This window comes from Silurus meridionalis, chromosome 9, assembly GCF_014805685.1.
Source record: "Silurus meridionalis isolate SWU-2019-XX chromosome 9, ASM1480568v1, whole genome shotgun sequence".
In the NCBI taxonomy this organism is placed as follows: domain Eukaryota; kingdom Metazoa; phylum Chordata; class Actinopteri; order Siluriformes; family Siluridae; genus Silurus; species Silurus meridionalis.
In genome coordinates, this window is record NC_060892.1 from 3,657,534 (window position 1) to 3,789,966 (window position 132,433).

A 132,433-nucleotide genomic window follows, 5' to 3' on the forward strand; every position below is an offset into this window, starting at 1 on the left:
GTTTAACATTTGTAAAGAGTTTTTATTTCAGCTACCATATCCTTCTTGTCTGGGTGCTCTTCTAGAACCTTTCTCATCAGCATTTAGTGTAAATCTTAAAGGATCTGTCCTTTCCATGCTATTATTTTCTCCCTATTTACTATATAGTAATGTAATGGTATTGAGGGTTAATTGAACTTGAATTCAATTTAATTTAAATTAAATTAAATTTGTATTGCACTTTTACCATTGTTAAACACAGCTTTACAGAAAGAAAGAAATAACAGAATATAACTTTATAAAAAAAAAAAAAATTAAATTAGTCTACATTAGTCAAGTCAAGTTTATTTCTATAGTGCTAGCGAACCTTGTGTATCTTTATTGTGTTTCTAGGGAATCATCTTCAGCAGCAGCATCTTCAGTGCATGGTCTCCAATTAAAAAGATCTCCATCCAAATGAGGGAATCAGGATGAATCAGGCAGGTCTGGAAAGAAGAAATAGACAGGATCAGTGGTACCTCAGGATCATGTTTAGCTTTATACTATATAAATTCATGTAAACCCCGAAACTGTCATTTCATATGTCACAATACTAAAATCTACGAGGACTACTATATCACAACCTTTGGACGTATTTAGGAAATATAATAATTGCACTGCCTCACTTTTACATACCCTTCACAAAATGCATGGTTAAAGTTTTTACCTTTATTTATTATTTATTTTTTTCCAAGTTTTTATATATTTTTTTTTTTTATAGCACCAGGACACCATGGCAAATTCCTCATACATACAAACCATCATATTTGGCAATAAAGATGACTTATATAACATAACAAAAACCAAAAGAAATGTATATATAAATTAAAATGTATGTTGTTTATTCTTTGATGTGATAAAGTTTTCCATATGGATAAATAAGTATTATTTATTTAAGGAGTCTCTATTATCAGCACGTTGTAGAGAGTTTGGAAAGATGGAGGACATTCCGTCGTTTCTCTGCATCAATATTTCATTAACTTCAGGAAAATATGTGATAATGACTATTTGATAGCTGTTTTACTGGAAGTGATACCAAGACCTGATTTCTTTTACTTATATTTCCCAACATTAACTTTAACTATAATCAAATATCAGTTTTGTGATTTGGTATCTAAGGATTCGTGTATAGTAAAAATGGGCAATATTTAACCCAATCTAGGTTATTTATAATTTATTATTAAGGTAAATAAAATTAGAGGTTAGAATGATCTGACCACTGGCTTACTCTGTTCTCCACCATGATGTTTCTGGAAGACAGAAACAAGTTGTAAACTAGAATTTGAAATAGTTTCCAACGTTCCACTTGTAATTACGACTTGAAGGCATATTCATGAGCATGTTTTTCATTTGGCAAGTTAATCATGATAATTAAAAAGAGTTGTGAAGAGGCACGAGAACTTGAAGATGGAAACTTTCTTAAGAGCAAACTCGGGGTGGGAGATTCTTCAGTTGTGTCCCAACCTGCTGTCGCATGTCATGAGTGTGCACACACTTGGTGTGAAGGTGTGTTCAGCTGCTTGGCCACCCAGCTGGCAGAGGTTGTGAGATGAGTCGTGGTGTTACAGAGGAAGTGAGTGAAAACTGAGCAAACAAGCTGGTGTGGTATTGTCATTGATGCAGGCACAAATGTGTCAAATACTACTGGATGTGAGATATTCGAGATCTTATGACGTCAACATGTTTAATAAGGACATAATTGCAGTATGGTACAACACTGAAATGCAGGTATATCCAAGTGAGATGTAAAAAAAAGACCCTCTCAACCTTCCTATACTTGTGAGGACCTGCCAAAATACACTTTTCCTCAGGGAGCCCATTGAAGCGTACCCTCATCCGACATCTGATTTTTGATTCATTTCAATTTAATTTTATTTGGATGGTGATGGTTATTTGGATAAAGCAGCTTATCAGAAATAAATGGATTACAAATAAAAATGTGAAATTCTTACATTTAGCACTATAAGTTCATCACTAATGAGAGAGCCATAGACATTTAGTGTTGAGGATGAGGATGGTTTCCCTTTTGAGTCTGGTTCCTCTCAAGGTTTCTTCCTCATGCCAACTCATGGAGCTTTTCTTTGCCACAGTCACCTCTGGCTCGCTCATTAGGGATAAACTTACCCTTCTAAGGAAAAAACTTAAAGGCACTAAACTTTTACACTTTCTTTTGTAGAACTTTGTTACTGTTTTTCTCTATAAAGCTGCTTTGGGATAATGTTCATTGATAAAAGTGCTCAGTAGCTCCTAGTTTCATAACCTCAAATGACTGTATAAGAAAGGAAAGGACTTTACTCACAATCACACTCTCCAGTGTTCTGTATTGTTTTAAAGACTATAATCACACTCTTGATGTCACCCAAATGAGGATGGGTTCCCCTTTTGTGTCTGGTTCCTCTCAAGGTTTCTTCCTCATAACATCTAAGGAAGTTCCACAGTCACCATGGCTGCTCATCAGAGATAAATACACATCATTCACCTTCACTGTTAAATTCTGTGAAGCTGCTTCGGGACGATGTCTGTTGTGAAAAGCGCAATAGAAATAAACTTGACTTGACTCTACAAATAAAAATGAATTGAATTGAATTGTTGAGATTATTAACTGTTTACTAAGGGATGCTTGATTGACGCTTGAATAATTTGCACCAACATACCCACATACAATAAAGGGTTTATAATTCACACACTCAAACACAATTCATACTTTAGTCTTAGTCCTAATTTCAGTAGCCAGATCATTTCAGTTTGGCCAGAACAAAAGATTTCTATTGATTATTGATTGAGTAATTGCTGAGTGTGCATGTACATATATATATACATATATACATATATATATACACATATATGCAGTATATCAGAAAGGTGAGTGCACCCCTCACATTTCAGCAACCATTTTATTATATACTCTCAAGGGACAATACTATAGAAATGAAACTTGGATATATTTTAGAGTTTCAGTGTGCAGCTTGTATATAAGTACAGATTTACTGTCCTCTGAAAATAACAACATACAGCTATTATTGTCTAAAAAAGTGAGTACACCGCAAGTTACCAGCTGTACGTTGTGTAACTATGCAAAGCCACATGTCCAGGTTATCATGTTCATGTTTTTGTCTGCTAGACAGGACCATATAAATGTGTATATTTTGCATTAAACCAGTTAAAATTAGGTGCTTTGAGTACAATTCTCTCATACTGACCACTTAATGTTCTACATGGCACCTCATGGTAAAGAATCTTTGAGGATTTGGGAATTCAATCTGTTGCTCTACAGAGGTTTTCCAAGATGGGTTCCACTCGGAACAGACCTCGAAAAGGTCCATCTAAGAAGTCGAGTCCTTGTTCTGTGAGTCAGGTGCAGAGACTGCTTCAAAAAAAAAAGATGCATGAGTGCTGCAGCGTTGGTTTAGAGGTTACAGAAGCAGAAGGTCCACTTGTCCTCTTCTGAAGCTAGCTCACAAGAAAGCCTGCAAACAGTTTGCTGAAGACAACATGTTCAAGGGCATGAATTACTGGAACCATGTCCTGTGGTCTGATGAGACTAAGATAAACTTGTTTGGCTCAGATGGTGTCCAGCATGTGAGGAGCACCAAGAAAATTGTGTCTTGCCCACAGTCAAGCATGGTGGTGGCAGCATCATGATCTGGGGCTGCATGAGTGCTGCTAGTACTGAGAAGCTGCGGTTCATTGAGAGAAACATGGATTTCAACATGTACTGTGACATTCTGAAGCAGAACATGATGCCCTCTATTCAGAAACTGGACCAAAAGGCAGTTTTCCAACTTGAAAACGACTGTAAACAAACAACTGCCTTGCTGAGGATGAAGGAGTGGTAAGTTTGTCTCCAGACCTGAACCCTACTGAGCAACTGTGGGGCATCCATAAGTGGAAGGTGGAAAAGCGGCATGTGTCTCACATACAGCAGCTCTGTGATGTCATTATGGTAAGTTATTTTCAGAGGACGGTAAATCTGTACTGCTATTTAAGCAGCACATTGACTACAATTTAAAATTTTATATTATTCTCCCTTGCGAACATGTTGCTGCTGAAATGTAAGTGTGTATGTGTGTGTACGACAAATAAATATAAAGGTTATGGCGGATATATATACTGTATATATATACAAGAGAAATATTAGTGCAGATGTGTGTAAGGCACAATATGTGTAGAGAATGAGGGATATATAAATTTACAATATGCAATATGTACATTGTATTTAGAACTGCAAAAAAAAAGTGTTTATAACGTGTCCTAATGTTGTAGTTTAAAGTGCGTATGCTCCTGTATCTCCTTCTTGATGGAAGAAGGTTAAACAAATTGTGACTGGGATGTGAGGATGATGATTATGATAATGATATACAGTACAGACCAAAGGTTTGGACACACCTTCTCATTCAAAGAGTTTTCTTTATTTTCATGACTATGAAAATTGTAGATTCACACTGAAGGCATCAAAACTATGAATGAACACATGTGGAATTATATATGGAATTATATACATAACAAAAAAGTTTGAAACAACTGAAAATATGTCATATTGTAGGTTCTTCAAAGTAGCCACCTTTTGCTTAGATTACTGCTTTGCACACTCTTGGCATTCTCTTGATGCCTACTTTGAAGAACCTACAATATGACATATTTTCAGTTCATTTTTTTGTTATATATAATTCCACATTTGTTAATTCATAGTTTTGATGCCTTCAGTGTGACTCTACAATTTTCATAGTCATGAAAATAAAGAAAACTCTTTGAATGAGCAGGTGTGTCCAAACTTTTGGTCTGTACTGTATACACACACACACACACACACACACACACACACACACTGTCTTTCTGTTTTATATATATATATATATATATATATATATATATATATATATATATATATATATATATATATATATATATATACACACACACACACACACACACACACTGTCTGTGTGTGTATATATATATATATATATATATATATATATATATATATATATATATATATATATATATACACACACACACACACAGTGTGTGTGTGTGTGTGTGTGTGTGTGTGTGTGTATATATATATATATATATATATATATATATATATATATATATATATATATATATATATATATATATATAAAACAGAAAGACAGTGTGTGTGTGTGTGTGTGTGTGTGTGCTCCTCACTTCACTTAAGTCTGCGTTTGCATAGCACGGAATGATCTCATGGCAGTAAAGGTATTCGGTTTAACCCCCGCCCCCCTGTGCACCTCCCACCCTGTAACCCCGCCTCTTTATAGACGCATTACAGGAAGCCCCTCCCCTTTCCCTTTCTACACTAATTCACGAAACTTTTTCTTTCCTCGCGAGCAGCGCTACAATTTTCCCCATTCAGCCTCCGCAGCGTATCCCGTTACAAAAACCAGATTCCGGACTGGACTCTCTCAACTCAGAAGGTAATGCTCTTAAAGTTTAGATGATTTTTTTATTTTAAGCCAGAAGAAAGTTTTAAGACTGTTTTTTTGTGCAAAAAAAAGTTAACCTAAGAAGAGAAGAAAAAAAGTTAGAAGGACCCATGAAGATCTTTTTCTATGAATTCCACGAAAGTCACGTTTATTCATTCGGTTTGATTGCGTTTTGCATGAACTTGTTTTTTTTTTTTTTATCTATTCTGTGTCCTGTTTTCTTATCCTGTTTCTTTTATTATATATAATAACTAATACAAAAATAACTAATAGGTTAAATGTTGTAATACTACTACTACTACTACTACTACTAATAATAATAATATCACTGCTATTCTGTTTGATAAAGTTAGAAATAGGGCAAAAGCTGTGTGTATGATAGATCCAAAATTTGGAAAACTTTTTCTTTGCTCATCTAAGAGTTATTTTTTTGTTGTTTTGTTATCGAGATATCCTTTTTATATTTATCGTGATAATTAAACTGTACCGCGCGTGCACACTGGAAACCGGATGCATTTATGGAACCCCATCATAATGGTCTTATTAGCGTTTATTGCAAAGGTGTCTGTAAATGTTTCTCTTCCATTATCTCAAACAGTACACTAACATTCCAGCACGATTTGGGTCATTTTTTGACCTTTTTTTTTTTTACAATTATGTGCATTACAATCAGTGTGAAGGCTACACACTCTAATGAAGTCTGCAGGTCACCAGGGAGGGCTTTTTTTGTGGACTAGGGGGTTTGAACATCATAATTTACAACCGTCTCTTCAAGGTTTAGAGATATACTGCTTTCCTTAGAGGAGTACAAATATACCCTGCTGAAAAGAAAATACCCAGTCCCTATACCCAGTTGTTTCCCAACCCCCTCCTTTAAGTTAAAACCCATTTCTACCAGTTATAAATCTTGAGGTCTGTTATTTAGCCCTGAACTCTTACTTTAATGAGAGGACTGAGTATCTGACCACTTTTCAAGACTATACAGCAATAATGCGGTCGATGTGGACTTGTAAAAACCGTTCATGCTGCAGCATTGCTTTACTCATTCAGATCGAGTGGGCATAACAGGCTACAGGATGGTATAAAGATCAGCTATGGGTTTCTTCGCTTTCAGCTTTAGAAATATGGGACTCATTTCTTCCAACCATAACCCACTTAAAAAGACATTAAGGGTGGGATGTGTTGGTTTGATTCATACATCGTTTCTTTGTATTTCTTTAATCGGTATTCATTCAGAATTCATTTAAAATCGCAAATCATTGCGACATGTTTTTGTTCCCCCTCTGGTGACCTGGAGACTTCATTTTACATTGTGAGGTCTTAAATCTCTTTGCAATCTATAGACTAAAATGGCTGACTAGAACTCAGCCAAGAAGTACTAAACAGATCGTTTAGCGTGTCATACTAATAAATCAATTACATTGGGTGTGTTCCTAAAAATGCTTCACGGTTTGAGGTTTCATTGTGAGAATGTGATATTGTTTACTTATCGAGATTGAATGTGCGAGGAATGTCTGTCGCAAACCGAAAAAAAAAAAAGTTTTGGAAATAAACTTGAGATGAGCAATGAAAAACCTTTTGTAGATGATTAATAGACACTGTATTTTCAAATTAAAGTGGATGTGGATGTTGGAGGACTGAGCACCACCAGGCTTCCAGAGGTAGACACACCTGCATCCAGAATAAACACATCCTGACTCAATTAGTCAAGCGCAGGAGACACATTATATCAGAGCTGAGTTTGAAAAACAATATTTTCCTAGAGTACCTTTAGTTGACTGTTACTTGGGCTTCATGTAATTTTCAAACTATTTATCTATTAGATACGCAACACCAAAAAAATGATCTGATACAACTAATGGCAATATATAGCCTGCACTTATTTATTCGGGAAGTGGTAGCTCAGGGGTTAAGATTTTGAACTTCTGATCGGAAGGTCATGAGTTCAAATCCAATCTGCCACTGCTGGGCCTTTGAGCAAGGACTTTACCCCTCAAATGCTTACTTGTATGAATTGTAATTTGCTCTGCATATGGGCATCTGCCAAATGCATTAAATATAAATCTAAGTGTGCCCCCTTTCAACCCCCAGCTCTCACCCTGGAGTGGAAGTGGACAGGACAAGTGAAACTCTGTGGTGTCCAAGTGTGATCAGAGTGAGTGAGTGTTAAGAGCAAGGACTTGGGGAGCGGCACGGCGTAGGCTGATGGGGGCTTGGAGTGTGGCCAGGGTGGTGCTGGGATGGGTTGCCCTTTGCTGGGCGGCTCTCCACATGGTGCAGGCACAGGGAGATGGAGGCCTGCAGGCCAGCCTCTTTAACGGAAAGCCGGAGGGAGAGGTCCAGCAGAGAGTGCGCCGGAGAGGACAGGATACTCTCAGGGGGTAAGTGGCTTGTTCACCTACACTTTACCATGAGTAAGGTGCTACCTCAGGAAACCACCAAATTTGTTTTAGGAGCTCGCTGGTGTTTCCACTGGAACACTATCGAGGTGTTCACTAAGGAACAGACTTTTGTAAGATTTTTTGAGATTTCCCCAGGGTTCAATTACAATACCATGAATAAGTTTTCAATACATTTTATTTTATATAAAAGTGTACCACAGAGTTATCATATACATACATTATTCTCATATTTTTAAGCTATTAGCAGCCTTTTTGCTTATTAGTTTGTTACATTTGGCAGTGAAAAATGCTGTTTCCTCCCTGGACCATTGCTTCATAGTTGAGGCATACAATTCCACAAATTTTCCAAAGAAAATCCCAAAGCCCACCTGGAATTGCCAATTGCTTCATTTCCGTGATGTAACTAAATAAATTTGCAGTTTTGCATGGAAATGCCCAGAACTATTTATGACACTTAGGTAGCACCAATGAGCGAGCATTTGCAGCCATTAGCGCCTTGTCAGTGCAAAAACTCTAAAGCACATAGTAAATCAGAGGACATATTCTCATTAGCATAGGATGGGATCAGTGGTTTAATTAGATGTCAGAATACTGGGTTTTTAATGGTAACTTGGAAACATGGACACTGATTTACTGAGGGTGACGATGTATTTAGCTTGGCCATGTGTCATAAAATCGTATCTCCATATAAAGTAAAAACCCAATGACAAAAAAATGCAATAAAGTGGTCCGGAACAATGACATTTCCCTCATACATTTTGGTAAAACTGTTAGAAAGCATTCTGTGTGAGTAAAATTTTTTAACTTTTATTACACTTAGCATGTAATGACTGAAAAGTTGCTAGAGAACTGTTGATAGTCAGCTGAAATGTAGATTCCATATAAACATGGAAATGCTAATCAAGCTTAGATTTTCAAACCTTCATGTAAAGACTTTGGAATGGAATTGAGACTACAACTGCAGCTTCAGATATTTTGGAACATTGAGTGAGAAAATTACAACATTTTAACTTCCATTATATTTCTTGTTTAGTAACACAGAGAAACATCAGCATCAGTTTTGAGAACACTGTTTCTCATCAGCTGGAAAACCCAGATTTTGCTGTGCAAAAGCTAACAAATGGGAGAGGGTAACGATTAATTTAGTTTTTGTACCCTTTGTTAAAATTTTATTTCATTTTGTTTCTCTGACAGTGAAATTGAGGATCGAAATTGAGATCTGGAACATGGACATTTACCTCAGATATGTTGGAGAATTTGTGAAAAATTACAGTGTATGACTAACATTTGAATTTACATTTAAAAATAAATTTCTCACCCAGTCAACTTGAATGAATTCCAACCATTTGACCAATTGGATCATTTGAACTCTGAACTCAACACATTTTGACTACTGGGATTGTTTCCCAGTGGTCTATTTCTAAAGCAAGTACACTGTCACTCAACACAAAGCTTTGGACATTGATGTCTGCAGTGTGGTTCTGCAGTGCACCGCTCAGGGTCCCTGGAACGGACATGTGAGTCTACAGAACTGGTTGGATTTCTGTATATTTATCAAATCTTTTGGAACAACAAGGAATGTTTTGTTCTCTGCAGTCTCAAATGTCAAAACCAGTCTTTCCAATCAGCCTCTCATCTGTCCCTGCTTATTTACTTCCCCCACAAACTGCCACAGGAAATGAGGTATCCCCATCACTTGGGGGGCTGTTACAAAGGACATTTGTTTTACAGGCTGCAGGTGAGAACGAGACAGAAAGCGCCATGAAATAGCAGAACTACGTCACCATTAGACTGAATCATCTATAATTACACTAAGCAGGACCTTGCCATGCCCACAAAGAACTGATTTTTCGAAAAAAGAAAGAAAAATGTCTGTGAGTCATTCTCACAGGGCTAAATAAATACGTTTGGCCCGAGTGTCTAAATTCTCCTGGCTCTGTTTCTCTTTCTGTACAAAAAAAAATCATGACAGAATTTAATAACAACATGTGTAGTGGAACCTTTTTTGTCTCTGCACGCAATTGCCTGGACGGTGTAGGGCCTCCAGATGGTTCGATTTGTTGGCCAAATTTCCCACCATTACATTTTATGAATAATCTATTCAGCGAGGCAGAACTTCGTTGTGTAGAACCGATTTGTGCTGCTTAATTAAGAAAACACAAACACATGAACTTTCTGATTTGCCTGCCGGGACTCTGGAACTCAGACAACTTCCTGAATCCTGTTCTTATCACTATGGTTCTCTTGTGACCTTCCCCCTGAAGAAATGATGAGTGGGCATCATAGGTCTTTCTACAACACTGAGCAAAACGATTGTTAGTCTGGGAAACAAGTAGCTGGTTGGACGTAGATCGATCTAATTCTTGAACAATTTTTACAGTAATTTGATGATTTGAAGATGCTTTGGATATAGTGGTAGTGTATTGTGTGCTCCAGTTCTAACCTCAGCAAAACTACCATCTTCATAATGTTTGTGTTGGCCCACCATAAATCTTTAGCCTGATTAGGAAAAGGTCTAAATTACACAGTTGTCTCAAAAACAACTCCATTCCTCCATGCTGTTTTTTTTAATGGAGTGAACAGGAAATTATTATCTTTTTTTCTTTTTTTTGGAAGTAATGTAATGATGAAAACTCACCTCAGACGGTGGTGTAGACTGGAAGTTAAAACTGTGCCTGTTTCAGACTGTTTGAGCAGGCTGCTTAACGTGGAGTCCGCCTGATTTATTGGCTCTCATAGCGGAGCGATCCGTAAGAATTTGTGGCGCAGGTCCACCCATGGCAAGCTGCACTGGACTCAAAGACCTCCGAAGAAAAGCAGAACGTTGGCTAGGAGACCAGCGATGCCCACAAGGGAGATGTTGAACATTTTACTGGCTTAGGGAACGTTCCTCAAAGCCGAGAATCATATTCAGGCACTCGGAGCATGTCCAAGGGGCTGTCAGTTTTTCGTCTGCTAGTCTGAACAGCTTTTGAACACCTCATGTGCAATGAATTCTGAGATGAACAGCAAATGTTGTTTGAATTATAGAGTGCATTTATAGAAATGTGCGTTGTGTATAGAGTACTGGCTTGTAAAAAAAAAAAGGAAAGGAAAAGAGAATCGATGCAGAAAATCTCTGTTATAATATGATACAGCCTTTGTGGTTAATAGTTTTATTCAACTCTTTTTTACATGATTTTTATTTTATGTAATCATGTATATACACTATATGGGCAAACCCAATCCCAATTTGTTGTTAAAATAACCTCCACTCTTTTGGGAAGACGTTGGATTTTGTAGGGTGCTTGTGGAAATTTGGGTCAGGTTCTAGAGTCAGGTTCTGATGTAGGCTGAGGAGGCCTGAGGTTCAACCCAAAGGTGTTCATTAGAATTAAGATCGCTCTGTAACTGACGCTCAAGATCTTCAATTCCAACCCATGTAAAGTGTATATTTATGGAGCTGGCTTTGTGCATTGCCATGCTAGAAAAGGGTTGGGTCCCCTGGTTGGCTTCCTCATCCAAAGACCTCCTATACAATTGTGTGCCTTTAAATGTTTATAAAAGAACCACATATAACTGGAAACATCAGGAAGATGCAAAATAGACTATCCATAGAAGGTGTGAGAACCTCTCCCAGACTCCTCCATGTCTGTCCATTCAATGAAAAACATTTTTTTGTCTAGACATCTGGGTTATTCCAGGTCATCCAAGCCAGGGGGCTGCAAAAGACTATTTAGGACCTGCAAAGACCATGGACAGATTTCCAGGGTCTGCTAGCTGCAGTACGGAGGTTGAGCTCAGAGCAAATGCCAACAACTCACCCTTTGACCCCTTTCTGAGTCAACAATGTCCTGCATTTGCCATCCCGTCTGCTAAGAATGTTTTCTTCGTGAGCCTGGCTAGTTCTTTATAGGTTTCAAAACAAAGCTGGAGGCCGTTGAAGTATTTCCTGCTTTGGAGGTCCTGAACTGGCATGTTCTTTTTTTTATGACCTTTTGCTATGCTCCAAGACAATTTTACTTTGTTTCCTGCTTAATTTCTCTTGAAATATTCGGCCAGCAATAGGTCAACGGCCTGGAGAGGCCTGGCTTTTAAAAATGTCAAAAACCCTAAGGCTGCTTTCACAAAGAATGTGCCAAAAAAATGCACCTTCTCGCCTTTGACTTCAATGAGAAGATGTTGACAGATGCCAGGCGTCTTCTTTAAAAATTTACACTGTTATCAAAGTCACAGTGTTAGCACATAGAACATTGGAAACAGAACTGCAAAAGCCAGACAGTTTGCAAACAGGGATTTTTGGGTTCCTGATATGTAATTTATTAGTTGTAATATTAGGGCTTTCTAGACATTTATGTCTACTGAGCTGGAGAAATTGTTGGCAGACACCCTTAGCCAGAGCAATTATATTTATTACATGTACACCTGAGCAGCTATGTGGCTGCTTGGTGGGGGTGGGGTTAGAACTCATGACCTTAGGTTTTAAAGTCCAATGACTCAACCACTAAGATACCACCACCCACATTTAAACAACTGAAAAGTTGAGGATTAAGGGCCTCATTTAAGGGCCTAGCAGTGGCAGCTGGGTTTTGTGGTACTGGGATTTTAACTCATTACGTTCTGGTCCAAATTCCAATGCCTTAACCAGTGTTTTACCACTGTGCCCTCAGGCTGTTCTTTGCTAGCATATGTTTCTATACATTTGAATAGAGAATACAGACTGAAACTATGGTTCCTGTCATAAAACTAATTGTATATTCTGTATCGTGCTATTCAGGTTAAGTTTTCTTCTAAAAAAGATGAAAAGGTTTAATTAAAAGAGTTTAAAAAAAAGGTTAGAAACAGGGCCAAGAATGGCATTTATACCTTTTATGGTGCAAATTGTATTAAATTTGCAATTATATGGTGAAAGCGTAATTAAAAAAAACTCCATGCACAAAAATGTCTCTACAACAAACTGGAAATAACAAAATATTTGCATAAAAGCAACCTTAAGCAAGCCTCTGAAATACTTTTCGGGAATTCTTTACAAATTATAATACAAACGTGCCAATTTCAATAAATTGTTAACATTAAGTGGGCCTCAGACTTGTTTCTGTATCACGTAATCCTACGATTTCCGAGTAATCTCTACTGATTAAGATGATAAATGATAAAGATTTAATTTGTGTTTTTTTTCCCATGATGTAATCTAACATATGGGGGACATTGTGTCACTTTTGGGGACACTCCCATAGCGGACCCTGGAGTAACAGCTTGGTGTGCTTGGATTCAGCACCGTTGCTATGCATTTAAACTATTTTTCTATTAAACTATTTATCTATTTTTCTGCTGAAATGTAATATACAGTATATGTTTACATACTTAAATTCAGGCAATTTTCCAGTGATTATTAAATATGTTTAATCTTTTACAAGGAAGGTTGCAAATGATTTGTATGGTGTGGTGGTGGAGCATTGAGCATTGTGGTGGGAGGGTGAAGGCATTTGAACTTTCAGATCCAAAGTCAAATGCCATGACCGTTAAGCTGTCACCTTCCCAAAGCCGTCTCGAGTTTCTTAGTAACTTCATGGATCTTTAAGCTGCTTTCTCAAATGGACTTGTTACCATTTGTCAAAAGGACCCCATAAAGACAGCACCTTAAGAGCAATCTTTTTATGGTGCCTAATTTTCCCTGAATGTACCATGTGTTCTTCCACATATTACGTTCAGACCATGATAATCGCCTAAGTGTCTAATCCAACCATTGTTTGAATGTGATGGGAGAAACAACAAACCCAGGAAGTGTAACAACCTATCAGCTGCTTCCAGAGAGGGAAAGAAAAACTTCGTTACTGTACTTATATAGACTTTTCTGGTATCAGTGCTTTACTTTATTATTTATTCTTCAGACAACTTTTTACTTTCACTCATTACATTTCTTTACACAAATATCTGTACTTTTTACTCACTGCATTTTCAACTCAGGCTCATTACTTTAGATTTAATCTATTTGGTGACATCATCAATATTTTTCCTCACATTGTGCCCCATTTTTAGCTCATCAACCTATTTCTTGTCATTGCACGTCTTTTTCAACCTTCCACTGGTGCATCATTTCCTGGCACCATGGACGTAAGCTAGTTTACGAAGCTAACAATGAGCACGGCAGACGGCAAAAAAAAAAACGTATGGCTAACGTGAATGAGACAGAGGGAGTCAGCGATGTAAACATGACTGATCATCATCATCTTTTCTCTCCTTTTGTGGTGGATGCTCAGCCTGGATACATTCATTTGAAATACTTTGGTATTCATAGTTTAATACGACGTGACGTCCAGTTACTGGCGTGACACTAAAACAGAACTATTACCAGAGTCTTTTAAAACATGAGTATCTGTACTTCTACTTGAGTAAAGGATGTGTGTACTTTTGCTATCTCTGGCTACGTCCATGGTACTTAGAGAGCACCATCAGGGCAGAAAGTCATTAGGGTCTATTTTGGAGATTTCGTTTGTACTCTGTACGTTAGAGCTCATTTGTCATGTTGTGAGAGTGAGTGTGTGACGCTGAGAAATGCGACCCACTGTTGTTGTTTTTTTGTGTGTTTTTTTTACCCTGATAGCTGGTGCTCCATCAGTGTCTGGCCTGATATCCAAAGCTTTGTTTTCCACCACCCCTCCCATGTACTTCACTAAAAGTTGTTTCCTTTCCCTCCTGCAGAGTCGTAGCCCTTTCCCACCATTTCTTTTTCCTGTCTTAAGGGTCTATTTTTTTGTTTTTACCTCCTTCACCCTTTCACCTCCTCTCCCTCTCTATATCTCTCTCATGTGCATTATAATTGCTCATCTTTCAACACTTTCTTGGGATTTTGCTGCTTCTTCACCTCGTTCCTGTCACTTATGTGTCTTTCTTTTGTCCTTGTTCTCGTCTTGCTTCATCTTACAGTGATTCATCACTGGAACACATAAAATATTCGACAAACTTGCTCTTCGGGCACATCTTGATTTCTGCAGATGAAGAATATGCTTTTGTGTGTGTGTGTGTGTGTGTGTGTGTGTGTGGACAGATGGATGTTGCTTGTTTGGGGCCAATAGACATGATAGAAATAAAGCAATGATAGCAGACAGAGCTTGGATTTCTGGAATTTTTTTTTTTTTTTTTTAATCGTACATGAAGGATGTTAGCTGTAACGTGCCTCAAACGTGCCACGCGCGAAGGTGATTTGGTCCAAGTTGTCACGTAGCAGCAGGAGTCTATCCAAGTGTGGAAAGCAGATCATGTCACTCCAGGCAGTTTTTGGTTCTTGGTACTAAACAGAACCCATTTTATGAATAGTACAAACATTGTTCTCCGAAAAACGCTGGACGTTAAACACTGCTCTGACATTAATCTCATGCGGTCAGACTTCTTTATATCGAACTTTTTAAGTGGGCTACAGAAATGGAACTCGGCCAAGAACAGCTCCACGTTATTGAGAGAGCCGTACCGTTCTCTGTGACCCCTTGGAAAAGTGGGTTTGAACCACATTTACACAGAAAACCTCGTCATCCTTAAAACCTAATGTAATATTAGCTCATAGATGTATTTTAGGGAGATTTTCATGTATGATTACAGAACTGAACAGTGACAGCCCGGTTCTCTTTGGGTCACATCACTCATATTACACAGGTCTGGTAGAAATAAAGCTGCCCGTCTTCAAGATAAAAAGGGTTTCAGCTTTGGCTCACGCATCAGAATACTTTACTGTTAACAAATGTTCTGAGGTGGATCATTTTAAAGCGAGAACGACAGCAGCACCAGCACGGTCTTAAAAGAAATACAAAGAACAGTTTTAAGACGGTTCGGGCTTGGGCTGATTTTGTCTAGCTTCATAAAAATCCACGGAAAGTGGATAATAATCCTACGGGAGGCCTAAGAGGCCATGCACTATGATGTTTTTTCGTTCTTGTTTTCTCGTGATCAAGACTTAATCGTCTCTTGATCTCAATCTAACAATTGTTTTCCTGTGATATCGACATAACAAAAGTTGTTTTCCCGTGATTTCCCCCGTTGTTTATCCATGATGCTGCCGAAAAATCGGTGAAATGAAGTACTGATCATGAAGAAATATTGTTTGTGTCAAGATCACAAGAAAATTAAGTTGTGATAACCAGAAAGTCACGTCTTGATCACGACAAATGTCATATGTCATAAGAAAACAGGGGGCAAAATATATAACATAATGCATTGCCTCTTAGGACTTCCATACAAATATACTATATATACAGTATGTGCTTTACATGGGTTGGAAGTGTATGGAAGATCTCCTGCTATACAGCTTGGACATCAACTCTATTGAATACCTTCAGGATATGAACACTGACTGCACCCCAGGCCTCCTCACCTCACATACATCAGTACCTGAGTTTACTAACACCCTCGTGGCTGAATGAATCTCCACAAATCTCGTAAAAATCTAGTGGAACCTCCTCCCAGAAGAGTGAAGGTTTTTATAGCAGTAAATAGGGACTAAATGTGGAATGTGATGTTCAGAAAGCACATATGGTCAGATATTTGTAAACATTAGTCCATATAGTGTAGGTGTATAATGAACTAAATGGGCTTTGATAGTCCAATATATACAAAAATATACTAATGCGCTTGAGGCTGAATACAACACAAATCTCCACAAGCACACTCCAAAATTTCATAGAAGACTGGAGGTTTTTATAACAAGAAATGGGGCCTAAATGTGGAAAGGGCTGTTCTTAATCTTATGGTCGGGTGTCCACAAACTTTTGTCCATATAGTGCACTTTTGGAAGCAATAACACTGATTTTATATTAATGACTGACTAATAGCTCACATGCTAATGTTATTAATTCAATGTTTAGAATTCAATTCGCAATTAGAATTCCATCTCAATTCCATTATCATGAATTTTATTTTGATATATTTCATCTATACAGTGTATATATATATATATATATATATATATATATATATATATATATATGATAGATTTAGACTTTTCTAAAAAATAAAATGGTTGCACACAATAGTATACTTCTTCCACAATCCTACTTGTTTTATTTTTTTTGCATATTTTCTTCATTGCATGTGTTTTGTTCTCTTTCAGACCCAACGTGTGTGGTTCTCGATTCCAGCCTTACTGCTGCCCGGGATGGAAAACGCTGCCTGGAGGAAACCAGTGTATAGTTCGTGAGTATTAGCACTGTGTCTCCTGGCTGAGAGCTAAAGTGGTCCAGGAAGTTTCTGTTTTGACAAGTGATGGGTGATATGTTAAGGGGTCCGTAAGGGGGAAATGTTAAAGGGGGAAAACGCCTACCAGCATGACTTCAGCACAGATGCATGGTTCAGTTTCCCTGGGCATCCTTTATAACCCGAATCTCCATAAACGCTAAGTTTAGCCTATAATTTATTGATACAACTTTTTATTTATGAATATTTATAACTTATTTATATCATTTACATCGCAAAACTACTATGAAAGTAATAGGTGACATTTACAGAGGGAGATTTTATATACAGTCCTGTTTGAGATTGTAAAGGATTCATTTAAATAGCTTTCAGTGGTCAAATCGCTTAATTTCTGCGAACACTGAGCAATGGGAAATGCACATATCCATTTGCAGATAGCATTATGACATCATCACTTCTTAAATAATGCTAAAGCATGAACCCATTCTTTTAGCCAAGCCTTTTTTCTCTAATGGTTTATGATACTAAGATTTTTCGTCACTATTTTCTAAATGTTTATAAAGAGATTTTTTTCTATAATTACATAAACACTGGTCACGTGTTTTTACAGCTTGCACCTCTTTTCTCTCAGCAATTTGCAGGAACTCCTGTGGCGATGGCTTCTGCTCGAGGCCGAACATGTGTACCTGCTCCAGCGGTCACCTGGCTCCCAGCTGTGGAGCTGCAGCTGCTGCAGGTAAGAAAATCCACCAAGACAACTGTTAAACAAGAAATGTTATGGAAAAGTTACGGAAACTTTTTCATTCTTTGAATGATACAAGTATATACGGATTAGAAACACCATTTGGGCCTTGTGTTGCTTCCCATGGTGCACCAGGGCTGGTGCAATAGGGATGTGCATCTCCATAAATGAGGCTGATGCGAAGTGAATCTTGATGTATAGCCAATAATAAGATACATCAAAGATATATATGAAGCAGCTACCGCTATGCGATGCGATACGTTTCACCCTGCTACGATGCAGTGCGATGGGATTTCGATTCAACACAATGCGATTCAGAATCAGACTCTACATTGCAATAAAATACAATGGAAAAAAATATGATGCTTTGCGATTTATTATTAGTTCTCTTTTATTCAGCAAATCATAAATGTACTTAAGTGTCTTCTGACTGCTAACACATGGTCCCGTTCACAAACAGGCTTTGTAGTGCAAATAAGAAAAACGATTAAATAAAATGAGCCGTTCTTTTCCTGTTGTGTCTTCAGGAAGTTACAGCTCTACCTCTGCCATGTTAATCTGTATTCTATGTGACTCTCAGGACACGCCTCGGACTCCGTAGTGTTGCGATACGTCACATTGACGTGCTGAGAGAACGCGCTCGAGAAACATTTTAGTGCGGAGAAAGTGCATCTTTTTTAAAGATGAAAATATGTTGAAAACGATGCATCCTGATAAAACTTGTATCCAATGCACACTTTTTTTTAGATCATTGCATCACATCGTAAACTTGGATGCCGATGCGCTGATGTGAAACGGTGAATCTTACCATCCCTAATAGTGAAACTGTGCTCATTCAGTGACAGATTCTTTCCAATCGGATCTCGAATCCAGAATCGCACAAAACAAATTTGATAATTAAACAAACCATTTATACACAAGCAATTTTCAACTTTAGGTTACTGAGAACAGCCTGTGTGTCTGTTTTCCCACTTTTTAGCTTCTTCCATTCACAGCACATTGTTTAGAGTGGCAGGTTTCTCTAACAGTCACCGGAAATATTTATTCTGTATGTGTTCCTTATCTGTGTAGAAGACGAATGTAAGAAATAATAATACTATAATGATCCCTGCTTTTAGACCAACTTAGTGAGTTTGACTTGAGCTGTATGTAAGAAATATATTATAATAAAAAAGTAACAGTGACAGTAATTATCCGATAGCTACAAGCAATCAGATCTTGGCAATAACTCAGTGGGATTAGTGAACAGCTTGACTCGATTTTCATGATTACAATGATCCTGTATACGTCCCAAAAAAAACAGGAGAAATGTGGACTTAGAAAACTTATTTTTCATAAGACATAAAAGCAATATAGACAGTTTAATAATGTGCAAAAAGAAACCGTCAATATGATGATATATCCTGAAAAGTCTGTGGACCCCAAGTCTTTTGTGCTTTTTGAAACATCCCAATCCACATTTGCTCTTTTAATATCCTCCACTCTTCTGAGAAGATGCTCCACTAGATGTTATGGAGATTTGGAGAGTCATTTAGCCTTAATGGTGGTAGTAAATTCAGGTACTATTGGAGGTGAGGTGAGGTGAGGAGGCCTGGGGTGCAGTCAGTGTTCATCCCAAATATGTTTAGTAGGGTTGAGGTTCAGAGCTCTATAGCAGGAGATCTTTCACTCCAACCCATGTAAAGCACATCTTAATGGAGCTGACTTTGTGCATTGTAATGCTCGAACACATTTGGTTCTCCTACTTCAAGTGAATGTAAAATTAAATTATACTGAATAGACATTGTAAACAATCATGTGCCTTTAACTTTCTGGTAACAGTTTGGGGAAGAACCACATATGGCTGGAAAAGTCAGGTGTCTATGGTGACTATGGACCCCATATATGGGATTTTCCCAAACTTTTGGAACAACATTGGAGGTCATGTATGCTATGACGTTACGATTTCACTGGAACTTCACTTAGGAAGAACCACATATGGCTGGAAAAGTCTTTTGTCCCAAAACTTTAGTCCATATTAGTGTATAAATGAGAAGATCAGGAGAACAGGGATCCAGTATATCGCTGGCTGAATAGTTTCCACTGTTAAATAGCTTATAAAATACGACTTGATCTAATGTCATCTCAATTATTTTTTTTATTGGCTTCTCTGAACTTGTTGACTAACGAGGCGTTGAAAATGTGAAGAAACCTACTGCTTATTAAACGTTTGAGACATTAATTAGAATACAAACGGCAGGTTTTCTTCAGACCAAACTTCCCTTTTTTCAGAAATATAAAATACCCCACTAGATGAAATGACTTATTAAGCTGAAGCGATGTTAAACATCAGCGTCCTGCTCCTAGCTAGGATGTAACTTCACATTAACACGCATAAGCGTCTAGACATCCCATCATTGTGCTGATTTTTCGAATGAAACTTCAATATTCATCCGGATGTAACATCTGGACTGTGTACTAGTTGTCACTTTGACCGTTATTCATCCATTACTCTTCAGGAACAGTGTCCAGGACAAATAAGCTGACACTTAAATGAAGGCCAATGGTCTTACAAGTTGTAAAATTGTACAGTCAATTGACTCCTCATGGTGAAATCAGGCGTGTAATTGCGCTGGAATTTTGGCGAACCAAGACATTATGAAACTGTGTGTGAATTAGCTGCTTAAAAAAAAAGATTACATTCATCTGCTTTGGCGAAGTTCCTGAGATTTGATAGATCAGTAATAACATCGTTCATAAAGCCTGAATGGCTGAGTCGCCGCATGTTTATGACTCGACGATGAATCTGTAATTTCTCCATAAATAACAAACCACAGCAAATGGCCATTCGGCTTGAGTCGAGTTGTGTTCAAGGAGTCACAGCTGCACTCAGGATCAAAAACAATCCTCCTCTTTTTTCGTCTTCGCTGTAATTATGCACTAATTTCCACCTGGCTGTGCCTTCACAGGTTCAGTTGCGAACCTTGCCAGGGGTGCGTGAGATGTACGAGGGACATTGGGAGTTCTTCAGACATGGCGGTAAAACATATGGAGATAGAAAGAAAGAAAGAAAGAAAGAAAGAAAGAAAGAAAGAAGAAAGGAAGAAAGAAAGGAAGAAAGAAAGAAAGATTGATCAGGTTTCATGGAGAGGAAAGTCAACGCTGAGGAGGGGGGCTTTGGGGGTGGTGGTGGGGTTCGAACTACAGCTTTGGCCATAAAAATGGCTGAAAGTAAAACTTGTGGATTTGTAGGTTTTTTCCCCCCCAATTATTAATACTTACAATTTTTCATAAATGTATAAAGCAGGAAAAAAAATTACAATACATTTGATTAATAAATAAAACATAGGAGCAAGAAACAAATATATACACTGTATAGACAAATGTTTTGGGACACCTGAACTTTTCTGCCATATGTGTATTTTTTCCAAACTGCTACCACAAATCTGGAGACACACACATATATTGGATGCGGTTTTGAGCTTTGATCTCAATCCTATTAAACACCTTTGACTGAACCCAGGCCTCCTCAGGTCACCTGTACCAGCACCTGATTTTACTCACGCCCTTGTGGCTGATGAACACAAATCTAGTGGAACATCTTCCCAGAAGAGTGAAGGTCATTATAAGAGCAAATTAGGACTAAGAGTGGAATGTGATACTCAAAAAGCACACACCATACTTATGATCTGGTGTCCGGAAACTTTTGGCAAAATAGTGTACATACACACACACACACACACACACACACACACACACACACACACACACACCAGCCACAGATAAGAAACCGAGCATCACAGTGTGAGAGAAGAAATGGTGGAAAAAATTTTTTTTTTTTTTTTTTTTACATTTTCTTCCATTTCTTTTCTCTTTCATTTCTTCATTCTTGCATGTAATTCATGGCATGCAAATAAAACAACATGAGGTTTCTGGTTTCCTGACAAGCTTTGTTCAATCATGTCTGCTTGAACTGAACAATGTTTACACACACATATATACACACACACACACACACACACACACACACAAGACACACGCTCATAAGATGCACATGTTGACCAAGAGCCTGGAGTCTGTACCCTTTAAAATATTCTTCTGGGAAGTTCTGGGATTCCCCACCCTCAAAGATGGTGGAGTCCATTTCAAAATGATTGGCACCCGTTAAAAGAATTGGAAAATGAGTTTTATAAAATAAACATTACGTACAGTGAGTTATATTTTCCGCTCAAACAACAGAAAGCATTTCTGTAACAAATAACATTCTCGTATGAAGAATGCAGAATAACATCCTCTTTGCCAAAGTGGGGTTTTGAATAATGTAATAAACGTGGAAAAAGTTTGCATGAGTAGAACGCAAGACGCCCTTTAGGATCTGGATGATCCTGTAGTTTAGATGTAAAAGAACAAGGGCTTCACCTGTAGATGCTTGCGCTCTGTTTCTGTAGTAAAGATATTCACGTATATATATGCTTCGAAGACAAAAGTTTGTGGACACCTGACCATAAGATTGGTGCTTTTTGAGCTTCCCATTCCACATTTAGTCCCCATTTGCTGTTATTATCATTTCCACTCTATTGGAAAGATGTTCCACTAGATTTTGGAGTGTACAAAAGTTTACGGTGTACAAAAGTTTACGGATCCACATGACTCATTTTCATGATTATAATGTTCCTGGATACAAGCTGCACATTTGGTCCCAATAAACAGGAGAAATGTGGAATGCAGGAACAGATTTTCTTTTTTACTGACAATGTGACATAAAAGCACTAAAGACAATTTAATAATATGCAAAAAAGAAAGACTAATATGATATAAACTAAAATGTTTGTGCTTTTTTTAAAAATCTGATTCCACATTTACTCCCCATGTGCTCATAATAACTTCCACTCTTTCAAACAAGATGTTCAACTCGATTTTTTGGGGGATTTGAGCCCATTCTTCCACAAGGGTGTTAAAGTCAGGCACTGATGTAGGTGAGATGAGGAGGCCCGGAGTGCAGCCAGTGTTCCAGTTTATCATCAGGGCTCTTTATATCTGGAGATCTTCCACTTCAACCATGTAAAGCATGTCTTCATGGAGCTGGCTTTGTGCTTTGTCATGCTAAAAGACATCTGAGTCTGCTAGTTCAAACACTGGGAAAATGCAATTACATGTTATAATCCGTTCCAAAGTTTCCATTGTTTTTAGCAACATGGCAGCTGTTCTGATTTTTTTTTTTCGCCTTGCTTTGAGTTTGAAATTATTTCTGTATTGACAAAATTCAAATGTGATCACTGACTAAACAGAGGGAATATTTTAATGTTGGCTCAATATTCAGGAACGTGGATTGCACACATTATGCAGGAATAAACTTTAAATAATTTCTACATTATAGAGCATTGTTTTTATAACAAAGAAACATGCCACAGAATATTGCTGTGGTTCCGTCAGATATTTGAAATGGGCAACATGAGAGTCTTTTATGGCTTTTGAGAGACACGTGCATGTTCCCTTTGTTTCTATGCAACAAATTCAAGTTTAATGTAACAGTATTAGGAATTAACTTTTGACAGAAAAATATATACATGTACAGATGTGCAAAATCCTGCCTTGTTCGTTTCTCTAAATACTTTGCTGTGCCTCCTAGAAAACTTGTCACTAGTTGAATTTCTTTCTTGCGATCCAGTTCATCCCAGAGCAGTTTAATAGGATTTAGGTGTTGTGACTGGGCAGTCAATTCCATGATAGATATCTTTCCAATAGAATAAATGTAGAATTTGAATTTCCAGATGTCTGTTTGATATCTAAATAGCGCTTACAGAGCTCGGACATACGCTACAGCTCATCGTCTTGTTGCAAGGTGACTTGCTTCCAATTAGCAACAATTTAGACTGTGTTGCATGGCAGTGAAGTATGGAATGGTAGCCATTTTGGTTCAGGTTTTCTTTCACTTTCCGTAATAAGTCTCCAACCTTCTCAACCAATAACCATTATGTTTAATCATTACATTAGAATATTAGCCAATTATATGCATTCAAACAAGGCTAGTTTCAATCCACATAATCTCTCATCCTTCTTTCCAGTCCAGTCCTGTAGTGTCCGGTGTATGAACGGAGGCGCCTGTAATGAAGATTCCTGCGTCTGTCTGAAGGGATACACAGGGACTCACTGTGGACAGCGTGAGTCACACTTCTATCTCAACAACATACGTAGAAGTTCATCCTTCATTGTTCATATAGACTGAATATTCACTACGAACTGCTTCTGATTTACAGCTGTTTGTGAAAACGGGTGTCAGAATGGCGGCCGTTGCATCGGACCGAACAGATGTGCTTGCGTTTATGGATTTACTGGTCCACAGTGTGAGAGAGGTAAGCCAATGTTTTTTCAAGATAATATTAAAGATAAGCCTTTTTTTGCTTTTCCCTTCAGATTTAGTTGCAGCCAGTTCCCACCCGGTTATAGGTCTCCCATTCCCCAAACACACACAATAGCCATGAAAGAGAACGAGCTGACGTAAGAACCTTGAAACAACTTGGACTTGTCAGTACCATTTCCTCTCTTTTTTAAAGCCTAATTTTAGCTGGTTCAGTTGTACAGTATTTAGCGTGAGAAATGCACAACCCAAAGTAATCAGTTTATGTCTGAAGGCACGTCTATAGGGGCAGCATCTAGTTTTCCTTTTTATTGACTTAGAGTTAATGAACATTACTTTGCAGTCGGGTCTTAAAAATGGCTTGATAAATTAATCTAGTGGAACAATCCATAACTACACCTAGCAGGGGTAGTTTAGACTGAGGGAATATGGGTGATCATTTTAGAATCACTCGGCATGTGGGAAAAAAACAAAAGTATTGTGTTTCAGCCGTGTGGAAATTAGTGAAGTCAAAAACATGATTTCAGGATTTCAATGGTTTCCTGGAGTTTTTCCAGATTCTTTCCTGGTCGTCTTGTAGTTTTTTTTCACAAAGCAGCTTTAAAGAAATAAATAGAATATATATACAGTATATATATACATATACTATTTACAAACTCAATTCAGTTTTATTTGTAATGCACTTTTAACAATGAACAATGCCACAATGTAGCATTTCAGAAATAAATAAGATAAGATAAGATAAGATAAGATAAGATAAACCTTTATTCGTCCCACAGTGGGGAAATTTCTATGTTACAGCAGCAAGACAAAGAAATAAAAATAGATGCAAATATATATAAAAAAAGAAGAATATACAAAAAAATTAAAAACAGAAATAAAAATAAATAATAATAATAATAATAATAATAATAATAAAGAAATAAAAATAAATGCAAATATCTAAAATAATATACATATACTACAATACCAGTATATATACAGTACAATGTAATAATACAAATAGGGAAAAAAAAAAAAAAAAAAGTACGCTTTTTAAGTCATGTTTTTGAGGTAGTAATGCACGTAAATTGCTGGTAATATTGCACATAATATTGTACCTGATTTGTTTAGTAATAGATTTGTTTAGTGATTTGTTTAGTAAATAGAATATAGTATGATAAAGTACAATTTTCAAAATTCATAAATTGATTTCTAAAAGTTTATTCTGAATGAACGAACCAGAGGTGAACCAGAGGTGGTAAGAAAAAAGCTGTCTGAGAAATCTTGAAACCTTGACAGAAACCAGACTTAAAAGTAACCTATCCCTCGTTTTTCATATTGAAGCAATGCACCCACTGGCGTTTTAAATTGGAAAAAAAACATAATGTTCTACAAGGACAAAAGTATTGAGGACAATCATATTTGTATGTGCTTTTGGAACATCCCATTCCACATCAGTACTCTTCTGGAAAGATTTTAAACCAGAATTTGGAGTATGCATGTGGAAATTTGGGTTCATTTCGCTACTAAGGTGTTAGTAAAGTCAGGTAAGGAGGCCTGGGGGTGTTCATCTCAAAGCTGTTTATTAGGGTTGAGGTCAGAGCTTTATAGCATTCCACTCAAGATCTTCCATTCCAAACCATGTAAAGCGTATCTACTTGGAGCTGGCTTTGTTCACAGGGGGCATTGTCATGCAGGAACAGATTTGGGTCTTGTATTTCAAATGAAGGGAAGATTTAAGCCCACCACACACAAATATATTTAGATAGATAGATAGATAGATAGATAGATAGATAGATAGATAGATAGATAGATAGATAGATAGATAGATAGATAGATAGATAGATAGATAGATAGAACAATAATTTTGCTTACATTCTAAAAAAAAACAGAGCTGCCTTTTTTCACTTTGGAAGTGGTAGCTCAGTAGTGAAGATGCTTATGAAGAAGGTCATAAGTTCCCATCCCACCATCATCAGGGTGCACTGCTAGGCCCTTGAGCAAGACCTATAACCCTTAACTGCTCATGAATGAAGTAGTTGTAAGTCACTCTGGATAAGGGCATCTGCCGAATGTCATAAATGGAACCTGTAAATTTGTAGTGAACAACAATTTACGACGTCGTACCACATGAGCTCGCATGACCCGAAGCCGGTGGAGGCTAGAGAGGTAAAGCTGAGATGTTCCAAAATGATCTACACATCTGTTAGTAGTGAAAGGGGAGAAATGAGCGCTAAACAAATGTTTTTAATTGCGTACTGACTAACACGCGACTTTCCCGATTACTAAACAAACACTGACTAATGTATGAAGTGAATGGGCCGAGTGAGTCATGGCTGTTTGTTCTGTCTCTCAAACCTGGCCAGTGATGCTTTACTCATCGAGTGCAGTGTTTATCGGGGCAGATTTTTATTCACCAGCAAAACAGAAACACAATCTGGATTCATTTCACCAGATGTTAATACCGCGGTGTACCTTTAACTGTTTTATGAAAACACACATTAACACACTGCGGTATGCTAGGAATAAAATGTTATGCTACATTGTGGTTAATTTTTGGTCAGGGATTTGACATTCGCTGTACAAATGTCAAACCGAGAATTCATAGAAGCCGTCATTTACGAGGTGGTATCAAGAAAGTTTCAAGTCTAGCTCTGTTTACTAGTAAGTACTTTATTGATCTAGGTTTACCCACTATCACCATGAACATATTCCCCTTGCACAGCAATACAGCGCTCCGAACACTCCTGCCACTTCTGAAATGTGCCTTGGAAGTCCTGGATCTCTGCAAAGGGTGTCAAAACGATGACGTTTAAGCTGGATCTTCATTTTCCATAAGAGTGCGAAGTCCGCAGGAGCCAAATATGGCGAGTAGGGTGGGTGACAGGGTGCGCATGTGGTCAGAATAGCAGACGTGGTCAGAATAGCACAAATTGCACGGCTCCCGATGTACAATGGACAATGTCTTATGAAGGTCGGTGCTCACTGCGACTGTGCATGCAGCCCTGTGCTACCACCTGTTACAAAACGAGTCTCGAAACGATTCGATACCACCTTGTATGTGGGAAAGAGAGCTTGCTCCCCCATGCTTGGTGGACAGACTGAGGTTAAGCGCCACCTGCAGCTCTGAAAAAAGAACAAGAATATACCAAAGCATTAATAAACACTTCAGATGAACAGACCATGGGAATTATGGGAGTAGGCTCTGTGAATCTGTATTGGGTAGCTCAGGACAGGTCCATATTTTGACAGACACATCACGCTTCATCAACTCCATCCTAATCGTGTCTATTTCTCTGCAAGGCATTTTCTTGAAAAACACATTGGGGGAGATAGGCAGAGCATCTGGAAATAAATAAGGAGATGTCCAGAAAGAGAACGGTGCTCATTTCTATTTTGGAGATTGAACAAGAAGTAGAGTAAGCAGTTGCAGAGAGAAAGAGAGAGATGGAGAGAGAGAGGGAGAGAGAGAGATGGAGAGAGAGAGGGAGGAAGCAAAAATGAAGTTGCCAGCTGTGTACACAAAGCAAAGCCAGCACAAACAGTCTGGGATTGGTGGTCATTGGACTCACCTACCACCTAGGCCAATGCTCTCTCGCTTTCTCTTTTCCTTAGTCTCATACTCTCTCCTTCTTTCCCCCTCCCCTTCTTTCCCTGGTTATGGCACCCTGCAGGTACTCCTAGCCTCCTGACTGTATCTTGAACCCCACACAGCTCATTTATAGCTCTTGCCTCATGTCTGGAGGGAGCTGTTAACACTCATCTGTCAGCACGGATATGAAGTGTTTACACAAAATTCCAGGATATATATTTATATATAGTCCCAATCTCGTAAAATGCATTGCTTATTTAATGAGGATTTGAAGATTTTCGTTACACAGTGCCCTCCGGTAATATGGCTTAACACAGACTACGCTTCTATTCAAAATGCTGCGCATGAATTGAAAATGTCGTCTCCGAGCCGCGCTTTCCATTTTGCATTATTGGTTTCTCCACTCTCAATTCTTTCACGTGAACGAGTGACTGTTCTGCTCGATGTTGGCCACCGCCCAAAAGGAGAACGCCATCCATTAGAAAAACTTGGGACACTTGCCCATGTGGCCACTGTCCTGATCTGGGATTCTTGGCCGTGGTCCATCCCTTTACAGCATGGGTAAAGCACACATTTAAGGGGGTTAGCAGGTTCATTGAGATCATGTCACTGTTGAGGCAATGGAAAGTGAGGGAAGTGAAAGTTTACTCAAACTTCCACTTGAGTAAACGTACAAAAGTGTTTGCTTTCAAATGTACTTAAGTATCCAAAATTCCATGATTTATTATTATCAATTTTCCTATTATCATTTATGTCACAAGACTCTTATGTAAGATAGATATGAATGTCCCAGTGTGATTGTCACTAAATGAGTGTTGAGTGTTGAGGCGAGTTCGAGTTTGAGGTCGAGTTGAACTGACGCTGAACTGTATGTTGCGCTCTACCCTGATTTGTGGAATGCTGCGTGTTTGACCAGAGAAACGACTGATTTTGTGAAACGAGTACAGTAAAAAGTGAGATATTCGACTTTTGAAATGTAGCGAAGTTAAAGTAAAAGTCTCCCCAAATGGAAATACTTCAGTAAATTAACGACACGTGAAAAAGCTACTTAAATACAGTAACGAATTATGTTGACTTCATTACCGTCCACCACTGTTAAAGCTCCTACATCTAGTTTAATACTAGAGCTGGAATTTTCTTGGAAAGACTGGCCATCTGAAGAACAATCCCTGAAAAATCAGCTGGGTTCGCTATCTATTCGCTTTTATGAGAAGAGCACAATGGGTTAAGGTTACGAAGAGTTTTACGAGCTCGGAGTTCATTAATTTTCTTCATTGATGCATGTTTGCTCTGCATTTACTATTTACCATTGACATCGACCCCGCTGATGAATACTGCCTGTTCATTCAGCAGCCGAGTACTTCTTCGCTTGAGGAAAACATGATCACTCACTGCTGGAGAGAGTTATTTGGAACAGAGAGGAATTTCACAGACCCCCTGCAGAAGCCTTTATTGTCAGCTTGTGGTTTACCAAATCTGAAGATATCCATAATGACTAACTAACCACTGGAATGCAGGAGTGTGAGCTGAAGTTGAAACAGAAGTACAGGGGGAGAGAACGATGCTGCTGGCCATTCAACGCTCGAGCTCGGCAAGTGGACGAGACGAGATTGACTCTCCTGCTTAGTTGTCCTGTAAATCAGGTGGCTGTAAAACCATACACTGACCCGTACAGAAAAAGTTACAATCCTGACGGGAAAGGATCGAGCCTCTAATATTTCCCTGTTTTTCAAAAGGGGCCTCTTTTGCAAGCCTGTGTGAATGGATCCATTCTTCTCCCATATGGAGTTAACATTCTGTTCCTCAAGAATTTTTGGCTGTTTTTGCCTACATTAGAATTCCAATAAATATGGACTATCCAGTACTTTATCACCTTAGGACAATAGTTTATTGAGTGCTGAATTGATCAATTCGAATCAAATGCCGTCCTTCAGAATGTTGCTCCAGAGATGTTGCACAATTCCTGGCACTTTTGTTATTTTTGTCTCTCATCACCACTACATATTAGGCTCTGGAACTATGTTTTGGGACTCATAGTGAACATGCTTCCATAGAGCTGAAAGGGATTTCAGATTGTGGGGGATGAGGCAGTTCAAAAAGGTTACATACTGAAACCAAACTGTCCAAATGTGTCGCCCACCTCCACTGGTGGACAGTAACGAAATAAATGTAATTTGTTACCGTACTCAAGTAGCTTTTTTGCGTATCTGTACTTTTATTGATTACTTTTACTTTAACTTATATAGTATCTTACTTTTTACTCAACCACGTTTCACGAAATCTGTCGTTTCTTTTTATTTGAGTGGATAAAAATATAACCGGTCAAGACACAACATTTGTAACAACATCATGGCCTCATTTGCGCAATTTTAGTTGTAAGTAGTTGAAACGAAGGTTTTGGGCTCATGATAATTAAAATAGATATCAATCAGTGTTTTACTGATGAATATCATTGATTACATTGATTAAGCATGAGTATTGTGACAAAAATCATAATAGGAACATTATGGTTGTAATAAATCATAGCACTTTGGATACTTAAGTACACTCTATGGAAAAAAGGTTTTGGGACACCTGACTTTTCCTGCCATATGTGGTTCATCTCCAAACTGTTACCACAAAGCTGGAGGCACACAGTTGTATAGGATGAGGTATAACAAAACTGTTCTAAAAGAAATCCTTAGCATTCCAGGCTATTAATGTTGATTTTGGGCGTTTGAGACAACTCTAATTAAGTATTTTGACAAACAAGCCATTAGAGGCCACTGTGGGTAAATAAAAACATTCTCCTCAGATTCCGAACCAGTCAGCAGTAGGTTTTAGTCAAATTGCAGAACGCTCTAGTCGTAAAACTAGAGAGCATGTTTTTTTGGCAGGAGTTAAGACTCCCTCAGTATTAATTGTAGAGCTAGACTGGGCCCCAAGGCTTAAGCGTTCCAGACCAGATTAGACATCATTCCTACACTGAGCCAATTTCTCATTTATCTGCACTCTTTCATGACAGCTTATCACATTTGGCCCATTAACATTGTCAATGATGAAGGTAGGCCAAGACCCTTTAGGGTACAATGAACTGAAATTCCCAGAATAAGATCAAACTGTATACTGATCCCCTTATCTTGGCCTCTTTACCAATGTAAATTCCATACATTAGTTCAAGAGCTTCAGACATTGTATTTTTTTGGCCTTTCAAACTCATGCGAAACAATACGCCTTTCTCTGAACTATGGACGTCCTCTGAGAATCATCTGGCAAGAAATGAGTGTAGTGACTAAATGGAAAAATGGGACGCGAACGGTTTTGATCAATCACGCTGCTCGAACTGTAATCAGTCAAAATTGCTTCCGAATGTTGTCTGCGTCACCCTTGTGTAGGTCCCCTTCTCTAATCTGTCTGGGTTTTGAGGTGTTTCTGGGAATTTGGTCTCTGCATCATTTATTTTCAAGGCGACTTCTTAGCAAGCTGGTCGGGTTTCACTTCTCTGTTCAGTTTTGCAGTGCGGACTGTTAAAACAAGCTGCTGGGCTTCAGTCTTTAGTTTGGCATCACGACGCTTTGCTGAGGTATTCTTCAGTTTTTCTTAAACACACACAGACAGAACCGCTGAACTTGGCCGGCATGTTTCGAGTGGTGATTTTTGGCTTTGGATCTCTGCAGCGTTCCTTTTTTTCAGCAGATCAAAGGAATCGATGAGTAGCAGATTACAGCAGGTCCTATCCACATCTCAGATTCCTTCACGAAAGATTCTTATTCCAAAGTAGCACATGGTTTAATTATCCCCTTTGTGTAAATAATTGTAAACACTCCATTCTGGACCATTACCAAGAGCCTTAAACCTGAGCAAGGAATCACTTTGATGCTGTCAACCTAGCCTAAAGATTTCACCCCTGATTTCATGTAAATAAATAAAAGCTGCAGTCTTGGAGGAGAAAAGAACTGAAAAATTGACAGAAGGATATGGACAGATTCCTCTTGCTGTCGCTTAGTGCTCCAATAGTCACAAGCAGGCATTATTAATTGGATCCAGATGTAAATAGGATGCACCCAGCAGGTCACTCCAGCTTGAGAAGAACTCACATTCCTGCACTTAAATCGTCCAGGCAGGATTGTTAGGTCAAGGGTGCACACAAGAGAAGACAGGAAGGGAAAGGAGACACAAGGGGACAAGTAGGGGGATAGGGACTGGGGAGTGGTTTTAGGTAGGTTTCTCAAGTTTCTCTTTTCTCCCTGACCTACTTTCTCTTTCCTTTGTGGAATGGAAGTGCTTTCCCTCACATCACAAGTTTCCAAGCTTCTCCCTACATACGATCACTGAAAATGTATTGAACTTTTTCCGAGAAATAATGTACTTCCACATATCTCTAGAAGTGTTTTATATTATTGATTTCTCTGATATATTTGGGAAAAAAATTTTTTGCTATGGATCAAGAAAGTTTTATAATGTTCATTTTGGAGGAGCTGGGGGTGATGGGGACGAATGATCCAGCTAAAAGAAGTAGAAGATTAGAGATTATTATATTTTTCATTTACAATATATAGTGACAATTCCGTGTCCATCTGCCATCACAGTCACTTGCAGGCTTTCTTCAAACTGTTGCCACCATTTTGGAAGCACACAGTTGTACAGCATGTCCTTGTATGGTGTAGCTTTACAGTTTGTGTAAGTGACCCAAACCAGTTCCACAGTGACAGCCAGCTCCATAAAGATATGTTTTCCCAAGCCTGGAATGGAAGACCTCGAGAGGCTTGCACAGAGCTCTGGCATCAACCCTATTAAACACCTTTGGAACAAACTGGAACACTGACTGCACCCCAGACCTCATTGCCCAACATCAGTGTATGATTTTACAAACACCCTTGTGGCTGAATGTGCAAATTCTTACAGCAACGTTCCAAAATCTAGTGAAAAGTCTTGCAAGAAAAAGAAAAGTTATTATATTGAGAGGTGGGTTCTAAACAGAGGGTCATGAGTTCAAATCCCAGCACCACCAAGCTGCCACTGCTGGGCCTTTGAGCAAGATCCCCCCAACTTCTAAGTTGTAAGAATGAGATAATTGTAAGTCGAGCATCTGCCAAATGCCATGAATGCAATGTAAGATGCCATATACCAGAAGGGGAGAAAGTCTGGAATGCAAATGTGCAAAAAAATGTGTTCAGGTGCTGCAAAATTAGTTAATCCGTGTTATTTAAAGCTTTTAACTCTTCTCCTACTTGTCTTTTTCAGATTACAGGACCGGCCCATGCTTCACACAGGTCAGCAACCAGATGTGCCAGGGTCAACTGAGTGGCATCGTGTGCACCAAGACGCTGTGCTGCGCCACCATTGGCCGAGCTTGGGGTCATCCTTGCGAGATGTGCCCTGCCCAGCCACACCCATGCCGCCGAGGGTTCATCCCCAACATCCGCAGTGGTGCCTGCCAAGGTCAGAGGTTTCACACACTGCCTACACCATTTACACGTGAAAGCCACACGGGGCAATATGTGCCGAGCTTGTTTAACGCTTAAAAAAATACTATCTTAGCTGTTGCATTTCCTCTTGTGCATGTGAAGCCTTTTAGGGATTGTCCTTTATACATTTGGTACATTTTGATAAACTCGGAAAATAGATTTAATTCGATTTTTGTTTTTATGGTGCCTTTTCAAAATGGAATAAAATGCGAATACGTTATATATATGAATATATATGCAAATATATATGTGTGTGCATACGTCACCTGTACGTGGGTTCGCGAGTGGAGGCTGCCACGTTTGCCTGCCGCATGAAACTTTAAATATTTTATCGTACTGCTATCAATATTGTAAGATCGAAAAATCAGGGACCATCTGTATACATTTATAAGTTGCTATAATATATATTTATATATTTATTTCTAATGAGCGAGCCCATAGCGAGAGTGGCAAGCAGAAACATTATGAGACAATGAGACATTATAAAGAACCCATCCTCATTTAGGTGACACCGAATGTCCATTCATTCCATATAGTTCTATAACAGTTGAGGTTTTAACTCTTCACTGATGGACCCTTGAGAATTCAAATTCAAATTGTAGGCCAAAGTTTTAAAAGTTCAAAAATCTGTTTATATGAATTACAGCCCAACTCAATCGTCATGGTTTCTGAGTTCTCCTCCACCGTAACCTCATGAATCTTTTAGGCTGATCAGGTAGAACCTTCCTCAGCAGCAGTGAATGGTTTCCAATTGAGGAGAACTCCATCCAGATTTAAAAGCAGGCTGGTTTGAAAAGTAACGGTGTCTCGCTGTAAAATGCAAGACCATGCATTGTGCATTATGACTTTTAACAGTGCACTGCATTTAATTTCCTCAGAAAAGATCAATGCAGAAGTTGCATATGATTGGTGCAAATGAAGCTATATAAAATCATTTTTATTTGCAATTAACCTGCTACTACTAACACTGACATTTTTATTCTTACCCATTTGTGATTATTTTACAGCTAGAAACTAGATGCTCATTTGAAATGGTTGTTTTCTTTCATGGTCCCAACATACTGATTTAGTCTGGAGCCATGGAGCCTCAAAAACGGAGAATAAACTAAATTATTGTCTACTCGCCCTCAAAAGTTCTGTGTTTCTAGTGGTTTTTGGAAAACGTCCCACAAGAGAGGGCGAATCTACATCTGTAAAAGTTCTTCGTTTCCTTCATGAGTTGCCTTCAGCCAAATCATTTACATAAATGCATGTTTTGGCCTCAACATGCCTCAGCAGGCCATGATGGAGAATGTGCTACAGGAGTTGAGCTGTTTTGTGTTCAGAAAACTCGAGTCACTAACTAAGCCTTTTTTTCATGCATTCATCGAAATACTCCTGGACTTGAGGTTCAAGTTTAAAACTTTTTTTTTAACCTAATTAAAATAGCCAATTTCCAATTTCCTGCCAGCTTTCCCCGTGCCACAGAAGCTTTCAAAAGCTACTAGCATTCCCATTGTTTGTGAACTGCTGCCAATTTTTACTCCTCTAATTAAATTTATTAGAATTTTATTTGGATAGCATTTTTTCAACCAAACCTGTGGACATACAGATTATACAGTAATACCTTGGTACTCGACCAAGTATTTTTTGTTTTTTTATGCATTACTGTATAAGGAATAAAGGAAATGCAAAAAGGTTCCTCGAAATTTTAAGTTTTACATTCCAAATGGTACAATATTGTTTTTTTTATGCATACAAATCAATCCTGTAATCAGGCTCTGTATATAAAATACCATTTCACTTCATATTCAAGTGGTTGTAAAGGTTCACACTTTTTTCTTTTTCTTTTCTCCATCTGTATAAAAAAATATAGCTCTCCTTTCCAGACTTCTTGGATTCTTAGTATTTTTAACCACTTTAGGACCCATGCTTTAGGCTTAAAATGCACAGAAAGCACAAAAGAGGACGCTTTGGAAGGCACTTCATCGCACTGTTTACCGTGAGACCGAATGAGTTTCATCGCAAGAGTCACGTCGAGCTCTGAGTATGCGATGAGTGGCAAAAAATTTTCCGGTTGTCATAACGAGTATAACAGGTAGCGATTTTTATGAGTTCCACAGTACCGAGATACAACTGTACCTGTTTGAGGGTCATAAATAAATCCTATACATTTATACAAAGATCAGACATAACACTATGACATTATAACATTATGAGCAGTGAAGTGAAGAACACTGATTATCTCTTCATCATGGCACCTGTTAGTGGATGGATATATTTATTAGGCAGCAGGTCAACATTTTGTTCTCAAAGTTGATGTCAGATGCAGGAAAAATGGGTAAAGATTTGAGCGAGTCTGGGTCAGAGCATCTCCAAAACTGCAGCTCTTGTGGGATGTTTCTGGTCTGCATTGGTCAGTATCTATTAAAAGTGCTCCATGGAAGGAACAGTGGTGAACCGGTGACAGGTGAACCGCGACATGAGTCGAGGCTCATTGATGCACATGGGGAGCGAAGGCTAAGCTGTGTGGTCCGATCCAACAGACGAGCTCCTGTAGCTCAAACTGCTGAAGAAGTTCATGCTGTTAATGCTCGATGGGTCGACAGGCAAAAGGGGGCCCAACACAATATTAGGCAGGTGGTAATAAAGTTGCCTGATTGGTGTATTTTAGTGGTGACTGGACAAAAAACCTAATTGAGACGATATGAGAAACAAATCTTGAGAGGACCCAGACCCAGTAAGGAGTCAGATATTAACGTTTTTAGCCAACGATAGTTATCGCTGAGGAATAGAGAGTTTGTTCGAGAAGTAAAGAAAAGAGTGCAGGCAGGGTGAAGTGGGTGGAGAAGAGTGATAGCAGGATTGCTTTGTGATAGAAGAGTATCTGTGAGAATGAAAGAAAAAGTTTATAGGACTGTGGTGAGACCTGAGATGTTGTATGGATTAGAGACAGAGGCATTGAGTAAAAGACAGGAGGTGGAGCTGGAGATAGCAGAGCTGAAGATGTTGAGGTTTTGTAGGGAGTGACGACGATGGACAGGATTAGAAATGAGTTTATTAGAGGGACAGCGCATGTAGGACGTTTTAAGGACAAGGTGTGGGAGGCGAGATTGAGATGGTTTGGACATGTGCAGAGGAGGGACATGGGGTATATCGGTGGGAGAATGCTGAGGCTGAAGCCACCAGGAAGAAGGAAAAGAGGAAGACCAAGGAGGAGGTTTATGGATGTGGTGAGGGAAGACATGAAGGTAGTTGGGGTGAAAGAGGCAGATGTAGAGGACAGGGGGGTATGGAGACGAATGATCCGCTGAGGCGCCCCCTAATGGGAGAAGCCGAAAGGAGTTATCACTGAGGAATCCAAGCACAATAGTACACATGACTCAGCCCTTGTCAACAGGTTAAAGCTATGAAAATTGCTGCTAAGTTGGCAGTCCGCTATTATTTGAGTCATATGTTTTCACAGTATCACTTGTGATACGCGATAATTTAAATGTGACTATTGTGGTCACGTTATTCAATTTATTAACCCCCGAAACAGCTGCTTATACCTTATCTCATGCCGTTTCAGCTGACAGAAATTACTGCAACAACAGTTTTTTTTGTGTGGACCGATAGCAGCTGTATCACCACACGAGCGCGTTCTCATGAGCGCGATTATGCAATGTATGTGACAGCTTCATTCTTTCAGCAGCCAATGACAAGCCATATGCCACTTTATAACTCAGTCTGAGATTGAATCACACAAAGAAATGTGAACTGAGCTTCACCTCCGCTCTGTCTACATTCCAGAGCAAGTAATCTGGTCTTGTCCTCCTCAGCACTATCTCAGATATCTCACTGAGCCCTGCAGTCACCTACGTTGATAAAGCAGTGGTACGCTAAGCAGCGAGTGTGTTCAATATGGGGCAAAGTGGTTACAGCAGAACAAAGTCAAGTCACATACATATATATATATATATATATATATATATATATATATATATATATATATATATATATATATATACAGTACAGACCAAAAGTGGACACACCTTCTCATTCAAAGAGTTTTCTTTATTTTCATGACTATGAAAATTGTAGATTCACACTGAAGGCATCAAAACTATGAATTAACACATGTGGAATTATATATGGAATTATATACATAACAAAAAAGTGTGAAACAACTGAAAAATGTCATATTCTAGGTTCTTCAAAGTAGCCACCTTCTGCTTTGATTACTGCTTTGCACACTCTTGGCATTCTCTTGATGAGCTTCAAGAGGTAGTCACCTGAAATGGTCTTCCAACAGTCTTGAAGGAGTTCCCCGAGAGATGCTTGGCACTTGTTGGCCCTTTTGCCTTCACTCTGCGGTCCAGCTCACCCCAAACCATCTCGATTGGGTTCAGGTCCGGTGACTGTGGAGGCCAGGTCATCTGGCGCAGCACCCCATCACTCTCCTTCTTGGTCAAATAGCCCTTGATGCCTTCAGTGTGACTCTACAATTTTCATAGTCATGAAAATAAAGAAAACTCTTTGAACGAGAAGGTGTGTCCAAACTTTTGGTGTATATATACACAAAATATTATTTCGGCTCAATAAACCTAATAAATAACATAAGTAAGTGCAGACAGGATTTACATTTCTTGTGTACATTTCACGGAAAAATCCAATCAAATCGGCGTGCTCGAAATACAGCGCAACTTCGATGCACTAAAAAACAATCAAAAATTAATGTAAAGAAGAAATGAGACCAGAATATACCTGTAAAGAATCTCTCAGATATTTAAATGGCTTTATTTACAGCTTTATCATATTAGACTGTATATGAGCTCTATGTGAAATGAGAATATATGTATATTAGAAAACTCAACTCAAGCTTCAGTTTCATATTTCTTTAGTGCCATTTTAATCATTAATATTTCAGTTCACAATATGAGAAACAGGACATACCATGAAGACTTCAGGTCCTGCATTGGAACACAAAAGTCTGGAAAAGGTGTCTGAGACCGAACTAATGACCAGACTGCATAATGATGCAATCAGTTCTGTCACAAGGACTTAGCAGGTCGAGTCTAAAACTGGAATGCCTGTCAGATGGTTGTCTCCAGCCACTGACTGCTGGTTTTTTTTGGGCATTGATATTTCAGATTACAAAAAAAACGAGGAACAGGTCACACCATGAAGCCTTCAGGTCCTTCATGGGAACAGGAATGTCTGACTGAAAGTGGATGAGACCGACCTAATGACCAGACTGCATAATGATGGTCCTGTCTAAACCTGGATTCCTCATCAGATGGTTGTCTCCAGATGATCTCCACGTGGACCCTAAGGCTATGGGTTTTTTTGTAATTACCTGATGGTGATGCATCTTTAAAAGAGGACATGTTGGAATGTTGTCCTGGGGCCATGAGCGCCAAAGTAAACGACACAATGAAAACCCACGTTTGCAAATGTAAGGGATTGGAGCGGAATGAAGTGATCAAACAAAAAGATAATCTGGCTGTTCCTTTAGCTCAGAGAGAGACTCACCTTGCCTCTGAGCTTATTTCCACATCAGCGATTTGGCTGTTCTTTTACCAGTTTCCCTGACTGCCTTGCAGACTTCATAAAAATGCTCGAAGACTCTGTGAGGTCTTCTCTCAATGACTTGGAGAAAAAAAAGTTTTTAAGTCGGTGAAATTCCACTGGCTTCTTTTTTAAACTCAAATACCCCAATGCCTGAATATCAGACCTTGGAGACAGCTCTTATACCTGGCCTGAATACAAAGAGTGCACACACACACACACACACACACACACACACACACACACACACACACACACACATACACATGTGTACATCAGGCTTGGGTGCTTTTTGTTGGGCACTTGGCACTCCTTAAACCATTTTGACTCAGTGTTCAAAACCTGATGAGATATGTGTTTGATTGAAACCAGACTGTAGTCCTTTTTACAATAGAGAATAGAGATAGATGTCAGTCAAGTACCACTACATCAATACCTGATTTTACTGACTTTAACATCCTTTTAGCTCTACGAATCTCCATCAATCTTGTAAAAATCTAGTAAAACATCTTCCATGGAGAACATGGAGGTTATTATACCAGCAAATGGAGACTAAATGTAGAGCGAGATGTTCAAAAACCACATGCAATCTTATGGTCAGGTGTCCAACAAACTTGTCCATATAGTGTAGGTAGGTCACCTCACCTCGCCTACTTCACTACCTGACTTCACTAATGGCCTGCTGGAGAGCCGTTCCTCCACTCTCATACTGCCTCCTCCTCTGTAGTCCACTTCACCTACATCAGTACCTGATTTTACTAAAGATTTTACTACTTGTGAATGAGCACAAATCTTTGAAAAATCGAGTGGAACATCTTCTCAGAATAGTGGAGCTTTTTATAAGAGCAAATGTTGACTAAATGTGCACCCATCACTTCACCTGAACAATAATGAACCTATATTGAATGGACCTTCTGTGCCAACCCGGTGAGGATGGGTTCCCCCTTGAGTCTGGTTCCTCTAAAGGTTTTTTCCTCTATTTTTTCCTCGTTTTCAACCTTAAAACCAGTTATTACAGATAAAATAAAGTTTCAGAAGACACAATCTCAATAAGATCAATACGATTCTTCGGGCAAGAAATATGATTGCAAGTCTTGCTCAGGGTCCCAGCAGCAGCAGTATGTCGGTGCTGGGATTTGAACTTGTGATGTCCCAAGCCAAAGCCCAAAGCCTTAACCACTGACCTACCAACCCTGTGTAGGTCTTTCAGTGGTCAGGAAAAGAAAAGGAAACACTTATTTTTCTGATGCATGCATGAGAGTTGCAAGAAACTTACTTTGAGCACCAAGAACATGGTATCATAAATAACATATATAGATAATTGTATAAATGACTACACTATATGGACAAAAGGTTGTGGATACCTGAGCATCAAATTCATATGTTTCTTTGAACATCCCATTTCACATTTGCTTTTAGAATAACCTCCATTCTTCTGGGTAGATGTTCCACTAGATTTTGGAGTGTGCTCGTGGAGATTTGTGGTCATGTCACTTGAGAATTCCTATGGAGGAGGAGGAGGAAGTATGAAAGTGGAGGAGTAGATCCGCATAGATCAGGTCACCACTCCGGAAAGAGGTTCTATCTCACAGAAGAGAATGTGTTCAACTCTTAGCAGAATGCACTGGTGCCAGGATTTTCAACCTTTTTCCTCTCAGTTTGTTGGGTTTTAAAAAAGAAATCACCTCTTGTTTGAAAAGAGGGACATCTTGTTTTGGCTACAGTGGGTCGCCTGGCTAAGAAAACACTTAAATGAAAGAATTCAACTGTAAGTTAGAACCTGTTAGTAAATTTACTGCAATAGCCTGATGGCAGGTTGTTAACCGGCACCGAATAAAACCCGATATTTTCGACGTAACACGTGATGACGTTTTTATTTTCCGAATGAGTCAGAAATGTTTAAAGAATGTGCAGCATGCTAAGCTTCTTTTTTTCTGTCTCCAGATGTGGACGAATGCCAGGCCATTCCAGGTCTCTGTGCAGGAGGGAACTGTATCAACACTGTGGGTTCGTACGAGTGTAAATGTCCTGCAGGCCATCGGCAGAGTGAGACCAACCAGAAATGTGAAGGTAAATGACTGAAATAAATCTTAAAATACAGGTGTCCCATCTATCAATTGGTTTCGTTAACCTTTTACACTTTATTGAATTGGATAATCAGATCAAGTTGTCAGAACCCTGCAGAAATGTCATTTCTCAAACGTATTGGCTTAACGTCTAGAACTATTCAAATACACTATAGGGACAAAAGTATGTAGACCACAGTATTCATATGCGGTCTTTTTTACATCCTGTGATTTGTGCCTGTTTACTCTTATAATAACCTCCACTATTCTGAAAAGTGTTCCACTAGATTTTGTGATCATTCAGCCAAAAAGGGTGTTAGTAAGGTCAGGTAGTGATGTAGGTGAGGTGAGGAGGCCTGGGGTTCTGACAGCGTTCCATTCATTCCAAAAGTGTTCACTGAGATCAAGGTCAGAGCTTTATAGCATGAGTTCTTTCAGTCCAGCCCATGTACATGTATGCATATCTTCATGGATTGATGCACCATCATGCTGGAACAGGTTTGCATCTCCTACTTAAAGTGAAGGAAATATTACATGCTACCGCATCCAAACACATCCTATACAATTGTGTGCCTCCAACTCTATGTTAACATATTGGAGAATAACCACATATGACGGGAGAAATCAGGTGTCCCAATACGTTTGTCTATATAGTGTGGATTAATGAACATTCTCTATTAATTATCAACAGTTCCATGGGGGTCTAAGGGGGTTCCTGAGTGGTTCTTTGGGTGGTTAAAAGCGTTCTTTCTGAACAACAGCACATTTGTTGTAGGATTTTATATAGAATCTTTAAGTATTGTTCAACTTGTTCTAGATTTAACTGGATTGTGTGGATGGTCTCAGCACTTCACTGAACTGGAATAGTGTTTTCAGACATAACACCAGCAACAGCACTGATTCACAAAATGCTGGTAAATGACATTTACGCCAGGCGCTCTTATCTAGATCGTCTTTCATTTTATCTCATTTATACAACAGTTGAGGATTAAGCATCTTGCTCAGGGGCCCAGCAGTGGCAGCTTGGTGGTGCTGGGATTTGATCTTCAGAATCTTCTAATCAGAAGATCAATGTCATAACTACTTAGCTACCCCTTCTTTCCTTCTGTCCTGTAATTCGCTGGTGAATCTTCACATCATAACCAATAGGAAGATCCCAGAAAGTCAGCTCAGTGATTAATTAGCTGTTTCGGAGTTTCAAGCCCAGGTATCACCAAGCTGCCACTCTCGGGCCCTTGAGCAAGGCTCTTAACTCTCTTAACGAGGAGCAACTGTATTATAGCTGACCCCAGCTTCCTAACACCACTATAATATATGAAGAAAGAATTTCACTGTGTGGTAATGTACATGTGGCATCTATAAAACACCTTTCCTTTCTTTTTCTTTCTTTCTTTACACATGAAATATACATGGATTTTTTTATTAGATTTAATCATAAGGGCAAAATGGTGCAACTGGCAGAGTAGTGAGTCTATTGCCCCTACAATTTAGTTTTCAAATAAACGGGGTATCGACAGTGTGGCATGAGCGCACAGAAAGAGAACTGGGTTTTTTTTGAGGTGGAAGGGTGGAGCTGCTAAAGTTTTATGGCTCATGGCAGAAGTGGCTCGACTCCCAGAATCCAATTATCATGTAGTTTGGCTTCTATTAGCAGAGATTCTACTATAAGATAAGTCTCTATGTTACATACGGAGATGAAAAGTGAAGCGATTATAATTATCTCTGGTGCACGGCTCGAAGAATCGGAAATCATTTTAAAGTTGTTTGCTTATCGTCATTGTTCACCAAAGCACGCTCGCCACGCCGTCGAAACACTTGTTATCATGATCAGATAGAAACAAATAAACGCTGGTCTGTGTTTCGGGCTTGTTTGTCTTCTCGTTAGCCAACATGTTCGAGGCTTTGGGGCTTTTTCTCACTCTGTGTCTGTTTCCGCTCTGGGGTATGTTACTTTGAGTTGACTTAATTGGGAGGAATTTAAACAATGAGAAGTGAAAACAAGCAGGCAAGTGGATTCAGGAGAGGGGGTTGAAGCTGGTAGATTTTACCACAGCCTTTGAGAAATGAGAAAGAGAGAGAGAGAGAGAGAGAGAGAGAGAGAGAAAATCAGCTTGTCTAATACACTATATGGACAAAAGTTGAGAACTTAGCTGGTGTCACATAGAGGAGCCCCCTTTACATGGAGAATCTGAGCTAATTACAGCTCTGAACTCCATAGATGTGAACCCTAAGGCGCCATCGGCTTCTACCTTTTACTCCATTTACTGCTTAAACGGCAGTTTCTAAGCTAGATAGTCTTGTTTCCAGTGGGAGCTAGAAAGTTATATGTTATAGACACTATTAAGGGTGTTGAACTCATCACACCAAAAATGGTGAGATATTCGTAATCCAAGATTACAGCAAGGAGTAACTGATATATTGTTCACTTCAGCATTAGCAGTTTTTTCCCCCACTTGTTTCCTCATTCCCTCATTCTTGAAATGTAAGTACAGGGTTGTGGCAACGGGCCATCTGTTAGCGCTTGAACAAAGAGCCGCTTACATCTGGAATGGCGTGGCCACAAAGGTTGCACACAAATGGTAGTGTATAAGGATTTCGAGGCAACACACAGACATGTTGAATGTATATTAGGAATAATCCATAATGCCATGACGTGATGCCACCATGACGTGATGTTTGCTTTAACAGCACATTCGAATGCATTTTATTCGTGGTATACACTAACGATTTGCCAACAACTGCGATTTGATGCTTATTAGTAAATGGTACAACAGGCTTTCTTGTCACTTACAGTTCTATTTTTATCTATTGGTGTTACACAGTTAAAGAAATTGCACCACAAACTTATCTGTCCTGAAGACATTCCCATGGTGGAACACATGGAGATATTTTTGTATAGATCTTATAAGGAATTATACATTTTTTTGTTTAATAACATTACGTTTTTTATTATTAGTCTCAGGTTACGTCCAGCAGCCACACAAGTCCCTGTGAACGAGCCGCTTCTATAGGAACAATTAAACAAAAACAAGAAAACTCAATAACTCTGATTCTCATTAGCCGTATTCGAGAATTCCACGGTACGGTTTTTAATCAGATATGAAGAACGTGTGTATATATACACATTCTCAGAATGATACACACAGCAGTCGAACATTTGTTCAGGTGGCAGTCATTTCCCTTAGTATACACCCTCTCGTCTGGCCAGTGTAAAGTCTGGGCCGGTTCACAGGACGTTTGATTTATTTTAGCTGGTCTCTTATCATGCCTGTTAAACCACCACTAATAGAGTGAGTCTATGGTTTTTTTTAGCTTGCCACACACACACACTCTTTTTACAGTACCATGACATGACATGCACACATGCTGAGGATGGACAGGATCAATCATAACTCAAACTACATATACAGTACATACAGTACATTTCCACCTAGTGCTGTTTGCTGCTTTATATTCCTAACACACACACACACACACACACACACACACACACACACACACACACACACATTTCCATTCACATCAAATGTTATGCTAACTGGCAGTTCTTTTCTGCTGATGCTGCTCCTGTAGCTGCTGCCATTTTGGAGTGGGAAAAACCCATATCCAAAACCTGCAGCTCTCAAAGCATCTGCCGGTTTACATCATCTAATGTACTCAGAGCAACAAGGATTACAAAAAAAAGATTTCCTGGAAATGAATGTCACAGGTTCAGCAGCCTCCATGAACCATCTACTAGTGTCATTGAAGTCTGGAATCAAGTGCTGCCTTTTTTTTTTTTTTTTCCTTTTTACAACCAAGCTTAGACAGCTGTGTATACAGGCTTTAGGATGACGTTCTTTTGGGATACACTTTTATTCCTTAAGCTATTATTCTTATTTAGGGCCTGGATACACCAAATTCATCAGTGCTCATTAAAAAAGCTGTGGCTGAGCAGTGCCTGGAGAGCAGCCAACACCTTGCTAGTGTCTGTTGGGCGTATGTGTGTGTGTGTGTTTTTTATGATACCGACTCTCTTATTATTATTTCTCACTCTCCAGTGTTCTGTATTGTTTTAAAGACTATAATCACACTCTTGATATCACCCAAATGAGAATTGGATCCACTTTTGAATCTGGTTCTTCTCAAGGTTTCTTCCTCATAACATCTAAGGGAGTTTTTCCTTTCCACAGTCGCCACGGCTGCTCATCAGGGATAAACACACATCATTTACCTTAACTGTTAAATTCTGTCAAGCTGCTTTGAGACAATGTCTGTTATGAAAAACGCAATAGAAATAAACTTGATTTGACACAAAGAGTGAAGCATTCAACTTTGGTTGGACCTCATTTTGTCTGCTTGGTGTGTCAGGGGAATTTGTTTTATTTTTATTTCTATAGCGCTTTTAAATTGGAAAACGTAACTCGTTATCGTTGTAAGTTTTTCCCTAATGAGTGAGCCTGTGGCGACTGTGGCAAGGAAAAACTGCCTGAGATGGTATGAGGAAGAAACCTTGAAAGGATCCAAAAGTGAACCCATCCTCAACCCCTGAATGTCCATCAATTATACTGCAGAACTGTAAAGAATGGAGATCAGAGGATCCAGTCCCGGTCATCTTAGCCACTTTTTAGTAAGCCGGGTGTATAGAAAGAGTTCTGTCCAGAATGTTAGACCACCAAGATCAGAGTTAGGCAATGGTACATCAGGCTTTCTAGTCCATTACAGTTCTATTTTATATAAAATGCCTCTTTTTTGCATATTAAATAAATTGTACTACAAACTCCTCTGTCCTATAGACATTCCCATGGTTAAAGACACACACACACACACACACACACACACACACACACACACACACACACACACACACACACACACAACATTATGAGCGGTGAAGTGAAGAACACTGTGTTTGTGGGTGGATTTATTTATTAGGCAGCAAGTGAACCTTTTGTCCTCAAAATTACAAAAGATGTTAAAAGCAGGAAAAATGGGCGGGAGGAATGATTTGAGCGAGTTTGACAAATTGTGACGTCTAGACGTCTGGGTCAGAGCGTCTCCAAAACTGCAGCTCTTGTGGCATGTTCCTGGTCTGCAGTGGTCAGAATCTATCAAAAAAGCTCCAAGGAAGGAACAGTGGTCACAGGGTCATGGGCCCCCGAGGCTCATTCATGTATATGGGGAGGGAAGGCTGGTCCAACAGACGAGCTCCTGTAGCTCAAAATTGCTGAAAAGTTCATGCTGTTAATAATCGATATGTCACGACTGTTTTAGCAGCAAAAGGGGACAACACAATTTATATATATATATATATATATATATATATATATATATATATATATATATATATAGATAGATAGATATATAGATATATAGATATAGATATATATAGATATAGATATGACTGTCCTTGAATTGTCCTTGAAAATGCTCTAAACGTGTCTCATCTCTAACTGTGGCTACTTACAGTTGAACCCACTGTACAATTTCTGAAAGCCATTACCCACCCCTTACCAGGCTACATGATATTTGGCCCAGAATGATCTGTTATTCCTGAAAAGACTAATAGACAGCCAGAAAAAAACTGACCGAGGTGCCAGAGTTCTATAATTCCAGCTACAATTATTATTTCATTTTTTTTACAGATGTGGACGAATGTTCCACCATCCCTGGGGTTTGTGACGGTGGAGAATGCACCAACACTGCCGGCAGCTATGTCTGCACCTGTCCTCGTGGCTTCGTCAGTAGTGCCGATGGCTCCAGGTGTATAGGTAAGACATCACACACGGTCTCCCTGACCTGTAATTCTGACTACATCATCAGCCAAATATGGCCGTAATGAGTAGTTACGGCACGAACAGAGACACTTTTTGACATAATGAGACTGTTAGCAACACAGGTGAGTCCAAATCTGTCCAAATATATGTCAATCTTAGTGCACACACATACATACATACAAAACACACCTGTCTGACATCTGGCAGAGCTCTTCCTCTGCCTACATGAGTCATTTGGCTTATGGTCATCCTCTGCAAGCTCAGGCACGTGGAACGTGTATGTGTGATTCAGCTTCACATCTGCTGCGAGGCACCAACAGGTGTTAATGTATGTAGGCATCTGCAGAAAGCTCTTTTATTCCTGACCAAACCCTCTGGACCCCCACCTCTCAGAAAAACACAGGAAACGCGCCATTATTGTAATGGAGAAGTCGTATTCGCCTGCACTCATTCGTCATCCACAATCTGTCAGGAAGGTCTTTTTTCACTACAGCTCACATTATTGATTTTATTTGTGCAATAAGGCAAAGTCAGGTGAGATCGCATGGGCTTCTGGGTAAATACGTGATGATAAATATTCACTGAAAACGGGTGTCTTGCAGAACGGGAGGCAATGAAATTCTGTTTCTGGCAGCAGATGTTAGGAAAAAAATTCATTGGTCCCTTTCCCAAAGCCGGAACGAGGGATTATGGGGTTGTGGAAATAGAATTATTGTCCACTGTATATCTTTCGAGAGACGATGTGGACATTCCAGACTGACTAGTAATAGACTGATATGGGAACAGTGAAGCGGAGAGCAAACGCCTGAGTTTATTTTGGGAGCGTTTCAGGAGAGCGATTGTGGACGAATCCAAAAACAGGTCTTGTTAGTACTGGGAAGAAGGACCGCTAGGAGTCTTAGTCTCATGGGAGTTGAAGTCCAGAGCTCAGCAGGGAGACACAAGACTGCTATTTCCTCTTTACACTAAGGCTAGATGTTGACTCTGGCTTTTGACATGCCTTCTGACTCACTTGCTTTCTAAATACTTCTTCCTTCACATACTTTATTTCGGTCCTTTCTTGCTTTTTTTACGCAGCTTCATCCTCAAACTTCTTTTCTTCTTTCCTTATATATTTTCCTATAGATTATTCCATCTTTTGGAGATTTTTTTTACATTCCCACCCCACCATCTTAACCTCTGAATTAAATTATTTTTCCAAGCAAATGTAATGAAGCCTCAGGTGGTTTATTGTCATATATATCAGAATTATTGTTTCCTACAATACACGTGGCATGAGATACTTACCGATCCCTCGGGTCTAACTGACTTCACACAGATTTGTTTCCTAATCCTGAAGGACAAACTGTGTTCCATATTAAATACCTCAGAAATCATTCTAGACCATAGGAGGACTATAGAATGATGAGAGGTATATAAGAGTGACACATTTTATTAGCCAAGCTGTCAGTCAGTACACAAACCATGTAATTGAGTTAAAGTAGTGATGCAGTAGGTAAAATATGAGTCCAGTAAAAGAAAATGTGTCCCTTTAAACTTTCACTTGAGTAAAAGTACAAAAGTATTTGCCTTCAAATGTACTTAAGTATCCAAAGCACTAGGATTTATTATGACTATAATGTTTCTATTATCATTGTTGTCTCATTGCTTAATCAACTCAGATTATGTGAAAAGACTCTCATGTTAGTCTTAACACACCGATTTATTAATAAATGATATTAATGACACTGATTGATATCTATTCAAATTATCATGAGCCCAAAACCTTCCTCAAAAAATTTCACAACTAAGGCCACGTTAGAGTCTGGAGTTTCTTCCATCATTTATTCCTCTCTAAATGTTCTGCTTGCTGATGCTGAACTGTATGTCGGTGATAAGTAGATACACCAAGCGCCAATCAGAACGAGTTCGAAACAGAGCGCGAGCTCTTCCCTGATTGGTGGCTTTCTGTGTGTTTGAATTCACTCATAAATAAAAAGGAACGACTGATTTTGCAAAATGTAGTTGAGTATAAAGTAAGATATTTGACTTTGAAATATATTTTAGTTTGAAAATCTTCCTAAATGTAAAAAAAAAGCTCCATAAGTACAGTAATCACTGGTCATAGTCCAGTCTCAAGACTTGTACCTTTATTAGCTTTTTCTCCTTTATCAGAAGATCGCAAGTGAATATCCAGGAGACAGCTAGAGCATAATTGTCCCTATGCTTTGGATGCCATTGTGCAGCTCTTATAAGAGTGAGGTTAAGCGATCATGCATGTCAGGATACTTTGCGCTCCATATGTTCTGCTACTTCGCAGACTAGCCTTTAAACCGATGAGGTAGCTTCCTATGAACCACACAGTAGGTTTTCCTTTTCCAGATGGGAAGCCGTCGTGCAATGGGAGTAGAAATTGCTTGTAAAGGAAAAAAAAAAAGCTAGGCGACACTAATTATGCCAATTCCGTGTAACACTGTGAAATCCCTGTATGCGAGAAAATCGTAACGAAACGGGGAAAGAGAAAGGCTGCAACCGAGCATGTAGAAATGAAAAAGTCTGGTTCCAATTACAGCTATCATCTCCGTCACGGCATTCGCAGAAAAACCCAGAGCCCCCGCCCCCATGCCCCCTGAGCTACATTTCTCCCCTTTCTCTCTGCCCCACCACGTCCCAATGGGTTTGCTGGTTCGGTTTAAAATGAGCAGTTTAGCCTCCAGACAGATGGCTGCCTATGTTGACTAGAATCACTCATGAGCGCTCCACATGGAACTGATTAATTTCAGAGCGCTGTCTCATTAGACTGGCTAATCGACATGCAACCCCCCACCTCCCACCCCCTCCTGCATGTTTGCACTTTTTCTCTAAACACAAAAACTCTTTCAGTCCCATTTTTTGACCTTGACAAGGGGGAGCTTACAGTCACAGAACCATTTTTGGTATGCTTTCAAATCCGTGTCGATTTTCCGGCCCCCTCTTGACATCTCCAGCCTCATAAAGGGGCTTCCTGGAAGCTGGCCATGAGCAGGGCACACATGAACCTGACTTCCTGAGAAAACTCACAGGAGAGAGACGCAAGTACTTGGAAATCTGTGAGTTCATCCTCAAGGCAAGGAGCTCAAAATTCGAAAGCTGGACATGACTCATCAGTTTCAGAAAAGAGTGTGAAAATGAGTGTGTTTGGCAATAGATGAACCGTATTGCATATGCGCTTCTCTGTCTGGTTTCTAGGTTTGGTATTTCTTTCTTCTCTTTCCACAGCGCTGTTTGATTTTATTTATTCTCAGTCAAAGCAAACCACTTTTTTTCTTTATTGTAGCATACTAGCTGAGCTAGTTTGGCATCCTTACCAAAGAAAAGATGTTTGTATTGGCTAATTAGTTCATAATATATGTATTTTTTTAATATTTGGAAGCTATGTTGCTTCCAACATAGTATGACAGCTGACTAGGGGATTTTGTGGGACCTGGCCACCTCAACCTACATCACACCATATGTTTGGAAGGAGAAACGTCTTTTTTTTTAATCTTTCATCCTTTTAAAATAAACTATAGCTAAGAACTAATTTATGGCCCGGACAAATATAGTAAAGAAACATACTACACAAGAATATTGCAAATAAACATTATAACAATCATAACACAGTCTCTCTGTTGCTGCTCAGAATTTTGGGGGTTCAAGCCCGAGATGTGCCAAGCTGCCAATCTTGGGACTTCTGAGCAAAGCCCTTAACCCTCTGTACTCCAGTGAAGAAAAGCACTCCACTGTGCTGTAATGTACATGAGACAAATAAAGCCGCCGTTTTCATTCGGATCTTTCTCTTTCAGATCAGAGACTGGGGATGTGTTTCGGCTCTTTGGCTAACGGGCGCTGTGCCATGGAAATGACGGGCCAGTATACCAAGATGCAGTGCTGCTGTGATACGGGCCGCTGCTGGGCCATGGGTCACATCCCAGAGATGTGTCCTGTCCGTGGATCCGGTGAGTTCACTAAACTTTAATTTAATTGTAATTGTGTAGTGCGTGAGTAATGGACATTGTCCCAAAGCAGATTTACAGAGATACGATATCAATTTAAATGTATAAATTAATCTTCAAGTTAAGAAAAACTCCCTGTGATGGTATGAGGAAGAAACTTTGAGACTAAAAAGCGAACCCATCCTCATCTGGGGTGTATAGTGTACAGTTCCGCACACAAAATCACACAGTGAAACACACTCTTAAAAAGGAAACTCCCCCGAGTGTAAACACACACACAAATCCCGAATGAGTGACAGATCCAAACCAGTGTGGGTAGTGTAAATGCACTGGAGGGACACTTCATTAGAGTGACAACGGCAGAGACTCACAAACTGTTCTCAGACTTTTTAAACACTTCCTTTTTCCACCCAAGTGCTAGCCATCTCTCCTGCTCCGAGCTTGTGAGAGTGCATGTGTGAGCCAAAGAATGTACAGGCTGAATGTTTGCCAAAGCCTGAGATTGGCCTCATTTCCTTTTGGTTCATCTCTGTCCATGGCCTTCATGCTTTTCCATCTAACAGAATACACATATGCTCACCATCCAAGGCCAGCAGTTCTGTTTATGCTAATAGACTTATTCATAGACACACTCTACTTATTCACATGCAAACTCTTGTCACTGAATTTTACTTGTGTGGATAAGGAATGCATTTCCTGGCTTAAATAAAGGGAGGGAAATTTAAATAAATTAAAGCTGGATACATTATACTAACCTTTGTATACTACATATGTGTGTGTGTGTGTGTGTGTGTGTGTGTGTGTGTGTGTGTGTGTGTGTGTGTGTGTGTGTATGTGTCTATATACGCGCACAGTAATGTAGTGCACATTTCTGTTTAACAAATGTATTACAAATACAAATAAATAAATATAAAAGAGGTGAAAATTATACCTTCAACACAACACACATTTATTCACGAAATCCTTTCTTTACTAAAATATATCTTTTTTAATCACTAAACATTTGTTTTACTGATGCAAGTCTCAAATCGAGCACCAAAATCCGCCGCGATGAACACATCCGGCAATTAAAAGCGTCCGTGTGGAAACATAGCAAAAAGTTTAAATTGGTGTCCTGATGATTTGTCATTTAAAACACCATAATTACTTTCAAATATTTACAAGAATATTTTGTTTTTATACCCTATGTTGTGGATGGTTGCACTAATAGTAAACACATTTGCGTAAAGCATCTATACTTGTCCATACCCATGTGGATTAGAGTATTACAAAACATTTTTGTACATTTCGAACAGATACAAATGTGCGATTACGCTGCGATCAATTACAAGTTACCTCATGCCAATCATTATATTGCAAAATATATATTAGATTACCATGGAGAGCCATGACAATTGAGTATTTAATATAGTTTTCTGCAATGGTTTATGGCTACAATTAGGGTATAATGATGTGCACTCTGTCCAGCAGTCAACAATTAATAGCCTCAACAATGATGAAGCCATAATGCATGAATATTAGGTGTTACCCAGATGAGGATGAGGTTCTGTTTTGAGTCTGGTTCCTTTCCTCAAAAGATATTTTCTTCATCTCTCTATTAAATTGACATTATTATTATCTTTATTATTAATAATAATGATAATAATAATAAATGCTTTTTTTAAGCATTTCTGTGTAAATTCTTTATATTTCGACATTATTATTATTATTATTATTATTATTATTTTAAATATATTATTATACTTTAAATACGTTTTTTAATAAATACTTTATATATATAATACATATTCCACACTATAATCATTACACTTGAGCATTTGGATCCAATTTTCTGACATTAGAGCAATGCAGCCAAAAGATTTCAGCAATTTCTTCTGGAAAAGAAAAAAAAATTACATATACACCAGATTTTGTTGGATAGAAATAAAGTTGAAAGACATTTTTGGATACATGAAGAACTCCAGAAGCAGGATGCTGGCTATTGAACAGAAGTAGCAGGTTGAGCCAACACAGGTTCCACAGCATAAACCTTCTCTTTTATCCCTTTAGATGAATACCGAAGGCTGTGCATCGAGGGAATTCCCTTTACAACCGGCCGGGAGCCTGTTCACGTGTTTAATGGTCACAAGTTTCCTGGACAGAATGGGCACGGCAACGGCAACGGTAACGGTAACGGGAATGGAAGAGACTGGACCAAGACTGACCAAACAGTTATAGGTAATGTTGCATTGTGTTTTGTGTGCAGCGTTTATTATTATTTATATAATTAAAAGCACAGTCTGGGACTGACCACTCTGTCCTGTCGTTTCCAGTCCTGCCTCAAAACGTAAGCACCACCATCGATGTGTGTAAATATTTCCCCAATCTGTGTCTGAACGGCCGCTGCATCCCCACCCCTAATAGCTACCGCTGCGAGTGTAACATGGGCTACAGTCAGGAGGGACCTGCCAAGTGCACAGGTAACACACGAATCATTACACAAACACCAACAAGTACAGTGGAAGTGTCGCATAGAGCAAAGATCTCAATTTATACTTATATTAAAGTTTTAAATGTCAACTTTTATACTCGCATTGTGCAACTTCATAGCTTTCAATCCATTTAACCTTCTCTTCTCTTCTCTTCTCTTCTCTTCTCTTCTCTTCTCTTCTCTTCTCTTCTCTTCTCTTCTCCTTTCTTCTCCTTTCTTCTCCTCTGCTGCCATCTGTAGGCCTCTTATATTATGTCATTTATAATTTTCTCCTCCTTTTTCTCTGGTAGATGTGGACGAGTGCAGCAGTAACCCCTGTGTGAATGGAGACTGTATTAACACCCCGGGTTCGTACCACTGCAAGTGCCACGAGGGGTACCAGGGCACACCCACCAAGCAGGCCTGCATCGGTATGAGTTCTAACAAGCAGTCGTGTGTAAAGAATTTCCCAACACCTCATTTACAAACCACTGGACTTAATAAGCCAAAAAACCCGAATCTTCTCGTTTCAGATATTGACGAGTGTATCGTAAACGGAATCATGTGTCGTAACGGCCGCTGCGTGAACACAGAAGGAAGCTTCCAGTGCATCTGCAACGCAGGCTTTGAGATCAGTCCTGATGGGAAGAACTGCATCGGTGAGGCTCCGAACTCCTCACACTCTCAGGACATCCTGTATAATCACGCCTTTATAGTTATTTGATTATCGTCTTGTTATTTACAATGCTCTTTTGCAGATCACGACGAATGTGCAACCACGAACATGTGTCTAAACGGCATGTGCATCAACGAGGACGGCAGCTTCAAGTGTATCTGTAAACCGGGCTTCACCCTGGCTCCGAACGGACGCTACTGTGTCGGTGAGCAGAGATTAAGCCTGGGATCTAGTTCAACAACTGATCTAAATTAATCATTTAACGTTAGAGGAAGTTGTAAGTCAGCGGTTAAGGCTCTTATTGCCAAGCTGCCATGCTTTGGGCCCCTGAGCAAGGCCCATAACTCATCAATGCATCTTACTTTTCTTTTCTTTGCGTAAACGAGAGTCACCTGATAGATGCCTGATGGGAGAAGGTCAGAAAGAAAGTTTAGAAAATGTTTATTTTTATTGTATATGACAGATCATTCTCTCTGAATGACAGTTATACCACAGCATGAGCCAAAACACTCTGAAGAAGAAGAACGTGCCTAATGAACTTCTCCATTTTAATCTCCCAGATATCGACGAGTGCCAGACGGCGGGTATCTGCATGAATGGCCGCTGTCTGAACTCAGAGGGTTCCTTCCGCTGCGAGTGCCCGCCCGGCCTGGCCATCGACTTGGACGGCCGCGTTTGTGTGGACACACACATGCGTACCACCTGCTACGGCGCCATCAAGATGGGCTCGTGCTCGCGGCCGTTCCCCGGTGCCGTGACCAAGTCGGAGTGTTGCTGCGCCAGTCCTGAGCACGGGTTCGGCCAACCGTGTCAGCCTTGTCCCGCTCGCAACTCGGGTAAAAAAATCAGATCGATGTGTTAAAATAGAAACGTTTTCGGATAATAAGTCAGAAGTAAAACTGCAAAAAAAATTTCACTTATTTATAAAAGTGTAAATGAATATATATTTTAGATTTGAGCTGATGTGTGTAATAAATTCAGCCTCTGTTCTCCCCAGCTGAGTTCCAGGCTCTGTGCAGCAGCGGCATCGGCATGACCATAGACGGACGAGGTGGGAAAATCGTTTTCTTTTAGTTAAAAAAAATTATTTTATATACTGTATATATAAAATTGAGTAAGCCTGAGAGAACAGGTCTGAAAACAGAATAAAAACAAGATCAGCATATTCAGAAAACACCATGTCACACTTCAGTGAATGTGAATGAATGATTGCAGTGTCACAGGAACTTGATTTTTCTCGTCCACATCTGTTCCCTTTCAGACATCAACGAGTGCGGTTTGAACCCAGACATCTGCAAAAACGGGGTTTGTGAGAACCTGCGTGGGAGCTACCGCTGCATCTGCGACTTCGGATGGGAGGCCGACTCCAGTGGCAAGAACTGCGTGGGTTAGTGATCACGCCTGAACACGCCTGAACACGTCTAAATACACTTACACATCTGATCACAGCTACAGGACCTCTGGGATATACTGTAACTCATCATTTGCAATAGGAACATATATTTGTAGGTGTTCATACTCCTGGTAGCTCATTGCTTAAAGCTTTGGGTTACTGATCGTTTGGTTAAAGACCCAGTATCTCCCCTTTTGGGCCCTTTAGCAAGGCCCTTTAACTTTCTGTGCTCCAAGGGCACTGTATCATGGCTGAATTTGCACTCTGACCACATCTTCCTAAAATTGCCCGGTTATGGAAGCAAGAATTTTACTCTTCTGTAAAGTATGAGGTGGTATCAGAAGGTTTCAAGACTATCCATGTTTACAAGAAAGAACTTTATCCACGTTTACACGCTGTCACCTTCAAAATAGTCCACTTGCACCACAATACAGCTCTCTCTCAGTGTTCCTGCCACTTCTGGAATATTTACCGTAAGTCTTCTTTTCTGTGATTCGCGCTGGATCTCCGCAGCGGTGTCCAAATGGCGACCTTTGAGCTGGATCTTCGTCTCGGAAGAAGGCAAAGTTTAACGTGCAACGGTAGGGTGGGTGCGGAACTGAGATCATGTTGTGTTCGGGCGAAAAACTCGCGTGAGGAGAGTTACTGGGTGCGCAAGTGGTCAGAATAGCACCTTTGCACATCTCCAGATGTACACAGGACGTGCTGGCACATTAACTTGGTGCTCCCTGTGACTGTGCGTGCAGCCTTGTGCTGCCACCTGTTGGCGTGTTACAAACTAGTCTCCAAACTTTTCAATACCACCTCATACAAGTGAAAAAAAGCTTCTTTTCCTTTCAACACAGGAGGTAACAACCGTTTGATTCCGTCTCTGTATTTTTATCAGTTTTTTTTGGAGGGAAACATTTTATGACCAGTTATCAGAGTCTGGATCAGGAGATAGGGATTGGGATGTCTGGAAATGGATAAGTGGAAAGTGACAGATAATAATTATGAACACATTTAAATAAAACCCAGACTATTTGGAAATTCACATTTAGATTGTCAGGGTTCAGGGGTTTTCAGGCTCTTTATCAATTTTACAAGTTTTATGACATAATATCTGCTCACACACATATCTTGGAATACTCCTTTTTGTTAGTACTATCAGACCACACCCCTTATTTCTTTCCAAGGTTTTATGTTGTTTTGTTTTATGCTCATTGATATTCATGGGTGGATTTCTGCACTTTCCAGATGTGGACGAGTGTCTGGTGAACCGGCTGCTGTGTGATAACGGCCAGTGTAGGAACACGCCTGGTAGCTATGCCTGCTCCTGCCCCAAAGGTTTCGTCTTCAAACAAGACTCGGAGACGTGTGAAGGTGACTTTCACAGCACAACTGTATCTCTAACTTGGTTCAAAATGTCTCTTCAAGGTGGATTTGATTCCATTGGTGCTCCATTTGAACTGTTTCAATCGTCACTGAGAGCATCAGAGAGCATCTTTTTTATGATAATGCATTGGTGTCTCACCTCTATTAATGCAAGAGCAGTCTGATTCGAGGAGGACGGTCACAGCAGTAATCTAGTTTATTGAAGATCATTATAATAAAATGCATGGTGTGACGTGGCTGTCATAGAGCTTGCAGGATGTGACAGTGTTCCTGGCTCATTGAAATGCTTCTGGTAGAGCGCTAGAAGGTATGGGCGAAACTTCTGAGATACGAGATCTCCAAAATAAATGACATTTAGCCAATGACATCAGTATCCTATCAGGAAATTTCCCAGCCCAAAGTGCCCACAATATATCAATAACAAGAAAACAAATGCTAAATATAAACAACAAATCCTGTAGATTATCTCCAGCATTTCTTTTTGCAGGAACGAGCAAAAAGTATTTGATATGATTTTATAATAAACTTAAAACGAGTGTATAATCGTGTTATACTATAGGATGATGACTTCCAATTGACAAATACACAAGAGTGTGGAAACACCTGGTCTTTTTTGGATTTTGGGACACATGCATGTTCCTTTTGTTTTTATGCAACAAACTCGCTAAAAATCCAAAAATCATTCAAGAAATCAACAATGAATTTGTGGATGAGTTAAAAATGTTATGGGCTCTAACAGAAGAAATTGTGTAAGACGGAGAACACGAGAGAACACGTAATCGAACTGCCTCACCCCCACAGTTGCACATGGAGGTGGAAGATTAATGGTTTGGGGTTGTTTTGAAGCAGGGAAATGAATCCTGAAGTGAAAGGAATCCTGAACCAACATGGCAACCATTCATTACAATGTGCAGTTCCGTCTGGACTGCGGCTCATTGGAACCGACTTCGCCATACAACAAGACAATGAGCGTCTGAACTCTGTAAGCGTTATGTAGAGAGCAAACAGTCGTCTGGAGTGATATCTATCATGGAACAACCTGCCCAGTCACTGGCAACTAAATTCTACTGAACTGCACTTGGGTGAACTGCATCGTAAAGAAATCTCTGAACTACAAAAAAAACACCTTTGGCAAGTTTTATAAGAGGAAGTATTTCAGCGAAGTGTTTGGAGAAACGAAGTGTCTGAATGCCGAATGTGTGTTAAGATGTTCTTTATGCTAAGGGAGGATTTTTCAATGAAAATAAAGTGGAACATCTGTATATATTAGTCTGGTCAAAGTACATCTTTACACCTTTAAATGGCAGAGTTTTTCGCATAGAAACTAAAGGAACATGCATGTGCATTTTCGCAGCCCCACCCTGAATCTTTGGGTATGTTTCAGGTTCTACACTTTTTTCCTTGTTTGCTTCATCAAGACAGATAAACACAAATGACCGTTATTCTGCCTTCCAGACATTAACGAGTGCGAGTCAAGCCCCTGCATCAACGGAATCTGCCGGAACGTGGCCGGCTCCTTCACCTGCGAGTGTTCTCACGGCAGCAGGCTGGACTCCAATACTATCTGCGTGGGTAAGAACATCTGTCTGAAACATCTTTTACATGCAATTTTAAATGCTGAGGAATTTTTTGGAAATCTTGCCAATCTGTTTGCAGCTCAGTTGTTAAGGTATTGGATTTTGGATCCAAAGATCAAATACAAGCCAAAACCAGGAACCATTCTTGGGCCCCTAAGCAAGGCCCTCAACCCCATAGCGGCTCATTTGTATGAATGAGATAAGTCTAAGATGCTCTGGATAATGGCATCTGCATTTAATGCCTTAAATGCAGAATGATTATGATTATGTTGTATTAAGTTTTTAGGTTATAGGTAAGGAATAAGGGAAGATAAATCCATGACAAGGCGGTGGTCTCAACTTAGGAGACCCGAATAAGTGTTTTATTTCTCTTATTCTACCAATACCTACCAATTACACTATTTTAATATATGAATAAATAAAAGAGTATGTTATATATATTTTTTTTAATCTCATCCAGTTGTGGAAATGGAAAATGAACAAAAAATAAATAAATCTCTGTTTGGTCGCCATATAATCAGTTAAATGTTAAATAATTATAATTTATAGACTATTTCTATTATTTGATTAGACAGAGAGTGTGAATGAGACAGTCACGTACTGTATACATACACTCACACACACTCTCACACACATTCTCGTTTCATTCCGTTCGTCATCCAGAGAGTATGAAAGGAACTTGCTGGCTGCATGCTCAAGATGGCCACTGTGAGGTGAACATCAACGGAGCCACGCTCAAATCAGAGTGCTGTTCCACTCTGGGATCGGCATGGGGAAGTCCGTGTGAAATATGCGAAGCAAGTGAGTACAAGCGTGCATACACACACACACACACACACACACACACACACACACACACAGTATACGGGAAAAGGTTTGTGGACACCTGAGCATAAGATCGGTATGTGCTTTGTGAAAATTCCATTCCATATTTGGTCCCCATTTGCTGTTAGAATAACATCCACTCATCTGGGAAGATGTTCCACTAGATCTTTATGAGATTTGTGAAGATTCATAAGATTTGTGAAGATTCATGAGATTTGTGAAGATTAATTTAGCCTCAAGGGTGTTAGTAACGTCAGGTACTGATGTTGAGGTGAGGAGGCCTGGGGTGCAGTCAGCATTTACATTCAACCTAAAAGATGTTCAACAGGGCTGAGGTCAGACCTTCAATCATATCTTCATGGAGCTGGCTTTGAGCATAGGGGCATTGTAGAAAAATCAGGTGTCCCAATACTTTTGTTTATATCACTTCTCTCTTTTGTTCTAAACAGTAACAAAAAAACTGGGACATTGATATTACATTTGCATTTACTATTGAACATACTTTTTTTTCATCATTGCGTAAGTTATATGTTAAATTTTAGCGCTAACATTCGATCCTGACATGGAACAAAAAACTATTGACAATAACTATTCTGTCTCCTTCTGCAGACCCTCACTGCCCTCGTGGTCTCACTCGGAGGAAGGGCCTTGTGTGTGAAGGTATGATATCTTGAAAATCTTGAAAATTTAAATTTTACTTAAGTGTGTTTTGTTTAAAATATTGTATTTAACTACACTTTAGAACATATATGTTAATGAAACTACTGCACTGAGTGATGGACGGAGAACAAATGCTCTAAACTCACAAGAAAGAACGATGGAGACAGACGGAAGTGATACAGAAAGAACTGAAATCGAAATGCCGTCGAATCGAAAGTTGTGCAATGCGTGCGCTAACTGTCTGAATTCTGCATCTGTATTTGTGATTACTCTCATTATCATAAATCACTTTATAACAGGAGACTATAAAGCCCTCATTCTAAAATTAATAAGTTAAAATATATTATAAATATACTATAACATATATTATATCTATTATAAATATACTATAAAATTATATATATATATATATATATATATATATATATATATATATATATATATATATATATATATATATATATTATTATTCTAGCAATTATTCCATCGATTAATCGAGTAATCGGATACTTACTTTTTCTTTATATAAGAATAGCCAAATGACATCAAACTACGAATACAGTTGTAATTATACTGTGCATATTCGTTTATTGAAACTCATTATTTTTACTCATGTATTTATTTATTTATTAAATCTCGCACAGTATCGGAGAGGTGGTTTTTCTTGTCTCCGGAAAGCTTTTTGAAATCTTCCACGCACTAAATCCAGCAATACATCCAGCCAGCTTTAAAAACGTGCTCCACTACCTGCTCTATCTGCTTGTTGAACGCATTATATATAAATCAAAATGTAAAAATCAATTTCAAAACACTTATTTATGTTTTACTTTGAAATGATCCCAAATTTCCAAACTCCCAATTTTCTCCTCGCTTTTTGCTGTTTTCTCCCCGAATGCTACTTGTTGCTTTTACTTGAGTAGAATATTTATATACTCTTTCCACCTTTGCCATTGAATGACTCTCTCTCTCTCCAGATATTAATGAGTGCGAGGTCTTCCCTGGTGTGTGCACTAACGGACGCTGCATCAACACGCATGGCTCGTACCGGTGCGAGTGCACTGAGGGGCTCACCCTTGATGAGGGCGGACGCACCTGCATCGGTGAGAACAGCGGTTTTTATTTTTTCAGGGTTTTTTCAATGACAAAAAATGAAATCGACATGAAACTGACTGGGATCCGGTTGTGTGTGTGTTTAGATATCCGCAGTGAACAGTGTTACCTGAAGTGGGATGAGGACGAATGCGGCGAGCCGTTACCGGGCCGCTACCGCTTGGACATGTGCTGCTGCTCGGTGGGTGAAGCCTGGGGTGCAGACTGTGAGGCCTGCCCTAAACCTGGCACCACAGAGTACAAGAGCGTCTGCCCTCGAGGCCCAGGCTTCGCCAACAGAGGAGACATCATCACAGGAAAACCCTTCTACAAAGGTATTACAATCTGGTCTGCAATATCTCGCCATTTAGAACTAGGAGTTGGTGACCCTGAGGGCGTCAGCGATTGTTTGGGACCAGTGCAAACTCGTTCCATTGGTTCCGTTGGCGTCATTACCGGTGGACGCCACGATCGTGTCCCATCTGCTCATGGGTGCGTCATTTCGAAGGAACACTCATGATGTAACATTCCTTAAACGGCCTCGATGTTCTCTGGTGCACAAGCCGTTTAACACCACCTGGGGACCTCCTTTTCAGCAGACAAGACACAATCATGACGCCGAAATTCCCTTTCAGTTACACTATCACCATTCTTCCAAAAGGTTTTTAAAGCGAACGCTCATTGCAAAACCTCTCTACTGCTTCATTATAACCAATGGCAAGGGGTTTGAAACAAATTTTAACAAAAAATCAGGACAGGATCAGAAACAAGTTTATTAGAGGGACAGCACATGTAGGACGTTTTGGAGACGAGGTGAGAGAGGCCTGATTGAGACGGTTTGGTCATGTGCAGAGGAGGGACATGGGGTATATAGGTAGAAATAGGCTGTGGATGGAGGCGGCAGGAAAAGAGGAAGGCCAAGGAAGAGGTAAATGCATGTGCTGAGGGAATACATGCAGCTGGGTTGGTTTGAAAGAGGGCAGATGTAGAGGGTGATACAGTGACTGGTGATCTGCTGTGGCGACCCCTAAAGGAAGCAAGAAGAATTAGTTTGAAATGCTCAAACTGTGGTCGCCTGTTACAAAGTATGATAACAATCAACTTCTAATATGATCAAATGAATAATTAGTATTTTTAAGAAACTCAATCAGGCAGCTTGTGGATGTTATAGTAGTGTAACTCGACTTTTTCTGCTTCTTTCTCTCTATCATTCTCTCTCTTTCTGTAGATGTGAACGAGTGCAAAGTGTTTAAGGGCCTGTGTACTCACGGAACGTGCCGGAATACAATCGGCAGTTTCAAGTGTCGCTGTAACAATGGGTTTGCTCCCACCATGGAGCAGAGGAACTGCACAGGTTGGAACACACACACACACCTTTAGTTTTTTCTTTCCGTTTTCCTTATGCTGACCTGCCAGAAGTATTTACAAGTTTCAAACAGACAGATGTTTCTTCCTTTTGATGCCCCAATCCCACTATTTTTCTTTTCTTTCTTAGATATTGATGAGTGTGCGATCTCTCCGGATCTGTGCGGTCAGGGTTCGTGTGTGAACACACCGGGCAGCTTTGAGTGCGAGTGCTTCGATGGCTACGAAAGCGGCTTTATGATGATGAAGAACTGCATGGGTGAGTATGAGACACACACACACACACTCACACACACACACACACACACACACACACACACACACAAACACACTCACACACATACACATGCCCATTTCACTTTATATTATATGCAAGTTTTGCTGCGAATCTATATACCGTTCCTCATCCACACTTTTTCATCTCTTTCAGACATCGACGAATGCGAACGCGATCCTCTGCTGTGCCGCGGCGGGACGTGTCTGAACACAGAGGGCAGCTACGAGTGTGAATGCCCCCGAGGGCACCAGCTCAGCCCCGAGGGCTCTGCCTGTGAAGGTAAAAACAGACTGCACCACTTTACACCACTCACAGTTCATTCTCCTTATAATGTTTTTGCATGTTGGTAATGTATTGAGTGAGGGGACAAGCACTTAATGGTTTGGGGTTCTAGGAGAAAAATCCACACCAGCATGGGAGGCTACTGCTACTGCTGGGACTTGAGCAAGATTAACTCAACTGCTCAGTTGTGATAGTGGTAGACCAGGGTTTAAGGCTCTGTGTTACTGATTTTAAGGTATCGCCAAGCTGCCACTCTTTGGGGCTCTTGAGCAAGGCCCTTAAACCTCAACTGCTTAGATGGGAAGGTTGTAGCTTAGTGGTTAAGGCTCAGGGTTACTGATTGGAAGGTTGGGAGTTCAAGCCCCTGGTATTAACAAGCTGCCACTCTTGGGGTAAGTTGCTCTGTATGAGGGCATCTACCAAATGTAATAAATGTAAATTATCTGATGCAACCTGAACACAAGGGTGGTTAAGTGCTTAAGGCTCTAGGTTACTTATCATAAGGTTGGAGCTTCAAGCTGCTGCTGTTGGGCCCTTAAGCAAGGCCCTTAATCCTCAGTGGTGCTGTCTCATTGTTGATTCCAGCGAGAAAGAATTCCTCCTTTTTTTTTCTGACCAGTTAAATTTTGCCATTACCCCTTAAGCTGATTCATTTATTCAAGAAAGGACAAGTCATTTTTTTCCTCCGTTTTTTCTGAAGCCAAATTCTGTCCTCTTTTCCTCCTCCAGATGTGAACGAGTGCGAGTTGAGTGACACCCTGTGCAGGAACGGCAAGTGCGTGAACATGATCGGCTCCTTCCAGTGCTCATGTAACACCGGCTACCAGGCCACGCCGGACCGCCAGGGCTGTGTGGGTGAGTGACGGGTGGATACAGATTGCATTCCAACAATACACACACGACACCCACACACACACACATACAGGGAGTGTGTTGCTGACGATGTTTGCGTTCTTTGCTAGATATTGATGAGTGCACAATCATGAACGGAGGCTGTGATACACACTGTACAAACTCAGAGGGCAGCTACGAGTGCAGTTGCAGTGAAGGATACGCCCTGATGCCTGACCTCAGGACCTGCGCTGGTAATTGCACACACAAACACACACACACACACACACACACACACACACACACACACCTGACCTGTCATTTTTTATGTATTTTTAGACATTGATGAGTGTGAGGACACGCCGGATATCTGTGACGGTGGTCAGTGCACCAACATCCCAGGAGAGTATCGCTGCCTCTGCTTCGATGGCTTTATGGCCTCCATGGACATGCGCTCCTGCGTGGGTGAGAAAACACGACACACACACACACACACACACACACACACACACACACATCACTTTGTCCCCCCCTCATTTTCTTGTACTCATGTGTGTTTGTCTCTTAAGATGTCAACGAGTGTGACCTGAACCCCAACATCTGTCTGCACGGAGAATGCGAGAACACCAAAGGCTCTTTCATCTGTCACTGCCAGGTGGGATACTTTGTGAAGAAAGGCTCTACAGGCTGTACAGGTATGTGTGTGTGTGTGTGTGTGTGTGTGTGTGTGTGTGTGTGTTTACATGTGTTTGCACTATTTTTCCCCCTACATTTTCTTTATTATTCTGTTTCGTTGCATCTGTCTAGACGTCAACGAGTGTGAGGTCGGTGCTCATAACTGCGACATGCACGCCGCCTGTGTCAACGTCCCCGGCAGCTTTAAATGCCGTTGCAGGGACGGCTGGGTAGGAGACGGAATCAAATGTGTCGGTAAGAGACACACGCACACACATTCAAACCAAAAAAACAACATTCTCAAAAAAAAAACATTTCTCAGGCCCATTTCCTCGCTAGCTTTTCTGTAAGAAACTCTAACCCTTTTTCTCTGTGTGTGTGTGTGTGTGTGTGTGTGTGTGTGTGTGTGTGTGTGTGTGTGTGTGTGTGTGTGTGTGTGGCAGATCTGGATGAGTGTTCGACCGAAGACCACAGCTGCAACCCCAACGCCGAGTGTGTCAACACTCCCGGCTCGTACCGCTGCGCCTGCAAGGAGGGTTTTAATGGAGATGGTTTCTCCTGCTCAGGTACAGGAAACATCCATCACACAATGCCAACGGCTAAAAAACCCACCATCTCTTACTGTTTCTAATTGTTTCCATGAACCACTGCAGTCATTATCCACTAATGGAAAACCATTAAGTCGAATTGCATTTAGAAATCTGTCAGATCTACAATACAGAGAGAACTTTTCAGCCTAATAATGCTGAGTGGACTACAGGCAGGGCGTGTAGGAGGTGCAGGACCTCAGCACCTCTTTACCTCCACTCACTCACAAATACACCATTAGTCTGAACAGGCTACAGAACGAAAGTTACCAGCTACATTTACATTTACTGCATTTGGCAGCCGCCCTTATCCAGTTTAGTATCTCAATTAGAACCTGTATTAAAAAAAAAAAAAAAACACTCCATATATAATAGTACTGAACTTTGTTACAAAAATAACAAATTACGATGCTAAAACATGAAAACGTGCTCAAGGAAATAAATCTGAATATACTCATTGATAAATCAAATTATATAATTAATAAATTATAAATATAGTGTTCTCCGTGCAGCAATGCAGTATCACGTGTAAAAACTAACAGCATGCAGTGTCAGTGATTCGCCTCTAGAGGCCGCTCTCGTAATGACAGCGGACCGGAAGCTGGAAAAACTATCGATATGGATTTTTTCCGATAGCCGATAGTTCCAGCAATAACTAAGACAACATTTTAGTTCGAAAGCCAACCTTTACTATCAAATACAGATATGATATACAGTAAGTAAAAAAGAAAATTTGAATACAATTTTCAAAATATGTCTCCGGCAGAGGGCCGTTAAGAATGTGGAGTGTGGGGCAGGAAACCGAAATATACCTTTTTGAAAACACTGTCCAAAGTGGATCAATTTAAAAACGCAGTTTTTGCTTCGCAGTGTGGACTGGAGGCTTTAGAATATTTTTTAGTTGTTGCTGTGACATTTCAAAGAGTCTGCCTTCTGAAATGCGTTTATGTTTTGCTCATGTGCGGTACACGGACGTAAGCGTTTTCTGACTTTTCAGTGTGGATGAGCAACTTTTGGGAAACGCTTGAAAACGAAAGTGTGGACGAAAATGCCGTTTTCAAATCTTCCTCCGAAAAACATTTGCAGGAATCTCAATCTTAAATCTTACCATTCAAGTTCCTGTTATAACTTTTGTTACAACAACTATAGAGGATTCTTCCCTCATTAGCGAAAAACGCATTGAAACTCCACACGGAGACGTGTAAAAGCTCACCCGCTCTGCTTATGTCTCTCAGATACGGATGAGTGCGCTGATAACGTGAACCTGTGTGAGAACGGCCAGTGTCTAAACACCCCTGGAGGCTACCGGTGCGAGTGTGAGATGGGCTTCACTCCTACTGAGGACAGCAAGACCTGCCAAGGTATAGACACACACATACACACACACATATGTAATTATATGTATGTTCAAGACACTCATTCTATTTTGTATACACACAGACATCGACGAATGCAACTTCCAGAATATCTGCGTGTTTGGAACATGCCAGAATCTGCCGGGGATGTTCCGCTGTGTGTGCGATGATGGATATGAACTGGACCGCAGTGGAGGAAACTGCACAGGTGAGAGGAAGTATTGCAGGATAAAACCCTGAATAGTAAAGTCCCTGTGGAGTGCAATACACATACCTTCATTCTGTGTATGTACAACGCGATGTACGAATATGATGATTTGATTCAACACAATGCGTTTTACTGCAATGCAATGGAAAAAATAGGATGCTCTGCAATTCAATAGGGTACAGATAGTTCGCTTTTATTTCTTTGATTCAGACAGACAGCAAATCATCAATTTACCTAAGTGCCTTCTGCCTTCACAAACAGGCCTTTGTAGTGCAAAAAAAAAAAAAAGATTAAATAAAACCAGACGTTCTTTTTTTTTCGGTTCTGTGTCTGTTGTGATGCATCATATTCACGTAGCTCTACATGGAAAATATTGGTCACAAATGATTGGTCACTTTCTAAATATTAAAAGTATAGCGCATCTACTGATAATTATATCATTCTATATAAATAAATAGTTTTTTATTGATGCAAATATGTTAAAAACGATGCCAAATGCATCCGATGCACACTTTTTTTGATTGATGTATGACTTTGTTAACTTTTATGCCAAAACAATACATTGATTTTTGTTTTATCGGTGTTGCATTTGTGCTGTTCGTAAGTGTTGAAACGCTCGAGTGAAATACGTATTGCCTACACACCATACTCGCCAACACGCATCTCTCTTTCTCTCTCTTTCTCAGATGTGAACGAGTGTGCTGATCCGGTGAACTGCATTAATGGCCTGTGTGTGAACATGCCAGGAAGCTACATGTGTAACTGCCCTCCAGACTTCGAGCTCAACCCCACAGGAGTGGGATGTGTGGGTAAGAGTCAGTCAGTCAGTCGCATCACTGAGTCGAACCACTACCAGGGTTGCCGGCGATATTACGTCGTCGAGGCGTAAAAGAGACATGAGAAGAGATGAACATAAAGTAAATCGTTATATTTTTTTTGAACAATTAGTAAAGAAAAACAAATAAGTTTAGCTTGGGAGCATAAAGGAGTCTTGTGTTTTGTGGTCAATGATGGTATGCACAGCCTCGCCTTGCTACACCTTTATAATTGTGCCCCCCTACCCACGACCTATAGGGGCACACGCTCAAAAATGTAAAATTTAAATAAATAAAATTTCATCCAATAATGAATTTAAATACACATTTAATTATAATTAACAATATTTAAATATTAACAAATCGATCTACATGTGTTTTTAATATGTATATGTCATTTATTCAATAGCTTTTTTGCTGCAAGGGAACCTGAAATTAATGGCACCCTTTATAAATAACATACAATATGCACTGTTCAATTCAATGCCGTTTTATTTGTAAAGCACTTTTAATGGACATAGTTTTAGAGCAGCTTGACAGACATTAGGAGGTTCTATAGTTGTAGTTGTGTCTGTGTGGGTGTTTGTGAGTTTGTGCCAATTCAATTTCTTTATAATCAAAGAAGCATATTCTCTTCAACATTAGCGTAATCCTTCCCCTTATAGAACCGCAATGTCAGACGATTTGATCAGCCCATGATATGAGACACCTACAATTACCTGCTTTTTTATTTATTTATTATTTCTTCCATACACTTTATTGTGAATGACAATAGTTCTAAAAAAAGGCATAAAAATGAGCTATTTAAAAGAATCTACACGTAATTATTGGGGCGACCTGGAAATAAAGGCGTGTGCATGTTTTTTTTATGCCAATTTGTGTTTTGGTTTTTTTAGACACACGGGTGGGTAACTGTTTCCTGGACACACTGGACCGGGGTGATGGAGGCATTTCGTGCAGTGCTGAGATCGGTGTGGGCGTGTCCCGAGCTTCCTGTTGCTGCTCTCTGGGCGGCGCTTGGGGGAACCCGTGCGAACTCTGTCCTCCAATCAACTCCAGTACGTCGTTTCAGCTGCATTTTTATCACAAATCATTGCCAACCAAAAAATGTATAGAATGTAAGAATTATAGAACACAATTTACTTCTATTTAAATGTATGGTTATTAATCCCCGATGGGCAAACCTAAAGTATGAGGAAGAAACCTTGAGAGGAACCAGACTTAAAAGGAGAACTCATCCTCATTTGAGTGACGCTAAGAGTGTTATTATTAGCGGTCGACCGACAGCTAGGTTGGGTCGTACTTGCCAATAACTGATTAATCGATCGAGTTTTTTAGATACTGGATTTAAAAAAACACACAACATTCCTTGTTTACAGAAATAAAAAATAAAAAAAACAGTACTGAATCCTGAAAATGTGCTAAATGAAATAAATATGAAGATATTGATTATATCAATAAATATAATTATATTATTAATAAATTATGAATTATAACTAATAAATATAGTGCTCTCTGTGCAAACAGCACGTGGCATCAGTGATTCACCCCTAGAGGTCGCTCTTATAATAAAAGCGGACCTTCTCAGCCGCTCCAGCAACGGACGCAACCCGGAAAAACTATATGTATGTTTTTTTTTTGCCGATTAAGCAGCAAAACCGAATTAATCTGTCGACCTTTAGTTATTACAAATCATTAAAACAATACAAACACCGGAGAGCACGAAATATCATGAGCACTGGGGTGTGTGATGAGAAGTAACATCTTTTCTACAGTCAGTTGGAGTTGTGGAATCAGGAAATCCTGAGCAACTAATAAATTAGCTCAACAATAAAAAAAACAATGAAATAAATTTTACATTGCAATTTCCTGCATTGAAAAAAGTAGTTTAGAAAGTCATATGGTGTGTGTGTGTGTGTGTGTGTGTGTGTGTGTGTGTGTGTGTGTGTGTGTGTGTGTGTTTGAAATCTTTATCAAATTCTCTCTATGCAGCTGAATACAAAACATTGTGTCCTGGAGGAGAAGGCTTCAGACCCAACCCTATTACAGTCATCCTTGAAGGTAAGCGAGTGTGTGTGTGTGTGTGTGTGTGTGTGTGTGTGTATCAGTGTTTGCTCTGAGAGTCCTTGCTGTATTATTTGTGTGTGTGTGTATGTCTGCAGTACCCTTGCCGAGGCGGTGACTCTAGACTGCTAATGGCTCGACTGTCTCCACTCTGATACATTAATAATTCCCTTTTTCTCTCCTTCTGAGCAGACATAGACGAATGCCAGGAGTTGCCTGGTCTTTGTCAGGGGGGCAACTGTGTCAACACTTTTGGCAGTTTCCAGTGTGAATGCCCTGCGGGATATTTCTTGAACGAAGAGACACGTATCTGTGAAGGTGACAGCACTCAAAAACGGCTTAATTTAAGTTTGCCATTAAAGCAGAGGTCGTCCTAAATTTCAATTCTACTCCTACTTACACTGTATAAACAAAAGTATTTGGACATCTGATATTTGTAGCCATATGTGGCTCCTGGATTCTTCCCAAAACTGTTACCCCAAAGTCGGAGGCACACAATTGTAATTATATTTGAGGGCATGAAATTTTCCCTTCACTTGAACTTGAAGACCCAAAACCTGTTCCAGCATGACAATCAAATTGCTCTATGAAGGTATGCTTCCCATTAATTGGAGTGGAAGATCTTCTGCTATAGAGCTTTGACCCTCAACCCATCATGAATTGCTGACTGCACCCCAGGCCTTCTTACCTACATAACTTACTGACTTTACTAACACCCTTGTGGGTGAAGGAATCTCCAGAAATCTCCCCAAATCTTCACAAGCACACTCCAAAAACCTGGTGGAAGCCAAGCCATTGGACTTTTAATTGGAAGGTTACAATTTTAAATCCCAGCATCACCAAGCTGTCAATGCTAAACCCCTGAACAATGCCTATAACCCTCAAATGCTCAGTTTTAAATGTGTCTCTCCATAAGAGCATCTACAAAATGCTCCAAATGTCCCAATTATTAGAGCAAATGGGGTTTAATGTGAAACGGGATGTTGAAAAAGCACATACAAATCATATGGTCAGGTGTCCACAAACTTTTTTCCATATACTTTTGGACTGTTATTTAACCAGAAAACGAAACAAAGTTAACCCATAAAATTTAAATCGAAAATTGAGTGAAAATTCTGCTCTCTCAGACATTGACGAATGCTCGACCCACATCGGGATCTGCGGCCCAGGGACGTGTTACAACACACTGGGCAACTACACCTGCGTCTGCCCTCCCGAGTACATGCAGGTCAACGGAGGCAACAATTGCATGGGTAAAAAAACTGCGTTTATAAACAAATTATATAAAATCTAAAAAAAACCAAAAAAACAAGCAGGACTTGTTTGACACGTAGATGCTATTTCACATGTGATCCTGTGACCTGTTTTTACAGACATGAGGAAAAGTGTGTGTTACCATAACTTTAACGACACGTGTGAAAACGAGCTGTCGTTTAACATGACCAAAAAGATGTGCTGCTGCGCCTACAACGTGGGAAAAGCCTGGAACAAGCCGTGCGAGCCCTGTCCGACTCCGGCGACCGGTAAATGTCCGGAATGTTCTTCGCTCTCTAGAATAGTGAACACCTTTAAAGATCCAGAGTCCTCCTCGATACTGTATACTGACAATACCGTTTTTTTCAGTAGCTTTGGTGCATTTCTCGAATCATTCTTCATAGTAATGCATTTCTTAATACAATTTGTACAAACAGCACAGCACAAGCCTGTAGTTTTCTCAAAATCCTCGGTTCATCTCTCAAAAGTAAGTATTTGTGTTAATGAACATCTCAACATCATCGGAATAACAAGTCATTTTATCATTGTTCACAAACAAGAAAGTCAAAATGACCAAAAAGGATTCCCACTTTTTCTGTACTGTATTAGTGTTCGTTCTTTTCCTGGTTGTTGTTTTTTTTCAGAAATTGCAATTCTGGTTTTTTTTTGCTCCAACACCAATCGAAGGTTCACAAGATTAACCTTTGACCTTTTTTTTTTTTATTTAATTAGAACATTCTAGATTCATCTGCACAATTCATTAGTTAAAGACACATTTACCAAAAAGAAGATGAATAGAAATTTAAACTTGACACATTCTGACTGGTTTGTGTCAAGTCAAGTTTATTTCTATATATTATTTCTTCACAACAGACATAGTCTCAAAGCAGCTTTACAGAATTTAACAGTTAAGGACGAAAAATATATCACCCAAATCAGGATGAGGTTCCCCTTTTGAGTCTGATTCCTCTCAAGGTTTCTTTCTCATAACATCTAAGCAAATTTTTTCTTGCCATATTCACCACGGCTGCTCATTAGGTATAAACACACATCGTTCACCTTAACTGTTAAATTCTGTAAAGCTGCTTTGAGACAATGTCTGTTGTGAAAAGCGCTATAGAAATAAACTTGACTTGACTTGACATTAAGCCATTGCGACTGTGGCAAGAAAAACTACTTTAGATGTTATGAGGGAGGAACCGGACTCAAAAGGGGAACACAACATCATTTGGGTGACATCAAGAGTGTGATTATAGTCTTTAAACAATACAGAACACTGGAGAGTGAGAACTAACATGAGCACTGGAGTATAAGATTATGAGTAATGATCTTTCTACAGTTTTATACAGTCATTTGAGGTTATAGAACCAGGAGCCTTAAATGTCAGTAATGAGGGCAACCAATGATCAGCTAGTTCTCTAAAACAGGTCAAAGGTAAATCCTGTGAAACTTCAATTGGCAACAAACACAGAATAAAAATTTTTGAAAATGGATGAACAACCAGGAAATGAATCGATATCCCACATACAGTAATGTGTACATTTTTTACTTTTGAAATTCATAGATGCCAAACAGAAGAAATTCAGCCTTGTGCATTTTTCAACACTGTAATCCAAACCATAGTTTACATCAGGAAACACTGAAATCGTGTTCAGTCGCATTTTGATGATGTTGATGACAAAAGGACTTTTGATGGTAATGAGATGTTCATTGATACAAATATTACTTCTGAGAGAGGAATTAAGGATTTTGAGAAAAGTACAGGCTTTTTCAGGAACTCCGATATGTGATACTGTTTGTACCTTGTTTTGAGAAATGAATTTACTGGTTTGCAAATATGAAGAATGATTCAAGAAACGCTGCAAAGCAACTCAAAAAACTGTATGAATGAGACATGGCACTTGAAGGTCACACCCACCAACCTGGCGATAGGCAACAATCAATTCTCAGATCGTCCTATATTTCTATCGCCCTCTTTTAACATTTCCATCTCTCTTTGTGTAGCTGAGTATGAGCTCCTGTGCGGAAACCCGGCTCCTGGCTTCATTATTGATATCCACACTGGAAAACCCATCGGTAAGCCACGCCTTGGAGTCGAATTTATAAAGCCGTGCATGCTTGTTGTGAGATGATGTGGCAACCGAAACGTGTGTCCTGATCCAGATATCGACGAGTGCAGGGAGATTCCTGGGATCTGTGCCCATGGAGCGTGCATCAATCAGATCGGAAGCTTCCGCTGCGAGTGTCCAATGGGCTTCAGCTACAATAACATCCTGCTGGTTTGTGAAGGTACGCACACACACACACACACACACACACACACACACACACACACACACACAATTATCTCGTCAATTCCATCCCATAAGACGACACACCGTGTTCTACGAGGTGACACTTATAACTCTCATGACTGATTGCACCACTTGCTGTTTATCTTTTTTCCCCTCGACTCAGATATTGACGAGTGTAACAGCGGGGACAACTTGTGTCAACGCAATGCCAACTGCAACAACATCCCCGGCAGTTTCCGCTGCGAGTGCTCTCCCGGCTTCAAGCTGTCCCCCAGTGGAGCATGCGTGGGTGAGTCCTCTGTCTACAAAAGCCCCACAGGGTGTATAGCATTGTAAAGGAGATGGTTTACCAGCAGTTACCACATGGTTACATTATTCAAAAACAAATGTGACATGTTTGTTAAAGCCATGAATCTTTCCACAGATCGTAACGAATGCCTGGAAATTCCCAACGTGTGCAGCCATGGTGAATGCATCGACACACAGGGCAGCTACCGCTGTCTCTGCCACAACGGCTTCAAGGCCACAGCGGACCTCACTATGTGCATGGGTGAGTGTGTCCACATCTTCAACTAAAAAACAGACACGCTATGCTCTTACTTTCTGTGACTTTGGATTAGACCGGGGGTCCCCACACTTTTTCCTGAGAGGAAAATAACATGGACCAGAGTGACTATTAGTATTATTGTGGTAGTAGATTTTATAATGATTTAAATGTATTTATTTTGCCTTCTAATGTTAGATTAGTTTACTATTTTGTTCTGCAACGTACAGAGAAATGAACATTAATATTCGAGAGATATATCGCCTTTTAAAAGAGCATTATTGCTCTCATAATGACATTTTACCGATATCAATAGCTTGATCTCCAAATAATCGATTAATCAAGGGTATTAAATAGGTTTTAAAATAAATACTGAATAAAAAACAAACATAACACTCCATGTAAAATAGTACTGAACTTTATTACCAAAAATAAACAAAACAGTACTGAATTATGAAAATGTGCTAACGGAAATAAATACGAATATATTTATTAATAAACCCGAATATATAATTAATAAATGATAAATAATAACTATAAAATAGTACTATCCATGCAGAGCGTCTCACGTGTAAAAACACACAGCATGTGACGACACTGATTCACCCCTAGAGGCCGCTCTTGTAAAGACAGGGGTTACGGAAGCCGGAAAAACTATCAGTACGGAATTTTTGGACGATAGACGAATACATTTTTTTACATATGTCTCTGGCATTGTTCAGAGGAAGCTTCCAAATATGGGGGAGTTGAATTCAACATGCGGGCCTGGGGATTTCTTGATTAGACTCTTAAGTTGTGCTTTTGCCAAGTGGTCATAAGCCCAGATCGATACAACGATGATGAGATAACGATCTAAATGCACACATTAATCTCTGTCTTCTTCACTCTCTCTTGATCAGACATCGACGAGTGCGAGAGACAGCCATGTGGAAACGGGACGTGTAAGAACACCGTGGGCTCCTACAACTGCCTTTGCTTCCCCGGCTTTGAGCTCACACACAATAATGACTGCATGGGTGAGTCTCTTATAATAATCAGATAGAACATTTGAACATGCATTATATACATTATACATTACATATATTATACATAGCACAGTGGTTAGTGATTAGGAGGTTGGGGCTTTAAGCCCCTGTATTGCCAAACTGCCACTCTTGGGCCCTTGAGCAAGGCCCTAAACCGTCTGTGCTCCAGCAGCACTCTATCATGGCTGATCCTATGCTCTGACCACAGCTTCCCAACAACGGCAGGATATGCAAAGTGCTGTGAATGTACATGTGAGAAGTAAAAAGCCCATTGTACCCCTCTGAGGATGGTTTGACATGAACGCCAACAAGACACACAAATTTCTTGTGAATATTTCAGCTGAATGTTTGAAGAAACGAACTGTCCGGATGACGAGAGTGTATAAACCTGTTCTTCAGGCTTCAAGGGTGGATTTTTCACCGTAAATAAACGCCATCGTCTGGACCTTCCTATATTAGTTTGCTCAAAGTAAATCTTAGCATTAAACGACCCGAGTTTGGAACATGCAAGTGTCTCTCAAAAACCATAAAAAATTTGGTGTTTGCTCATTTTTGACAGGAACTGGAAACGAATGTTCAAAACACTTACACTGGAGACTCCTTCCACGAACGTTAAATATGCTAAATATACGAAATCTTCACCCTATAGATTATTATACGTTTTCCTTGTTTGTAATTGTCGTGTCTGTGAGAGTGTGTTGTATCTAAGTATGTTGTGTGTCACTGAGGGTTTGTTGTTTGTCTGAGAGCTCGTGTTTGTCTCCAAATGTTTGTGCATTTTTTCTGAGTTTGTCACTTTTCCATTGGAAGCTTGTTTCTGGCAAAAAAAAAAAAAGGCTATTGTGACATTTCATTTCACAATTCTGACTTTTTTTTCTCAGAATTGGGATAAATAAAGTCAGAAAAAAGGCAGAATTGCGAGATATAAAGTAAGAATTCTGCCTTTTTTTCCCCAATTGCGAGTTTATAACTCATTTGCGACATTTTCTGGCAAAGCAGATAATTGGCTTCCATATCTATTTTAACAAAAGCAAATAGTAAAAGATCATCATGCAAAAGAGTTAACATAGCCATAACATTGACTTAACCATAAATGGCATTTAAAGCTCTGTTTACAATAAAAAGGTAACTCATGTTCTGTAAGAATCACATCTCTTGGTTTTCTATGGTGCTTTTCCAGAAAGTGTCACAAATGACATATAAACTCGCAATTGTGAGAATAAAAGGAAGAGTTCTGACTTTATAACTTGGAATTGCGAGTTCATATATAGCAATTCTGCCTTTTTACTAACAATTCAGTTTTTTCTTAAAATAATTTATTATTTAGTGGTGGAAAGGGTCTTCCATACCTTTCCGATGGGGTCATTGTGTCCTTGAATGTTTGTCGTGTGTCTCTAATAGTCTTCCTTCTGTCTCTGTGCAGATGTGGATGAGTGCAGCACTCTGGCTGGACAAGTCTGCAGGTATGGTCAGTGTATCAACAGGGTCGGCTCCTTCCAGTGTCTCTGTCTGGAAGGCTATGAGCTCACTCCTGACTCTAAGAACTGCGTCGGTAAGTCATTATCATACTTTTACAATATACAGGGAGTGCAGAATTATTAGGCAAATGAGTATTTTGACCACATCATCCTCGTTATGCATGTTGTCTTACTCCAAGCTGTATAGGCTGGAAAGCCTACTACCAATTAAGCATATTAGGTGATGTGCATCTCTGTAATGAGAAGGGGTGTGGTCTAATGACATCAACACCCTATATCAGGTGTGCATAATTATTAGGCAACTTCCTTTCCTTTGGCAAAATGGGTCAAAAGAAGGACTTGACAGGCTCAGAAAAGTCAAAAATAGTGAGATATATTGCAGAGGATGCAGCAGTCTTAAAATAGCCAAGCTTCTGAGCGTGATCATCGAACAATCAAGCGTTTCATTCAAAATAGTCGACAGGGTCGCAAGAAGCGTGTGGAAAAACCAAGGCGCAAAATAACTGCCCGTGAACTGAGAAAAGTCAAGCGTGCAGCTGCCAAGATGCCACTTGCCACCAGTTTGGCCATATTTCAGAGCTGCAACATCACTGGGTGCCCAAAAGCACAAGGTGTGCAATACTCAGAGACATGGCCAAGGTAAGAAAGGCAGAAAGTCGACCACCACTGAACAAGACACACAAGCTGAAACGTCAAGACTGGGCCAAGAAATATCTCAAGACTGATTTTCTAAGGTTTTATGGACTGATGAAATGAGAGTGAGTCTTGATGGGCCAGATGGATGGGCCCGTGGCTGGATTGGTAAAGGGCAGAGAGCTCCAGTCCGACTCAGGCGCCAGCAAGGTGGAGGTGGAGTACTGGTTTGGGCTGGTATCATCAAAGATGAGCTTGTGGGGCCTTTTCGGGTTGAGGATGGAGTCAAGCTGAACTCCCAGTCCTACTGCCAGTTTCTGGAAGACACCTTCTTCAAGCAGTGGTACAGGAAGAAGTCTGCATCCTTCAAGAAAAACATGATTTTCATGCAGGACAATGCTCCATCACACACGTCCAAGTACTCCACAGCGTGGCTGGCAAGAAAGGGTATAAAAGAAGAAAATCTAATGATATGGCCTCCTTGTTCACCTGATCTGAACCCCATTGAGAACCTGTGGTCCATCATCAAATGTGCGATTTACAAGGAGGAAAACAGTACACCTCTCTGAACAGTGTCTGGGAGGCTGTGGTTGCTGCTGCACGCAATGTTGATGGTGAACAGATCAAAACACTGACAGAATCCATGGATGGCAGGCTTTTGAGTGTCCTTGCAAAGAAAGGTGGCTATATTGGTCACTGATTTGTTTTGTTTGGTTTTGAATGTCAGAAATGTATATTTGTGAATGTTGAGATGTTATATTGGTTTCACTGGTAAAAATAAATAATTGAAATGGGTATGAATTTGTTTTTTGTTAAGTTGCCTAATAATTATGCACAGTAATAGTCACCTGCACACACAGATATCCCCCTAAAATAGCTAAAACTAAAAACTACTTCCAAAAATATTCAGCTTTGATATTAATGAGTTTTTTGTGTTCATTGAGAACATGGTTGTTGTTCAAATTAAATCCTCAAATAAAATTAATCCTCAAAAATACAACTTGCCTAATAATTCTGCACTCCCTGTACAGTGCAAATGTTTGTGTCTCCCCATGGTTTTAGAAAAGGGTTTTTTTGTTTAACCAATGTACAGTCTGGTTCACTATGTCTTGGTTAAAGATGTACAGTGACATGAAATAATCAGTGCAAGTGGGTAAATTAAGGCATTAAAATATGAAACATACTTTTAATGCGAACATAAGAATTTCTTCAACAATGAGAGCAAATCAGTAGAAGTTAAAAATGAAAATCCTGACCTTTGAGACAGAGCTGGATTTGGGCATAAAGAATCATCCGCGATTTTCTTTGTAGGTTCTGGGAAAGTGTCGGAATTAAAGGATCTTTAAAGGATATATGGAATGAACGATTGAGAAACTTCTTTGCGAATACAAATGTGGATATTTTCAGAGTAAAATATTTGTATATATGTATAAACATCTAAAAATTTTACAATGCAAAGAAATGAGTAGCGATAATGCAGCCTCTTTAATTCATGCCACATTTTAAGATTATTTAAAAACCGCAAGAAATTCTCAAATTATATTTACAATAAATCTGCAAAAAAATGTAAGTAACTCATTTTTGGAAAGGCATTATCAGGACCATGGACAGGGACTACGTTTCCTATAAGCCGCTGAACTTCGAATTTAACGTACCGTGTATTTGTTCGCACCTGGTTCATGTTCACGCTAATTGGCATATGTAGGTCCAGTTCCAAAAAGTTGGGACACCGTGTAAAATGTAAATAAAAACAGAATGCAATGATTTGTAAATCTCATAAATCAATATTTTATTCGCAATAGCACATAGAAAACATATGTTTAAACTGAGGAAATGTACACTTTTGAGGTCATTTCGAATTCGATAGCGACAAAAAGTCTCTTAGAAGTAAAGATGGGCAGAGCTTCACCAATCTGTGAAAAACCGTTCAAAAAAATTATGTAACAGTGAATGATAATGAAAAATAATGTTCCTCCACCTCGAATTGCAAAACAGTTAAATATTTTTTTTTTTGTCCCCAGACTTTTGTTGCCGCTTCCTAATTTTTTTGAGACGTTTTGCAGCCATCAAATTCAACATGACCTTATTTTTTTTGTTAAAATGGATTTACTCAAATGTTGAAAATGACTTAAAATCTAATGCAATGTATTATTTTTTTTTTTAATAAAACATTTATATCCAAAAATCACAGTTTGTGGTACAGTTTACGAGGTGTTATTCTGCTTGCAGACATTAACGAGTGCGTGACGTACCCGGGCACCTGCTCGCCTGGTACGTGTCAGAACCTGGACGGCTCTTTCCGTTGTATCTGTCCACCGGGTTACGCGTTACAGAACGACAACTGCATTGGTGAGCCTGCCTCTATTCTTCCTGTAACACACACACCAGATAGAACAAAAGCTCTGTATTCTATTGGGACTGTCGATCTCTTTCACGTCGTTTCTCTGTGCAGACATTGACGAGTGTGAATCTCAGCCCAACCTGTGTCTGTTTGGCCACTGTTCTAACACCCCGGGAAGCTTCCAGTGTAACTGCCATCCAGGATTTGTTCTGTCCGACAACAAACGTCGCTGCTTTGGTGAGTGCGACCTGTTAAATATTTTAGTACCACTTTTACTTTAGTGAATAATTGAGCAATAGCTACAACAGCTGTGAGGCTTTTTTTTTTTGCGACAGAGAAATAGATAAATAAAATCAGGATTAAGTGTGTACATTTTACCTCTGTTTTCTCTTACTTTCTAAGACACACGCACCGGCTTCTGCTTCACACGTTTCGAGGCCAGCAAATGCTCCGTTCCCAAACCTCAGAACATTAGCAAGGCTGACTGCTGCTGCAGCCTGATGCCCGGAGAAGGCTGGGGTGACCCGTGTGAACTCTGCCCCCAGGAGGGCCAAGGTACCAGGACTCTCACCCATGGCTACACTTACAGTTTTTCTCATTTGCTTTGGAGCATTTCTCGAATCATTCTTAAAATGTGCAAATCAGTGAGTGCATTTCTCTAAACAATTTGTACAAACAGCACAACACAATGGATTTCTTGCAAAAGTGTGTACTTTTCTCAAAATCCGTAGTTTAACTCACAAATGTAAGTATTTGTGTAAATGAACGTCTCATTGCCAGTCCTTTTGTCACCGTTCGAAAACAAGATCGTCAAAATGTGACAGCGTGCGGTTGACGTAAACTACGCTTTGGATTATAGTGATTGAAAATGCACAAGGCTGAAAATCTTCTGTTTGGCATCTATGAATTTCAACAGCACGAATGTACACCTTACTGTATGTGGGATATCAACTGCAGGAGGCCGGACAGGATTCACACTTTTAATGTACTGGATTAGTGTTTGTTCTTTTCCTGGTTGTTCATCCATTTTCAGAAATTGTAATTCTGCGTTTTGCCAATTGAAGGTTCACGAGATTCACATTTGACCTATTTTAAAGAACTAGTTCATCATTGGTCGATCTGACGCCGTTCATTAGTGACATTCAAGATTCGTCTGCGCAATTCATCCATTCAAGACGCATTTACCAAAAAGAAGTTGAATAGAAATTTAAACTTCACACATGGTTTAACCCTTTTGCATCCAATGACTTATACAATGAACTGATGCCCAGATGTTTTGGGGTTGAGACGATTCAGGTGAGAACCAGTATAGTATATTTTGATCAACATGGCATACTGTAGGAAACAGCGGACACTTCCACAATCAGTTCAATTCAATTTGGTACAATGTACCAAAGCATTTTGCTCAAAGCAACAAGAAATTGTTTTCATGATGTGGCTATTGAAGAAGTAGATCTGAGAATTTTGTTTCTGATCTGGGAAAATCCAAAGCAACTCAGAAAACCTCAAACAAACATCCTGCAATGAAAAATAAGCAATGTTGGGTATATCATATAAACACCATATACTTCTAAAGACCTTTTTTAACCCTGGTCATGTTCTCTTGTTTCTGTGCAGCTGCATTCAAACAGTTGTGTCCTTACGGTCACGGAGCCGTGCCTGGGCGAGGCGAAGGCCGCGTGGGTAAGATACAGATACAGAATACATGTATAGAAAACACAACAGCAAACACCAAATCCACCATTACAGGTGACAGGGAAATACGGAACTATGCCAAATTTAGGTCATAATAGTGGGTCAAATAGAGATTCCTCTTAGCATGAAAAAAATGAGGATTATTATTATAAATGTTTATAAACTATTAAAAAGAATGAAGATCCTGTAATATTCTGACATGAGCAATAATTTTTCCTTTTTATTATTTATTTTTGTTGCTCCTCCCAGCAGATTTACTTGCAGATCTGAAAATGTGTCCAGTATAACACACCTTGTCTTTTTCTACCTGTGTAGATATGAACGAGTGTCTGGATAACCCGTGTAAAAACGGCGCCTGCATCAACACCGACGGCTCCTTCCGCTGCGAATGTCCTTTCGGGTACAACCTGGATTACACTGGAATCGAATGCGTGGGTGAGTACACACACACACACACACACACACCGACTCGGATGAACAAATATAGATATCTTCACACAATGCATGCAGGTACACACACATCTCTCAGAGACGTTTAAGTTCCACGTGATGCGGATCATGTCGTGATGTTTCTCTGCTCGCGTTTCAGATACGGACGAGTGTTCGATCGGGAACCCGTGCGGAAACGGCACCTGCACCAATGTGGTTGGAGGCTTCGAGTGTTCCTGTCAGGAGGGCTTCGAACCTGGGCCTATGATGACTTGTGAAGGTGTGTGCACCATATAAAACGAAATACTGTGTGTTTTATCATAATAATAAGAGGAAGAAGAAGAAGAAGAATATGTGATGCCCAACAGTAGTAATCACATTTCATATATATAAAAATACACTGCGCAAAAGTTTGTGGCACCTGACTTTAAAGTTAGTATGTGCTTTTTGAACATCCCATTCCACATCTAGTGCCTATTTGCTGTTATAATAAGCTCCACTCTCCTGGGAAGATGTTCCACTTGATTTTGTGGAGAATTATTAAGTCACAAGGGTGTTATTAAAGTCAGGTAGTGATGTAGGTGAGGTGAGGAGGCCTGGGGTGCAGTCAGCGTTCACATTCATCCCAAAAGTGTTCAATAGGGTTAAAGAACTTTATAGCAGAAGAGCCTCCACACACTTTCAATCCATGTACAGCATATCTTCATGGAGCTGGCTTTGTGCACAGGGGCATTGGAACAGGTTTGGATCTCAAACTTCATGTAAAGGAAAAAAATTCATGTTTAGAAGACATCCTATAGAATTCCATGCCTCCAAGTTTGTAGTAACAGTTTGGGGAAGAAACAGATATAGCTGGAAAAGTTTGGTGTCCCAATACTTTTGCTCATATAGTGTAGACTAAGTAATGTAGGCAAATGGCGTATATAATTCTATACATTATAAGATTTCCAGGCAAAATAATACACTAAAATTTATGACTAGAGGTTGAACAATAAATGTGTTTTGCCGATTAATTAGCGCTACTAGTCGATTACTGGAACTATTGGCAAAAAAAACACATAGTTTTTCCGGCTTCCGGTCTGCTGCCATTACGAGAGCGGCCTCTAGAGGTGAATCACTGACGCCACGTTCTGTTTGTTTTTACGCAAGACTGCACGTTGCACGGAGAGCATTATCTTATATTTATTTACAATTCATTGGTTATATAATCGTATTTATTAATAAATATATTTATATTCATTTTCTTTTAGCACATTTTCATGATTCAGGAGCCTTTTTATTATTTTTTTTATAAATATATCGGTTGATTAATCAGTTATCGCCAAGTACGATCCAAATCGGTATCAGTAAAATCCACGATCAGTCGACTTCTGTTTATGATAATAAAACATGAATACTGGCATAATAAACAGGTATTTGGATAAAGTCTAATAAGCAGTATGTGTGCAGGACATTATTTGGAAACCAGTTCCATGCAGTACCAACCAAACCCCTTCAGAAATCCATGCAATATTTAAAATAGTAAAAGAATAATTTGCCAAATTGGACATTTCACATTCTGTGAACGATATATTTATAATTTATATATTTATAGGCTTTTGCAGCATAACAGTTGTGAATTGTTTTCTCTGTTTTTTTCCCCAGATATTAACGAGTGTAGCGTGAACCCGCTGCTCTGCGCTTTCCGCTGTGTCAACACGTTCGGCTCGTACGAGTGCATGTGCCCTGCAGGCTACGTGCTACGTGAGGATCAGAGAATGTGTCGAGGTGAGAAAATCCACAGCAAACCGGCCATTCTCTCTAATTACAGGCCTGCGGGATGATCACGCCGTCCTCATATTAATAAAGCCTCGCTGATTCTGCTTAATTAAGTTTCACAACTGTCTGAAAACTTTTGTTTGGCACGAAACCAATTAGTGCTGTCACGGCATGTTCCTTCCTCCTCTCATCCAGGTCATTACGGAGCATTAGCTACACAATTTGTTGAAGAGGAAGATGTACAACCCCTTATCCAAAAAAGTCAGGACACTGTGTTAAATGTAAATAGAACCAGAATGCAATGATTTGCAAAATCTCTTAAACCCATATTTGATGTACTTTAGGACAAAGAGAAAATGAAGAAATGTACAATTTTAAGGAACAAATAAGTAAATTTAGAATTTAATTGCTGCAACACTTCTCAAAAAAAGTCAGAGACGGGGCAACAAAAGTCTGGAAAAAAGAAGTGCTATTAAAATTAAACAGTTGGAGAAACATTTATAGGTAGAAGAATTCTTAGTATAGGGGCGCAAGAAAGAAGAAAAAGTGGAAGACCAAGGAGGAGGTTTATGGAAGAGGTGAGGGAAGACATGCAGGTAGTTGGTGTGAAAGAGGCAGATGAGGACAGGGGGTATGGAGACGGATAATCCGCTGTGGCGCCCCCTAATGGGAGCAGCCGAAAGAAGAAGAAGTTGGAGAAACATTTAGCAACTAATGAGGTTGATTGACAACGGGTCAGTAAGATGATTGGGTATAAATAGTGTGTCTTAGAGAGGCAGAGTCTCTCAAAAGTAAAGATTCAAAGAATCTGGAGAAATCTCTGTGTTCAATATTGGATGCCGTGATGTTCGCACTGCATTTAAAACAGTCACAATTCTGTAGAATTCATTGTTTGTGAACACAGTTTGCCATGTCATCGGGCAAATGCAGGTTAAATCTCTATCATGCAAAAAAGACGGTCTCCGTGAACATCTGGAAACACCACCATCCTCTCTGGGCCAAAGCTCATTTAAAATGTACTGAGGTAAAGTGGAAAACTGTTCAGTGATCGGACGAATTTAAATTGAAAATTTTTTTTGGAAAACAAGGACACCATGTCCTCCAGACTCCCATACCATCTGGCTTGTTTTCAGTGCGCATTTGTGCCTGTGGAATGGGAAGTTTGCACATTTGGAAAGGCTCCATCAATGCCGAACGGTTTTAGAGGTTCAAAATTCAGCAACTGGTCCCCTCAATTCCCAGATGTGTACAGACAGAAGATGTGATGCTACACAGTGGTAAACATGGCCCTGTCCAAACCTTTTTGCTCAGTGTTGTAGCCATCAAATTAAAAATGACCTTATTTTTCTTAGGTTTTAAACATTTGATATATTTTTAGTTTTATTGCTAATAGAATATGGATTTATGAGATTTGCAAATCATTGCATTCTGATTTATGGACATTTGACACAGTGTCCCACCTTTTTTGGAAATGGGGTTGTAACTAGTGAAGCCTTACTCACCAAAGATCTTGCTGCGATAAATTAAATATTGTGGAATGTCCTCTCTCTCCATCTCTCTCTAGACCAGGATGAGTGTTCTGAGGGGCTGGACGACTGTGAGAGCAGAGGCATGGTCTGCAAAAATCTCATCGGCACCTTCATGTGCATCTGTCCAGTGGGAATGACTCGCCGACCCGATGGAGAGGGCTGTATGGGTGAGTGCATATATAAGCGTGTGTGTGAATCTATGTGTGTGTGTGTGTGTGTGTGTGTGTGTGTGTGTGTGTGTGTGTGTGTGTATGGGTAAATGTGTGTGTCCATTTCAAAAGGACACAGAGGAAGCACTCTAGAATTAAAGGACTCAAGTTGCCTAATTGTAGAATGTCAACAGGGAACCATCTCTATGGAAGTCCTAAGAGGCCATGCATTATAATATATATATATATTTCTTCTTTTCCTGTAATCTTGGCATTCCAAGCATTGTTTCCTCACGATCAGTAATTAATTTTTTTGTGTATTCGGCATAAGAGCATGTTCTATAGAAAGCATCACCGCAGCATCATGGATGATCACATTCGCTTTTACTTTGATCAGGGACTCACTCAAACTAAAATAGTTGTGTGTTTGTCAGTAAATGAGAATTTACATACATACATACATACATGTCCGACACTTGAGAAGGAGGCTTTCATTCACAAGGTGTGAGATTTTCTTGTGATATAATTACATTGTGAGAAAACAGGTTTTTACTTCGATCACAAGAAAATTAAGTTGTAAAAACGAGAAAACAAGTTTTGTGAGAAAAGTTTTGTTTTGTCGAGATCATGAGAAAACAAATTTTGTTTTGTTGAGATTATAAGAAAACAAATTTTGTTTTGTTGAGATCATGAGAAAACAAGTTTTGTTTTGTTGAGATTATGAGAAAACAAATTTTGTTTTGTTGAAATAATGAGAAAACAACTTTTGTTAAATTGAAATCATGAAAAGAAAATGTTCATGTCGAGATCACGAGAAAATGAAATCATGATCATGAGAAAACAACTTTTGTTAAATTGAAATCATGAAAAGAAAATTTTCATGTCGAGATCACGAAAATGAAATCATGATCATGAGAAAACAACTTTTGTTAAATTGAAATCATGAAAAGAAAATTTTCATGTCGAGATCACGAAAATGAAATCATGATCATGAGAAAACAAATTTTGTTTTGTTGAGATCATGAGAAAAGTTTTGTTTTGTCGAGATCATGAGAAAACAAGTTTTGTGAGAAAAGTTTTGTTTTGTCGAGATTATGAGAAAACTAATTTTGCTATGTTGAGATCATGAGAAAACAAGTTTTGGTATTTTGAGATCATGAGAAAACAACTTTTATGTTGAAATCATGAGAAACAAACTTTTGTTATGATGAGATCATTAGAAAACAAGTTTTTTTTTGTTGAGATTATGAGAAAACTAATTTTGCTATGTTGAGATCATGAGAAAACAACTTTTGTTAAATTGAAATCATGAAAAGAAAATGTTCATGTCGAGATCACGAGAAAATGAAATCATGATCATGAGAAAACAAAAAAGAAGAAATATTATAACGCATGGCTTCTTAGGACTTCCATACCAACTCAGTGTTATGTAAAGGTGCATTGTTTTTTTAATATTGAATATTTGACAGTAAAAAAATTTCCTGATACTATTTTTTTAATTAAATGATGAATTTGCGTGTATTCAAGTGTCGAAAATCTGTTTTTAGATGTACAGTAAATCCTGTAACTAGGTCTTGGGTGATATTAATAGAAAATGCTTTGCACAGGTTCTTGCACTAAGATTCAGCTTTTTCCATCTCTTTCACTGTCTCTTCGTTCTCGACCACCCACTCACCCTGACTCACCTTATCACTCATTCCCCTCCTCTGCACATCTCCTTGGCAGACCTGAACGAGTGCAGAACCAAGCCTGGCATCTGCAAGAACGGCCGCTGCGTGAACACGGTGGGCAGCTACCGCTGCGAGTGCAGTGAAGGATTCGAGCCCAGCTCCACCGGCACCGAGTGCATCGGTAAGAACCTCCCATGAAGTAGCACACGATCTCACGCAGGGCTGCGCATATGCTTTCATTATAACTTGCGTGTTAATAGCGGGTCTGTGTGTGTATATGATGATTTGCAGGTGTGTGAGTCAAAAATGAAGCCTGCAGCACACCTTCACAAATGTTACCTAACACACACACACACACACACTCCCACACACACACACACCCTGACAATAACAAGTTTGTGAAACTGTCCTAGAATTCGAATCACGTTTGGGTTGCCAGGTTTTTCTCTCATGTGCATCCTGTGAAGAGTGCAGTGTACACATATATCAGTATATATATATATATATATATATATATATATATATATATATATATATATATCGCTACAGCTACACAAATTCGAGGCAGTGACAAAAATTGAAAATATAGTTAATGTTTTTATTGTAAAAATAAAAAGACTTTGTTTTATAATATTTTTTAAAAAGCAGTGTGGCTCAATCCATAGATTGCATTTAATATCTCTGTGGAAATAATCTATAACAGGAGAGAGAAATTAAATGCCCTTCAAAATGCAGCCACAGTGTGGTGTGATGTGATGAAGCCCTATGCAAGGTGGAAACAACAATTCTCCCACAATTTATTATTCTATAGGACACCATACTTTTATCCATTTATAACTGTGTACTGCTGTGGAAAAACAATGCAGCTTGTTAAAAAAACTTTAAAAAACACAACCGTCTTAGTCTTGAAGCTTTTCTGTTACCTTGAGCCAATTCCACTTCCACTTCCACCACTTCCCTATCTGTAGATCTAACACTGTATTATTTGTGTGAAAGCTGCTATCCGAATTTACATATGGCTCCGTTTCAGAAAACATCACTGCCAGACTTGCGACAGGTTCAGCTAATTTTTTTCATGAGTGATTTACATTTACATTTATGGCATTTGGCAGATGTCCTTATCCAAAGCAACTTACATTGATCTAATTTTTTTTGCTTTTTCTAGCATTAAATGCATTATATACATATAAAAATGAACTGAACAGGGTTAAGGGCCTTGTTCAGGGGCAACATCTTGGTGTGTATTGTATTTGAACTCATGATCAAGTGATTTTTCCATTCTGATGGCTATATTATCAGCCAATATTAGATTTTACCAATACCAAGAGATAGGTTCATTCTAATATTCATTCTAATTATATAATTATATATTATATATATATTAGAACGAATACTTATACAAATAATAAATTTGAAATAATAAATATAATATAGTGCTCTTTGTGCACCCTGCTCTTGCTGTGCAGCGTGCAGTTTTAGGTGTAAAAACAAACAGCACAGTCAGTTATTCGCCTCTAGAGGCCGCTCTCACAATGACAGCAGACCGGAAGCCGGAAAAACTATCTGTATGAATTTTTGCGGCTAGCTGATAGTTCCAGCAATCAACTATCAATTCTGATTAATATATATATTTATACATACATACACACACACACACATACACACACACACACACTCTCCAGTCTGTCTGTGAAAATATTTTCATAATGAAACTGGTCCATGGTGTATGAAACAACCCTTGCTCTAGCCCACAAATAGCTGTTATGCAATAAAATCACACATGCTAGTAGTCAAAACGTCTGATCACTCGTTATCTTTCGCAGATAATCGTCAAGGCTTCTGCTTTACCGAAGTCCTCCAGACCATGTGCCAGCAATCGTCCTCCAACCGCAACAGCGTCACCAAGTCTGAGTGCTGCTGTAACGGAGGGCGGGGCTGGGGCCCTCAGTGCGAGCTCTGCCCTCTGCCTGGCACCGTGCCTTACAAGAAGATGTGTCCACATGGCCCAGGCTACACCACCGACGGCAGGGGTGAGAGGGGCAGTTCATTTTACGGCTTTATAGTGGAAGGACTGCGAGGATGTTGCATGTATAGAAAACCATTTGAAAGGAATCCAAACTGAATGTGGCTCTTTGTTTCCACAGATATCAATGAGTGTAAAGTTCTGCCCAGCCTGTGTAGGAACGGCGAGTGTATTAACACTGTGGGGTCCTTCCGCTGCCACTGCAATGTGGGCTACACCAACGACTTCAGCAGCACCTCCTGCATCGGTACGTCCTTCAAGTTTCTCTCAACAAAGGGTTTTTTTTTCTGTGTGTATGCCCAGTTTACTGTAATTCTGAGAACTCATAGCTTTCAAATAGAAACTGTTCTGAAAGTATTTTCTGAATTGCCCCCACATGCCGCTCGTGAATTCTGAATTGAACTGAATTGTTTTATTTTACTATGAACACTCAAGTGCAAAAGTTAGCACACCCTTAGCACACAAAACATGAAGCGGTGCTCAGTATGTATGCATTTTACCTAATGAATCATCACTTTTTACAAATAAACCCCAAAAATATGACGGGTGTTCATGCCAAACCGGGACTTTTAATGTTACAGATATAAAAGGAATGGCAGTACGACATGCAGTAGTAACTGGCTAGTATCTGCTATTACTGCTAGGCAGCGCACATGCCGCAGGCCGGTCCAGAGACCGTTAATCGAGATTAAATTTCTTGTGAACAAAGACTGATATCTACATCAGACTTCACTCAGCTGCAGTAAGACATTTGAACGGTTTAAAAGTTCCAAAGATAGCGGGTCCCGGTCGTGATGAAGTGAAGCAGGTTGTCCTAGGATGGTTCAGGCATACCGACTAATCTTTTCAGGCATCAACGTCATTTGCTAGCAACAACAACCGATTGATCTAAAAAACTACCAAACAGTGGAACATAAACGATGAGAACATTATGATCATGCTGTGTGTCCTCATTGTGTGCGTTTCAGATTTGGACGAGTGTTCTCAGTCGCCCAAGCCGTGTAACTTTCTGTGTAAGAACACAGAAGGCAGTTACCTGTGCTCTTGCCCCCGAGGCTACATCCTGCAGCCAGATGGAAAGACCTGCAAAGGTGAGTTTTGCCGTCTGTATTGCACGAATAGATTTGTTACAAAGCACTTAAAATGGATTATCAACGAGTGCATGTTTTGACACCCAGACTTGGACGAATGCTCAACCAAACAACACAACTGCCAGTTCCTGTGCGTGAACACCATTGGAGGCTTTACCTGCAAGTGCCCTGCTGGATTCACTCAACACCAGACGGCGTGCATCGGTAAGCTCGATAATGCCGTTATGCGAGACACAATGCTAGTTCCAGTAAATGATCTTGATGATTGCGTGGTTCTGATGATGCTTTCCTACCCGGCAGATAATAACGAGTGCACAAACCAGCCAAGTGTGTGTGGATCCCGAGCATCCTGCCTCAACAGCCCCGGCAGTTTCTCTTGTGATTGTCAGAAGGGCTACTCTCTGGACACCAGTGGGGTGGAGTGTGAAGGTACTGATAATACAGTAGCACATTTAATGTTAGAGGTGAAGGAATTAGCACCACAGGATGCAACGAGGGTCAGGGACCTTTATAAACCCTGGCCAGCTTAAATCTGATCCAGAGTTGCCATCACAGCTTCCTATTTCAGCTTGTCTCCTCTAGAAATGCAATCATCTGTTATATAAGTTGGTCTCTCAATTCTAACATCACTCCCAGAATGCAACACTGTTCACAATACTGGCAGTCCCTGAGTTACGATGGTTCGGCTTATGATTTTTCGATCTTACACGGTGCGGAAAAAAACGTGAAAAATATTGTAAGGTACGTACAGGCAAACGGCATAGCGTATTTGCGGTAGTCGGGGACTACCTGTATATTGCAGTGTTTCAAGGGAATCGGCAAATAATACCCAAAATGCATTGGTTTGCACTGTTTTAATGGAAAACGGTATGTTGCTGTCGGAATTTGGGTGTTTTTTTTTACAGCATTTTATTGCAGTGTATAATTAAATCAACAAAAATACATTGCAGATGTGGACGAGTGCACAGGGAACCACAGATGCCAGCATGGATGTCAGAACATGCTGGGTGGATTCCGCTGCGGCTGCCCTCAGGGCTACGTTCAACACTACCAGTGGAACCAGTGTGTGGGTGAGTGTCCTGCAGCACAATTTCGCTTAAAACACGTCTTAAATCAACCAACCATTTACATTTACAGCATTTGGCAGACTTTCATACAATCTCATTCATGTAACTGAACAGCTATGGGGTTAAGGGCCTTGCTCAGGGGCCCAGGAGTGGTAGCTTGATGTGGCTGAGATTTGATCTCAAGATAGCACCTCCCCTAACCAACCATCTAACCAACCAAACGTAAATCATTAGGGCCAGGAAATGCAAAAACAGGAAGCGAAAGGTATCTTAACAATAAAACCCAAAATCAAATCTTAAATATTCAGTACAACGTATAGACAAAAGTTTGTGGACACCTAAACATACTATTGGTATGTGCTGTCTGAACATTCCATTCAACATTTAGTCCCCATTCACTCTTATAGTAACCTCCACTCATCTGGGAATATGTTCTACTAGATGTTGGAGTGTGTTCACCTTGAGCTCAGACACGTCCCAAACTACATGCTTCTCAACTTCTTATATTCCCTATCCAGCCTATAGTCTACGTCCTAGCATCCTAATAACTACTGTTACAAATCTCCACCATTTAAGAACAAAAGTATGTGGACACCTGACTATAAGACTGGTTTTTGAACATCCCAGTAAAAAGGTAATTCCCATTTGCTCTTATAATAACCTCCACTATTCAATTCAGTCAAAGATGTTCAGTAGGATTGAGGTCAGAGCTCGATTAAAGGCCACTAAAGATCTTCCACATACATCCAAACCATGTAAAGCATATCTTCATGGAGCTGGGATTGTGGGATCATGCTGAAACAGGTTTGTGTCTCCAAGTTGAAGTGAAAGCAGAATGCATTTAATATAGGAAAGGTGTCCAACTTTGTGGTAACAGTTTGGGGAAGAACAGCACATACCAATAGTATGTTTAGGTGTCCACATGTGGCTGGAGAAGTCAGTGTCCCAATACTTTTGTCTGTATAGTGCACAAACCTTCATGAATGAGAAATGTATGTTGGTTATATAATGTCTGTTATGACACAAATGCATGTTGATGTTAATGAATCAAATAATATTGTATTTATTTTGTATGAATGTTATCTGAAGAACAGAGAAAATACAGATTAAGAAAACATGAAATACTATATTTATTCACTCGCCTGTAACAATTTCATGTAGTGGACACAGTAATCAGGCTTCTCACTCTCTGTGTGTCTCCTTCTCACTTTCCCTGCAGATGAGAACGAGTGTACTGGCAATCAACTGTGCGGCTCTGCCTCATGTTACAACACCCTGGGCAGCTACAAGTGCGTGTGTCCGTCAGGCTTCGACTTCCAGCAGAATATGGGCGGATGCCAGGACGTTAACGAGTGCAGCATGTCTAGCAACCCCTGCACTTATGGCTGCTCCAACACGGATGGCGGATACCTGTGCGGCTGCCCCGGAGGCTTTTTCAGAGCAGGACAGGGGTAAGACTGAAACAACCAAGCCTTCTTTACTTTCTCACTTTCAGATTTACATAAATATGAATTTTATATATATATAATTTTTTTTTTTTTTTCCTTTTTTTTTTTTTTACTTATTTCCTCACGTCCCTTTAATGTGGCTAACATCAATCATTCATCCTACAGTTTGTAGATTAGTGCTTGTTGAACCTGGTGTGTGTGTGTGTGTAGACACTGTATCACAGGAGCAGGCTTCCAGGGTCAGTTTGGTTCTGAGGAGGATGAGGAAAGCGCTCTTTCACCCGAAGCCTGCTATGAGTGCAAGATTAACGGTAACCCTGACAAAGGCGGCCGTCACAGACGCAGCGCTACAGACAACACGCTAACGGTGTGTTACAGATAAAATTATTATTATGATCATTATTATTATCTTCCTTTCCTTGTATTTGCTTATTTAATTCTTTATCTATCTATCTATCTATCTATCTATCTATCTATCTATCTATCTATCTATCTATCTATCTATCTATCTATCATCTATCTAACTAACTTCTTTTCTGTTTCTGTTGTCTTTCAATATAATTTTATAAGTTGTCTACTTATCCTACTTTTGTCAAATGCCAGAAATCAGGTGCAGGCTTTTTGACATTTTCATTGGGGTTGTGATTTACCTCACACGCCGAAAAAAAAATAACAAACGCCCCTTTAAGTGCTCAGTCATTGCGCATTAGACCTGCTTTTCATTCAATTAGCTAAATTAGCTTTTTTTCACATTACATTCACATTTTTCAACATTAATACGTGACGCTTGTTAGATCCCATCTGAGTTTCTCTCTCAAGGAACTCAAAATTGCAAAATGAGTCCAGCAGTGCTACAGAAATGCATTTTTTTTTTTGTTTGTGGGGGTTTTTTTTGTGTGTGTGTTGTCACAATTCTGAATACCAATATAATTTTTTGTTTCTCCCAAAAAAATAAATTGTATATTTGAAAAAGTTTTTTTATGTCAATCCGTCTTTCCTTTGGACACTGGCTGTAGTATCTGTGCATTGACCTTCTCTCTCTGTCGTCTCATTCGTGTTCTGCAGGACTCCGTAAGCATGGCCAGTGTGGACACTCAGAGCTCCATCCCCATGAACCTTTCTCTGGCATCGCTGCAGAACCGAGAGCCTCTGCTGGAGCTGCTTCCAGCCCTGGAGCCTTTGGAGCATCACGTCCGCTACGTCATCACTCACGGTAACCAGGCCGAGCACTTTAGGCTGTTGGAGCGTCGCGACGGTAAGACGATCCTGCGCCTGGGCCGTAAGACCCCCCCAGCCGGCTCCTACCGCCTCGAGATCGCCTCTCTCCCCCTGTACGGGCCACGCCAACTGCGCCAGCTGGAGGACCAACACGACACTGACTACCTGCTGGGGGAGATCGGAGACGCGCTGCGCATCAGGCTGCACATTTATCTGCACTGAGCGCTCTCCCCCAGTCTTTGACCCCAGTCCCTACACTATAGAGCTTTATTATACTGAAGAACTGTCTTCAATCATCACACACTTTGGTTTATTTTTTTTTCTTTCTTTTTTCTATTCAGTCTCTCCCTCACACCAAAGCGTTACAGTCAAGCCAGGAAAGGCATGAAGACAATCAAAAAGCTTAATTGAAGCCATTAGCGACAGATAAACCTGTCCAAATGACCAAAAAAAAAAGACTTAAACTGATCCCCAAATGGTTTGCAATCAAGGACAACCCGGTTTTCCTAATAGATCTAAAATGTAGCTCCTTTATCAGCGTGTACATGCACATACACTTCAAATTGTGTCTCATAACATTATGTAATGTATTAAACGAAAAAAAAACCACGAACAACCACTGACCTTTCTGTAATCTCAGTGAACACTGGGGTCAAAGGACTTTCCATTCAGTATTGAGTCATTCATTAAGAATTGTACTGTTTTATTTGTTTTGTTTGGGGTTTTTTTCGATTATTTTGTCACGAGGGACTGCAATAACAACCGTGTTTCAGGTCAAAAAAAGGAAGTCGATCGCATGGTCAAGCCTGCTCCTCAAGATCTGCCCAACACTAGCGTTTCATTCCTAATCCAGCAGCTACGATCCAAGAGCCAGTGTTCGATCAGGACCGGAACTGAAATCTATCTAAAGCTAGAGCTTGAGGAGAAAAAAAAAAAATTGGCCACACCTTAACGGAGTCACCTACTGCTTTTACCTCTCGAACAAGTGGTTTCAGGAGAAAAGGTGCTGCCATGTCATAATACCTCAACCACACGGACCTTAAAGGTGCAGTTTGTAATTTGTGAAAATCCTAGCATTTCAATGGTACCTTCAATAAAAAATTACAAATAAATCAAAATACTGTGATTCCCAATAGGGCCGTGCAATAAATCTGTAGGCTTTACATCAAGCAAACTTTTACTTTTTTCCAGGAGTGAAAATAAACTCGGGCCCAAGGCACAGCCATTCTAAAAGCCCAGGGCGAGAAAAATCAGTTTCATCAGAGGCAGAGCCGGAAATCAGGTGCAAGCTTTTTCCGACGTGTTCGTTGTCATCGTAATTTATCCCACAAGCCGGAAACAATTGCAAACCACCCCTTTAAGTGCTCCGATGTTTCGCATCAATCCTGTTTTTTATCCAATTAGGGAGAAGGACATGCAGCATGGCTGTATAAACGCTAACAACGCTGTTCTGTTAAAACCATAGAAAGCTACAGCTGATCTTTCTCACACTTTTCACGACACTTGTTAGCGCATTAGCTCGCATTTGAGGTTCTCTCTCAAGGAATTTAAAGGTGCTAAATGACTCCGGCAGTGCTACAGAAATGCAGTCTCAGTCTACAAATTGTGATCGTTTTTTTTTTCTTTCTTTTTTTTTCTCATCAGAGCGTTTGTGTTTCGTCTGTTTTTTGTATTGTCACAATGCTGAAAACCAATATTATCAGACTCGCTTTTTTGTTTTGTTTAGTTTTTTCCCGAAAAAATTCAATTGTATATTTTACAAAAAATGAAATGTAGATTTGTTTTTTATGTCAATTTTTTTTTTTTTTTCGTTTTTTTTTTGAGCATCAAGGCTACAAACGGAAAAAAAAACAACACGCAAACAAACGTAAAAAAGTGCTTTGACTCGGTTTTCGTAATTTACGCTGGCGTCCTTGACTGCTGCCAGACACTGAGTGACACCCAATAAATGTTTACACGGCGCCGTCCTCTACGCGACACCCGCCGAAACGACGCCGGCGTGGCGTCGGGATGAGGTGGGTGTATCGAGGATTTGCACATTCAGCCTGACTGCAGTGTGTGGTCCTTTCTCTCTGGTGCTAAAAGAAAAATCATTCCATCTTCAATCCTGAACATCAAGGTTACTGCACTGTAAGAAAAAAAAAAAGCCTGAGCTATATTTATGCATAACCATTCGTCTATCATGGGAACTTTGTATGCTTTTGTATCGTTTTTTTTTCTTTCTTTCTTTTTTATAATGTTTTTCATCCGAATTTTATTTGCCACTACATGTAAAAGAACGAATGTGCGTGTGTGTACTGTATTTCGACATCATTAGCAAACTTGAAGTGTATCTCAATCGTCGTCGTTTCACGCTCTCGGATTTGAACGCATTTCATCTGTGGTGCTCATGATGGTTCGGCATGACAGCCCTAACACTGTTTTCCCACACACACACCCACACACACATACACATATACACACACTGCAGTGTTTTTGTGAGTATATAGGAATCTGAGCATCCAACACACTCTGGAAATAAAATATTTTTTTTTTATATATAACAATCTGTAATACACCAAAAAAATGAATGGCAATAAAGCAACATGGGTTATGTTTTTAAATATTTTTCAGTGTGTGTGTGTCAGTTTCTTAAATGTAGAAGCTAAGCTTTGTGCAGAATAATCGTGGAATGGAAGGTCATTGACGGGAAAATAAATACACTTGGTTTTCAAGTTAAACCCAGACTTTTAATTGTGCAGGTAAAAAAAATGGATGCTAAGTGGTTAGTGTGTTCTATTACTCATAAGTGGTGCACATGTCGCGGGCCGGTCCTGAGACCGTTTATCAAGATGGCGGACGTGTAAGTGCATGCATGAAACAGCGTGTGGTGATGACGTTATTTGTGAACGAATGCGGATATCTACAGAAGGCTTCAAGCACAGTACTATGATGAGACCCTCAGTCACAGTAAGACATTTAAACTGTGTGAACATTTCAAAGATGGACATCTGTCAGTGACGATCCTGGTCGGGCTGGTTTCCGTAATGAAGTTTTTTCTCACCTACACAATTCTTTCTTCGCATATCGCAGCTTGTTCAGAACATGGGATCAGAGCGAATACAGCGCCCCCTGGAGCACAGAGGGTTAGGAGTGCCCAAGAGTGGCAACTTGGCGATACCTGGGCTTGAACCCATGACCTTCAGATCAGTAACCCAAGCAAAGCAGGTTGTTCGGGCGTGCTGACAAATCTTTCCTTGGCGAATTTTTCCAGGCGTTATTTATGTTAGATAAGTGTATAAATGTAGCAGAAGAGTATGCCAAAAAAGAAATGCAGTTTAAACTAAAAAATTTTAGATTGACTTGAACGCGTCGTTCCTCTCACATGGCGGCAATAATGCAGACGCTAAAACCAGAGCGTATCGATAGCCCATGAGGTATTACTCATGCCTAGAGCATGTAGTTATTGAAAGAGGAATGAAAGAACATCTGGATTGGATATTAACTCCACGTCAAGCATCATCACACCACACCAAGATGGATTATTTTCCCCTTAACAGCATTAGCGCTTTTACGACTGGCTTAAATAACCAGTCTTATTGATTACGCCCTTTGAAAAAACTCCGAACTTACGATACGGCCTTCAAACGTCAGGCCTGATGACTGTATGATGGCTATGAATCTATGGATTTTGCTCCATAATGTGCTCCTGCTTGGTGTTATAAATTACAGTGTGCTGTAAAGTCTGATATTCCAAACACAGTTTCAGGTTGAGGTGTGTGTAATGAAACACTGGAAACCTGACGCTTCATTTCGAGCAAAACCTTATACACCAAACATGTCCGCGCTCCGTTCGGGTGGTGGAGGAAAGGGGGCGCCGTAATGGGGGGAGGATTGGCACTGTTCATGACCATTGTACTCATTGTATATTATCGCCTTTCCGTGTGTTTTTATTTATGTTCATATTATTCATTCATTATTTATTTAAATCTATCGTACATCATAGAATTTCCAACCTGTACATATGTAAATCTAATCAAATCTAATCTAATAAGGATGATTCTAAGGGTCCTTGTCACACACGGGGCTCAGCAGAACCCTATTCTATCCTGTATGATTTTGAATCTGTTAGACCGGCTCAGATGTGCTGACTCGTTAGGCATCAGGTAGATGGCGAAACGCAAGATAAGATCAGGATGTCAGAAGAAGAAGAAGAGGATAAATGTAGACATGGGGAAGTCAGATAGTCATTCAGTATCTAAATCTAAAAAAAGATTTACGTTCCCTGTTTTGTGCTATCATTCTGTAGCCCGTTTAAAGCTGTATTAATTAACATAAAAAAATAAATTCTATGAGTTGTACCACCCCGATGTTGGTGGTAGAGAGTAGAGAAGTATAAAGAAGTTCGCTTTTTCGCGTATCTGTACTTTATTTCCAAAAAGATCTCCAATTCAACGTTTTTATGAGGATAAAAAACAAACAAACAGCAAACCACCAATCAGGGTCGAGCGCACGCTCTGTTTTACACTCGCTTGGTGTATCTACTTATCACCAACATACAGTTCAACCGCAAGCAGAACATTTTGAGAGGAATAAATGATGAGAGCAACTAGGTCCCCTGGTGGTCTAGTGGTTAAGACGCAGCGCTCCCACCGCTTGGACCCGGGTTCGATTCCCAGTCGGGGAACCATCCCCAGCCACTCTCAGTGCCGGTCCCAAGCCCGGATAAATTGGGGAGGGTTGCGTTAGGAAGGGCATCCAGCGTAAAAACATGTGCCAAATCAAACGTGCGGAGGATCCGCTGTGGCGACCCCTAACGGGAGAAGCCGAAAGAAAGTTTTAAATGATGAGAGAAACTCCTGACTCAAACTTGCCTAAGAATTCGTCCCACAGGCCGGACCATCAATAGCAAGTTCTACTGCCAGGATTTAAGGCGTCTTTTGGAGGGCATTCTGCGAAAGTGAACGAATCTCTGGTGCACCAAAAACTGGATGCTCCATGATGGCAATGAACTCCATCACCAAGCTCTTCTCACATGTGAAACAAAATGATCAGGATTTAGTTCCTGTGGACTTCGCCCTCTTCCATAACTAGATCCAGCACAAGGTGCTTGACAGGCTTCAAAAAGACTTCCAGGAGCTGTTCCGGAAGTGCCAGAAACGGTGGGAGCTCTGTATTTCTGTTTAAGGGGAGTATTTTGAAGGTGATTGTGTGTAAACATAGATAAATAAAGTAAACAGAGTCCGACTCAAAACTCTTTGATACCACCTCGTGTGTATGTATGCATAATTTCAGTTAATTGAATTAACTGTTAAAATTTACTTCTTTATTGTCTCTTACTGAATGAAAGTCTAGAACCGGCTTAATGAGCATTTAAAATCGACAAGTTGTATCGTTGTCAATTTCCGTTTTATTACTGAAGCTGCCCGAAGCAGAAAGTGAATAAAACCCCCTTTTTATTTTGCCACAATTGGGCCAGCATAGCAAAAACAAAGGACTTCGGAAAAATATCCAATCTGCTTACAGTACAAAGATCGAAAAACACACCAAAGCAACACATTGTTATGGAGTTTTTTCATGATCTAGTGAGAACACATCAAGCTAGAAATCTTCAACTGAATACATATAGTACATCGTTAGCAAAAAGGAGACTCCAAATCTGAGTCCGGATACAAAAATAAAGCACTTTCAGAAGTTCTAGAACTCGCACACAGTAACTCACTACACAAGTCACAGAGCTCGGCAGATCGGCTACAGCTAACGACCACACGACATTATGCTGTCCAAAAAGGCATTAATATCGATAGATATGGCTTGTAAATGATGCAAATACACTGAAATACACTGCAGCAAGATCACATCTCTGACATTTTAAAGGGGATTCTGCTCCTGTAAACACTGAGAAAAGAACACACCGTTGGCAGGGGGTGGCTAATCGCGCGTGATTGAAGGCAGCAGTCCGAGGGGATTTCATGTAACAGTTGAACAGTGTTTTGTGTTCGGTGTATGAGAATCGATCCTATCCAAAAGTGATCATAAACGCTTCTAAATATATTATCTGGTCTTTTCTTCATTTTTTCCAGCAGTTTGATGATGCGCTAGACTGTAAAGTGTAGGGTACTCCTCCTTAATTGTTAGCCGCTACTGAGCATAAGAACATAAAGGGAATAATATATATATTGATATTACTGTGTAAGCAAATCAGTATTATCTATCTGACTATTCTTTATATGGAATAAGTCTTTATTAACCAGGAAATGGATCTGTAGTAAAGAAGGCAGGGTTTGGCTGATTAGCCTGAAAATTTGTCAATCCAACATGGCAGCCCTGCTGTGGTCCAGTTGAGTCCACTACCAAGAACACTTCCATTCCATCATTGATCAAAAATGAATACTTTACCCGGTTGCTATTGTGAACCGCCATTTTGTAACCAAACATCCTATGACATATAGCTTTACCATGGGCTAATGTGAATCCAGAGCTACATTTTTAACTTAGAAACCAGGGGTCCGCAAACTTTTTTTTCTGTCTGGGCCACATAAATTTTCTTTTATTTAATGGGGGGCCGGGTCGGTCTGGAACAGAATATTACATGGGCCAGAGTAGCTACCAGTATTATTGGGGTAGTAAATTTTATTATGATTTTAAATGTAGGCATTATGCCTCCTAATGTTAGATTAGTTCATTATTTTGTTCTACACCATACAGACAAATGAGCGTTACTTTTCAAGAGATCCATTTGTGGGCGGTCCGGGCCAGCAAAGCCTTCTCTGCTGGCCAAAACACGATCAGAACTGACCTACATTTACAACCTAAATTCTAATATTTGTTCCATAAAATTGTATTAATTTATTCTCAACAGTTTATTCTCTTCATTTCGTAGCGTTTCTCTTGGCCACACTGCTTCCAGGACGTGTATGTGAATGTGAAATTTTTTGTCCAATTAGATTTCAGCCTCTATGTGCTGGCATGTCAATCTAATCTGCCCAGGGCCTTCAAAGTCAGTACTGCTGGCTTTTTTACTTTAGTCTCTATTAGCAACGGGTCATTTTCTTTAACAATCAGATTTCAGATTCACCTCACAGGGCAGCTAGCTGGCCCAGAATAGCGTCAGCATTTTTCCGTACTCTGATTAGTTGGTCAGAGGGAAACTGTTACAGCCACGTTCGACTGGCAAACACGTGTGTGTAGCTCTCTGCACACATTAATACATCTGAGTTAGACTTTTTTATGCCTACAGTGGACGAGAAATTAATTTGGACTCGGACATAATTAAAAATACATTTTCAAGAAAAGCTAGACATCATGAGAAGGTCGGCCAACCCCGAAACTAGCTAGCTTGTCTCAGCCCGGGAAAGGGTTTGTTCTTCACTTCCAGACCAGTTTGGAGTCTTAACTGGGTTTCTTGCTTTAGTAAAATAGTATTTACCCTCCACATGCTAAATGCCTCTCTCTCTGTAATGCCACGTGTTGTTATACTGCGTTTTTGTATAGTATTGATGGTTTCTATAATTGCAACATGATAGTGTATAGTGGTATTTAAAGGTGGATTAAGTCGAGTAAGACCCCACTGAAGGCCCAGGTACCAAATGCACGGCCCGCCACTGTAGAGATATATCACCTATTAAAATAGCATTATTACTATCATAATAAATTTTTCATTCTTCTTCATTCTTTTTCATTTTCATTCTTACTGAAATCAAAAGATTTACTTACTAACGCATATGCATATGGTTGGTATTTTAATCTAATAAATAATTAGGCTATATTATACATACATATATATACAAACAGCACATGCATCATTGATTTGCCTCTAGAGGCCGCTCTTGTAATAACAGCAGAATGGAAGCTGGAAAAACTATCGTTATGGTTTTTTGCCGACAGTTACAGCAATCAACAATCGGTGCCTCAACCTCTCTTAATAACTAAGGGAAATTTTAGTTTTAAAGCCAACCTTTATTATTAAATACAGATATCATATGAGTAAAACATATATGTAAAATTACATTTTCAAAATATGTCTCTTTTCCGAGAGCCGTTCCAAATGTGGGGCCGGCTGTATTTGGCCCATAGTTTGGGGACCCCCGTTAAAAGTTATGCATTGTAGCCAAAATACATTATTGTGACGATGGCTGATGTGACTGTGCCTAAACTAATGATGAACCTGAGGTGGAGGTAATCCTCCTGACTGCATTAGTTCATAGCATGTAGAAAAAACCAGATTAGATGCACTGGATAGAATGAGGGGTCAAATATGTGCTGATAAACATCTGACCTAGTTTTGTCTGTAAAATAAAATGGATCTGAATATGGTTTCAACTACTACTTCAGGAGAACGTTCAAAATGTCCTGTTTCTCGGAACCTGTGGAACTTCATACTGTATATACGTGTAATCCACAGTGTGAGGTGATATTTAACAATAAGACCTAATAGTGCCTCTACCACTAAAACAGGAAAAAAAGCATCATTCTGGACGAGAGAATCAGAAAAATATCTTGTGACAAAAACTGGATTCGTTTTTCATAACTGATGGAATAGTCATAGTTCTTAGTACTGGACTCTACCAGAGATTTTATGGGCCGAGGGATAATGGCTAGGATAATGGTTCAGGCATCACTAGGAAACTAAAGGAAAACCTTGTAGCCCTGAGGAGACACTACAGGAGGTGGTGAAAGGAGAGTCACAGGGAGTTGGGAAGTCGTCGAGGGCTGACCACAGAGAGAGCGAAGGCAGAGGCTCTCGGCTCGTCCACCATCGCTGATCAGTGCTTTACACCAGCGCGTAGTCGAACTGGCCTCTCTCCAGGCCCTCTTTGTGGTCAGTCCAGGACGAGGCCGGCATGCGGCTGTAGGGATCGAGCAGAATGCGGAAGCAACGCACAAGCAGGAAGAGCAGGAAGAGCATGAGCAGGCCCACGAAGGCTAGAGCCGTTCTCTGCTCAGCGTCTGCAGCTAGCGGTGGCCTGCTGGGGAGCGCAGGGGAGAGCGGCTCGTACTCCAGTGGGGGAACATCGCTCATCCTCCACACGCCTCGCCCGCAGAACCTGCACACCGTCTGGACACTCGGGAGTATAGGCAGCTCGGCCAGATTGAACAGAAAATGGGGGAAAACGTCTAAGAGTGTTACGGGTTCTTGATCAAGTGGGGCGGACCTCAGCTCGGCTTTGAGGGGAACAAACTGACAAGTATGCTTATTTCAACCCCGGTACATCTGGTCCTCTCGAAAGCAGACGTGGTGAGAGGGAAGATGACATGACACGGCAAGGGACAGACAGCTGAAGCACACACAGCACCTAAATGGACCCTTTGGTGTCCAGGTGTTCTATACACAATGGAAATTCAGAGATTAGCACAGCTGAACTGTAAATGGTTGGTGCCACACGTCCTTGTTTCCTGCTTCCAGCGTGTCCAAGCCTGCAGACCTGAGACTAATCAGATCAGAGAGACAGTGGGGAGATGAGTAAAAAATAATAATAGTAGCTGCTAAATAAGGTCTCTGGTCACAGGAGGGAGGAGATGGAGTGGGAAATGCAAGCTCCTGATAAAGCAACACAACAACCATTTAACAATTGTCAAAGGAGTGAGGGGTAGACGGTGATCTCAGAAGGTCCCGTAATAAAGTCACTTAGAAGCTGTGGATTGGAGGCAGAGGACGTCCAGGGCTCTCCAGTGCAGGTTCTAGCAATCCATTGAACATGTCTCTAGTCGTCTTCCTTATCTTCTTTTGTCTGCACCTGGAAACACACAAAAGCTGCATTTCATTTAAAAAAAGTAACATTCAATTCGCACTTGCTCTCTGTCAGCAAAATGAAAGTGTCATTTTAATGGACTTTGCTCAGATCACACTTACACATCTTACACAATCTACACAGTTGCACTGCATACACCTGAGTGCTTGATGTTCAAAGACCCAGCAGTGGCAGATTGGAGGAGGTGCTGAGATTTTAACTCGTTTTCTACAGGTAGCTAAAAGAAAAGGTTACTCTGAAAGATTTGCATATCATAACATTTAAAATTACCACGTGATCTTCAGTGTTGTATAAGATACGAGGGGCTTTTTTCATATACATTTATTTTTTTCTTTGAAGCAGGGTCTGGCAAAAGAATTTTCTTTAGGATTAATAAAGTTCTGTCTTGTCTTGTCTTGTCTTGTCTTGTCTTGTCTTGTCTTGTCTTGTCTTGTCTTGTCTTGTCCCAGTGTTTTTAAATGAATTCCTGAAAAGATTTGTCCTAGAAAGATTTGTCAGTATGCCTGAAGCATCTTAGGACAACCTTCTTCACTTTGTCACCAGTGCTGAAATGCAGACCTTCGAGGACCTCCTAGATTATTCAGGATCTGATTTCTCCATGGTCTGGCTACCCAGTTTCTAACTAAACTCCTGACACTTTACACCTCAAAAATCTAACCTTCTCTCTTCTCAGATAGGATTTCTTTTAGCTGTTCCTCAGACTTGTGCTCCAGGGGTCTTCTTATGCTCTAGAGCTCACTTCCAGCATCAGGCATCAGACCCACCCAGACATGAAATGTTTTCATGTTCTATTCATACAATTGCATTTTTTTTATGTAAAGCAACTTATTAAAGGCGTTATCTAAAATACACTATTGGATATGTTTTACAGGGATGGGAGTGGAAGATCTTGACTGGCTTTCATAGGGCTCTGACCTCAACCTTATTGAACACCTTCGAGATGAATTAGAACAGCGCCCCTTACTCCTACCCTCATTCCCCTTTTCCAGCATGTACCTCCAGCTCTCCAGGCTCTTCTCCTCCTGCTCCCTACTCTCATTTGTATCGCAATGCATCGTTTTTTAACATATCCACGTCTCTAAAAACCGATTCATTATATATAACCATTAGTAGATGCACTATACTTTTATTATAGAGAAATTGACCAATAATTTGCAAACAATATTTGATATGTAGATTGATTTCTCCTTTCTAAACTGTTTCTCAGGCGCGTTTTTAGCACCTCTGCTGTTACATGGATATGATGCATCACAACACTACAGAGACCGTGGCATGTCCAGGCAGAGGTAGAGCTGCATGGAGAAAGGGCTATGAGTTAGAAGTCAGAAGGCACTTAAGTAAATTGATGATTTGCCACAGTTATGGAGATGCACATCCATATTAAATGTGGAATGGGATGTTCAAAAAAACACATATGATTCGTCTTATGGTCTCACGGACAAACCGCAGCCGGACAAGAAGTCCACAGATGTATAGGAATAACCTTTACACAAGTTAAAAGCCTGCATAGTCGAACAGCACTGTTAGATTACATTTCCGAAGTCTATGACCATGTCCATGTATTAAAGTGACAGTGCTAAGTATCCCTCTGACACACTGACAGCACGATCAGTCAACGATTACATCGTTACAGCAGCATTAGCAGGCAGGAACAAAAGCAAGGAGAGACGTTAATAGTGTAAATGCCATGCTCGTTCATCAGGGCCGGGTTGCGTGGAGATTAATACGCTGCTCTGGCTTGATGACATTGTTAGAAAGAAGGAGGAAAGAAATGACGGGGAGGGAACAAAGGGATGGTGAAGACTAGCTGGAAACCTAGTTGTGGTGTCGGCTGCCAATATTTTTGAGACATGCTTTTTTTTCTTTTTTTTTTTTTTTTTCATTTTTAAGTTCATTATCAAAACGTCATCTTTACTATGGGTGCCAATAGTTATGGAGCCGACTACAGAGATTACTATTGCACTAAATCATTACCTGTTCAATATAAATTGATGGATCACACACACACACACACACACACACACACACACACTTAATCGAATGACAGATCGATCAACTGTTCCTTAAAGACAAACGACTTTGTGAAAGCCGAGATCTAACGAAGCGCCTTTGCTGTTGCTAAATCGCAGGAGAAGGTTTTTTTCTCCATCAATATACTCTACACTCTATGGACAAAATTATGTGGAGTATAAGATTTGCGCTTTTTGAACATCCCATTCCACATTTGGTCCTCATTTCCTGTTATAATGAGCTCCACTCTTCTGGGAAGATTACTATTCAGAGCTTTGTAGTAGACAAGTCAAGAGCTTCCATGTGCTTCCAACCCATGGCAGATCATGGAGCTGGCTTTGTGCACATTGTCATGCTGGAGGAGATTTGGCTCTCGAGTTCAAGTGGAAATAAAATTCATCCAACATTTTGTACAGTTGTGTGTCTTCAGCTTTGTGTTAATAATTTGGAGATGTACAACATATAGATGTCAGGTGTCCCAATACTCTTGTCCATATAGTGTATGATGGGACCTCCAAATTTAGTTCCAAAGTTTTTTTTTTTTTAAGTGTGTACAGTTATGCTGGATATTTTAGGGTGGAAATGGTCAAATGGAAAAGTCTGGAGTTTCACTGTTTATGCGTTGATGTCTCCTGCAATGAGGACAACGAGGTCTTCGGTAATTTCAAAAGGGTTCTGGCTTAAGCCACAGGACTACGTCTCCCATCAGCTACTGCACCTCAGGGTGTCACGTGATTGTGTGCGCACCACTTTCCACTACACGCTGTACTTTATTTCTCTTCCCTGTGTTGTGATTGTCTACAGTACGTGTCTTCATGGCTTATGCTTTCTCTCCTTTTTTTTAATTTATTTTCCTTTGTTTTGTCCTTTCTTTCTTTCTGACTTTATTCTTTTCTTTCCTTTTGTTTCTATTCTTTCTGTTGTTATTCTGTTGTCTTTTTCTTTCTTTCTGTTTTTGTTCTTTCTTTCTATTTTATTATCCTTTTTGTTCTGTTTTTATTCTCTTTCTCCTTTCTTTTATTTCTTTTCCTTGTCCTTCCTTTCTTTCTGACTTTATTCTTTTCTTTCCTCGTTTCTATTCTTTTTGTTTTTATTCTTTTTCTTTTCCTTCTTTCTGTTTTTGTTCTTTTTTCAATTTTATGCTGTTAATTCTTTTTTCTTTCTTTTGTATTTATTCTTAATTTAATACTTTCTTTTACTTTCTTTTCCTTCATTTTATTCTGTTTTCATTCTGTATTTATTGTTCATTCGTTTTCTTTCTTTTTTCTTTCTTTCTTTCTTTCTTTCTTTCTTTCTTTCTTTCTTTCTTTCTGTCTGTTTTTATTCTGTTTTCTTTTACTTTGTCTGGTTTTGTTCTTTTCTTACTATTTAATTCTAGTTTATTATGTTTTCTTTCTTTTGTACTGTTTTTATTCTCCTTCTTTCTTTCTTTCTTTCTTTCTTTCTTTCTTTCTTTCTTTCTTTCTTTCTTTCTTTTCCTTTGTTTTTGTCCTTCCTTCCTTTCTTTCTTCCAGCATTATGAATAAAACCTTGTGTTTCTGATCGTCCCTGTGTGTGTTTTTCCCTGTAAATCATTTTTAAGTTCGGTGCTACGATCCAAAATATTTCTTCCTTTCCATTATTTTTAGCGTTACAAACCCTTACGACCGCATCTGCACGTAGAACACGTATTTTTACTGTAAAAATCTGACGTGTAGGACCTCGTAAACGTTGGGTGTCCTCCAGCTCGTGCAGAGGGAGAAGCTTCAGATGAAAGGGGCAGTGCCAGGCTTTGACTCCGGGGTCAGGCAGCGCCCGTCTGTCCAGAGAGCACAGCAGATGGCAGCGCAGCATGAGCCCCAAAACCTTTACATCAGAGCCTACAGGAGAGGAGAAGACATGAGGTTACAAAGATACCTGCTTCCAGTTCACACACCATAATAATACAGCCATGTTCTGTGTGTGTGTCTCTCTCTCTCTCTCTCTCTCTCGCCCACACATGAAGCATATAAAGGCTTCCTTAATGCCTAGAGGTTGAATACTTTATATGGGCAAAAGTATTTGGACACCCAAAGCTGGAGACACAATTGTACGTCTTTGTATTGAATTGAAATAAGAGATCCAAACCTCTTCCAGCATCACAATGCCCCTGTAGACAAATCCAGCTCCATGAACATATGCTTTACATTTGTTTGGAGTGAAAGTTCTCCTGCTAGAGAGCTCTGACCTCAAACCTGAACACTGAGTGCACCCCAGGCCTCCTCACCTTATATCACTACCTGAATTTATTACCACCCTTGTGGCCGAATGAGCACAAATCTCCATGAAATCTTCACAAAATCTAGTGGAACATCTTCCCAGAAGAGTGGAGATTATTATAATGGAAAATGAAGACAAAATGGAGAATGGCAAATGTTCCATTTTATCCTGATGAGCCTGGTTTCACCACAATGCCACATTCTGAATCCTCAAGATGAGAATTCTAGAAAGCTTGGGATTTTGGTTCCTTTCAGGGTTTTCTTCCTGATATCTTCCTCCCCAGGGAGTTCTTCGGTCACCTATAGCCCAAATTATGGATCAAAATGTCCATCTACATTTCTGTAAATCTTCTTTATGATCATATGTGTGTGTGTGTGTGTGTGTGTGTGTGTGTGTGTGTGTGTGTGTGTGTGTATATATAAAATCCATGTAGAAAATAACCTGAATCCAGTATTTGGTACTATAATCACTAAAAATGATGCTACTGAAGCTAACTGCTTCATCTTGTGTTCATCAGATCCTCTTTCAACATCCTTTATCACATCAGTTTTTTTGATGGTTCAACAGTCATCCTGGTCATCCTGCCAACCACCTGATAGTAATCTGACTCCAAACACGTACACAAAGAAATCATCATGTAATTCATAAGCCGTCAGGTCCCTTCGCTGGAGATCGGAGGAGACAATGAGGCCGTGTAATGGCAGCTGACTTGTAGAAAGTTCTACTAGAATGAAAGCCGATTGAGGGTCACGAGTAAGTTCACGTTGGAAGTTCGTATTACGTTCAAGTTTTCTGAAAAGAAAATGCAAAAAAAAATCTTTATCTTGATTGAGAATGTGGACGTTAAATATTAAACAGGTGTCTGCTGTCCTCTGAGTCCACAACTTCATTCTTTATTTCTTCTTCTTTCACTCACTTCCTTCTTTGCTCTTTCCCTATTTTAACTACCATTTTTTCCCTCTCTCATTACAATTATCTTTTTCTTTTCTCATTCATTCTACTCTTTTTGTCCTTCCTTCCTTTCTACCAGGAACTTTCTTCCTTCCTTCCTTCCTACAAGGAACCTCCATCCTTTATTTCTTCCTTCCATCCTTCGAGGAACATTCTTTCTTACAGGGAACCTCCTTTCATCCCTCCTACAAAGAAATTTCTTTCTTTCTTCTTTCCATCCCACAAGGAACTATTTTCCTTTCCACAAGGTCCTTCCTTCCTTCCTTCCTTCGTTCCGTCACACAGGGAACTTCATTCCTTTCTTTTATTCTTCCCTTGGTCATCCATTCTCTCATTTTCCCATTTACTTGTTTTAATTTCGCCTGGTTTTTTTTAAAGTTTTTACTTTCTTTCTCTTACATTTTCTCTTACTTTATATTTTTTCTTTCATCTCTACAATCCTTCCTTCCTCCATCTCTTCCCCCAGCAAAGACAGAGATGATCCACAGTTACACAGCAGACTGAGATCCTCAGGGTTTTTTTTTCCACTGCTGACAGATAAAACAAACAAGGGCAAACGGGGGGTTTTAACACTATTATTTTAAAGCACTTGTGTATCCAGCGGTGTAATATATGCTGTCCTCTGGAGCTTAAAGTCATGTAAGCTCCCCACCCCAACCCCCATGTCCGATCATTACATCCCCCACAGCTTCTGATCTTAACAGCAGCTATTCCTCAAGTGAAGGCACTGAGTGGCCAAAAGCCTGGATTTATTATTATTTGTAACCTTGTCTGTGGTCTTTCTGCAAAAACGAATTAGAGGCCATGACCTAATGATGAATTCCACGCATCTATCCTCTCTGATCTGCCCCCTCCCCCACCCCCTAACTAATACCACGGCCAAACTGACAGTCAGCTGATGCTGAGCGATTCGATGGGAAATTAGCTGAACTCCTTCCAACTGTCCGCTTATGAAGATAAAATGGATTTGGGAGAAAAGGACAAGAGGAAACATTTACACACAGAGACACAGCGTCTCATCAGGACCAATGCTACAATAGAAACTGTGTCTGTGTGTGTGCTGAAGTCCAAAAGACCTATTTGTGCCATCAATCATGCAAGTTCTGATGGTGGTTCTGGGCTATTGTTTGTCTCAATTCATTGATCAGTACAGAACAATTTGTTCCCCCCAGTAATAAGATACTGCTTAAAAACAAGGTCACCTTGAACTCGGACACGTCCCATACGACATGCATCTCATCTTCCTGAATTTACTCCCTATCCAGCATCTGCATGGTCTACAGCCTCACATAGACCAGCATACTAATTACTGTTACACAGATACCATATATAAGGACAGAAGTATGTGGACACCTGAGCATAAGATTGCTATGAGGAGATTCTAGCTTATCTAAAGACATCTAATGCAGTGCCTTCAACTTTATGGTAACAGTTTAAACCAAATATGGATGAGAAAAGTGACTAATAATTTGACAAATATTTAGATATGTAGAACAATTTTTAAACTGTTTCTTCAGCGCGGTCTCTCAGCACCACTGCTGCTATGTAAATGTACACTACAGAGACCGAGGGTGTCGGTGAGAGTCACATAGAATACAGATTAACATGGCAGAGGTAGAGCTGCGTCTTCCTGGAGACAGAACAGGAGATGAACTTCTGGTTTTATTTAATCTTTTTTATTTTTGCATTACAAAGTCCTGTTTGTGAAAGAGGCCATGCATTAGGAGTCTTTCGGCTTCTCCCATTAGGGGGCGCCACAGCCGATCATCCGTCTCCATACCCCCCTGTCCTCTACATCTGCCTCTTTCAAACCAACTACCTGTCTTACCTCACCACATCCATAAACCTCGTCCTTGGTCTTCCTTTTTTCCTCCTTCCTGGTGGCTCCATCCTCATCATTCTCCTACTGATATACCCCATGTCCCTCCTCTGCACATGTCCAAACCATCTCAATCTCACCTCCCTCACCTTTTCTCCAAAACGTCCTACATGCGCTGACCCTCTCATAAACTCATTTCTAATCCTGTCCATCGTCGTCACTCCCAACAAAAACCTCAACATCTTTAGCTCTGCTACCTCCAGCTCCACCTCCTGTCTTTTACTCGATGCCACTGTCTCTAAAGCATACAACATCTCAGGTCTCACCACAGTCCTATAAACTTTCCCTTTCACTCTTACAGATACTCTTCTATCACAAATCACTCATGATATCACTCTTCTCCACCCACTCCACCATGCCTGCACTCTTTTCTTCACTTCTCTATCACACTCTCCATTACTTTGCACTGCATTATTTTTTCCACTGAATCGTATCGCATCGGAAGTTGCTTCATAAGCATCTTTAATGTATCGTAACGTTGGCTATGCATGGAGAGGTGAATCAGTAGCACTTTTTTATATCGGCCATGTTTCTAGTTTTGTGTTTTGTTAAAATATCTGCACTCGTATCTGCTCCAGCTTTATTATAGGCCAATAGAGAACTGGGAAATAAATAAGCTGAAAAGAAATCTGAGAAAAATAAAAAAAATAGGGGGGAGAAATAATTTTATTTATTATTCTATTGTTTCGATTTGTGCTCAAGCTCAGGAAACTGGAACGATGAATCGCCTACTGTGCCACGTTTATTATTATGCCAGAATTCAGGGCCCACTGGAGAGTTCTCTTGTCATCCCTTCTCTCACCACGTCTCTGGAAATGATGGTTTTCTTCAGACTGCTGAACTCCCTGCACCCTCCTCTCCAAGCACATGTACAGTCACATCTATCACTGACGAGCTTCGAAGTAATCGCTTTAAGAATCTCGTTCTATGCAGTAGCAGAACTAATAAAGAAAAATCTAACAGCAGCTTTCTGGACATGGCCCAGTTGGCTGTGCTGAAAAATTACAGAGTAATTTTCTGCTCTGAGCCTGTGCCACCGATCTCCGCTGTAATGGAGGAACCCAGTGGCTAACCACAAAAGCCCCCATGCTGCTGAAGGGCTTCATGTCAAACACAGCTGCCTCCCATCCCACCGCAGGCCAGCCAGGCTTTCAAATGAGAACAACTTAACTGCTGAGCACAAAACCCATTTTTTGGCATTAATCACCATTTTAGAACAGCAGAACAAAATGTTTCAGAGGGTTTAGAGCTACTGGTTCTGCTTCAATCGGTAAGTGTTTTGCTCAGATCAGTGGCCCCTGCATAGGAGGCGTGGGCTCTGTAACTCTCATCCCTGTGAAGAAGGTGTAGGCTCTGTAACTCTCAGTCCCTGTGTAGGAGGCGTGGGCTCTGTAACTCTCAGTCCCTGTGTAAGAGGCGTGGGCTCTGTATCAGTTGTGTAGGAGGTTTGGCCTCTGAAACGATCAGTGCCTGCATGGGAGGCATGGCCTCTGTAACTTTCAGTTCCGTTAAAGGTGTGGCCTCTTTACTGATCTGTTCCTGTGTAGGAGGCGTGGCCTCTGTAACAATTAGTCTCCATAAAAAAAGGTGTGGCCTCTGTAACTGTCAGTCCTTGTGAAAGGAGGCGTGGTTTCTTTACCTGTCAGTCCCTGCACATGTGGTGTGGCTTCTTAAAATAAATAAATAAATAAAGTCAGTCCCTGTAAAGAAGTAAAGGCTTTTGCCTTTGGTCTTGCAAGGCCCAGTGATGAAGTTCAAAATGCCATTAATAGTAACTTGTCTAAAAAAAATGCAATATATTGCTAAAAGTATTTTATTATTTTAGTGTTTTGAGAGCTGTGGTGGATAGCGTAAGAGAGATAAAGTAAGAAATTGAAACAAAACTGCATGTAAAATGTTGATATGTGAAGGACATGGAATATAGAGATGCTCATTAACATCTAAATGAGTAGCGAAAATAAAATGTGTGTTACATGTTATAGGTTTATTCGAACCGACTGGCTGAGTGCACACTTTCTACCTGGAGCTCAGTCAGGGGGAATATGCCAGCACTCTGTCAAACCCACCTGCCGCATCTTTAATTCCCAGCCCAAATCACAGCATGAAATATTAAGCTGGAATGGACAGCACAGATGGCACTGAGTGACTGACAGAGAGAGCGTATGTAGCAGCACAGATCCTCAGCGGACTCCACCTTTCAAACCAACTCAAAAGGGCGAACTAGCGGAGAAATGGTACACTGACAGGAATGACACAAACTGACCTGACGCTCAAATTCTTCCATTTCACAGCACACAACCTGTTATAAAAAAATCAGCTTTTTCTAAAGACTAAATACAGAGCGGAGCAGTTCCTGCATTCGTGGTGACCTGCTGTGGGGACATGCGTCCGCCCACGGACATGTCAGTCCTTTCCAGAGGTCTGTCATTGCCGGTTTTGTCACATCAAACTCTGCAAATGTCAAAAGAAAGGTAAGGGACAATAGGGAGGGACAGCCAAAAGGGCAAACCTTCTTTGCTGTGAAAGGCATTATTAAAAAAAGGATTTAAGTGCAAACTCCTGTCAGCGAAAACAGAATGGGATACAGTAATTAAATCTGTGTGGAGGAAAATGAAAATGCTGATGCAGACCGAGAGGTGTGTGCCGGAAAAGCTGCAGCTCGTAACAAGAAAAAAGGAAAGCTTGGATTAAAAAAATAAAAGAAACTGATATGAAGGCGTGTTCAGAAGATTCAAAATCCTCAGCAAACACATAGCAAACAGATCCAGTGTTCCATAGTTGCTTCTTTAGCACTCCAAGCAGTCCAAAATGCTAGATTCCAGTCCAAACAAGTTAACGACCATCGGACCTGACTATAAATCGTCACTCTTGACTGGGAAGATAATAAAAAGCCAGACATGGTGTCAATTATCAAATGGCTCAGAAGAAAAACACTGATGAATATTTTAAGAGAGACCTTGAAAAGGAATTTAAACTGTCCTCCTGATCCAACACAATGACAAGATCCATTCAGAACATTTACTGATATCAATCTGTACCCTCTGGGGTGGCGGGGGGGCACGTACCTTGTTCATAGAATGAAATCTGGGCATTACTCATCACTGTAATGATTTGACAGTTTTCCTCCAATTTGGAGAAGCTGGTGTTGGATCTTTAATGATCGCAAATGTTGAGATATTTTATGAGTTCCTCAGTAGCTCCTGGTTTTATAACCAGAAAAAGACTGTAGAAAGAACATTACTTATAATCTTACACTCCAGTGCTCATGTTAGTTCTCACTCTCCAGTGTTCTGTATTGTTTTAAAGACTATAATCACACTCTTGATGTCACCCAAATGAGGATGGGTTCCCCTTTTGAGTCTGGTTCCTCTCAAGGTTTCTTCCTCATAACATCTAAGGGAGTTTTTCCTTGCTTTCCTTGAATTTCTGGCAAAAGTCTGTACTTTTCTCAAAATCCATAATTCATCTCTCAAAAGTATGTCAATGTACATCTGATTGACGTTATAACGCCAAGTCCTTTTGTCATTGTTCACAAAAGAACATCAAAATGTTTAGTCATGTTGTCATTATGATGGCGCACGGTTTCAGTGTTTGCTGATATAAACTACGGTTTGGATCACAATGATTAAAAATGCACAAGGATGAATTACTTCATGAATTCAGCATGAATTCTATTTGATTGCATATTTGATTCATAGCGATTGCAAGAGAGAGGACAGAATTCACACTTTTACTGTACTGTATTAGTGTTTGTTCGTTTCCTGGTTGTTGGTTTTTTTTTTTCAGAAATTGTAATTCTGGGTTTTGCTCCGTCACCAATTGAAGGTTTACAAGTAGCTGGACGTATCGGATTTAAAACACTTATTCTTGCCAACAAGGCCAAGACCAGCACCATCTTACCTCAGAGACCCCATCACACCTCACACTGCACAACGCTGTCTGAGACCCTCCAGAATGAGAGGTAAGTACACTTCAAGGCTCTTCTCTGTTCTGGCACTGAGGTGGTGGAATGAACTTCCCCTAGATGTCCGTACAGCAGAGTCCCAACAGTTGAAGGCCACCCTCCTCCTGAAACACTTAAATTAGCACTTTCCCAGTTTGCTTTGTAGAATTCAAGAGTTGTAGTCTGATTTATATTAAGTTTGTAATCTTGCGTACCAATGTAGATTTATTCATTGCTGGAGACTCAAAGCACTTTTGTACGTCGCTCTGGACACGGGCATCTGCTAAATGCCGCAAATGTAAATGCAATGGTCACGAGATTCACCTTTGACCCGTTTTAGAGAACTAGTCCATCATTGGTTGATCTGACGCCGAACAACTCGCCTTCGTTAGTGACGTTTAAGATCCGTCTGCACGATTCATCAATTCAAGACGCATTTACAAAAAAAAGTTAAGTAGAAATTTAAGCTTCACACACTGACAGCTGGATTAACAATTTTGCAATTAATGACGTATGCAATAAACTTATGCCCAGATGTTTTGGGGGGGCTAAGACGATTCAGGTGAGAAGCAGTAGAATATATTTTGATCAACATGACAAACAACTAATAATGTAGGGAAGAACAGAAAATTGTGCGCAACCAATGAAATGAATATACCGAAGCATTCGGGATTTGTCCAAAGCGTCGAGAAACTACAAATAACTACATGACATGAAGAATTTAATTTCTGTTCTGAGAAACGCTCCAAAGCAAATGAGAGAAACTATAAGACAGATGGAAAGTAAGCCATATGCTGTATATCCACAATTGATCATTTTTGGGGACAACAATTATTTTTTATTGCATTTGGTTACCAAATAAAATCGTTAAAGCCTTCCATTGGCCAAATACGAGGCTGCACACATGCACAATATGTCTGTCACTATGAAAAACAAGAGACAGACTGTTGTCGAGCTGCACAAGTCAGGTATAAAAATAAATACCAAGTCAACTACTAGATGCCATCTCCATAACAACAAGCTCTTTGCAAGCATGGAAAGATGCCCTTCCTGAGAGCATCTCACAAATTGTAGCAATGATATTTGCCAAGCATTGCTGCAAAACCTGACTGGAAATGTCTTGATATGAAAGACACACTAAATAAAACTGGGATGTTTAAAGGAATACATGGAGAAGGAGACACACCCAGAGCCCACTGTAATAATGCTGAGGCGAGTCACCCATGGGACGGAATAGTGGTCTGAATCAATATTCACCCACTAAACCAGATTGCCTCTTTTACGAAGTTAGGACTTGGATGTAGATGGACTGATCAGCAAGTTAATAAGTACAGACGTCCAATTTAGGACAGAAATACGTTTTTTTGTCTTTTTGCTCTGTTACAGTATGGACATTGTGCAAATAATACACTTCCGTGTTTATCATGACATTTTCACCTTATATAGTATTATTTGTAACATTGCACCTTTTCACTCCCATAATATGTTTATTATATGTGTATGTTTATGCATATGTATATTTATATTTGATTTATTTATTTATATACATTGCTATTTGCACTTCTGGTGGAATTGCATTTCATTGGCCCTGTACCTGTTCTCTGCACATTTACAATAAAGTTGAATCTAATCTAATCTAATCTAGTTTAATTTAAAAATGCTTACAGGTACCCCAAATCCAGCTCCATCTCTAGATCCGAAAGAAAAGTCTGCATGTACACATGGAAATTAAAATGCTATGAATTGTAAGTTTGACTCAAATCAAAAAATAAATGAAACAAATACAATAAATCATAAAGGTTTTACACAAAACAATGCACATTGCGTTTGAAGGCATTTGAACAAACACAATGTATGAGTTTTATCGCACTTCCTGCATGTGTCATTTATTTTCTATATTAAATTTTTGGCAGGATTCTTCATCAATAATAGCTTCTTTATTTTCAAACTTGAGCACAGATTATAAAAAGAAAACTACTACAGATAGAGAGAGAGAGAGAGAGAGAGAGAGAGAGAGAGAGAGAGAGAGAGAGAGAGAGAGAGCTCTGAACTGCTTAGAAACTTTCACCACTATGCATTTATCATGATTAAAGTGATCCAGCATTGATTTGCTCAGGATTAACATTTTGCCAGTAGTCAAATGTAGTTCGAATCGAATTCATCTTTATTTGGCTGCTTTCTTATGTTTGCATTTGTTTTTGGAAACAAGACTGTAATTTCTGATCATAAATAACACAATTTTTGTACCTAATATGCATCTTTCTTATCCTGTAGTGAATAAAATGTGCCCTGAAAATTCATTTGGATATAATGAAACCCTAAAAAACTGCTTTTGTAGGGAACAAAACAGTTTTTGCTTTTCCCTGACAATAAATAAATGAGAGAATGTAGCCAAACTGTGCTGAGATATAAAAAGAAATACAAGTATATACCTCCTTAGAATGAAAAGGAGGAGAGGATGAAGACTGAAGGATGAAGCTGGGGATGCTGTTGTGCGCTTTAATAAATGACACAGCATCACTACCGTTTTCAAACAGTAAATAAATAAGAGCTGGGAATGGGATTCACCCAGAAGGTCAGCTTTTATTATTTGCTCAATCAGGATCAAATGAATCCGATTCAACTTTCTGCAGCTGTCTGCAACCCAAAACGTTTCCAAAAGCAGGAACCGCAAATCATGCAATGCGTGTAAGAGCAAAAGAAATCAGAAATCTTCTCACCCCTGAGAAGCTCGGAAACCAACCAACATGACCAGCATCAGATGAGAACTGGAGTAAAACTTTAGCAGCCTCGAAGCTCCGACTTGAATAACATCATCATCATCATGTCTTTCATCCTGCAGCCGGCGCTGACATGCGACTCAACCGCCCGAGCGATGCGCCTTTTCAGCCTCAGCCTACATCAGATAAAGCATGCAATCGTGCATTTGGTTCTTGAAGCTGTGTATCTCAACATATGACTACTGACTTCTCTCTCGCTCTCTTTTTTTTGGTCATTGTACTGCACATGCGCATTATCGGTGCCATTTAACGGGCAGATATACCTCGAGTGCGTCATGCGTAAAAACGCAAATCGAACCGATATCAGTGTTTGCGTTCCCTTACTGGCTTGCTTTAAAAGTATTTTATGGTTTTTCAGAGACACGTGCCTGTTTCACCTTGTTTCTATGCAACTTTTAATTGAACAAACAAATGGAAACACACTCCAGACAGTTTGTTTCTCCAAACATTCAGCTGAAATACTTTGTTCAAACTGTGTTTTTCCCTAGTTAAAGCGATTTCTCTCTTTCTTGTGAACTATTTCATCCCAAAACAGCATAATAGGATTTAGGTGCAGTGACTGGGCAGGTGGTTCCATGATAGAGAGAACTCCAGACTGTTCTCTGCTCTCTAAATAACAGTGCTCGGACATACACTTCGGCTTACTGTCTTGTTTTATGGTGAAGTCGGTTCCAATGAGTCCAGTCCAGACGGTGTTGACTTACAGTATGTGACAGATATTTTGTGTATCTGTCATGCACTTGCTGACGTAACCCAGCCAATATGGTTGCACAAGCCAGGTCAGTCTTAGTGCCGGTCCCAAGCCTGGATAAATGGGGAGGGTTGCGTTATGAAGGCAATCCAGCATAAAACGTGCCAAATCAAACACGCGGATCACAAACCTGAATATCATAACGGATCAGGCCCGGGTTACCAACGTCTGGTAGATAGCCAAAAGGATACCGGTGGAAATTGGGCTAATGTTGGCCGAAGGAGGAGAAGGAGAGGAGGAAGACTTCTACAGGGACAGCAGGGAAAGGAGAAGTGTAGGAGAGTGGAGGTTAGGGTTGGTACTTTAAATGTCGGTACTATGACGGGTAAAGGGAGAGAGATAGCTGATATGATGGAGAGGAGAAAGGTAGATATGTTGTGTGTTCAGGAGACCAAGTGGAAAGGGAGTAAGACCAGGAACATTGGAGGTTGGTTTAAACTGTTCTATCATGGTGTGGATGGAAAGAGAAATGGTGTAGGGGTGATTCTGAAGGAAGAGTACAGTAAGAGTGTATTGGAGGTGAAGAGAGTTTCTGATAGGGTGATGAACATGAAGCTGGAAGTTGAAGGGTTGATGATTAATTTCATCAGTGCCTATGCTCCACAAATGAGATAATGGAGAAGGAAAAATTCTGGAGAGATTTAGATGAAGTGATAGAAGGTTTACTTAGAAATGGCACATTGGTGATTGGGGCAGACTTCAGTGAGCATGTAGGTGGAGGGAACAGAGGAGATGAGGAGGTGATGAGGAGGTGATGGGTAGGTATGGCCTTAAGGAGAGGAATGTGGAAGGGCAGATGGTGGTAGATTTTGCTAAAAGGATGGAAATGGCAGTTGCGAATACTTATTTCAAGAAGAAACGGATCGTAGAGTGGAGGAAGGTGCACATTGGTGGACTATGTTCTATGTAGGAGATGCAACCTGAAGAAGATTGGAGACTGTAAGATGTTGGCAGGGGACAGTGTCGCTAGACAGCATCGGAGGAGAGTGAGGACTGAAAAAAAGAATAAGATGGTAGAACTGAAGGAGGAAGACTGTAGTGTGAGGTTCAGGGAAGAGGTCAGACAGGAGCTCGGTGGTGGTGAAGAGGTGCTGGATGATTGGGAAACTACTGCAGAAGTGATGAGGGAGACAGCTAGAAAAGTACTTGGTGTGACATCAGGTAATAGAAAGGAATACAAAGAGACGTGGTGGTGGAATGAGGAAGTGGAGGAGATCATAAGGAGAAAGAGGTTGGCAGAACAAAATTGGGATCACCAGAGTGATGAGAAAAGTAGGCAGGAGTACAAGGAGATCCGGCAGCAGGTGAAAAAAGATGTGGCTAAAGCAACGGAAAAGGCATATTAGGAGCTGTAGGAAAAGTTGGACACTAAAGAAGAAGAAAAGAATTTGTAGCGATTGGCCAGGCAGAGAGACTGAGCTAGGAAGGATGTGCTGCAAGTTAGAGCAATAAAGGATGAAGATGGAAATGTGTTGACAAGTGAGGAGAGTGTGTTGAGGTGATGGAGGGAGTATTTTGAGTATATTGGTTGGATGGTGTGAAGATGGTAAAGCAGGAAGTGGATAGGATTAGTAAGGAGGAAGTGAGAGCAACTATTAATAGGATGAAGAGTGGAAAGTCGTTGGACCAGATGACATACCTGTAGAAGCATGGAGATGTTTAGAAGAGATGCAGTGGAGTTTTTAACTAGATTGTTTAACAAGATTTTGGAAGGTGGGAGGATGCCTGAGGAATGGAGAAGGAGTGTGCTGGTACCGATCTTTAAGCATAAGGGAGATGTGCAGACCTGCAGTAACTACAGGGGAATTAATTTGATCAGTCACAACATGAAGTTATGGGAAAGCGTAGTGGAAGCCAGGCTGAGAGAACCATCTGTGAGCAACAGTATGGTTTCATACATTTTGGACTCATTTGTCCACAGACCTTTCAGTCATTTGCTGTCCATTTCTTGTGTGTTTTTGCCTTTTACCTGCTTGTATCTCAAAAAAACGAGTGCTCACTAGGGGAATTGACAGAGAAAATGTAGATATTACAACAGCAGTGTCTCAATGGCTCCATGTGATGTTATATAATACAAATCAGTTACATGCAGTATTACTGCATTGTCCATATGCAAAAAATTGAGAGAAGCTTGACAGCAGGATGATATGGAGGTGGTAGCTCAGTGCTTAGGGTGTTGAACTTCTGATCAGATGGTCGTGAGTTCAAATCCCAGCACTAATTAGTTGGTTGCCGCTTCTGGGGCTTTGAGCAGGACCCATAACTAGGAAACTGTTCAGTTGTATAAATGATATAATTAGTTTTTTTAGATTAGGGTAAATGCTATGTAAATGATATATATTTAATGTGCAATAATATCAGCAAAAGGAGAACTGCAAAAAAAAAACAGGCTGTACTGTAAATATGGTACTATTACTACTACAAAGCTTATTGTTAGATGATGTCAAAGTTGTATTATTCTTTTCTTATTAATTCATTTCCATTGCTGCCTTTATTTTTATTTTTTTTAATGAAAGCTCTATATCAAAAAACAGCTCTTTATTAATCCCTCTGATTACTATATACCCTCACCATGGAGGAGTGTAACCATGACAACACACATCTCATAGTCCTGGTGTCTGGAATGGCTGGAGGTTGTTGAGATGTTAGCAACATTATTCAAGAGGCTGGATGCGTTATAATGAATAGTGTGGAATTCCTGCTGTTTACCTGCATCATGTGATTCACACCTGTGGCATTGTTACTATGACTTAAAACCCCCAAACCCCAGCAGTAAACATGGCAGGAAGACATTGTATAGTTAGGTGTCGGTGGATAGTCAGTTCCAGATGTCCTCCACATGTCCTCCAGATGTCATTTACACTTCTTTTGATGGTAGCTGTGTCTTGTTGGTCTAATAAATACAGTTACGTGCAATGAAATGCTATAAATTACAGAAGATAGATTTTCTTCTTGCTTCTTCTTCTTTAAATCTGATTGGAGAGGCCAAGATTTATTTCTCATTCCGACCAGAGAAAACGATGTCAAGCATTCTAAAGCTACATTCGAATACTATTCAAATAAACTCCATCAATGCTACCAATGCATGCCATCTATACTGCACATCTAAGCAACTTTCTACAGCAGCTTCAGAATCGATTAAATGGATGTATTGCATAAATATGCCTCATTAACCTTTTTTGATGAATGTGTCCACAGGTTTTCATTCGACCTGTGCCCTTTTGACACTACCGACACTCCAGTGCAGTCTCCGTGGTCTAGATGTGAACCAGAGCCCCGGGCGAGGGCAGGTGGCCGTTTAGCCATCTGTGCCACCTGCTGCCACTTCATCCTCATACAAGCAATCTTCAGCCGTGTCGGTCATGGATACCACCTTTTCTACGAGATGATAGTGTATGTCTGATGCCTCTCAGGCCGTTCTATCACACACAAACTTGTCCACAATTAGATGTACGGTGCTCTCCACTGTGGAACATAATAAGCAGACACCCTGGCAAACTACATCCTGCTGGGCAGCGCAAAATTAATATAGGTAGAGGAATAGCCTTAGAGAGAGAAGAAGAAAGGGAGGTGGATAGCAGGTGGCCTGATCGAATCAATAACCTTAATAATGAGATCCATAGGGTGTCGTTACCGTCTCCTCAAGCACCACATGGCCCTTCGTCCATAACGAGCAGATTCTTCCTCAGTCACTGCACAATAAGCCTCATTAACCTTTCGAGGTCTTTAAAAGACTTTCGTTTGGTCAAAGATCCACTGCTGGGATATTTTTTTTTTTAGTCGACAAATAAAAGAAAGACTGAGTACAGAGGGGAAAACAACACTTAGCATAAACCTCCATGGTTGTGCCCTTATTAAAGGATCATCCTTATTTTATAATTCTACTTCACAGAGCTGTCAGAAATGTAGTCTTTAAATGGCATTGTGTTTATAAAGAAGTTCCATCTGATTGTTAATATTGACGTTACCTAGCTAGCAAAATTATTAGCACTGCTAATAATAAGCATTAGCTGCTTTTAAAAATGTTTCCTGGTTGGCTAGCAGTGAAGTTCTCCCTCTTCTAACAGTAATTGTTTGAACGGCGACGTGTTCATCCAAGTTATTCACATGAACACAGAAAACACACATTTTAATACTGCCTGAGATCTAGATCTAGAGTTTAGCACTGCTCGACTGCTTCCACAGTCTCTCAGGGTAAGAGGTAGGCGTATATCAAGACTCTTCTCTGTTCTGGCATCAAGATGGTGGAATGAAGTTACCCTAGATGTCAGAACAGTCACTAACTTTCTTCAAACGACGGATAAAGACCTACCTCTTCCTGAAACACTTAAACTAGCACTTTTTTCTCCTGTTTGTTTTGTCTTTTGTTGCTCTGGATAAGTGCGTCTGCTAAATGCTTTAGGACAAATGATTGTAAGATAAACATTTATTCATCTCAAAGTGAGGAAATGTGGACACCTGACCATAAGACTGGTATGTGTGTCTGAGCACTGCATTCCGCATTTAATTCCTATTTGCTGTTATAATAATCTCCACTCTTCTGAATGTTCCACTAGATTTTGGAGTGTGGAGATTGTGAGATTTATTCATACACAAAGGTGTTAGTAAAGTCAGGTAATAAAAGATGTAATACGGTTGAGGCCAGAGCTCTATAGAAGGAGCTTTTCCACTCCAACACATGTAAAGCATATCTTCATGGCGCTGTCATACTGGAACAGGTTTGGGTCTCCTAGATCAAGTTAACGGTAAATTTCATGGGACCGCATCCAAAGACGTCCTATTCAGTTGCGTGCCTCCAACATTTTAGGTAAAAGTTTGTGAAAGAACAACATATGGCTGGAAAATGCAAGAGAACCAATAGATAAGGTAACAATAAAACTTTAGAAATATAAATTTCATGCTTATTTTCATGTCCTATATGTTTGCTGCTGGTTTTATGTGTGTTAGTATTAAGATGGGCTATTCCCATTGTCTTTACGATCTTTACGATGCGAGCATACGGAATATCTTTGTCTGGGCTCACACATCTTTGGTTACCTTGCCTTCTAACTCGACCAGGAAAGGTTTTAGCTCAGGTTTTTGTCCAGTGTGTGTATATATACTTGTCTGTTGTCTACATTAAATGGGAGAAGAACGTATGCGAATCCTCTCCAAGCATACATTTTTTGTTTGGGCATGACAAAAATCGAACAATATGAAAACGAACTAAGAAAGGATCCTGGAATATTTTAAACTTCGGCCTGAATCACTTGATTGATGACTGATCGTTTTAAAGCAGCTTCACCCTGATAGCACCACTTAGTGTTGTAGTGCAGCAGATATCACAGAACAGTGTTAAGTGCCATAACGCCCGAGTGCTTGTTGGCTTCATGTTTTTACTTCCGTGAATAAAACTCTTTGTGTAGATTCACACAGTAACAGAGGAAAGGTAATTTTTCTCCCCTTGTTATTTCCTGTGTGGAGCTTTATAACACGCTAATTTTCAGCACCTCTTTGTTTTAATAATGCCTTGTTTTAATCATGCACACCCACACCAAAGCGTGATGCTCGACTCTACTTAATAGGCCATTACGAAGTCTGTTTTTGGTGTGATTATTCCAGAGTAGCTACTTCACATCCTGAACTGTTGTGGCTGTATGAACACAATTATGCTTATATATATTTTTTGTCATATTCTGAATGCATAATACTGTACCTCTCTCTCTCGCTCTCTCTCTCTCTCTCTCTGAAAATGCTACCTCCGATACAGATGAAATCACCATAGCTTTCCGAACTACTGGTGCTATTAGACCTAACGGAAAACATGGAATTCTGAAAGAAGCCCTCTTCTGCATAGTTGCCCAAGAGTGACAAATTGACCAAGTGTTGCACACAGACAGCACAGCAAATGCTAATTCCAACTTCAAGAGTGGAAGAACATCGCTGGAAGATGACGAGAGATCAGGAAGACCTTCAACAAGCTCAACCCCCGACAATTTTGAAACTGTCGGCAACTTGTGCATGATGATCGTCGGAAAACAATCCACATGATCTCACTTCCATAGCCACCCTACTAGCCAGATTTGGCTCATGCCGACTTCGGCCTCTTTCCGAAGATAAAGATCTTGTTCACTGTTCTGACACCGTTGCAAAGATCTAGTGCGAATCGCAGAAGGTGCTGAACACGCTCTGTAAAGAAGACTTTCAGGACACATTCCAGAAGTGTCAGGAACGTATTACTGTGCAATGGGACTATATTGAAGGTGATAGAGCGTAAACGTAGATAAATAAAGTACTTAAATGCAAACAAAGCGAGTCTCAGAACTTTTGATAACCAATCATACATACACTATAAGCAAAAAGCTAGTATTTTATGCTGATAGATTGAAAGCACACCAATGCTTTTAGTCACAGCTTTACCCCTGAAGGTCATTTCATTTCAAGGCCCAGAGAATTGACCAACTTTCTGCGGTAAGCCATCACTCAGATAATCCCCGTGGAAATTGGTATATTATGCATGAGTGAGCTGAACATATTACGAACACATTACATGTCTCAGTGACCTTCAGGGTTGAGGTTTTATTATGAGTGACTGTACTTATAACCACTTATACACTATATGGATATGTTTGGTGAACATTCTGTTCCACATTTAGTCCACTTTTCTTGGAGGGTGCTTGTGGAGATTTGTGCTCATTTAGACACTAGGGCGTTAATAAGGCCTGAGGTGCAGTCAGGATTCCAATTCATCTCAATGGTGTTCACTAGGATTGAGATCAAAGCTCTATAGCAGAAGATCTTTCACTCCAAACCATGTAAAGCATATCTTCATGGCTGCTTTGTGCACAGGAGCATTTCCATGTTATAACAGGTTTTAGTCTACTAGTTTAAGTCTGAAGACATTCACATATACAGCATTTGGCAGACACCCTTTTCCAAAGTGTCTAACAATGATCTCATTCATTCAACTGAGCAATTGAGGGTTAAGGGTCTTGTTCAAGGGCTCAGCAATGGTTGACATTTTAACCACTAAACAACCATTTACCCCCTTTCTTACTCTCATGCTTTCAACCTCATTGTAACAGTTTTGAGATGTACCACATAAGGGGAGGTTGTAGCTCAATACTTAAGGCTCTGGGTTACGGAATGGAAAGTTGCGGGTTCAAGCTGCCATTTTTGGGCCCTCAACCCTCTGTGCTCCAGGGACCCTGCACTCTGACCCTAGCTTCCTAACATCGCTGGGATATGCGAAGAAAGAATTTCACTGTGCTGGGAAGTACATGTGATGAGTATAAAGCACCTTTTTTTTCCTTAATATAAGTGGAAAAGTAATTTGCCCTCAATACTTTTGGTTCACCACTGTTACTTCCTTGGAGCACAGCCCACAAAAGCTGCAGTTTTGATGCTTTGACCCAGTCGTCTAGACGTCACAATTTGGCCCTTGTCAAACTCGCTTAAATCCTTACACTTGCCCATTTTTCCTGCTTTTAACACGTCAACTTTAAGGAACAAAATGTTTATTTGCCGCCTAATAAATATCTCCACCCACCAACAGGTGCCATGATAAATAGATTATTAGTGTTATTCATTTCACCTTTCATAATGTTCTGCCTGTTCAGGGTACATTACCAGACTGTTTCAGATCAACATCCACCTTTCTGGATGTGCTCCTCATAATGAGGAATAAAGAACAGATTGAATTTTTTATCTATATAATAAAAAAAGTACACATTATTACAACAAAATGTTATATTTTTAAAGAGCTAATTAAAATACTCTAAAATGTTAAACTCTAGTAGACCTGAATCGATTAATGTTTATGAGTAAAGATCTCACAAATAGAAAAAAAGAACTCGAAATGAATTACTGGTAAGTTCCAGGTCTAATCTAATCATAAAATTCCCCAATCTTTCTCAATCTAATTATACCTTTTAGGCTCGCCGAATATTTATGTTTTATAGTTAATACTTTATCAATAGTCTTTATGGCTTTACCGGCGAACTGCGCCTGCCTTTAATAACTTGCTCATTTAGAGTCCCATTAGGATCTGCAAGCGAGAACTTAATAGGTTTCACGAAGATTTAGCTCATTTTCTATTTAATTGCTGTTCTGTACAGTATCACTGTGTTCAGTGGGTGGCAATAATCAGCATTTAATTGTAGTAAAACGTAGAAAACTCCAGTTCCTGAAAAACTTTTGACTGACAGTAAAAGCTATAAAGTGGTTGTACCCATTTTATTTTTATTTTTTTAAGAGATAATCATTTCACACAACCTGTCTGCATGCTGGCCGTTTAGAACGTGATGTGATTCAAGTGAAATCCGTGCAGGTTTAATGTTATAGCTCAGCAGAAGGTCCATAATTAGTGATAATAAACCGAGCTGCACAAACGGCTTGTTTTTTAATAAGATTTTTCTTCTGCCAGTGACCAGTCATCCCTGCTATTAAGGAAACATAGTAGGCTGTGTCTCCATTAGTGATACAGCAGTGTTATCAGAATAAAACCTTCTTTTTTATCCACATTCTTGCCTCCAGCTGTTGATTAGCTGATATGATTTGTTGTTCAACAGTTTGGAGAAGAACCACATATGGCAGAAAAGGGCAGGTGTTCCAATACTTTTGACATTGTAGTGTGTGATATATATATATATATATATCAAACTGCATATTGCATATTGACTGCATATTGACAAAAGCATATTGACAAAAGTATTGGGTCACCTGATCATAAATACAGTATGTGATTTCTGAGCATTCCAAAATTAGTCCTAATTTTCTCTTTTAATTCCTTCCACTGTTCTGAGAAGAAGTTACGCTAGATTTTGGAGTGTGCTTATGGACATTTGTGTTTATCAGCCTCAAGGGTATTATGAAAGGCAGGTACTTATGTAGGTGAGGAGGCCTGGGGTGCAGTCAGTGTTCCAATTCATCCCAAAGATGTTCAGTACGGTTAAGATCAGAGTAGGCCACTCAAGATATATATGTTACTGACATCAAAAACACAGTTTAGTAATCTATAGTGAACGGGAGTAAATTAAAATGAACAATGATGTTCAGTTTCTTCATTGATTTTCCAGAGATGGATTCACGCCAATATTTGTCTATAGTTTGAAATACGAACATCGTGCTGTCTCTGCTAAATATCATTACTGATAGTGTGTGATTATCTTCATCATCATCAACATGACATCAAAACTTCCGCAAAAAAATAGAATATCTATAAGCATAGTTTTTTGTGACGATACCGAAAGGCTCAAATTTAGCATACACACACACACATATATATATATATATATATATATATATATATATATATATATATATATATATATATATATATATATATATATACATACAGTGAGGAAAAGAAAATAAGTATTTGAACACCCTGCTATTTTGCAAGTTCTCCCACTTAGAAATCATGGAGGGTCTGAAATTGTCATCGAGGTGCATGTCCACTGTGAGAGACATAATCTAAAAAAAATCCAGAAATCACAATATATGATTTTAAACTATTTATTTGTATGATACAGCTGCAAATAAGTATTTAAACACCTGTCTATCAGCTAGAATTCTTCCTTTAAAATGTCCACCTCCACTACATTTATTATCCTAAATTAGATGCACCTGTTTGAGGTCGTTAGCTGCATAAAGACACCTGTCCACCCCATACAATCAGTAAGAATCCAACTACTAACATGGCCAAGACCAAAGAGCTGTCCAAAGACACTAGAGACAAAATTGTAAACCTCCACAAGGCTGGAAAGAGCTACGGGGAAATTGCCAAGCAGCTTGGTGAAAATAGGTTCACTGTTGGAGCAATCATTAGAAAATGGAAGAAGCTAAACATGACTGTCAATCTCCCTCGGACTGGGGCTCCATGCAAGATCTCACCTCGTGGGGTCTCAATGATCCTAAGGAAGGTAAGAAATCAGCCCAGAACTACACGGGAGGAACTGGTCAATGACCTGAAAAGAGCTGGGACCACCGTTTCCAAGGTTACTGTTGGTAATACACTAAGACATCATGGTTTGAAATCATGCATGGCACGGAAGGTTCCCCTGCTTAAACCAGCACATGTCCAGGCACGTCTTAAGTTTGCCAATGACCATTTGGATGATCCAGAGGAGTCATGGGAGAAAGTCATGTGGTCAGATGAGACCAAAATAGAACTTTTGGGTCATAATTCCACTAAACGTGTTTGGAGGAAGAAGAATGATGAGTACCATCCAAGAACACCATCCCTACTGTGAAGCATGGGGTGGTAGCATCATGCTTTGGGGTGTTTTTCTGCACATGGGACAGGCGACTGCACTGTATTAAGGAGAGGATGACCGGGGCCATGTATTGCGAGATTTTGGGGAACAACCTCCTTCCCTCAGTTAGAGCATTGAAGATGGGTCGAGGCTGGGTCTTCCAACATGACAATGACCCGAAGCACACAGCCAGGATAACCAAGGAGTGGCTCTGTAAGAAGCATATCAAGGTTCTGGCATGGCCTAGCCAGTCTCAGACCTAAACCCAATAGAGAATCTTTGGAGGAGCTCAAACTCCGTGTTTCTCAGCGACAGGCCAGAAACCTGACTGATCTAGAGAAGATCTGTGTGGAGGTGGGCCAAAATCCCTCCTGCAGTGTGTGCAAACCTGGTGAAAACTACAGGAAACGTTTGACCTCTGTAATTGCAAACAAAGGCTACTGTACCAAATATTAACATTGACTTTCTCAGGTGTTCAAATACTTATTTGCAGCTGTATCATACACATAAACAGTTAAAAAATCATACATTGTGATTTCTGGATTTTTTTTTTTAGATTATGTCTCTCACAGTGGACATGCACCTACGATGACAATTTCAGACCCTCCATGATTTCTAAGGGGAGAACTTGCAAAATAGCAGGGTGTTCAAATACTTATTTTCCTCACTATATATATATATATATATATATATATATATATATATATATATGCACAAATATATAGGATATAGGATTTTACTGTTCATAAGGTTTTGGAACATTACATATTACAGCCTGGAAGTCGTTTATTCTCTGAAGCTAAAATGACAGTTAACTAATGAAATGCCATTTCCAGTGTAATTACAGCTTGGTTTGAAATGAAGCCATACTGAGCCAGAGAGTGCATAAATAATAAATGATGTTACTTAAGAAAAAAGGGAGGGACGGAGTTAATTGTGGAGGCCACATTGAGCAACGCATTTTCTTCTTTTTTGGAAAAGACTTTGTTTAATCACACCGCATTAATCATTAATCAAGTCCACATTTAGAATGGATTCTACATAGAATCATGACCTCTTTCTTGCACTCACTCTCTATACGTATATATATATATATATATATATATATATATATATATATATATATATATATATATATATATATAAGATGTGTTGATCCAGATGCAGTTGCATTACATTTTCCCTTCACAATTCCCACCATCTCTTTTGTACAAGAAGGACATGCTTCCAGGCTCTTCTCTGTTCTGTCACCTAGGCAGTGAAATAAACTTCCACCTGATGTTCAAACAGTTGAGTCTCTAACAGATTTCAACTGAAGTCCAAAGCCACAGGCATCTCCACCCTCATCAGTGCCTGTCTTTGCTGAAGCCCTTGTGGCTAAATGAGCAGAAATCTCCACGAGCAGATTCCAAAATATAGTGCATCTTCTAGGTTCATTATAACAGCAAATGGCAATTAAATGTGAAATGAAATGTTTAGAAATGGTCAGGTTTTAAAAAATGTTTGTCCATATATGTCCCCCTTTTGCTGCGAAAACAGTTCTGACCTGTCAGTCAAGGCATGTACTTAACTAGAACCCTGTATGTGTGCTGTAGTATCTGGCTTAAAGATGTTAGCAGCACATCCTTTAAATCCTGTAAGTTGCGAGGTGGAGCCTCAATAGATCGGACTTGTTTTTCAGCACATCCCACATATGCTCAATTGGATTGAGATCTGGGAAATGTGGAGGCCATGGCAACACCTCAAACTCATTGTTGGCTCCTCAAACAATTCCTGAACCTATTTTTGTTTTGTGGTAAGGCACATTATCCTGCTGATCCACATAGATGGCCGGACCCAAGGTTTCCCAGCATTGCCCAAAGCATCATGTGGCTTGCTTTCTTCCCATAGTGCATCTTGGTGCCATGTGATCTCCAGGTAAGCTGTGATCTTCCATTGCCAATCACATTTAGTTGTTGGCACTTTTGGTGGTGGACAGGGGTCAGCATGGGCATCCTGACTGGTCTGTGGCTATGCAGCTCCATGCGCAACAAACTGCGATGCACTGTGCATACTTCATACACCTTTCTATCAAAACCAGCATGAACTTCTTCAGCAGTTTGGGCCACAGGAGCTGTTGGATCGGACCACACGGGCCAGCATTTGCTCCCCACGTGCATCAAGGAGCCTCGGCTGCCCACGACCTTGTCGCCGGTTCACCACTGTTCCTTCCTTGGAACACTTTTGATAGATACTGACCACTGCGGACCAGGAACAGCCCACAAGAGCTGCAGTTTTGGAGATGCTTTGACCCAGACGTCTAGCCATCTAGCCACAGAATGTTCACGTGCTGCCTAATATAACTCACCCACTGACAGGTGCCATGATACAGAGATAATTCAGGGTTATTAATTTCACTGGCCAGTGGTCATAATGTAATGCCTGATCGGTGTATATACTATATACATATTGTGTAATGGAGCATTTTATTTTTATCCTTCTAAGCACTGAAGATCCTTCCAGCAAATAAATTCAATAAATGTACAAAAACTGCACTATACCTCCACCTGAGATAAAACATGGGCACCCTGTGTAAGGTGTTACTATAGAAACAAATGAGAACAAGCACATTAATAGGAGTCTGTGATTTGCTGATAAAGAAAATGAATCTACAATACAACAGGATTATTTTAGATCAGTGAGGATAAGGGAAATTGGACTTGCAAAATATAAAAGGAGGTTGAAAAGAGATAGATTATTACCTCAAAATGCCTGGGCCTAAGTGAGTGGGCAAAAATTAGGGTTTTTTTCCCCACCTTGCTCCCTAAACCTGTAAATCATGGTATTTTGCAAGCAATATATACAGAATAAGCCGAAAGCTGCCATCTCCGGGTAAAAATATCAGTTTGAAAAGGAACAGAAAATCAAATGTAGAGATTTTATATTGTTATTTTATAAGGAATTTGGCAGACACGCTTATCCAGAGCAACGTACATTTATCTCATTCATACAAATGAGCAGCTATGGGGTTAAGGACCTTGTTCAGGGCCCCCCCTAGGAATGGCAGCTTGGTGTGGCTGGGATTTGAACTCATGACATTTAGATCCAAAAGTCCAATGCCTGAACCACTAACCACTTTTCATAGTATGTCTATTGTGCAAAGTTTTTTTGTTGGTTTTGCACTACAGTTGTGAGAGTAATGTATCTAGTCATCACACCCAAAATCCTTTTTTGCTCTACACACACCTGTAAGAACAAGTGGAGCTGTATTATGATGAAGGTCTGCCTTCAAACACTTCTACTTGGAGCTTACCTTTACATTTATGTTACTTGGCCGACGCCTTAATCCAGACGGCTTACAAAATGCTTTAACAATCTGCATCAATAAATACATTCTAATACTGGTTTATTGGGACCCAGATCAAGAATACAATTAGTTTTAACACTTTGTTGGGAGAGAAAATGGTTAGAAAGCAATTTTGTTTTAAGAAATGCTCATTTAAGTACTGCTGGAAGTGGGAGGACTTTGGATTAGTTGAAGTTTAATTCAGTTTTATTTGTCGAGCGCTTTTCAATATGGACATCGTCCCAAAGCAGCTTTAGATAGATAAAGTGGTTTTGAAGTTGGAATGTATAAGTTTAGTGTCTATAAGTTTCCTCCTTATAAACAGTGGTGAAAAGTAACAAAGTCAATGTAATTCGTTGCTGTACTTAAGTAGCTTTTTCATGTATCTGTACTTTACTGAAGTATTTCCATTTGAGGAGAATTTTACTTTAACTTTACTACATTTCAAAGTCAAATCTCTCACTTTTTACGACATTTCATGAAATCAGTCATTGCTCTTTATTTATGTGTGGATAAAAAAACATCACGCAGCAAATCACCAATCAGGGTGGAGCACACGCTCTGTTTTAAACTTGTTTTGATTGGCGCTTGGTGTATCTACTTATCATGAAAATACAGTTCAACAGCAAGCAGGACATTTTGTGAGGAATAAATGATGAAGAAACTCCTGACTCGAACTTGCCTCAACACCCGTGACCTTATTTGCGCTTTTTTTTATGTAGTCGAATAGAAGGGTTTGGGCTCATGACAATTTGAATAGATATCAATCAGTGTTTAACTCGTTAATATTAATAGATCAGTGTGCTGAGAGTGACAGAGTGTTTTCACATAAACTGAAGTGATTAAGAAAAGAGTCTTGTGACAGAAATAATAATAGGAACATTATAGCCATAATAAATCATAGTACTTTGGATACTTAAGTACATTTGTACTTTTACTCGTGAAAGTTTAAAGGGAGCACTTTTACTGAAGTAATTATTTTACCTAGTGTACATTTTACTCAAGTGCATAGTTTGTGTACTTCGTCCACCAACGCTTATAAGTGTATCCCTAATGAGTGAGCCAGTGGTGACTGTGGCAAGGAAAAACTCCCTGAGATGGCATGAGGAAGAAACATTGAGAGACACAAAAAGTGACCCATCCTCATCTGGTTGGCACCGAATGTCCATTCATTACAGTTCCATCATTGTTGAGGTGTTATGGTCAGTGATGGATGCTTAAATGCAGAACTCTTCATGCAAACTGAGGTCCTAAGCCATTGAAAGCCATTGTAGCAGACTGCTGATATGAATTACAGACTAAAACCAGTTTTGGGACATCAAGTCTCTGGTGCCAGAACAAAGAAAAGTCTGGAAGCAGGTCTTTCTTGTACCTGGAGAGATGGTGGGACCAGTCGAGTAGTGGTTGAGGATGGAGGGAGTGTGGTGCAGTGTGAGGTCAGACATTCCAAAATGTAGGAGGGTGCTTGTATCAAGCATTTATCATCTTGTACAGGACAAAAGTGATTCCTTTTGTCCAAGATGGATGGCCCATCAGTAAGTCTTACACTCTTGACTTTTAAAAGACCTCTCTATAGTTTGAGGCAGAAATATTTTTTCAGAAATATTATTGTGAGAAAGACCTACTTACTGATTACCCACTTTCACCATGTAGGTCCTATAGATCAACGGTCCCCAACCTTTTATGCGTTTTAAATGTTAATCCACTGTGTTGTTTTTTGTTTATTTTGCTCGCTTGGGGGTTTCAGTTTAGCGGTAATATATTATGTGTTAGCGGCCGGAGCAGCCCCTTTAAGAAGGTAGCGGATGGAGGTAAGGCATGTGACCGAGGCATCATGACATGCATCAAGAGTGAGTCATAGACAGATGTGGCAGAGAGAATCCAGTCATTTTCCAAAATAAAACATCGTTCAGAATCAGATAATAAATAAAAAAGAATGTAAGTTATGTATTCTTTCTGTGCAGCCCGGTACTGACTGACCCACGGACCAGCCCAGGGGGTTG

At 39.8% G+C, this 132,433-nt stretch overlaps 2 protein-coding genes across 3 annotated transcripts; one reads left to right on the top strand and one right to left on the bottom strand.

The window, feature by feature from the left end:
* The first annotated feature begins 5,342 nt into the window (after positions 1-5,342).
* fbn2b (fibrillin 2b) lies at positions 5,343-95,194 on the top strand. The gene is made up of 65 exons (XM_046857615.1): positions 5,343-5,462; positions 7,563-7,852; positions 16,953-17,035; positions 17,667-17,771; positions 23,822-23,917; positions 24,014-24,109; positions 32,912-33,109; positions 40,609-40,734; positions 46,355-46,480; positions 50,290-50,442; positions 52,489-52,656; positions 52,752-52,898; positions 53,200-53,319; positions 53,422-53,547; positions 53,647-53,769; positions 54,125-54,400; positions 54,562-54,615; positions 54,826-54,951; positions 56,194-56,319; positions 57,787-57,903; positions 58,572-58,709; positions 59,343-59,393; positions 60,368-60,493; positions 60,590-60,817; positions 61,711-61,836; positions 61,978-62,106; positions 62,278-62,403; positions 63,136-63,261; positions 63,369-63,491; positions 63,577-63,702; positions 63,807-63,932; positions 64,045-64,167; positions 64,356-64,478; positions 65,735-65,860; positions 65,940-66,062; positions 66,749-66,871; positions 67,774-67,935; positions 68,870-68,938; positions 69,134-69,259; positions 70,069-70,194; positions 70,315-70,464; positions 72,200-72,271; positions 72,359-72,484; positions 72,653-72,778; positions 72,914-73,039; positions 73,933-74,049; positions 75,482-75,610; positions 78,399-78,518; positions 78,622-78,747; positions 78,913-79,065; positions 80,128-80,193; positions 80,521-80,640; positions 80,795-80,914; positions 82,279-82,401; positions 83,957-84,088; positions 85,796-85,921; positions 87,564-87,770; positions 87,885-88,010; positions 88,732-88,854; positions 88,942-89,058; positions 89,155-89,283; positions 89,805-89,924; positions 91,141-91,372; positions 91,580-91,736; positions 92,435-95,194. The coding sequence occupies exons 2-65, from the start codon at positions 7,677-7,679 to the stop codon at positions 92,807-92,809; spliced, it is 8,586 nt and encodes a 2,861-aa protein (XP_046713571.1). The 5' UTR covers positions 5,343-5,462; positions 7,563-7,676; the 3' UTR covers positions 92,810-95,194.
* A 4,767-nt stretch (positions 95,195-99,961) lies between these two features.
* LOC124390787 (cortexin-1) lies at positions 99,962-116,321 on the bottom strand. 2 transcript variants are annotated; one of them, XM_046856794.1, is made up of 3 exons: positions 116,060-116,321; positions 106,029-106,187; positions 99,962-102,303 (listed from the first exon to the last, which is right to left on the bottom strand). In XM_046856794.1, exon 3 carries the CDS (start codon positions 101,586-101,588, stop codon positions 101,340-101,342), a length of 249 nt encoding a protein of 82 aa, XP_046712750.1. In that variant the 5' UTR covers positions 101,589-102,303; positions 106,029-106,187; positions 116,060-116,321; the 3' UTR covers positions 99,962-101,339. The 2 variants fall into 2 exon arrangements, with proteins under 2 accessions (XP_046712750.1, XP_046712749.1); XM_046856793.1 differs by having other exon boundaries at positions 106,020-106,187.
* Between the last annotated feature and the right edge of the window lie 16,112 nt (positions 116,322-132,433).

What these genes read in the sequence shown, in the direction of transcription:
- fbn2b (XM_046857615.1), top strand. Translation starts at nt 7,677, where the DNA reads ATGGGGGCTTGGAGTGTGGCCAGGGTGGTGCTGGGATGGGTTGCCCTT. An exon ending in AGGAAAACCCTTCTACAAAG is followed by an intron (nt 60,818 to 61,710) that starts GTATTACAATCT and finishes CTCTTTCTGTAG; the next exon opens with ATGTGAACGAGTGCAAAGTG. An exon ending in AGAGACACGTATCTGTGAAG is followed by an intron (nt 69,260 to 70,068) that starts GTGACAGCACTC and finishes CTGCTCTCTCAG; the next exon opens with ACATTGACGAATGCTCGACC.
- LOC124390787 (XM_046856794.1), bottom strand. Translation starts at nt 101,588, where the DNA reads ATGAGCGATGTTCCCCCACTGGAGTACGAGCCGCTCTCCCCTGCGCTC.